At 38.9% G+C, this 139946-nt stretch overlaps 1 protein-coding gene across 1 annotated transcript; it reads right to left on the reverse strand.

Moving 5' to 3' along the window:
* Positions 1-36065: 36065 nt before the first annotated feature.
* On the reverse strand, positions 36066-107925 carry LOC124144549 (U-scoloptoxin(05)-Sm1a-like). Its single transcript, XM_046514005.2, has 3 exons — positions 107593-107925; positions 47460-47597; positions 36066-37904 (listed from the first exon to the last, which is right to left on the reverse strand). Exons 1-3 carry the CDS (start codon positions 107669-107671, stop codon positions 37693-37695), a joined length of 429 nt encoding a protein of 142 aa, XP_046369961.2. The 5' UTR covers positions 107672-107925; the 3' UTR covers positions 36066-37692.
* Positions 107926-139946: the final 32021 nt, after the last annotated feature.

Below are 139946 nucleotides of genomic sequence, written 5' to 3' on the forward strand. Positions count from 1 at the left end.
TTGTCGGTTGATGATAGTAAATAATATTTCGCACTTGTGAGCAGAATCTTTATGTAATGGGTCAATATTTCTAATTTTAAGAGATTTTTGACTATATTATGACTCGTATCACCTTGACCAAAAGTGGAATAATGCCTTGCAAAATCTACAATTAATGGAATCTTAAGATTTCTTGTCGGTTGATGATAGTAAATAACATTTCAAACCTATGAACAAAGGTCTGAATGTAATGGGTCAATATTTCTAATTTTAAGAGATTTTTGACTATATTATGACTCATATCAGCTTGACCAGAAGTGGGATAATGCCTTTAAAATCCACAATTAATGGAATCTTAAGATTTCTTCTCGGTTGATGATAGTAAATAATATTTCGCACTTGTGGACAGAATCTGAATGTAATGGGTGAATATTTCTAATTTTAAGAGATTTTTGACTATATTATGACCCATATCAGCTTGACCAGAAGTGGGATAATGCCTTTAAAATCTACAATTAATGGAATCTTAAGATTTCTTGTCGGTTGATGATAGTAAATAATATTTCACACTTGTGGACAGAATCTGACTGTAATGGATCAATATTTCTAATTTTAAGAGATTTTTGACTATATTATGACTCATATCACCTTGACCAGAAGTGGGATAATGCCTTTAAAATCTACATTTAATGGAATTTTAAGATTTCTTGTCAGTTGGTGATAGTGAATAATATTTCACACTTGTGGACAGAATCTTTATGTAATGGGTCAATATTTCTAATTTTAAGAGATTTTTGACTATATTATGACTCATATCAGCTTGACCAGAAGTGGGATAATGCCTTTAAAATCTACATTTAATGGAATTTTAAGATTTCTTGTCGGTTGGTGATAGTAAATAATAATTCACACTTGTGGACAGAATCTTTATGTAATGGGTTAATATTTCTAATTTTAAGATATTTTTGACTATATTATGACTCATATCAGCTTGACCAGAAGTGGGATAATGCCTTTAAAATCTACATTTAATGGAATTTTAAGATTTCTTGTCGGTTGATGATAGTAAATAATATTTCGCACTTGTGAGCAGAATCTTTATGTAATGGGTCAATATTTCTAATTTTAAGAGATTTTTGACTATATTATGACTCGTATCACCTTGACCAAAAGTGGAATAATGCCTTGCAAAATCTACAATTAATGGAATCTTAAGATTTCTTGTCGGTTGATGATAGTAAATAACATTTCAAACCTATGAACAAAGGTCTGAATGTAATGGGTCAATATTTCTAATTTTAAGAGATTTTTGACTATATTATGACTCATATCAGCTTGACCAGAAGTGGGATAATGCCTTTAAAATCCACAATTAATGGAATCTTAAGATTTCTTCTCGGTTGATGATAGTAAATAATATTTCGCACTTGTGGACAGAATCTGAATGTAATGGGTGAATATTTCTAATTTTAAGAGATTTTTGACTATATTATGACCCATATCAGCTTGACCAGAAGTGGGATAATGCCTTTAAAATCTACAATTAATGGAATCTTAAGATTTCTTGTCGGTTGATGATAGTAAATAATATTTCACACTTGTGGACAGAATCTGACTGTAATGGATCAATATTTCTAATTTTAAGAGATTTTTGACTATATTATGACTCATATCAGCTTGACCAGAAGTGGGATAATGCCTTTAAAATCTACATTTAATGGAATTTTAAGATTTCTTGTCAGTTGGTGATAGTGAATAATATTTCACACTTGTGGACAGAATCTTTATGTAATGGGTCAATATTTCTAATTTTAAGAGATTTTTGACTATATTATGACTCATATCAGCTTGACCAGAAGTGGGATAATGCCTTTAAAATCTACATTTAATGGAATTTTAAGATTTCTTGTCGGTTGGTGATAGTAAATAATAATTCACACTTGTGGACAGAATCTTTATGTAATGGGTTAATATTTCTAATTTTAAGATATTTTTGACTATATTATGACTCATATCAGCTTGACCAGAAGTGGGATAATGCCTTTAAAATCTACATTTAATGGAATTTTAAGATTTCTTGTCGGTTGATGATAGTAAATAATATTTCGCACTTGTGAGCAGAATCTTTATGTAATGGGTCAATATTTCTAATTTTAAGAGATTTTTGACTATATTATGACTCGTATCACCTTGACCAAAAGTGGAATAATGCCTTGCAAAATCTACAATTAATGGAATCTTAAGATTTCTTGTCGGTTGATGATAGTAAATAACATTTCAAACCTATGAACAAAGGTCTGAATGTAATGGGTCAATATTTCTAATTTTAAGAGATTTTTGACTATATTATGACTCATATCAGCTTGACCAGAAGTGGGATAATGCCTTTAAAATCCACAATTAATGGAATCTTAAGATTTCTTCTCGGTTGATGATAGTAAATAATATTTCGCACTTGTGGACAGAATCTGAATGTAATGGGTGAATATTTCTAATTTTAAGAGATTTTTGACTATATTATGACCCATATCAGCTTGACCAGAAGTGGGATAATGCCTTTAAAATCTACAATTAATGGAATCTTAAGATTTCTTGTCGGTTGATGATAGTAAATAATATTTCACACTTGTGGACAGAATCTGACTGTAATGGATCAATATTTCTAATTTTAAGAGATTTTTGACTATATTATGACTCATATCACCTTGACCAGAAGTGGGATAATGCCTTTAAAATCTACATTTAATGGAATTTTAAGATTTCTTGTCAGTTGGTGATAGTGAATAATATTTCACACTTGTGGACAGAATCTTTATGTAATGGGTCAATATTTCTAATTTTAAGAGATTTTTGACTATATTATGACTCATATCAGCTTGACCAGAAGTGGGATAATGCCTTTAAAATCTACATTTAATGGAATTTTAAGATTTCTTGTCGGTTGGTGATAGTAAATAATAATTCACACTTGTGGACAGAATCTTTATGTAATGGGTTAATATTTCTAATTTTAAGAGATTTTTTACTATATTATGACTCATATCAGCTTGACCAGAAGTGGGATAATGCCTTTAAAATCTACATTTAATGGAATTTTAAGATTTCTTCTCGGTTGATGATAGTAAATAATATTTCGCACTTGTGAGCAGAATCTTTATGTAATGGGTCAATATTTCTAATTTTAAGAGATTTTTGACTATATTATGACTCGTATCACCTTGACCAAAAGTGGAATAATGCCTTGCAAAATCTACAATTAATGGAATCTTAAGATTTCTTGTCGGTTGATGATAGTAAATAACATTTCAAACCTATGAACAAAGGTCTGAATGTAATGGGTCAATATTTCTAATTTTAAGAGATTTTTGACTATATTATGACTCATATCAGCTTGACCAGAAGTGGGATAATGCCTTTAAAATCCACAATTAATGGAATCTTAAGATTTCTTCTCGGTTGATGATAGTAAATAATATTTCGCACTTGTGGACAGAATCTGAATGTAATGGGTGAATATTTCTAATTTTAAGAGATTTTTGACTATATTATGACCCATATCAGCTTGACCAGAAGTGGGATAATGCCTTTAAAATCTACAATTAATGGAATCTTAAGATTTCTTGTCGGTTGTTGATAGTAAATAATATTTCACACTTGTTGACAGAATCTGACTGTAATGGATCAATAGTTCTAATTTTAAGAGATTTTTGACTATATTATGACCCATATCAGCTTGACCAGAAGTGGGATAATGCCTTTAAAATCTACATTTAATGGAATTTTAAGATTTCTTGTCAGTTGGTGATAGTGAATAATATTTCACATTTGTGGACAGAATCTGAATGTAATGGGTCAATATTTCTAATTTTAAGAGATTTTTGACTATATTATGACTCATATCAGCTTGACCAGAAGTGGGATAATGCCTTTAAAATCTACATTTAATGGAATTTTAAGATTTCTTGTCGGTTGGTGATAGTAAATAATATTTCACACTTGTGGACAGAATCTTTATGTAATGGATCAATATTTCTAATTTTAAGATATTTTTGACTATATTATGACTCATATCAGCTTGACCAGAAGTGGGATAATGCCTTTAAAATCCACAATTAATGGAATCTTAAGATTTCTTGTCGGTTGATGATAGTAAATAATATTTCACACTTGTGGACAGAATCTTTATGTAATGGGTCAATATTTCTAATTTTAAGAGATTTTTGACTATATTATGACTCGTATCACCTTGACCAAAAGTGGAATAATGCCTTTCAAAATCTACAATTAATGGAATCTTAAGATTTCTTGTCGGTTGATGATAGTAAATAACATTTCAAACCTATGAACAAAGGTCTGAATGTAATGGGTCAATATTTCTAATTTTAAGAGATTTTTGACTATATTATGACTCATATCAGCTTGACCAGAAGTGGGATAATGCCTTTAAAATCTACAATTAATGGAATCTTAAGATTTCTTCTCGGTTGATGATAGTAAATAATATTTCGCACTTGTGGACAGAATCTGAATGTAATGGGTCAATAATACTAATTTTAAGAGATTTTTGACTATATTATGACTCATATCAGCTTGACCAGAAGTGGGATAATGACTTTAAAATCTACAATTAATGGAATCTTAAGATTTCTTGTCAGTTGGTGATAGTGAATAATATTTCACACTTGTGGACAGAATCTTTATGTAATGGGTCAATATTTCTAATTTTAAGATATTTTTGACTATATTATGACTCATATCAGCTTGACCAGAAGTGGGATAATGCCTTTAAAATCTACATTTAATGGAATTTTAAGATTTCTTGTCGGTTGGTGATAGTAAATAATATTTCACACTTGTGGACAGAATCTTTATGTAATGGGTCAATATTTCTAATTTTAAGAGATTTTTGACTATATTATGACTCGTATCACCTTGACCAAAAGTGGAATAATGCCTTTCAAAATCTACAATTAATGGAATCTTAAGATTTCTTGTCGGTTGATGATAGTAAATAACATTTCAAACCTATGAACAAAGGTCTGAATGTAATGGGTCAATATTTCTAATTTTAAGAGATTTTTGACTATATTATGACTCATATCAGCTTGACCAGAAGTGGGATAATGCCTTTAAAATCCACAATTAATGGAATCTTAAGATTTCTTCTCGGTTGATGATAGTAAATAATATTTCGCACTTGTGGACAGAATCTGAATGTAATGGGTGAATATTTCTAATTTTAAGAGATTTTTGACTATATTATGACCCATATCAGCTTGACCAGAAGTGGGATAATGCCTTTAAAATCTACAATTAATGGAATCTTAAGATTTCTTGTCGGTTGATGATAGTAAATAATATTTCACACTTGTGGACAGAATCTGACTGTAATGGATCAATATTTCTAATTTTAAGAGATTTTTGACTACATTATGACTCATATCACCTTGACCAGAAGTGGGATAATGCCTTTAAAATCTACATTTAATGGAATTTTAAGATTTCTTGTCGGTTGGTGATAGTAAATAATATTTCACACTTGTGGACAGAATCTTTATGTAATGGGTCAATATTTCTAATTTTAAGAGATTTTTGACTATATTATGACTCGTATCACCTTGACCAAAAGTGGAATAATGCCTTTCAAAATCTACAATTAATGGAATCTTAAGATTTCTTGTCGGTTGATGATAGTAAATAACATTTCAAACCTATGAACAAAGGTCTGAATGTAATGGGTCAATAATACTAATTTTAAGAGATTTTTTACTATATTATGACTCATATCAGCTTGACCAGAAGTGGGATAATGCCTTTAAAATCTACAATTAATGGAATCTTAAGATTTCTTCTCGGTTGATGATAGTAAATAATATTTCGCACTTGTGGACAGAATCTGAATGTAATGGGTCAATAATACTAATTTTAAGAGATTTTTGACTATATTATGACTCATATCAGCTTGACCAGAAGTGGGATAATGACTTTAAAATCTACAATTAATGGAATCTTAAGATTTCTTGTCAGTTGGTGATAGTGAATAATATTTCACACTTGTGGACAGAATCTTTATGTAATGGGTCATTATTTCTAATTTTAAGAGATTTTTGACTATATTATGACTCATATCAGCTTGACCAGAAGTGGGATAATGCCTTTAAAATCTACATTTAATGGAATTTTAAGATTTCTTGTCGGTTGGTGATAGTAAATAATATTTCACACTTGTGGACAGAATCTTTATGTAATGGGTCAATATTTCTAATTTTAAGAGATTTTTGACTATATTATGACTCATATCAGCTTGACCAGAAGTGGGATAATGCCTTTAAAATCCACAATTAATGGAATCTTAAGATTTCTTGTCGGTTGATGATAGTAAATAATATTTCGCACTTGTGGACAGAATCTGAATGTAATGGGTCAATAGTTCTAATTTTAAGAGATTTTTGACTATATTATGACTCATATCAGCTTGACCAGAAGTGGGATAATGCCTTTAAAATCTACATTTAATGGAATTTTAAGATTTCTTGTCGCTTGATGATAGTAAATAATATTTCGCACTTGTGAGCAGAATCTTTATGTAATGGGTCAATATTTCTAATTTTAAGAGATTTTTGACTATATTATGACTCGTATCACCTTGACCAAAAGTGCCTTAATAATGCCTTTCAAAATCTACAATTAATGGAATCTTAAGATTTCTTGTCGGTTGATGATAGTAAATAACATTTCAAACCTATGAACAAAGGTCTGAATGTAATGGGTCAATAATACTAATTTTAAGAGATTTTTTACTATTTTATGACTCATATCAGCTTGGCCAGAAGTGGGATAATGCCTTTAAAATCTACATTTAATGGAATTTTAAGATTTCTTGTCGGTTGATGATAGTAAATAATATTTCGCACTTATGAGCAGACTCTTAATGTAATGGGTCAATACTGCTATTTAAAAGAGACCTTTTACTATATAATCACTCATGTCCCTTTGACCAGAAATGGGATAGCCCTTTCACATGTACAAATAATGGAATACTTGTAGCTGATTTTTATTAATTATCGATTAGATATTTACCCTTGTATTACTGTAATCAAACCATGCAGAAGCGGCATAACACCTTTAAAATTTATTAACTGTTGAATATTTATAATTAATTTTAGCTTTTGAAAGTGATTAGGACCACAAACTTAGCAAATATTGAGGGAGGTCATGAGTGGTACTTTTATAGGGAGTATTATACCAGTAAGTGTGTTACACAAGGAGTGTCAGAATTCAGAAATTCTTGTATTTACCGAGTGAGGGTGAAGGTAATACATGGATTCTTACATGAGTTTTGTAAAACAGAATATGTACTGTGTTTATCCACGTTTATCCACGTAAAGCCAATCGCCAAGCACGGGTACTATCTTATTCCGTGTATTTTACCTTACCTTCAGCTGTCAGGGGTGCGATTGGTTAGCCTATTGGTGAAAGCGTTCGCTCGTCACGTCGAAGGCCCGGGTTCGATTCCCATCATGTGTTCAATGAGTAAACCCTATTTCTGGTGTCCCGTGCCATGATACTCCAGGAATGCTGCTAAAAGCAGTGTAAATACATATTCACCCACTTACTCACTCCTTATGCAGACGTCTATCCACTAGACCACTCAGGCAGTTGATTTCGTGTAGAAGTGGTCCCCAGCAACACATGCTTAATTTTAATTGTCTTACTAGGTGACTTCATGGATCGGAGGTTCAACGTCCTCCGACGTGCTGGATGTTTGCTTATAATATCAATCACTATTTTGCTCTCTGCCCATGTGGACCAACATTTTACTGCAAGAACCAGTAACAGCAAAGCTGACCATGCAGGTAATATTCCCATGATCGGATGGGGAGTCCGGCTTAGAATCGTATAATAAGAGGCGACTAACGAGCCTCGGGTAGTCAGGTTCGTTATTTGGTTGATTGCGAGACATCGTACATGTCGGCGTGGGACGTTGTTCATACTTAAACCAATCGTTTATTTACATGTATTTATATCGGGGTACATGACACACAATTAACGAAGTCACTATACAAGCATGCCCACCCGGTCCATCGATTGTGGTGCCCGTGAAGACCCGGGGTAGAATAGGTCTTTTCAGCAATCCATGCTTGCCCTAAAAGGCGACTATGCTTCTCGTAAAAGGCAACTAACGGGATCGGGTGTTCTGGCTCACTGACTTGGTTGATGCATGTCATCGTATCCCAAATGCATGGATCGTTGCTCATGATGTCTATCACTGGATTGTCCGTGTTGTCTGGTCCAGACTCGATTATTTACAGACCGCCGTCATATAGCTGGAATATTGCTCAGTGCGGCGTTAAACAACCAACCAACCAACCAACCATCGATTGTCGCCTAACATGACAAGCGAAGCGGTGGGTATATTTTAAGCAATGCCCAACATAGACATACACAATGCACTGTCCATGGATCATCGTGATTTTAGGCTAGATATATAAATATATTATTTCGACTTGCTTCAATATATCTTTCCTTTATTTCAAATCGAAGCTGCCTGGTTCCTAAAACACTATGGAGTAACTATATACTCCTTTCTGTTAGGTCTGGATTACCGGTGCATGCATGCATGAGGAGTCATATCCGTCTTACCGCTTATATCTGTTAGTTATACATTTATATTTATACATTTATTATAAATTTGCACACCAAACTTCTGAGCTCGCATTACCTGCATCATGTATATGTGATAGGGTTAAGTTAAGGAGGTATTTGAGGTTACCACTAACTTGTATATGTGGGTAGAATGCCATTCTGAAACAATCGTCAATATCCAGCTTGCATACTTCTTAGCATGTTTCAAAGCTTACATTGGTCTGCATCTACAGCTTTCTGAAGTATGTATAATATAATACATCCGATACAAACCCTCTATCGTTCTTAGTGATGTATAGTTTATATCCGATATACAAACTCCCCCGCGTCTTTCATTTATAATGATGTATATAACATGTCTGACACCCCGCGTTTCATTCTGAGTAATGTATATTTTATGTCCGATGTACCTGTGTACTTTCCCGTAACTTTGTAAAGAGGAATGATAAAACACTTTCATCTTGTGTAATTTTCGCCTCAATCTTCTGGCAAACCATATACAATTAACCCATCGAACTAATTAAAAGAAGTGGAAAGAGCTTGTCTAAATGCAGAGGCAAGTGAAATAATTGTTTTGAAATTATATAAATATGATTTCTCACATCTACTCATGTGTGAATTACAAGGATTCCCTTCAGCACAGTTACATTAAATAAATTAATGAGGATACATGTTTTGCATTTCTATTCACATCGTGGGATTGGAGGAGAACGCACGTTAATTTGGGCCACAAACAACAGAATTACGGAAAATTGTTTACAGTTACAAACAAAACAAAATCTAAATGGAATGCATAATGTGTCGAGGCTCTTTTATTTAACGGCCACAATCCGAAATATTTCAGAAACCCCTCAAGCACCGCCTTTACTTTTTTAATATGGACGATTCCATTCCATTCTATATACTATTGTGACCACAATGTGATGTAGAAACACATCCTTGATTTCAATTATTGATCTAATTATAACATAATTTGTTAAAAGAAATATCGCACAGACACTGACATTTGTGCATAAATGTGAATTGCCGCACAGAAAGGCGTGTGAATATTTGTCAAGTACAAAATAACAAAATAATAATAATACCTGAAGATGTTTCCAATTTATAGTGAAGAATGTAATGTGCGTTATTTATTTGGAATGGGACATGGAAATATACAGAAGATCATATTCAGTACGGTCCCACCCAAAATATAAACTAAATCATATTCCGCATATATATCGCCATGTGTTTTAGAGCTAACCGAAAGCATTACCGCAGTAAATGGGGTTTTGCGAAATTGTGGACTGTTTATCCCAGTTCTGGTCGTATCCCAGTTCTGGTCGCTACACACGTCAACGGTAGTTCTGAAATATGTCTGTTGATTCTTTTGTTGAACTCTTACTTCATTATAGTCCAGTGCATATATCATATATTTATGCATATTGCATGTTAGGGAAATGACAATGAGAAAGCACGACTGAACAGATAGGTATTCGGTGGTAGTTTTTGGAGTGAGAGGTCTTGTCTGTCCCTTGGCCACTGTGGTAGATTATTCCAGACATTAGCTGCTGAGTCGTTCTTGAAATGTGAGCGGAGTGATCGCACGGATCGTACACGTAGAGAGGTCATGCACATTCCTTTTAAGGAGGACGATGCCAAAACTTACAGACACATGAAGACAAGATTAAGAAGCTTGAATGTGATCCTGTGTTTAACTGGAAGTCAGTGAACAATTGTATAACACCAGAGTGATGTACCCTTGACACGTTGGAGTCGGTGTAACTGGGATTATGTTTCACCAGTAAGTAGGCTATTACAGTAGCCATGCTTTGACATCACTAACGACAACACAAGGATCGCACAGGACTTGATCCAGTATTTACGGATGGTGCCAATGTTTCGACAAGGAAGCAGGTTCTAATAATATTACTAAAATGCCGGTCAAGGGACTATTCTTCCAGGAAGTAGGTTGTGTTCAAGAGTGGTTAATTGTCTACAATCTAGCAGTGGATATGATTTATACAAGTCGGAGTGAGTGAGTGAGTGAGTATGGTTTTACGCCGCTTTTAGCAATATTCCAGCAATATCACGGCCGGGGACACCAGAAATGGAATTCACACATTGTACCCATGTAGGGAATCGAACCCGGGTCTTCGGCGTGACGAGCGAACGCTTTAACCACTAGGCTACCCGACCGCCCCATACAAGTCGGAACATGAGTTGTATGTTATAGATCCTTCATTTGTGAGTTGACAAAATTCCGCACTTGTATGCCAATGTTACCTGTGGAACCGGGAAGATAGGTTGGTGTAATTCAATGTCAGCGCTTAAGTGTCCTGTGTGATTTACATTTGCTGAGGGAAGAGTTTCATTTTGTCATGATTTGTCCAGTTTACATAAGTCTTAGTCTCAGTATCTCTGTGTATAGCATAATGTTCTTGATGGCCCTAATATGCTGGGTAGGCTAGTGGTTTAACCGTCACGCCGAAGACCAAGGTTCGAGTCCCTACATTGGTACAACCACATACAGCCTTCTGGATGTGTCTCTCTTCATAATGTAGCTGGGACACTGCTAAAATCAGTGTGAAACAATTTGATATAACAGGACAATTATTCAGTCACTCAATAGTGAAATATTTAAGTGGGTAAAACTCGCTTTTACAATCTAATTCTTACAATCTAATTTATTTTATAAACGTAGTTAAGTTCGGCCATAATGTTTTGGACCTTTTCGCGAAGACCTGGATTCATCACTATTTGATAGTGATTCATTAACACGTGTTCATGATATAGTCGAAATCGTACAATTAATCGTGATTTTGGCAGAGATTGCTTATTATCAAAAATAAAAAGTTTATTCGCTTTTATTTAAAAGTATTTGCAAGATATATTTACAGTATACACTTTATTCTCCCCTGTCGAAAGTGATGTATATAGTAACCGCTTACTCCTGGTCCATACAGATAATCATGATGAGAGTGTACTGGAACGTATTTATTACTTGAGCTGTAATTACAAGTACGACAATAATAATAATAATAATAATAATAATAATAATAATGATAATGATAATGATAATAATAATAATAATTGTTTTACTCAAGTCCTTAAAGAATTGCTGGTCAACTCAACTTGTGATGTATTCGCAGGGGCAGGTGGTGACTTGGTGGGAACCCATTTCTATTAGAAGAGGAATTTTTCAGGGCGATTCTTTTAGCCCTTTGCTTTTCTGTTTGTCATTAATTCCTTTAAGTTTTTTGCTCAGCAAAGAGGAAGGTTATCACCCGGGATCTCCTCAGCACAGTTCCCAAACACCCCTTACTCACCTCCTTTAAATGGATGACCTTGAACTTTTTGGCAACGGAGGATCCGCACTAAAAAAACAGATTCTCCTTGTCGAGTTCTTTTCTGATGACATCGGCGTGTCCTTTGGCCTCGACAAATGCAACTGAAACGTGGCAAGGTAAAAGAGGAGGATCAGTCAGTTGACTAGGGGGGGGGGGGGGAGTTATTGACCATCTCGTGGAAGGTCAGGTACTTTTGGATGCAATTCAGGGACAAACTCCATATCAAGGGACGCTAAACGCTCGCAATAAAGATAAAGTCACAAATACTCATGCTGTACCCGTGCCTTTCATATTCTTTTGGTGTTGTTGAAGAAATTCAGGGTATTGACACCCTCTCACGAAGAATCATGTCAGACAATACATCACATCCCCCTCGCTCTTCCCTCAAACGCATAATAATAACAGAGGCATATATGGAACAAAGTCACTTGCGCATGGAGACACCACGTGTGTTACACGTGTTTTAGTGTGGGTTATCGGTTGGTGAAGGTGCTGTATAATAATTGTATTGTATTTTATATTTGTAACAAGAACATATTGCAACAAGGTATTTCTTGTGGCGGACAATTTCCTTGTTTCAACACTGAAGCATGATCATTTTTCAAGCGGAAAACTACGTTCACTCGCTCATTTGTTTAATTGTTTAATTGTGGACTTGTATCTTTACTCATCAAATCACAAGTGTTATGTCACCAAATCCGCGACACAAAATATAACCGGTTGTGATAGTTTACAATAAAATTAAAAATATCCTTGGAATCCCTTGAGAATAATAAATCGCAGATGCGCGCATACGCAGGTCCTATGAAAACCCGTGACGTAGGTGTATAGTACAGCATATGAACTTACAACACCGGGCCCTGATTGGGCACACGAATCGACTCAATCTATCTGAGAACACATATCAAATTTGGTTTCAGTCTCAATTATTGTTTAGTAAGAACTATTTTAAAGGTCAGTTTCTTTTTGTTTGTTTGAATGTTTCCTTTTGTTCAACAGCAATAGTCCAGCTTTATGACGGCCAGTTTCTGACTATTTATAGTGATGTACCTTTCTTTGAGATGAGAAATAACGGAGAGATCTAATTGCATTTATGGAAGAGTGAGCTGATTGATGATTAATGATATACTTTTTAGGACGAGTAGGTCAGTTTAATACAGCTTCAACATCACATTACGTCCACGTATCTTTGGTCTCGTTTTCTCAAAAGTTACTTATCGGTTAATCGAAAACACATGAGTAATAAGAGAAAGGATTTATTTTACTTCGCAAGCTGTATTCGTTAATAAACATCATGAGATCTCCCTCGCTTCTGAATTTCTCAATCTGTTTGTGTTCAAGTTGTCTTCATTTATTCTTTAAGGTAACTGGACCTTTGCATGGGAAATTACGTTCGCATGTGAGGGGTTCTATCTTTCATTTTGACTTCACCTGATTGGCAATGTTGTACACGTTATTTGTGGACATGTATCCTACTGTACAGTTTCCTGTGCTCAATATATACAAGGTAAATGGCGGCGATTATGTATGCAGTTGTCGGGAATATGAGCGTGGTGCTCGCACAGGGAAAAAACAATGCTAATCACAGAGTAATGATTAATTCAATTTACTAAGTAAATTGAAAAGAATGAGATCAAAGTTTTTCGTTATCTTCTTAAACAAATAACATGACATGAAAACAATTCTAGTTGATATATATACAGATTCCCCGTAAATTAGAGGGTGTAGGTGGGGAAATAAAATGAGGTTTAACGTCACATTCAAGATTATTGCCCTTATATAGCGACATATAAACATGTGTGTGTGGGCGTGCTTACGTAGCTACTTTGTGTTAGGACGGAACAATGCCGGCTTTATAGTGCTAGTCCACAGGGATGCCATGCGGCAGTTTAGTAGTTTAACATTGATACTCCACTCAAACACAGTATACTAACTCCGAGTCTACAAGACCTTGTTTTGTCCCATTCATGTCGAGTTCCAGGCAGCGGAACATCAAGTATCATCTTTCAACGTCACGACGTCAAGACACGGCCGAAGATCGAACCACCGACCTTCCATTTTCCGGGCAGACACTATATCTACTGGACCACTGAGGCGATCTGCTGTGAGAGGGAAATAGACACACGATTACTGTTTATTTTCATAACTGATTGTCCACAATCGCATGTGACCTGAGAACAGTTTTGAAATACGATACAGCCGTGTTCCAGCCTACATATGCCTTTCGGGCCATAATAAATTAATTCTTAGATTTTCTTTCCCTTACCCCATGTGACATCAGTTTATCGTCCTAAAGAATCACTCGCTATGAGTGCTCCTTCTGTTTTTATTTTTTTTTAAATGTACCACATACGTATCCACCTTACGCTTGCGAAATCACCGCAGTCAGTGTGCGGAATCGCCGCGGTAAATGTGCAGAATCGCCGCGGTAAATGTGCGGAATCACCGCGGTAAACGTGCGGAATCACCGCGGTAAATGTGCAGAATCACCGCGGTAAATGTGCGGAATCATCGCCCTGATGCCGCAAAGAACTTGTGAGCAGTGTGTAGGTAAAACTATGTTTTTGAGTTATCTTGATAAAAAAACCCATCAGGAACGTGAGTGAGCAGAGCGTGTCGCCGAAAAGAAAAGATGCCTTGCACTTACCTGTCTCACTCTTGTCTTATCACAATTAAAAGATTCACTCATTAGAAGCGGCCCTGTCTTTACAAGCATTTAAGGATAAGTATTTGAAAATGTATTTCAATCAGTGCCTTGTCTGGTTTCCAGATCATTTTGAATTGAGTATTCGTTCCATCATAACTTACATTTCTTCATCGGTGTCCTGTTCAAGAATTGTAGGCAGAATGGTTGAACTCTGTCCACCGAAATAGAAATCTATTTCGTATTGTCATGAGAAATCCTCAAATTAATTAGTATTTTCAGTTTAAATCGTAAAAGGCAAAACAGTGGTGAAACTGGTATGATCAATGGACCACAGAAAATCATCGATGAGGGCAAGCTTTTGGCATGTCCTGACCCACGGGTCCCTTGAAGGCAAGAACACCATGACACTATGATAACGATATCAGATTGTATCATTCAATGCCTAATTTCAATTTTATTAAGAAACGCTTTTCTCAAAGTCGACAGGAGGGGTGGCGCGGTATTAGGCTAACAGTGAAACCATACTATGTCTCGACTACACTTCTAACGGTAAAAGCCGAGTGGACACGAATAATTCATCGGCGTTGCCACGCAATTCTCGTCATCACTTCTGTGTTCATTACAAATCACCATAATTGTGCCTGCGATATGAAAAATCGCACGTTTCCATTAAAGGCCTGAGCTGTCAACCATTCAATTTTCCAATCATTCCCTGTATATCAAAATACCCAAACAATCTGTCTCTCAGAGGATTCAAACCAATTAGCCCAATTACAATAAGGGCAGCGAATGGTTTGATAGCATGGATGCTATGAAATACATCACGTTTCTGAAACCAGGCATTGTAAAGCATATTTCTGTAATAAGTGAATCCACCACAGATATACATCTGTTTGATTGTTTCAGAGGTAGGATATAGAATCAGTGGATGATCAGAAGGAACTCTCATTCCTACAAAATATATTTCAATGTTTCTTTAATTCATTATCCGAGCAACAATTATTTTCAGAAATCTCTTTCAAAAGTATTTACAGTTGGTATTTCGACCACCGATCCTAGTTTGGGGAAAAAGACAGAAGTGTTTGAAAGAGGCCTTAGGTCAGCACGGCGTACCACTCCGAGCTGAGCAAATCCTTTATCGTGACATACACATATAGGAAACGATCCTATTTGAAATACTTCAGATATTTATTGGAAAAGTATTAAATCCTAGAAGGGACATTGTCGCGTTGTTGCCCTTACAAAAAAACAAGCCAAAAGTGTCAAATTAGCCAAATGCGACATTGCGACAACGCGACATTTTGTCGTTGTCAGCCTTTTCGATTAATGGTGCAAACGTGTAGTGAGTGAATTAATGTACGCATGCGCAGAAATGGTTAAACTCCCTTTTCAAACTCCAGTGGTCTTTTGTTAGAGTCAATGGTTCTAAAATCAAAGTAGCAATGGCAGTGTGGTTTTCTTTTCTCAAAATGAAAACAAATCTTTCATCGTTGCTTAACAAATTAGTTCATATATCGTTATTGTCTGTGTCGGTTTTCATAAAATAAACGTATATCCACAGCAAGAAACGAATACTTCGCATTTCTATTAAATTTAATTCCGGTCTCCGACATCTCTTTTCAAATGACACACGATTGGCCTTGTCGTTTTAGACGGCGCAGTTCGCTGTGCGTCTCCTAGATGTACCAGAAAACTATGATCGTGGGTTCGAAGCCCAGCACCATACACAAACTTCACTTAGGGATTCCCTCCAACATCCTGTGAAATAACTGAAATATTGTTCAAAGCGGCGTTAAACCAAACTCGCTCACTAGCTCAAATCCATGAATTTGTTGTGATTTTTTTCTGACTAGAAATTTTGACATTAGTATACACTCGTGTAAGAGGTAATGTCTACCAATGCTTGTATCTGCTGACCTTGTTGGACTTGAATCGCAGCATATTGTCAGTCGGGAGGAGATAAACGGCTGAACAACAATGTTTTCGTGATGTCGCAGTTGTAATGGTTTGAGGTTCGAACACCACCACCGCCTTTCCTATCGAACTAAACTGCCCAGCAAAAGAAAGCACACACTTGAAAGTTGACCAAAACATTACACACGTTTACTAAATTGAAAATAGTCGCCGAAACACTGCAAAGCTAAGGTCCAAAACACATATGATACCCGTATCAATTTAGATTTCTTCTTGTAGATTAAAGAACTTTGATTTCTGTCCTATCTATTAATAACTACATGTACATGCAGATGAAAGTTGTTCTCTGCTTTGAAAGGAGAATCGCCGAAAGCTGACAGTGTATGACAGTCAAGTATCAGTTAGCAATCAGTTAATCATCAGCTTGGGAACAGAGCTTAAATGCTGATTGCTATCACAGTTACACTGCCTCGTGCTCGTTTCTGAATGCCAAGATGTTTTATCTATTTCGTGGCGTTCTTATGTTGAATTCTCAGTTTACAGTTCTCAGAAATCAGATCGGATATCCCTTGATATAATGTATGCAACGTCAATACCGTCTAATATAATTCACTCGTAAACTTACAGATATAAGTTTCTGTCGCACAGGCTAGAATATACACCTGAAGCAATGAACCTATTGACATCAAAAGTAATTTTCTCAGCAGAAGTACCATCCTATCTAAATCGTTTTTGTAATTGATTCTGTGCAAACCAGAAGTGCTCAGTTCCGAAACCATATGTTAGTCGCTCCTGTGTGTCAAGAATGCAAACATTGACACCTAATTTAAAAACCGATGCTCACTCTATCTGATATCAATATGTTTTTAAACATCATGGAGAAGTCACAATAATCAACTATTATAAACTGTGCCTCATTAACATATGTAGGTGGCCCATTCAAAAAAGTTGATCAAGGGGAAGCAGTGCAGAAAATTGCTAAGCAAACAACAAAGCAACTGTTCTATTTATAACTTAGTACATTACATGTTTTTACGTGGGTTTAAAGAAGATGAAGATTACTAGCATCAGTTCGGGTTTTCTTTCCAAATGCCAACACTCTGTGCTGTAACTGAAATACTGTTCACACACTGATACAAAAGGTGAATTACAGTCGTCCATCTCTTACTAATGATCAGCGTCACGATCCGAGAGCGAATCGACATTGTCATGTCGCCACTTTGTACAAAGCAGAATCATGACAAAACCCTCAACACATAGCAGAATTGTGATACAGTCCTCGGCACAGAGCAGGCAGAATCATGACAAAACCCTCAACACATAGCAGAATTGTGATACAGTCGGAACAGAGCAGGCAGAATCATGATAAAGCCTTACAACAGAGCAGAATCAACATAAAGCTCTTAGTACAGAACAGAATCATGATAAGTCCCTTAATACAGAGCAGAATCATGATAAAGCCCACCGTACAGAGCAGAGGAGCAGAGTCAAAATAAAGCTCCCAGAACTGAGCAGAATCATGATAAAGCCCTTCGTACAGAGCAGAATCATGATAAAGCCCTTCGTACAGAGCAGAATCATGAAAAATCCCTTAGAACAGAGCAGAAGCAAGATGAAGCCCGAAGTACAGAGCAGAATCATGACAAAGTCCTAATTACAGAAGAGACTCATGATGAAGCCCTCAGTACAGAGCAGCCTCTACATAAAGCCATACAGAGCAGACTCATGATAAAGCTATTAGTACAGAGCAGAATCATGATAAAAAAAACCAATACAGAGCAGAATCATGACGATAATGCCATAATCAGGATTAGTACAGAACAGAATCACGATACAACCCCTGGAACATTGCAGGGTCATGATAAAACCCCCAGAACAGAGCAGAATCCTGATACAGCCCTCAGCACAGAGCAGGAAGAATCATGATAAGGCCCTTAATACAGAACAGAATCATGATTAAGCCCTGCGACTTAACATACACACACCAAATAGATACTCTCACTCCAAACATTTTATGATAGGCCACCTTGATTTTAAAGTTGTTCAGAGAAATCTGATGTAGAGCAATTGTTTTTTAAGACGATATCGATTTCGACTGACACAAAGAGTGATGGTTTCCTCTCCAACAAGCATAATTGTATCTGCATGTTCCCTTCTAGCCATGCGCTCATAGGCCGGTTTCAAGGCTTTCGTCGATTTGAAGGACCAGTCGCAAAGGTTATCGAGTTCGTTGAAAAAATGACATGCTTCTAGTTATCAGCCGAACCAATAATAATTTCTATTCAATAGTTACGAAATTGAAAACAGAAACTGTACAAACAGAAATGCAGTAATACAATGTCATATAAATGTTAATTTCACAAGCACACTGTCGTAAGAGGCAACTAACGGGATCGGGTGGTCAGGCTCGCTGACTTGGTTGATGCATGTCATCGATCCTAATTGCGTGGATCGATGCTCGTGATATCAATCACTGGATTGTCTGGTATAGCCTCGATTATTTACAGACCGCCGTCTTATAGCTGCAATATTGCTGAGTGCGGCGTTAAACAACAAACAAACAAACACAAGCACACGAAGTGTGTGTAGATGAAATTGTAATTTCATGAGTAAAACGCAGATGTGATAGTGGTATATTCTTCATAGCTCTCATTAACAGGCTATACAAGTTTCTGAAGGTTGATGCGGTTGCCCAGTTTCCCAACTTGAGGATATCAGGAAGGCGGGATCCCTTGGCAAAGCCCTTAGATGTAGAAGCGCCTTTGATGGAGTAAGCCTTGAAAGTATCAGTGTCAATCCCTGCGATGCTCATCAGGTTGGTGGCCCAACTAGCCATGGTTGGTGACGAGACCGCTTTGTGGGGCTTTACATGGCTCAGCAAAAGGGCAGTTCTCTTCTCAGATCTTCACGAGGAACTCCTCAATAGGTAGGCGTGAAGTCATGTTACTACGCAAAGATCGGTCGTTTCCGTGAAAGGACTTCGGGCTTGCACAAGTCAAAGTGACCTTTGTTGGTCTAGTGAGATGAAACTCCACCGTCTCCCCTCTGTCAGACATGCAGCTGATATCTAGGCGAGTAGTTTAGAGACTCTGGAGGCTGAAGGCAACATCAAAAACATATAGAGCTTCTCTGCAGGACCCTTATCAGTCAGGTTGGCATTTTTACCCCGATGTTAACCATGAAGCGTAACACAATGTCCACATCCCAGGTGTTTGGTTTTATATGGCAGACATTAGTTTCTTAACAATGGGGTGTTGTCCAACGCTGACGCCTTCAATGGTAGTGTGACAGGCAGACAAAAGTGATGCAAATAGGTCACATCCCCTCGTTCAGTTGACTGGACAGTGAGCTGTCTGGCATTCAGGAAGTGTCTGGATTCCAAGTCTGCATAAATGTTCTCCACTTCCGGGAGCACACAGATTCAGGTGTTTTGTCCAGACTTACTTCACAGATGTGTTTGGCTATTACTAGGAGGGTAGTCGAACGTATACCTCCTTGATGATTCACGTGCGCGACCGCTGTTCAGTTGTCTATCTGTACCTCTATGTTCTTGCGACAGAGAGTCTTGCAGAAAGCTAGGAGGCCTAAGCACACTGTCGTTAGCTCCAAAGCATTTATGTGAAGTTTGCTCTCGTCCTGTGACCAACATCCTCCTGTCCGGGTTTGTTGGCAGTCGTTGGTTTCCCATTGAACATTGCTAGATTGTTTGACCACCACTGCAGTTCTTCTCTGCAGTTCTGAGATAGGGTTATCCTCGTTTCGTAACCGCGGAAGTCAACCAGTCCCCGACATCTGCATGTACCTGCAATGAAGCTGAGCAGGGATTACCACTCTCATAGAGGCCAACATGTTCCTCAGAAGACTGGCGAGTTGGTGAATAGACACCAGATCTTTTCTGAGAAGGTTGTGGCATGTTGAGATGAAGTTTGTCACATTCTCCTCTGGCAAACTGAAGCTGAGAGTCTGTGAGTTGATACTGACACCCGAGAAGGGTTATTTGCTGTGTTGGCCTTAGCACTGATTTTTTCCTGTTTATGACAAAGCACAGGCTCATCAGCAAGTACAGAATGTCGATCCCACCAAGCAATATTGACAGTAGCGGGTGACCTCGCCTAGGTGAAAATTACCAAGCTGACTGTCGTTCATTTCACGATGAACGTCAGTATGTCACGTGATTACGTTCTCAATCGAGCGGAGAAAAACAGAACTACTTTAAGGGAATTCCTCAATGTCTAAAAATAACATTAATTATTATTTAAAAATCATTTGGGACATCTGAGGGCGACATCGATTCAGGCTATGAATGATGCAGGCTTTGAAGCCAGACAGATCATGTAAATGTCGGGTCACCGAAATGTAGCGTCCATTCGAAGCTATAACAAAGAATACCCCCCAAAAATCACTGAGCTGCAAACTGTCGTGTTCTGCTTCGGGAACTCCAACCGCGCCGCCTCAAGCGGTAATCCCCGTCATCAGCAGCCGTAGTATGACTCCAACACACACCCATAGTCTGGATTTCTTTCCAACGCTAACTTTACTTGGTGCAACTTTTATTTCAAGTGAATGACATTGCCGTAGCCGCCATTTTCTGATGTTTGACCAAAACCAAGGGATGTCACTCAAAATGGAATGTTTGGTGCGGATGACGTCACGACTCTCCGCGTTCATATAGTTTGCTTTAAATAATTAAAGTTTCATGTTTAATGGATCGTTTTGTTATGATTTATGTATCTGTCAATATAAAGATTGAAGTTGTATTTGTTGACGTTCATCAGCTGATGAAGACAGTGCCTCACGTGAGCAAATTTACCATGAAGCGTCTTCATCAGGTGATGGACGTCACCGAATACAACTTCAATCCTTCAGAGAATGTCGTCCAGGAAAGATAACCATCCCAGTCCGTCTCAGGAGACGACACAGATATCTCAATTTGTTTTGCCAAATGGGGAGGTAAACTCCATGTTACCTGCTCCATGCAAGGTGGTGAAAAGGGCACCTAATTGTCGTTATTGCCATAGTAAGGGTTTTGAGATGCCCCCTCTCCGATGTTTCATGAGACATTTGATCGGCGCCTGAGTCCAGGAATTGAGACTCTTACAAAACTCGTACGTTCTTTCTATTTCTTTAACGGACGGAGGAAGGTCCAGCTTCCTGTCGAGACGATAGAGTCAGTCATGTCCGGACCATCCCCGTAGTCGTTCGACATAGCACTTTTGGAGATTTGAACGTCTAATGCGCCGATTTTCCCCTTGTCTTGTCCTCCACTTTTATTGGAGGCTTAGTGAGACGTATTGTCAGATATGATCTACAAACTAAGTGCGAAAACGGGATAGAAACTTCAAAACTTAAGTAAAAGCAGGTTTGAGGCCAAGATAATGGAGGATTGCTGGGTAATCTCGCGAGAATCTCGTCGTTACGAGATTTTCCGACTTTTAATGGTCTGTTAATGAGTGCTATGACAAGGATGCCAATATCACATCTACTACGTTTTATGAAGTGGAATTCTTACCGGCTTCGTGAGTTTCACATCTATTAGGATGAAACAAAAAGGGATCAGTGGTTGATGTTAGGAGCTGCGTCCCATAACTCAATGATCGTGGGTTCGCGCGTTCTTTGCAAAACATAAAATCTAAAAGGTTACTGTTTATGACTACTGGTACATTTTTGTGTCTGTGACCAGGAACGCAGAGTCTGTATACAGCGTTTTAATGGTGGTAAACTAGAACATCGTTGTGTCTGTATATATCACTATTATTATGGTGACATAACTGGAACATCGTTGTGTCTGTATCACTGTTATTGTGGTGAACTAACTAGAACATCGTTGTGTCTGTATATATCACTGTTATTATTGTAATTGTTATTGTAAATTGTTGATGCAATGTCTTGTGACATCCAAACTGGATTACTGCAATGCATTGTATGCTAATCTTCCCATGAAAGCCATATCAAAGCTACAACGCATTCAGAACTCTGCAGCTAGATGCATCTCTAAAGTTCCAAAATCCAATCATATCAGTCCTGTCCTCAAAGCACTACATTGGCTTCCAGTCTCCTTTCGTATAAACTATAAGATATGTATCATCACTCACGACTGCCTCAACAATAGCGACTATCCAGACTATCTCAAAGATCTTATATCCCTGTACTCTCCAGAGCGTGCTCTCCGATCCTCTGGTGGAACTCTACTGTATCAGCCTCTGTCTACTTCTGCTATGTCTGACCGTGCCTTCTCCTTTTGCAGTCCACAGTTATGGAACTCTTTGCCTTTGAATCTGAGAAACTCTGCTTCTAAGGAAACGTTTAAGTCTCTCCTCAAAACCCACTTCTTCACTTCAGCTTTTCAATAGATCTCCTTATTGTTGGCATATGTACATAGACATTACTTTTTAACTTTGTCACAGCGCCAGTGAGCAACTGTCGATGGATATTAGGCGCTTTACAAATCAATTATTATTATTATTATTATTATGGTGAACTAACTAGAACATTGTTGTGTCTGTATCACTGTTAATGTTGCGAACTAACTAGAACATTGATGTGTCTGTATATATCACTGTTATTATGGTGAACTAACTAGAACATTGTTGTGTCTGTATCACTGTTATTGTGGTGAACTAACTAGAACATCGTTGTGTCTGTATATATCACTGTTATTATGGTGAACTAACTAGAACATTGTTCTGTCTGTATCACTGTTATTGTGGTGCACTTACTAGAACATTGTTGTGTCTGTATATATCACTGTTATTGTGGTGAACTAACTAGAACATGGTTGTGTCTGTATCAATGTTATTGTGGTGAACTAACTAGAACATTGTTTTGTCTGTATACAAGGGTGTAACATTGGTGACCAAGAACGCGTTGTAATGGTGGTGAACTAGAACATCGTTGTGTTTGTATGTAGCGTTGTAATAGTGTTACATCCCTTCAGAGAAGCACGTTATATGTGTTGAGGTTAGATGAAAACATATCCTGTACCTAACAAAGACAAACCCAGCACACACACCCTCCCCCAACCCCAACACACACCCACACACTATGTAAACCTTAGTAAAAACGTTACGAGTAGATCTGAGTGAATCATAAATAACACCATGGTATGAAGTAAGATGAATCTGAGAGACTGATCACTACCTTCTTTCGACCATTTAAACTCAGTCCACCAAAGCAAAAACAGCCGTATGCATATCACATGAACACGCTTAAAATATCGAATAGAGAATTTTGCGTCAAATGTACACACGCACATCAAAGCACGATGCAGGTTTCTTTTGGTGAGGTTAGATAAAAAGGGGTTTGACGTCGTGTTCACGATTATTACACAAAGACAACTCCGGACTCATGCCGATTTTATAGTGTAGTCCACTGAGATACCATGCCGCAGTTTAACATGAATACCCACTCACACACAGGGACTGACACACAGTAGCAGACCAGTCCTTGTTTTACATTTTCCCATTTATGCCGAGCGCCAGGTAAGGTAACAACAAGTACCATTTTTAAATCTCTATTTGTATGAAGCGGCCGGGGATCGAACCCCGACCTTCCACTCTCCGGGCGGACGCTCTGTCTAGAGATCACGAATGCTGTCGTTTCTAGTTTTGAATAATCGAAACTTGAAATCTAAGCCACAAGAGACTAGATTAGAGAATAAGTTTATAAGCACTGTTTTTACTTACTGTATTTCACATTAATCTACTTCAAATGGTTTTCATGTTATTTTCTATGTTAAAAACAATCAACCTCATGCTTATGGCTCGTAAAAATAATACTAGACAAAGGTCGCTTTTCCCTCAGCTGTACTTATGACTTACTTGGTAACGTAAGAGTCCGAAACAAGCGTACGAAGGAAAATGGCTAGTTGTCACCTATTTGAACATTTCTAACAAATTTGATACCGATGTTTCAAAGTTCTCCGTAGGGTCTTTTATTTTGATTTGACGGCTTCAGAATTTGTACAGGATCCGCACACAAATACACAATCTGCAAACGCAAAATGTTACTCTGCATTTTTAATAGCAAAAATGTATCAGTAATTTCCCGTAGCACTCTCTTGATCGTGAACTCGCTTAGTAAAATAAACATGACTCTCGAATGCAATGACGCCACCTTAACAAGAGTTATGTCACATTATGTAACAATAAAACTGACCTGGTTAGCAGAACATGGATAAAAAACACCTTAATCGAAGTGAAAATGGCGTTATCTTTTTCATAATGCTTTCACTTAAATAGCTACGTGCATGCACATGAGTGGGTGTTTAAAGTGCAATGCTTCTGAAATGTTTGTTTCATATTGTCCCCCCTTTAAACATAGGTGTATACAGTCTTTTGCCCGGCAGTTTATGTACATGTAGCATAAAAACACATTATCCTCGCTGTTGCAGGAACAAGGCACATACTACTCTAGCAACCACAGAACGTTTGCGGAATCACTGTGTTTTACCGCATCATAACGAATGTTCCTGGGAAAAGGTAGTTGTGGGGAGACAAATGGATATTTCGAAGAGGAAACAACCCAATAGAAATCTTTAAAAACATTATACTTGTATAATGTTGATTTCTTTATATAATGTGTCTGTCTCGGCTGAAATAGATCTTCTTCGAGGATTCATGTTTGTCAGTGCAAAAACACATCAACCTAACATGAGACACGTTTTGATGTTGTTAAACTTAACATTTAAACATGAGTGCTGCTAATATTGTCTTAAGCACTACAATGTATTGGTCTGTAGTCCAATCGCTACATCTTTAATTGTGTACAAGTAAAATATAAACACATCTGTGCTTGTCTTTTATTCACATAGAACCGAACGTTTATTCAAGCTTTTAAGGAAATTGTGTGTTGTCACACTCGATAAAAACGAGCCAATTGACTCATATGAGACACGATTTCTTTCATAATGTTCCAAACAATTCAGCAAAGGCGAAATGTCTTGAAAATGACCAACAATTAATTTTCTTTTCATAAATAACAGTGTTTTTATTAAACAACTACAAACTAACGGCAGGTGCGGTAAAAATGAATCTCAAGACTTGAAGAAACCTTGATCAATTGCATGTCTAGTGGGATAAGGCGACACAGGATCAGTTTGTTACTGAACTGAGAAAACTTAGGCAACCAGGGAAATAATGTATTTCCCGTAAATAAACAGTAAAAGTAACAAGTGTTAAGTAATGTTAATAACTAGCTCACACAGGATAGTGGCATAGGCAACGTTTGCCACAGGACATGGGCGCAGGCAACACCTGACACAGGACATTGGTGTATGCAACATTTAAATCAAGATAATGGTATAGGCAACATCTGACATAGGACATTGACATAGGCACTATCTGACACAGGATAGTGGCATGGGCAGCAACTGGCAGGACATTGACCACACCTGAACATTGGTATAAGCAATGTCTGACACCCAACATTGGTGCACCATCATCACGATCTGCACGTATCAAATATAAAATCAAATGTTAGGCACCAAACCAGTAATTACTATAAATACACAATTGGATCGCCACCATACTTGTATTTAATATCATGGTAGTTCAATCTATTGTTAAACAATGATTATAACTAAGGGTGAAACGATACACCGATATTCCGATGCATCGCGATACTTGAGCAACGATACGATACACGATACACGTCGGTCTCTTTATGGATACGCCACGATACAGAATGTACATCTTAGTACAATGTTCCCTGGCTATTGCACCCTTCAATATAGCGCTAACTCTGTTATAGAGCGCGGTAACTCATGGCTCCCAAAACTAACTTACATTTTAAAGTTTCTTCACTGACTTTATGTTTTTCCCAATCACCAAAAAAACCCAAAAATATTATCAAAAAAACATATATAGCGAGCAGGGAACACCGGAAATACCAGTAAAAAAATCAGACTTCAAGTACGCAATTCAATCCTATTACTATACTATCTGGTTATAAAAACGTGTTGATTGTATATCTGGACTCATGTTTGTAATATACTGAACACCAAAAGAAACGCGAAATCTTCAAGTTCCTATTTAATATGGGAAAACGGTTGGCTGCTATGGTTCCATTGTAATGGGCTTTAATTGTTTAAGGGCAGAGTTATGGGTAATCCACAGCACCGACGTTGAAGTCAGTGTGGGATGGATACGCACGAAATGCATGTGCTGCTTATGCCGCAAAAACTGTCCGTGAAGATGTTGTCTTTAAAAGCCACGAAAGTGTCACTGTGAATCATTCACTCACCAACGTCAGTGACAATGCCACGACTGTCACAGATCGATCGAGAGAGAGCTATTGGGCAATTTCAAGCTGGTGAGAGTGTTAAGCGAGTTGCAAACACCTTGAACGTCCACGTTTTCACCATCTACCGTCTGCAGGAAAGATTCAAGACAACCAGCAGCACCAGAGACAGGCATCGTACCGGCAGACCACGTGTGACGACACAACGTCAGGACCGTCACATTCACAGGTCACATCTGCAAGGACGTTTCCTGTCGGCCAGTGAAAGGGCTAGGAAGGTCGTTGGAAACCACGGGAGGGCTGTAAGTTCCAACACAGTAAGACGGCGACTTCGTGACAGAGGGCTTCAGTGTAGGCGACCATCACAAGGTCCTGTTCTCACTTAACGTCACCACCTCCTGTGACTACAGTGGGCCCAAGCACGCTTGAATTGGCATCATCAGCAGTGGAGAAGAGTTCTGTTCTCTGATGAAAGTCGATATTGTGTTGATCGTGCCGATGGACGTGTTAGAGTATGGCGACGTCGCGGTGAGCGCTATCATGACCAGTGTGTCCTTGAACGGAACTCGTGGGGTGGTCCTAGTGTCATGCTTTGGGGTGGAATAGGGTTAAATCAGAGAACTGACCTTGTAATCTTTCAGAACGTTGGAGCTGGTAGGGGCAATGGTGTCACTGCTCAGCGTTACATCGATCAGGTGTTGGGGCCCCAGGTTGTACCGTTTTTTGCAAGACATGGCAACTTCCAATTTCAACAAGATAACGCTCGTCCCCACACCGCCAGGATTACTCAAGCCTTCTTGCAACAGCACAATATCAACACCATGCCCTGGCCGGCTCTTAGTCCTGATCTCAACCCTATTGAACACTTGTGGGATGAAATGCAGACGTTTGAACATGGCACATCCGAGGCCAAGGACAGCTGCACAGCTCGAGGTTACCATCCTGCAGGTGTGGCGTCACATCCCCATGAACACTATCAACCGTCTTATTCACTCCATGCACAGACGGTGTGTCGCGCTTGTGAATGCAAATGGGGGCCATACCAGGTATTGAGGTGTACCCATACTTCAGTTGACTTCAGCATGGTCACGTGGTGTTGTGTTGATGGATACAGAAGATGTCTGATGTCCAGAGAACTGACTCTTTCTTATTGCTAATGAATTGTGTTGTATCCATCATTATTATGTTTATAACAGCTGAAACAAAATACATCATGTTTCCTATACCTTCTTGATTCGCGTTTCTTTTGGTGTTCAGTATATATTTTATTAATTTTATTCGATATTGTTTACATTAATTTCGGCGAAATCGTATGTGAAGTGATCAGTAGATCGCACAACTCACCGTTACTTACAGCAACCACGGTCAGATTGCAGGTTGTAACGAACTTTAGTTGCCAGTGAATGGATACATATATTATAAATGCCATACTTAGACACTTCAAAAAACATATTTGTGTCAACTTGACTATTGTATGACAACATAACGTTTTCGCAATCGAAATACATGTTGTGCTGGAATTCTCTACGGTGACTGGTCAAATTGTACAATACGTAAAAATAGTCTGCAATAGCAATCACCTGTACCAAACTGTTACGCTTATGCTTCTTATAATTTTAAATATATATAAAGTTGCATATAAAGTAACACGATATTGAAATACATTATTCCTGATAAAACAATAATTTCAGTTACAAATTCTTCCGACCATTGCATCCAAATTCCTTGAAGTTGTATCACTGGGTACTTTTTAACTGAATCACCGGTAGATCACCGGAGAAAACGTGTGTACAACTGGTTGCTATTTCCGGCTTAGTTTACGAGACAATACACACGATAATCTTAATCTTTGCATATAAAACAATGCCTTGGAGAGCAGGAAATAGAATGTTAATGGTAAATCATCGTGTCTGGTGATGTTTTATATCAAATTTCATATTTTTATTGACCAGGTTTGTAATACCTGTTTATTCACCTGAATTCGCTGAAGGGATACGATCTTGTGTTTTTTTAAAAGGGCATAACACTCGATAAATATGTTTCTTACACTCTGAATCATAAACAATATTATTCTTATCCTTTTTCAAACCCTGAAGCGTACATCGTACATCATGTTAGGTAGGCAGAACATGTACTATTGTGTTGGACATCTACCACCTACGACTCCACCTCCGTTAAGAGAGGGTATCACTGCCCCCTGACAATGATGACATTCTAATTTTTCTGAAAAAGAACCTGAAGTTGAACTTTTCACACTGCGAAGTGTACTGATTATTTTCTGGTGTTTGAACTTTGAAGTTTCCTGCTGTTTTGAAATTTGACATGTTTTGACGGAGGGTAAGAGAAAGTTCCACTTTGAAGCTTGACAAGTAGTCTTGTTATTATAAAATAATTTTGACTGTTCCTGACATGCTTGAAGCCTTGAAAAATTTAATATATGCTTGAGTACTGGAGTACTCTTTTTTATCGTTGCATATCGAGATACGTATCGTATCGTGACCAGAATATCGAGATACGTATCGTATCGTGACCTTCCTGTATCGTTGCAGCCCTAATTATAACTGTATTACATTGTTTCTGTTGAGATTCAGTAGAAGTTGCATTGCATTTGGACAATGCTTAGCTGCCAGGAGAGTACTACTATTTAACGTAAGCAGTGGTGAGGAAATTATTATATTTAGATGCTCGAATTATCTGTTAACTTTCGGAATAGTATGGATGGAAGTCAAGCGTTGTAGAAATATTCTGTTATCTTCAAGTGACACGTCTGGCACTGGTTGCGGGAATCGACACGTAACACAAGAGAAAATGTCCCTTGAGCATAAAATGAGGAATATAACGTTAGATCACGATCGGTAAGGCTGTATGCATAAAACTAAGATCAGACTGTATTTTATCCGAGCCACAGGTCATCAAAGAGGTCATCGCTATAGTCCTACATCCATCACTCCAGTGTCACCGGGACCGTTGGCAACGTGGTATTCAATACGGCGTGGAGTAGGGGATTGACAGCTCGATCGATGTGGAGGACGACCCGTTGAGGAGTCTTTAAGTAAGCGCATTTCCGAAAGCGTATTTACAACATTGATTCAAGTTGTGCTTAACATTTATCAGCGAGCATCCTTAAAAAGCTTGTAAACTGTAGATCCATTTTGAAAATTTGTATTTCGCTAATGATTTCACCAACGAGAATGTCAGATGTAATGGCTTATTTATATATTCTACTGCAGTCGTTTCGTTCTTATGAATGAACGAAAGCTTATTCTTTTTTTCACTTTTGTGTTTTTGACTTGACACAAACTATGCAAGTGACTGACTGACTGTCTGACTGACTTAGGTCATATGCAATATTTATTCTCATTAAAATCAGATCTGAGTTCTCGCTACCGCTAAATAAAGATCTGAGGACATCCAATTAGGGGTCACGTCAGAACGACCTTTCATCCGACCAATCAGAGCATCGCTTACCAGATTATGAAAGTGACAGTCGGAATGTGATTTCTAATCATGGAACCTCGAAAACTTTAACTCCGAACGATAGTTACGGGATTAACCACTGAATCCACACAATCTGGACCATGTATTAGCCAGAATGTTCTTTTGTTCAGGTTTCAAATTTATAATCGAGAATTTGTCAAAATATGTTTCGAAGCGTAATCGCCAATTTGAAATTAGTGCCGTAAAGCGCGAGAAAGCTGCCTTCTGATTGGTCATTCCATTGGTCGGCCAAAGTTCGCGCAAGGTCGGTCTGACGTGACCCGTAATGGGATGTCCTCAGATCTTTGTTTAGCGGTAGATCTGAATAGGCAACGGTTTTAATTGCTTCGCAGTATTTCAGAATTTCTCGTTGAATCTGATTAAATTTTTATCTTAATTCATTATACTTTGTAAATATTTTGTTAAGAAATCAAAGTTATGGCGTTTCCTGGATTGTCCTATTTTCCTTTAAATCTGAACATAATATTTTGCTTTGAAATTTCCTTAAAAAGGTAAAATTGTACTGAGTCGAAACATGCTTTGAAATGTCCACAAATCGCAAACGATATTCATGCACTCAAATTGTAACTTGAAGAAGTTCCATAATTATAGGTCACAAAACGTTCATCACACAAAAATAGGCAGCACAATTATTTCACAATGTCAGTTTTATCAACGCAAGCTGCAAATTATTACCGTTAAAAAGAAATACACCCAAATACACAAGTGGGCTATAAATACACTGTACAATACAGTCAAATGGATTACTGGGACCCGTGAAGATCCGGGTTAGAATAGGTCTTCAGCATCACATGCTTGTCCTGAGAGGCGACTGTGCTTGTCCTGAGAGGCGACTAACGGGATCCAGTGGTCGGGATCTCTGACTTGATTCATGCAAGTGACTGTATCCCAATTGCTTGGCTCGATGCTCGTGATGTCAATCACTGGATTGTCATGTCCAGACTCGATTATTACCAGACCGCCGTCATATAGCTGGAATATTGTTGTGTGCGGCGATAAACAACAAACAAACAAACGAATTACTGGCTTATGTTATTCTGCTGTTAGTTGTAGGGGTTGTTTGTACGCTGTTCTTCATCATGAGTTTTACGAATCACGCACGTGCATCAACTTACAAATCATTTGTATCCAGCGAATGAGTGAGTGGGTTGTGTTAAACACAGCTTTCAATAATGTTTCAATCGTTATACGCCGTGTCAGCTAAATGCCGCAGGAAAGCTCAAAGTGATGCATGTCGTAGATGTTTATACTTCCTTAAAGCGAAACCCGAAAACGGGTACGAGTAAGGTACAGCCATAAGGGAGATAATCAGGTCGATCCGCGGAACGTGACACGACTAAGGGACGCAACTTCGAATTGCTGTACTCAATTAAACCGTGCCGAATCTAACGTCCTACGATCGCAACCCCTCCCCGACCCCCCCCCCCCCCCCCCCTATAATATATATAATATAATATAATAATATGAAATTGCCGATTCCCTCTTCAATCGTATCAAACGTAATAAATACAATATGTATTCCTTATAAATTGTAATCTACGCAATTTCGGTAAACCCCGGTCGTCAATGTCACGAAGGCTGTCATATAATAGTATGTCTGTGATCACTCTATAATCCCCATGTTGATTACTGATGGCATGATACGGGATGCTGACGCTATTTATCGTTAGTGTTGTACAGGGGAAGCAATCGACGGATCCAGGCAACACAGTGAGGCCCCTTGTTCAATAGAACACCAGAACATTGGGCACCAGAATATAGATCAATCAAGATCAATAATATGTACAAATCCCCAGGGTAAGGACATATCTAAATATCGGGCAGACAACATTGGTGTTTCTTAAAAACGAGCATATTAATATTAGTTCATATGAATTTCAATAACGCACTCAGCACGTCAATATTCCTGATTACTATACAACAGACATTGTATCTCAATGCTTAGTAATGTGTCACTATAACAGGCAACAGAAAACATTGATGTGTTTCGATACCACGCAAAAGAAACTTAGTGTATTTAAATACCTGGTAATACAACATTGGTGTATCACAATATCTGGCCACAGAACATTAATGTAATTTTATGTTACCTGGCAACATAAAATTGGTCTATTTCCACACCAACAAAACATTGGTATTTTTCAATACCAGGCAACATGACACTGATGTGTCGCAATGCCTGGTTAAAAAGGTGAGGTGTGGTGAAATGGGGTTTAACGTTGCGTCTAAGATTATTGCACTGATATAGCGACATGCACGTGTGTGTGGCTGTTTGTACTAGTCCGGACTGATGCCGATTTATAGTGCTAGCCCACTGAGAAACCATGCCGTAGTTTAACATGAATACCCCACTTAGACACAGTATACTGACTCCGAGCCGACTCGTCCTTGTTTCAGCCCCATCATGCCGAGCAACAGACAGGGTAACAACAAATACAGTAAACTACGGTTATAACGAACACGCATATAACGGACTGACCGATATAACGAACTTATTTTTCAGTCCCGACCATTTGTTGTATAAATGTCGTATATATGCTTTTAACGAACTACGGTTATTACGAACTAAAATTAGTGGTCCCTTCGAGTTCGTTATAACCGTAGTTTACTGTACCATCGTTTAACGTAATTTGGTATGACGCTCCGGGCATCGTACCTCGGACTTTCCGCTATCTGGGAAAGAAGCTTAAAGAACATTGATGTGCCTCAAATTGGGCCACAGAACAGTGATGTGTCTCATTACCAGAACATTGGTGTATCTGAATCTCGCGTCACAGATTCTTTACATACGTCGTTCTTGGTAAAGGGCTTCGATGTGCAATGTTGCGTTTAGGTTCAGGTCATCTTGATTTCGAATCCTAGATTCCATGTGATGTTGATCGTTGGTTTGTGAGCACCATACCATTGGTCGTTCGTTTCACCCATGTCATTACTTCTACAACTAGAGTCACTTAGGGCGCCCCTCCCACATTCCGCATATCTACGTGATATAACTGAAACACAACGCAATTAAGTCCACGTGCGCGTACAACATGAGCATTATTAGATCCTCCCCGCCGTGACATAACAAGTACTGTTAAAAGCCGCGTTAAACCTGCCCCAAAGTCACCCATTCTCCATTTGAACCTCCAAAGCTTGACAAGTGTTGACAGCATACATGTACAAGGCCGCACAACCCTTCCGAATACATTCACAAACTTGGACCCTTTCGAGACAAAGAATATTTTTCAACAAATTTTGTTTTTGACCAGGCGACTTTTGAAAAGTGTTTGCCATCCATAAAGCATTATTAGATTCCACATTCATCTTGCATTTATTTCTAGTATCCAAAAGAGGAATTAATTATTCCCGGATGGAATTGCCTTCGCAGAAAAAATCCAAAACACAAAATGGTTGGTCTGTAAATGCACATGAAAGTAGAAAATGAATGTCATGTGAGGTTTAAAAAAATCACCATGAATCACCATGAATCAACCAGACACTTGACATTTCATTATCGCCAAGGGTGTTCGTTTCATAGCATGCCAAATTGTCAATTATTACAATTTTAAACAAAACAGTTCATGGAAGTCATAGACGCAACGGGAGAAAGATTTTTTGTTGTTGTAAATTCTACCATTGATGTGAAAATGTCAATCACTCAAACATGTATAACATTTCTGAATGTCATATATTAAACAACGAATTACATTTTGATCGGTAGAGCGCCTGTCTTCAGTTATTGATAACTGCTTAAAGAGGCTAGGGAAAGAACAGTTCGAACTTATGGTTTGAAGAAGCGAGTCTTTAGTCGAGTCTTCAAGTAAGAAAGATTTTGAATACATCGGAGATGATCTGAATGTTTGTTCCATAGTACTGGTCCAGCTTTGGCAAAGGCTCGATCCCTAAATGTGCTGGTGCGTGTTTTGACACCGACAACATATGCTGGCTACCTGATTTTAGAGATCGGGATGGAATGCTCTGTTATGAGCTCTCTGATGGATGTGGGTGCCAGTCCATGTTGTGCCTTGAATACGAGAACCAGAATCTTGAACTGGATTCCGTGTGTGAGTGGCAGCCAATGAAGTGACTTAGGCACAGGACCGCCTCCGTGGTCTGGTGGAAAGAGCATCCGCCTGGAAAGCGGAAGGACGGTGGTTCGATCCCCGGCTCCTTCCTACCAAAATACTTTAACAGACGGCACTTGTTATTACCCTGCATAGAGTTCGGCATTAAGAGGGTAAAAAAGGACTGGTTGGCTCCTAGTGAGTATATTGTGTCTGAGTGGGGGTGTCCGTGTTAAACTGCGGCATGGTATATGAGCTAGCACCGTAAGGCCGATGTAGTAGGCTCAAAAGAGTGCCCCTAAATTTGACTCTAGAGTCATATTGGCCTAGCCTAGGCTCAAATGACTCTAGAGTTGTCTGAGCCTGGTGAGTCATTTGAGACTCATACACCGGCATAAGTTCGGACAAATACAAGCAATTTTTTTGCTTGTTTCCAGAGCGGGAATGCAAAACTTGAGACAGACGTATGATGGATTATATGGTGTTTTATTTATATATCTAACACGATAGATTCTTTTGCTCGGCTAGATATGGACAAGAACAATACACACAAAATATAGCTGGCCTAAGAAATGGCACAGAGTGTCATTTAGTCAGCCTCGATTAACCCACATAGTTCTTGAGAAATCAGACGCGGGGTCTATAGTTGTAAACGCAGCAAACGTAATTAAGAAAGGATCTTAAGGCTGTCTGAAGCTTCTATTTGCAATTCTTCTTTTTTCGAGAATGACGCAAATGTTACACTTCAAAACCATCATCGAAGTCTAACGATCTCACATTTGTGTCCTTTTCTGTTTGACCTCTTGCATCAACTGTGTGAATTGCTGTGTGGATATCGAATCCAATACCCAATACCCTTGCTCACGGGTTTTACAAACGTCATCAACGTCTACAACCAAAACTGACTCAATTTTTTCCCCGATCATTTTTATGCGTAAGGGAAAAGTTATTTGGGTGTTTCACGCAATCCTCCTGTGCAGGGTCAAGAACTGACGTCATGGATTCAAAGGGACATAACTCTTACCTCTTGGTTGTTTATTGATCAGCAGCTTGTGAGCTGACTTCGAGTTTTGGTCGGAAAGATAGTTGCCAAGTGGCGATGAGGTAGCCTAGTTGTTAAAGGCTTTGCTCTTCAAGTGAGTGAGTGAGTGAGTGAATATGGTTTTACGCCGCTTTTAGCAATATTCCAGCAATATGACGGCGGGGGACACCAGAAATGGTGCTCTTCAAGATCACATCTGGGTTGCGTATATGGCAAGAAAATAATATTAATCTGAAGGCGAAAACTATCAAATATACTGTCGCTTTAAACCAATGATCTACATGGTCCATGGCATTTTGAACTGGCTTCACTATTTAAGCCAATGAACTGTACGTGAATGGATGAGCTGGGTTCAACTTTGCTTTGAACAGCATTTCTGCCATATAATTGAAGAGTACGCCAATAACGTTGGGTGTGGTGACGTGTGGTCTGTCTGTTCTGGCTCTATCCACTGTCTGTCCTGTCTTAAGGTATCGTGGTGATTGTTGCATGAGTGCAACCAATGTGTCTAGCAGCGGCATCATGACTGGTTCTATAAGGCAGTAGGGATCTTTACTATGCTAAAGATAAATGCCATTTTCACTCTTTCCTAAAATTCAGCAGTAAAGTTCAACGAATTGTTTTACTGTAATTGTCTACTTTATAACGCGTTCTATCCTCAGTTTCTTGTTCTGTGTTGCTATGTGGATAAAAATATTTTTATGCCAAAAATAGAGTACAAAACCCAGTTTGTAAAAAGGAACGGTTTATTGAAAGACATGCTGGTATGATTACAATACAAAAGTAATACATACGATAGAAAAAATGGCGGCGATGACTGAGAGGTGACAACAGAAAATACCATATATTGTATATTCCCAGTTCTTTTCAGGTGAACAATTGATTTGCCTTTACGTGTGTTTGTAACTGGTGCCACCTGTGGGCAGGATTCGAACACCTTTTTCGAGAACACCTGGTGACATCCCTACGTGACAGTGATTCAAAAACACATGCTTATGATATAGTCGAAATAATATAATGGACTTTTAGTGGAGATTTTTTATGACAAGGCAAAATATTTTTGTCGCTCTGTATTTGGTGACAATGGAAGTCTGCAGAGTCTAATTTTCATCGTATTCTGTTCTCACGGTCTCATGCCCACGAATTTTGTGATACGTCTTATTGCCAATGATATCCTGTAAATATGTTTAGTAGCAGGCATTCTAAGTTGTTAAAACTTATTCTCAATAGCTTCTTTGCAAGGCGTTAAGAAGTTGGAGTACTAACTAAGGATAACATACATTTATATGTGGATGAACAATTGTATGGCTAACAGTTCCAAAGTGGCGGAGGTTGATCGCTCGCAAAAGGGTGCAGATTGTCGACGCTGGGGGGGGGGGGGGGGGGGGGGGGGGTGTATACGTGTTCGGGATGATGTGGTTCAGTGGTAAGGTCTTGTTTGGTTGAAACGTATGTGATCAGCCTCCCCTACTTTGGTACTGGTAGCCACAAAATCGAGAGGCTCTAAAAGAAACAGTCCAACACTGATGTTGTTTTCAAGAGAAGTAACCTCATTCAAAACACCATCAAAGCCACCGGAAAACCACCATCCAGCCAACAGCTACAAACATCGAGAACAGTGTACAACATTCCGTGTAATTTTGGACATGTTCATATTGGCGAAACACCAAGGCCCCTCCAAAACCGAAACAAAGAACATCGATGCTCAGTTTCCATAATTGACTCTCAGTCAGCTTTATCAGATCAGACACAGTATACTGACTCCGAGCCGACCAGTCGTTGTTGTATTCCCTTATTGATGAGCGCCAGGCAAGGTAACAACAAGTACCATTTTAAAGTCTTTTGGCATGACGCGGCAGGTCATAGAACACCGGACCTTCCGTTCTCCGGGTGGGCGCGCTACCACTAGACACCTACATCAAAACACTCCTACCATTAGTCGTGATCAAGGCTATTACATACATTGGCTTACCATTAACTCATCAAAGACTACAATCAGTGATAATCCCTTTGCTTACACTACTGGCTTCGTCTGTTAGCATTTTTACCTTAAACCTACCGCACTGCTTACATCACAGACTTCCCCACTCTAATGTAACTACACCCCAATCTATTCAACTGTCGAAACATTACCTCATACTTGTATATATGCTTGTCAACCTCATTCTGTACTTGCTTAATGACGGTGTTAGAACCTACACCGAAACATCGTTCCTGATTGTAATAAAGAAGTTGTTCATCCATATATCTTAAATTCACTTACACCCAATCCTTTTCGCTTGTGAATGAAATATGTTAAATCAAATAACAATTACAAAACCCAGTTTGTATAAAAAGAACATTTTACTGGTATGATCATAATACAAATGCAATAGAAATAGAAAATATGGCGGCGGTGGCTGCAAAGGTGACAACAGAGAGTCTGGGCGACAGAGAGGAGTGGGCAGAGTTGCAGCCGTCGTAGTTGCAGGTAACGTAGCAGACGTTGACAACCTCCTCTTCAACTTGCCCCTCCTGACAGGTCTGTTTATAGTCCGTCACACTGCAACTACGGATGACAAATTGTCCTGAAAGAGAAGAAGAGTGAGTGAATCTTTTGTTTCGCTGAAGTTCTTGCGGCAAGGGAACCTGTAGCGTAAGGGAAAGAAACACACTGAGTATTGGGGAACTGTTCTGTCCCGTAAAACTCAACTGGAGACCGACGCCAAAGTTACAGAGTCTGTAGGAGCCTATGTCCCACGGGAAGACAAGCATGGGGTTCTGGTGGCTATTTTTGCCTTGTTTCCCACGGGAGGACAAACGAGGGGTTCTACGGACCTATTCCTCCCTGGTTTCCCACGGGAAGACAAGCAAATGGTTCTGGGGACCTATTCCTCACTGTATAATGTCAAAAGGGAGACACGCATGGGGAACAGATGACCTATATTCTGCCCCTGAAAGTGAACGTGACGAAACACGCATACATCATGCGTAAGTCATATTGTGTAATCATTTGTTAGGGGTATCAAGATACACTTGTGTCAAGATACCATTTATCTGTATCTGAAATATTGCTGAGTGTGGCGTTAAACAACAAACAAACACGCGTTCATTGAATTGATGGCATTTCAAAAACCCTTGCCAATAACCTTTGTACGTGATTCATCAATCACAATGAAGGATACGTGCATGTTCTGTGCAAAGCAATTATGCACCATCCGTTGTATTTTTCCATTTATCCCTAAATTTATGTATCTTTTGCAAATATCTACATATGAGGTGAGGACAAACGTTCCATCCACTGGACCACAGAGGCGGTAATCTATATATGACCTTGAACTCATTTTGATAAATGATAGATTATATGCGATACCACAAATAGCTGCTAAAGTGTTGCAAGTATTGTGTCATGTCATGTCATGTCATGTCATGTCAAAGAAGCAGAGGAAGCAGTTGAAAGGGTTATCAGACAACTCTTGCTTCCGGAAGAATTGTAAATTTCAACAATTCATTAAGAGTTCGGCACTTTGTAAAGGAAATCAAACAGTAAATAATATAGTATACAATTTGTAAAATCGGCTATTTCATGTGGAAGTATATAATACTCGGTGAGCCTGTGTCGGCTCACACACAGGCTACATCACACCATATCAGCCCTCGCGATTGGTTGATAACTTATAATGTTAAAAATCAAGGCTGAAACATGATCTCTGCGGCCCGGCAGCCTGACAGGTATTGTCAATTGAACTGCTGAGTATGCCACTAAGGAAAGTGACATTTAAGACGTATGTGACTGGACTCGACCTAAAGCAATTAAATGGTATTCCTACCCACGCTATGACGGGCACCTGAAACAGGAAAATCTGTTTTCGGAGCAAACCGAAACGTTTGACGGCGATTGAGGACCTTTCGCAAAGTGCATGTGTGTGCTTTCTGTTAAAATATTCTCGTGAATTGCTAGGTTACACAAACTGTATTTGTAGGCTGTATTTGTGGGCACATGTTGGTATTGATGTTATAGTTTTATACTTTTTTGTTTTATCCTGCCGAAGCGAACGTAACACGTCGATGTACAGTGTTGTGTCCATTAGCTGCCGGGAGCCGACAGGTGTGGGTCTGTACCATGATCCTTGACGTGTGAGCTCCATATCCGTGAATGAGTGGATGCAGTTTTACGCCACAGTCAGACAGCTATATTCCTTCTGTAGCAACGGCCTGTTATTAATTGGAATAGGTAAACTAGTTGTTGGTATCACGACCAGCGCTCCACGTGATTAAGTCAGGATGCCACTGTATCAACAAGGTTTAGTCTGTGGGATGCCCGTAAGGTACCCTAAGCGTATCGGCTAGTATCACCACACTGACATATTGCCCCAACTGATGCAGGTCTCAGACCTTTACCATTTTAGTGATGTATACACACATTGGTACATGTATGGTGATAACAAAGACTTATGCGAATCTGAGATTCGAACCCACGATTTCAAAACTACCGGGTTCAAGTGGTGAGGAGGGAGGAATGGCCTTGAGCTCAACACTGTCCATGGAAATAATTTAAGAAGCGATTATGATGTTATAATTATATGAATAAAACATAAACACCAAGAAAACCTTACGCTTGTTAGGTTCGATAGTATCAGGCCATATTCTCGAAACGTTATGTTCAGTTGTCGAAATATCAACTAAGATTAAAATTAGACCCTTCATTTTAAAATTAGTTTTTTTAAGAATATAGGATTAGTAGGAAGAGAAATCAAACGTAAATGTACTCGGTTTTTTTCTTTTTGGCATTTAAACAAAATGTTAATGGTAAAAATGTATAGAGTTTATGTGACAATACTGCCACACATCGTCGGAGAACAATAAACTTGAACAAAAATAAATTACAATTCGTGATTTTACATTCCTAAACGTGATTATCGTGAAAAGAAAAGGCTTAAACAGGAAATTATGCACATTCCTGAATTGTTATTTGGTCGATTCTTAAGCCAAGTAATAAATATTTAACGCAATAAAAGCACAACGATTTGGCCTTGCGATTAGAATTGAATATGTGGACACCCTACGCTTATTTTGATATAAGATGTTAATGCCTCATGGTCTTGGTGAATGAATCGTGGTGTTTCTTGCAATCTCTTCATCTTTTATTTGCTAAAGGTATTTAATTATGTGATTCGTTATCAAAGGGCCGTTTCATTCAAACGGGTGAGGTCCTGCAGAGAAATTAACTATTTCCTCTACGATTCTCGATTACAATAGATATTTAAATATAATAAAAATACTGTTACGAAGAAGGCTTGGTAATATTTTATATGAAAGAGTCAAATTTGGTCCTACAGCATATTGGAGCCGTTCACGTCGGCCAGTGGCCCAACATCATGTCGACAATCTTGGAATGTCTGCATAGGGCTTCTTACGACGCCACATCTTGAAATTAAAGTTGTCGACCAAGCAAGATTCAAGGATTGTAGAATTAACATACTTCCAGTATGTTTGTGGCACTTATTTTTCATTTTAAGATAGACTGCTTGTTCTGTGGTAACAGCTGAATTACCGACTGGAGAATACCTTAGCCACCCACACGCTTGATCGTTCTCCACCCCAAGTTTGCAATTAACAAACACTGATATCTAATGTATAGTTACACCAGACGGAAATTCCATATCAGTCCCCCAAGTCCTAACTTAATCCATTTTACTACTATGAAGCCTTGAATAGGAGTAGACGAGATGACATCCAGGAGTTCCGGGCAACGCTTCAGGAAATCGACTAGTGCAGCTCTCACGTTCCCACGGTAACTCAGGTTTCAAGCGATAGCATATTTCAATGATCTGAACAGGCCGTTCCCATCCCCGCTCCCGCTTGAGGTTATGCCACATTTCAGCGAGTCAATTCTTTATTGTAACTCCAAACATGATAGCCTTAGATCTGGCAGTAAGGTTTTGTTTGTGTGTTGTTTAACGCCGCACTCAGCAATATTCCAGCTTTATGACGGCGGTCTGTAAATAGTCTATACCAGACAATCCAGTGGTTGGCATCATGAGCATCGATCTACGCAATTGGGATACGATGATGGCAAGGATTCAATGGAAATAAGAAAAGGGGTTCAGGATAAAACACTATCGCCAGAAAGATTTTCATCTGACACATGCATCTCAACCTTGCACTTCAGTAGACTGTCTTTTGTCTTTTGCTTTCGTTGTAAATAATTCCTATTCTTGAGAGGTAACTGTTAGCGTTCTTCGCCACATGAAACCTGCTGTCCCGGAGCTTCGGTCTTTGGTAAAAGGTTCGTGTTCCCGCTTTCCCTCTTTGTACGTTCTTCGCTCGCTCTCATTGATAAGAGTATTCTTGCCAGGAATACAGTACATCATCACGACAAATGGGCTTGTCCATCGCTTTTGAAGTTTGTCACCAGATCAGAAAGAATGGATCGTTCTTTGTCGATTTCTGCTCTGATTTTCGGTATGCAAACCACACTTGGGGGAAGTGAACATCCACGCTGACCTGCGCCTCCTGACAATGCTGTTGCAGAGGGTTTTGTTGAAACGTTCTGTTAATCCTCCTGTTTCTGGTTGGTATGAAGATGATACCTTTTGAGTGATTCCTAACAGCTCATATAGTCCTTCATTATGTCCTTGGTCAGTTAACAGTTTCTCTGGCACATCAGAAAAAAACCATATTAATCTGATTAGAACATCAGCGACGGTTTCTACAGGTCTGTCTCCCACTGCTTCCGTTTCTGCCCATTTTGTCAGGTAACGGCAAAATGTATCGATTTCCTGGAAGCAAAAACAAATAACGTGGTAAGTAATGTTGTAATCTCTTACTCATTGCATTTAATGTGGCCCTGTCCATTTCCTTTGGCTGATATAACAAGAACACAATATCTTCTTTGAAATTCTATAAACATATTTATCTGGCCCTTTCCAATATTCATCAATCTAAACAAAGTCATATAGCTGGAATATTGCTGAGTGCGGCGACAAAACAACAAACCAACCAAATCTACATCACCAGGACACAATTACATTAATAGCTTTATATTTAGGAGTTCTTGATTAATGCTTTGGAACCAAAGTCCACCCTGTTGACATGACAGCACAAAACTAACAATTCAAAAGTTAATGAATATTTATGAACACTAATTAATTTTATTTCGTTATGTTTTTCGCAAAGTTTAACGAAGAAATATGCAATAGTTAATAGTATGAACTGAAAAGAAGCCACATCTGTACATGAGCCTAATTTAAACTGGAGAGAGTTTTACCCGTGAAAAAAATGTGCCCCGCCCCACAATTTCTCTACGGACATTCTACTCCTGTTTAAGCCATAAAGTTCTCATAACAGTTTCTTATTAAAAATGTCCTCATGCATGATACTTGATACCGTGGAAAAATAAATAAACCCATTGGATATTTGTTGAGAAATTTGAAAGTTTTTTTAGTTATGCTCCAAAAACGAACCCTACCCTAATAAGAACTTAAGATCAATTTCCTGACATAGAAACACCAAAAATAAGAATGTAACAAAATCCCCCAATAGCCAAATGCATCACTAGTCCTACCTATGTAAAACGTTTGGATGAACAGATTTGCATTTTGCCCCGAAATGAAACGGTACTGTCATTTTAAGGCACCAGTTCACGACTAGGACACTCTCCGTGGTCCAGTGGATAGGGCGCTCCCGGAGAACGCATGGTCGGTGGATCGAGCCTCTTACCGCGTCATTTTACTAAAATACGTAAACACATGGTACTTAATGTTTCACTGCCCAGAAGTTGACATTAAGGGGATAAAACAAGGACTGGTCGGCACGGAGTCAGTATTCAGTCTGAGTAGGGTATTCAGGTTAAACTGCGGCATGGTGTCTCAGTGGGCTAGCACTATGAAATCGGCATTAGTCAGGACAAGAACATACAAGCAGCCACACGCATATACACACGTGCACGCACGTCGCTATATAAGTGCAATAATCTTGAACGCGACGTTTTACCCCATTAAAACCCGGGAATCGCCCGGATATACTGTGTTTCACAGTACATTAGAAATCTTTATCATCAGTTTTTCTCCACACGCAATGCAGACATCGGCATTGTAGAACTGTTAGGTTGCTTTTTGAAATTACCCGTCTCGTGTTGTTGAGAGGTCCAATGAGATTGATGCCTATCTTGGAGAGTACGGTTACAGTGTCATTTAATTTGATTGGATGCTGCGGAGGTTTATCCTACACAGAGAGACAAATTTAGTTTTATGTTAATGAGAAAATCCATTGCAAAAGATTAAATATATTGGCATTTCCGAATTCTATAATTCTATAATCATGTCATTAAGGGCTGTTTTTCACCTCCCTGGTTTAATGCCATATTTTCCGCTGTAGGAAAGGTGGCATTATAACAAGGGATGACTGTTAACTGTAGGTAAAATAATAATTTGTATCTGGTAACTGACAATAAAATAAGGGTCAGGATTCAGCAGTACGGGTTAACGAGGACTCTCTGTATTGCACACTGTACGCCTCTTGGATGGAAGGACTGTAGAATTATTATTACAACAGAACATTTATATGCGTCGATTTGGTTACATTTGCCTCTAGTATGAACCTTTTAAGGAAGCGAGTTAATAATACGCTTATCAAACAGGCTGAAACATATGCTAATTACATGTATTTCCTTCTAAAGTGTTGAAATTATTTGAATATTTTTCTGCGACGCTCTGAATGTATGTAGAAAGATTACATAGTTTTGCAGCTACGGTCATAATTCCTACATTCATATCGCCTGTTTAGACAATACTGAGTATATAACAGCTCGAACAGATAACTAAACCCACCGATAACATTGTCTCACCCATATTTGTTAGAACCGTTTTTATTTTATATATTTAATTTCAGTTCACTACATAGCACTTTGAAACAATTTCAATGTTTGAATGTTAGTTGTAAACTGTACCATAGCCACCATACCATATAGGTTCAAGCATCACTATCCGTTTCAATTACCAACGTTTTAAGTCATACGTATTGTGGAGATTGATCACTGATGTGAGAATTTAATACCTGCTTCGTTTATTAATTATATGTCGTTGACCCGACTCAGCGTCCTCAAGCTAATGTAACGAAAAGGAAATCAGTTTTACTTACGTTTTCGTTTGCCCATATGACCTGCTGTTGGATGGACATGTAGCGACTTCAAGACCTTCTTCGTTTCGCCCTTTTTAACACTTTAACATTTCCATATGTCTCCTGTTTGTCGTAGAGGGCAACAGACATTGCAAGAAATTTGAGACAATTTTTTACTTTTCTATCTTTTCCAGTTGAGGATAAACAACTTCCCACAAGAAACAATTCTGAAAGATACTTGACTTATTCCAATGACGGGAATGAATGTGAACTGAGATATTTATATATGTGTCAAGATGCATACGTGATGGCGGCATCTTTTTAATGATGATCAAAAGCGCCAAATATCCTTTGACTGACATAAGTACACGAGGATATTTTGTCCGTTGCTTCTATATATTTCGTTTGAAAAGCCTGTTTTTTAGAAGTGTCACTATCAAAACGAATGATCAAAGCATGTCAACCAATTTTGTATTTCATGGTTATGCACGTGCAAACTGTGTTTTTCCAAAACGAACTTCAAATACGGGATATAAGATTAAAGCTACCCAGTTCATTGCAATAGTCGTGCTGATTCATTCAAGAATCAAATACAAGGGCATCGAAACATTCTTAGATTATTAAATCACTTTACCGCTTTTTCATATTGCCATACGTAAACTTACATCACATTCCCCCAAACCAAATAACAGTGTCATGTCACAATTTCAAGATTTTTTTCCAGAATATTTGTGAGAAATATTTGTTTTTCATCATATTCTACCCTCTGTAGGGTAATACAACATAAGGCTGGACACATACTTCATGAACAGAATCCTAAGCTTATTAAGCAAAGATGTGTTGACTACTGTTTATATTTATCATAAACGTGGCTAATGTGTGACACTGTATATATTTACTCTAGAAGCTCCACTCTGCGGGGAGGAGGTCCCTTTGCCGTAGAAGAGAATGGCCGAGGGTGCTCCTACTGCTGGGCCAAAGTACCATCCTGCAATGGGTGGGGCCATATCCAATGTACAGGAAATGAACCCTGATTACTTCTACTACGGGGGTCCAAATACTTTCTTACATTAAGTGCTAAGATAATGTTATTTCACTGTAGCGAAATATCGATTTCTACATTTTCGACAAAGAATGAAAAAAGACTAGTTGTTATAAACTGACGTCCAAAAGAAACTTTACCAGAGTTTGAAATCACTCTTGCTCAAAAACAACAAAACATACATGCATGAAGTAAAGTGTATTGAGAAGATCAATATATCAACATAATCAACACTGAAAATGACAATCCTACCGCGACCGAGACTGACGTCAGAGCCCCCCATAGTTGGGTGTGGTACAAAACTCGAGCTTTCAGAATCATGGACAATGGGCAGAGTACATAAACAATCGCTCACGTTCAATAACAAATCATTAGTAGCGTGTGTGACCACCAAATGCCTCAACACACGCAAAAACTCTTCGACGCACAGAAAAAGTCAGTCGTCTGATGAGGTCACGTGGGATTTGACGCCATTCTTCTTGGAGGGCCAAGATCAGTTCTTGCCGGTTGGCTGGAGAGTGTGGTCGTTGTCGAACATCCATCAAGTCCCAGAGGTGTTCTATGGGGGACATGTCGGGTGAGCGTGCAGGCCACGGAAGGACGTTGACGTTGTTAGCTGCGAGGAAGTTAGTGATAATTCTGGCTGTATGGGCTCTAGCGTTGTCATGCTGATAAATGACACCACGTGGCTGCTGTTGGAGAAATGGTAGGACAACTGGACGAAGAATGTTATCCATGTAACGCTGAGCTGTCAAGTTTCCGTCAACGATGACCAGCGGTGTCCTCTCCTGCCCACAGATCCCTCCCTACACCATGACACTCCCTCCACCATATGGTACGACCTCCTGCACGCAACACGCCGCCGTTCGTTCACCCCTTCGGCGGTAAACACGTTGTCTTCCATCAACCCTAAACATACAGAATCGACTTTCGTCAGTGAAGACAACCCTCTGCCAGTCACGTCGTTGCCAACGTCGTACAGTCCGGGCCCATCTCAATCGCAGAGGACGATGTTGCGCTGTCAATATCTGTCCTCTGTATGGTCTAAAAGCCCTGATTCCATGAGCCCTGAGTTTCCTGGCCACTGTCTGTCGACTAACCCTGTGACCGATAACGTCACTGTCAGGAAGCGATTTCGGAGGTGCAAGGTACGCGAGTACCGGTCATCATGGGGCGTGGTCACCCTGGGTCTGCCTGTTCTTGGCCTGTCAGCGGTCCGCCCTGTCTGTCTGTAACGTTGCATCAAGTTGGTAACGGCAACACGGGAGCAACCGAAGGTTCGTGCAATATGGGCGTGGGTGGCTCCCATCTGTACCATACCCAAGGCTCGTTCACGTTGTTCGACTGTGAGTCGTGGCATTTCTTTTTGTGTTTTTTTTATCACTGTGGATGTCTGACTTGCCGTTGCAATCGTTTTATACCCTTACCATATACCCTTACCAGCACGTGCATTTGCAGTTATCCGTGGTAATGGGTAATGGGTAATACATATAAATAAGCAGTAATGATTGTAGTGAATATTTGCCGAAAGACATTCCATTTAGCGTAAAAGGCGAAATAGGTGTAAAAATTATATAAATGGCTCACTGTAAATGAAAAGGCTCCTTAAAGAAATATTTTAAAAAGTTTTTATCTTGAATTGAAAGAAGTGGAAAATAAACCTTACAAAAATTCAAGAAAGATGTGCACTGACAAACCGAATTGGATTACGCTCATGATGATGCCAACCTGAAAAAACAGCGCACAGTGATACTTCTTTTCTGAGGTGATGCTTTTAACATTAATCTAGCACAGAACTGAAATAATGATATCCCATCGGATATAATGAAACGACATTTTTGACAGTAACACCTCTTCTGAGAAGTCCAAAGTCAACCGTTCCATCGCCTATCAGAAATTGATAGTCTCATCGTCAAATTTTCTTCTGTACTATTCTTGACACAATTTGTAAAATGAAAAGCAAAGCATTGGTTTTACATACCCAAATGAATTTTCCCTGAATATCTGACACAGTATTTGGCGTTTGAATTTTTGCCAACACATTCTGTAGGTCCCACATTGCCTGTCTCACACTCAGGGAATTTGAGGGACATACACTGTACACACTTCAAACTCCAAACTGAAAAACAAAACAAAAATAACTCAAATTATTCATGGTATCTTTTCCCGATGTAGATTATGATCACTATAGAATTACCACTTATAATATATTTACAGAATCGGGTATGCGTCGTATCTTTGGCGTTACAGGGATACGGCACCAAATGATGATGATGGGAACATTGGTACAAGTCAAAATAGGTAATTGCATCGGACCTAATTTTTGTCACTGATGCGTCAAGTCTGGAAAGTCGTACTCACAGTAAGGTGTTCTTACGACATTTTAACCATTCTTGTATAACATGTGCACTATTATTCACACAGAGCTCTGATAAACATGTACATGTATATACTGTTACATATATATCTGTGGCAACGTGTTGCTGTTATATACACAGCTTTGGTAACATATATACTGTTACATTGATATCTGTGACAACTTGTTGCTGTTATTTGTAGAGCTCTAATAACATGTATACTGTTACATACATATCTCTGAGATATAACGTGTTGCGGTTATATTGGCTTGTTATTCTGGCCCAGGGTCGATTATTTATAGGCCGTCATGATGAGGCTGGAATTCTACTGACATCAGCGTAAAACAACACACAAACAAATGCCATGAACAGCGACCTCTATTGTCAGCAGTTGTCCCTAGCGGATCAGATATTGTGTATCAGTGTATATTCCCTTCAGCGAGGCTTCTTGTTCGCTTGTGTGGTGAAATTAAAACTACAAATTAACCTTTTGTTTCACAAATTGATACTTTTGTACAGGGATGGAAATGATTCATGTAGTGTTTTCCAAGTAGATTAGAAAAAAATCAAATCACCTTTCGTCGGAGTCATTTGACCTTTACGTGTATGTCGCCAGAATCAGTGTTATGATCATTTTCATCTGCATCTGAATACAATAATAATAATAATAAAAATAATAAAAATAATAAAAATAATAATGAACCTGATCTTATCCTTTTTGATAAATCCATTGAAATCATTTTTATCATAGGATTTTCTGTCCCTTTTGACACTAATGTGATTGACAAGAATCAGGAGAAACGTGGCAAATATGAGGACCTCGCTTTCGAAATGTCACGCTTGCATCCCAAGTATCAAGTTGTCCGACTCCGAGTACCCAGGTTCGCTGCCAGGAATTCAGCCCGCCTGACAATCTGGGTAATGCAGAAGGCTGCATGCAGTGTTGGGGAGTATTCACATTCTCCGAAAAGTTCTGGGTGGGTTTGACTAGGCAGCGCTTCCTGGGAGAAGTCCCATTCGCTGTCTGGGCTGCGTGTAAAGAGGGCAAGGGCCCTGAGTTGACGATGAGTCGAACCAGCCTGACTATGCCAGGATCACCCAATGCTGCATTTTTTATATTTAATCTGTACATAATAATAATGATGGTGATGATATGACAATTATTTCTGAATTTTCAATTTGTCCACTTATGTCGAGCCAGGTCCATGATATGTGACGTACCCAGGTGAAATGATGAGTGCCTGGCTGCCTGTTAACATTCACAATGTCCCATAGTTTTTCTTGTGAGAGATTGTCAGCTTACCAGATCACAAGTATCAGCTCAATCCGTTGTTGGAACCATGCATATAAAATGACGTCATCGTCAATTATTTATGTAACATTTGTCAAGAATTTTCAGGGTCAAATTATTTTTTGGGATAAAATCCCAACAATCACTCCAGACCCCCACCCCCTTCCCCATTGCTAATTGGAATTACTGGAAATAATTATCCGGTAACCGAGTCATTAAAGGAGATGTCACTGTATGAACACCATTCCATCAGGTTTGACTCGATGCAATAAGACCCAAGCAGCCACTGCCAGGAATTATTACTGGAACTGGTATGTGACTATCATACGTCACAACGCAATCAAACGGCAGTCGTGAACCTTATATAACGCTTAAAGTCAATGAATACACCGACATGTGCTCCCTGTTCTTTTGATGGCGGAATACGCCGAGTTGACCTGGGGTAACACCATTTCATGATGTCGGTTAGCTTCTTGTCGCGACATTATCACTACATTTTCAGCCTAATTTGCGATCGATTCAGAAAAGGTTCTTATATAATACGTGTTGAATGTCATTGCTAGACCACTCATATTCTTAAATGATGTTGCCCAAAATATGAATACGGAAACCAATCACAAAATTCTACGTCAGTAGGCACAAAAGCGGTGCTAATATCAACATTGGAACCTATTCAGGCAGGGATAAATCTATTAATTTGTTCTGTATTCCCATTTGTAATAATAAGCCTTGTGGTACTTCGTTGTGGTGTGGCAATGAAGGGTATACTGATGCATGAGATTGTCTGTGGATTTATTCAATGCATATTCAAAAGACCCATGAAGATCCGGGTTAGAATATGTCTTCAGCAGCCCATTTGCAGAAATTGTTGTCGTAAGAGGCGACTAACGGGATCAGATTGTCAGGCTTGCTGATTTGGTTGATGCATGTCATCGTATCCCAATAGCGTGGATCGATACTCGTGATATCAATCACTAGCTTGTCTTGACTCAGTTATTTTCAAACCGCCGTCCTATAGCTGGAATATTGCTCAGGTTGGTGTTAAACAACAAACAAACAAAAACAGCATATTCCAAAGGTAGTTAACAAGTATCCTTTTTTGCAGGGTTGAAGTATACCAGGAGATGTATGTTATATTAATGTGATAGTATCTTCAGACATAAATCGGATGTTTTACCACGTGTCCTATATTAAGTTTGATTATGACGTCGTCAATACAAAGCCCATATATGAAGTGCAAGAAAGGGTCGAGAAAAGCGGAGTATCAATATCAGATCTGGGTAACGAGATGGGTATTTTCAGCTTCAACGGTTTCAAGTCAAAATGTACATCCTTTTGACAGAGTATGTAACTTAGTCAAACAACAGTCCATCAATATTCCCTGAATGTTCCAGCCACATTCCAACAATTTCTATCAATTATTTCAATGTCAGCAACATAACAACAATAATTGAGACCAATCAGCGCAGTCTCCCGGCGCGAAAACCAAACGGTTTAACTACCAGACTGCCCAATTACCCTACGTCCGGGTGACAATTACATACAATGAAACCCTCCTTATCGGGACAAATTTTCGGATCTGAAAAGCATTATGTTGAGGAATTTGTTTTGAGTCAAAAAACATTTCGGGGATAATTTCGGATTTTTTTGAAAATGTTCGATACCACATCCGGACACAAAATGGCAAATTATCGGTGCCGTAGAATAATGGCAGTTGTATATATGATAAGTTCCTACAAGAACTGCACTGACATTTCGAATATCCTGACTAAAGAGGGTTGCCTTGTAAACGGTTAAAGTCATAAAACAGAAAATAGGCCAGGAGTTTTAGAGCCTAAAGTGGGGGAACGCAAAAGAAATTGCAACAGAAACAAATCGTTTAATTTTGTTTCTAAGTAAGAAATACCTGAGTATTCACATACTGAAAGTCTTAAGATATCTTAGGTGGGGAACATGATCAAAATTAAGGTTAAATATGAACATACCAATATTTAAAAAAAACCCCATTAAATGGTGTTTTTTTATATTTTTTAAAGAAATATCTGGAAACTTTATATTTTTAAGCAATATATCTGGTGAAAGGTTATAGGTTTATCTTTATATTGATATAAATCTGAAAATGTTACTTTAAACTTAGATGGATATAGAACTTTTCCAAAAAATATTATTTTAGCACGTTTTCTTGATGAATAATAAGAGAAAATAGTACTTTTTTTCTTGATAACATGTGCTTGGTAAAACTAATCATTTTCTTACTTAAGAAAAAAATTATTTTAGGTATTGTCTCATGCCTTGAGGAGATCATACTGCACAACAAAGAGTCTCCAGGAAAAGAACTGATGAGAGTTATCCCCCTTTGGATCATTTCAACAGGACTGGATATTGTTTTTGTGCACTGCAACGGTCTTCCAGACATTTTTCACTGATAAGAGAGGTAAGTACATGCATTCATAGATGTTTTTGGCCCATCTGTAATTGTAAAAGTTAATTAAAAATCAAATATTTATATATCTAGCCCTTAGCAAGCACTAATTTCAAGAACTGCAGTATCACTAGACATATATGTAGCATTATTAATGGGAGACTTATAACCTTTTAAATGTTGATCAACAGGCCTTGCATCTTCCTAAATCAAATATGTTGACTATCTCTGTTACCACATGATGCTTTTTTTGATGAAATACTTAATTAATTGGAATTATGGACCTAAGGTCACTGACCTAGGAAAGGAAGTTGTCAATGGAAACTATTTTTCTATACAACTGTATTTTGTATGAACCTTAAATGTCACTTCTAACATGTGTCCAAAATTGAAAATATTGAACCAATGATTATTTTATTCTAAAGCCATTGTACTTTGTATTACTATTTATGAATGAGGTAGAATTATAGGTATTTCTTTAACGATACAAGAGAATAATATTGTCTGTTTAATGTTAAGCATGCCTCCTGCAAACATTGTTCATCATAAAGTATTTTTCTTTAACTGGTAAAAATCCATGCATTATGATTTACTCATGTCAAAGATCTAAGGTTGCACCACCATAATTTTAATGTGGAAATAAAAATTTTCAATATATCATGCATACAATCCACCATAGTAATTTTTACATTAATTTTTTGAATACCCTTTCCAAAGCAAAACATGTTTTTGTCGTTAGAAAAATCTTAATATTAATATATGTCAGTGCTTTGAAAGTGTAAATATATATTTTTGATAAATCATACTTATATGACAATTACCATAATTATTATGACATTTTGTAAATAAAAGTACATATATATTTTAAAATTGCAGAAATGTTTAAACTTTAACCTGAAAAACTACAAATACATAAATATGATAATTTAATTTGTTATCTAGTTATAACATATTCATTATGATTAACAACAAAACTATATTTTACATAAGACTTTCAGTATAGTGTTCACTGATGTTGAGTACAAAACAGCTAGATTTATTTCTGTTGCAATTTGTTTAGGGTCAAACTCTATTTCTCCTGGCCTAATAGTCCTGAATACAATAACAGTATGCTGTTAGCTCGGTATGTTCTCTATAACCTCACTGCTCTGTATACTGTACAACAATACAACATGAGCTGACGTTATTAGATTTAGCTTACAGCTGACAAGAAGAATATTTCTCACGAAACACGCATACAATTGAAATGCATTCAGTGCATCTGTGAAGTCTTGCAAATGAAGAGAAGGCATACACACTGACAAATGAATGTCAGTTACACAGCAAAATAGATTCGCGATATTGACATTTCTGAAGTCACAGCCACCGACTTCAGCATCATGCTTAAAACCGTGGGCAATGTCAAAACCCTTACATACCTAGCAAGCAATTAAATGAGGTAATTGGGTTGAGATGGAAATATCGGGCCACAGGAATCGCTGCCAGAAGTCCTACAGCATTATCTGAATGCACTTTTCTAATGACGGCGAAACCATATCCACTAATAGTAAATGTTTCGCAGTTTAACACCACTAGCCTGATGGAAAATATGATTTTGTTCTTGGACACATAAAGAATTGGATGGCCAAAAATGCTATTTTCCGCACCATCGGGAAACATTGGCGACACAATTTAATGTAATAAACGGCAAACAGTCAACCAGATAATAACTTTTCCACGCCTTCCAAGTAATCCGTCTAGTAAGCAATACTTTATGGAAAAAACAACTTCCCGTTTTTGAAAACAGAAAAGTAAAAGTGTGGTTAATGCTGGTGTATGGTATGCCATAGGCCGGTAAAGTTAAGGATTGTATACAGAGGTAGCTTCAGGGGAGGTATGGTGATTATAGTGCTCAGTGGGTTTCCAACCCCATTAAGTGATTAAATTGTTCTGCATTTCAGTCTGGAATAGATTAAAATGGACACGGTCTGGAATGGGTCGAAATGGACACAGTCTGGAATAAGTCAGTATAGACACAATCTGGAGCAGGTCAGTATGGGCACATTCTGGAGCAGGTCAGTATAGACACATTCTGGAGCAGGTCAGTATGGGCACAATCTGGAATAGGTCAGTATGGGCACAATCTGGAATAGGTCAGTATAGACACAATCTGGAGCAGGTCAGTATGGACACATTCTGGAATAGGTCAGTATGGGCACGATCAGGAATAGGTCAGTATGGGCAAATTGTGAAATACATGTACATGTAGGTCAGTTTGGACACAATCTGGAATAGGTCAGCATGGACACAATCTGGAATAGATCAGCATGGACACAATCTGGAATAGGTCAGTATGGGCAGTCGTCTCGAATAGGTCAGTTTTGACACATTCTGGAATAGATCAGCATGGGCACATTGTGAAATACATGTACATGTAGGTCAGTTTTGAAACAATCTTGAATAGGTCAGTATGGACACAATCTGGAATAGATCAGCATGGACACAATCTGAAATAGGTCAGCTTGGACACAATCTGGAATAGGTCAGTATGGGCAGTCGTCTGGAATAGGTCAGTATGGACACATTCTGGAATAGATCAGCATGGGCACATTGTGAAATACATGTACATGTAGGTCAGTTTGGACACAATCTGGAATAGGCCAGCATGGACACAATCTGGAATAGGTCAGCATGGACACAATCTGGAATAGGTCAGTTTGGACACAATCTGGAATAGGTCAGTATCGGCAGTCGTCTGGAATAGGCCAAAATGGACATCGATATGATTGTGAATAAGTTAAATTGTATGTAGTACGGATACAAGTCTAGACTTCAAAGGAAGACATTCTGGAATAGGCAAGACAAGGGACTTTGAGAATGGCAGTACGAGCTACACAAATCAGGACGTCAATAATTTGAATAAACGGTTGTCCTTGAAGCGATCTCCCCAGCATCATTAACCTTTTTCATCCATGCATAACTGAGATACAATATTGTAATCAGACATGTGGCGTCAATTGTTGTCGCACGTGACAGTCATGCAATGCACTGACAGTATTCTGCCACAGTGACTCGCCTTCTGGATAAGATCTTTGAGCGACACCAAACTGTGGAGTATGATAACACATGCCAAAACAACGCCTTCCTTATCTCCATATGACGTTTACGCATAGCTCCACGTATAGTTGTCATGCAAGTGACAAAGCCATTAGGAACAGTATCAAAGTACATGAGGAATTATACAAAATGAAGATTCAGTTGCAATAAAAAAAAATGTTTTTTTAAATATAGATTTTGCCTGAAGATAACGCCTGAAAACTGACATAAATATTTTTTTGCAAACGATACAATTGCAAAACATGCATTGGAGATGAAAGCCTTAGGGGTTGTTAGAGATTGATTTTTTCTGTTACTGCTTCACGAAATATGTTTTCTTTGAATGTTACAACAAACACAAACCACGAAGCAAAGCCTAAGGTTTTCTTAGAAATGGAATTATAGTCTCTTCTCTCGTTGCTTCAAGACACATTTTTGGTCTCTGAACGTAACAAAAACACCAAGCGAGACGCTGAGGCTAAACATGCTGTCAAAAAATGATGATGTTTCTCTGTGCAAAATGACAACAAATGTTAACATCTACATTTATAGCCATCTACGTCTGTAGATATGTAAATGTAAATATACAATATTCAAGGTGAAACAGTTGTTACTGTCACAAAAAATATACATATCAACATCAATATTTAGGGGAGGTTCTTGGGCCAAAGTACTTGTAGTCATACCCGCAATTTTGATTGGTTTGTGTGTTTTCGAACAAATAAGTGACGAATCGTCTTGCATGTTATGGAAAGGGTCAAGAGGTGACGACAGGGAATCGTGATTAGAAATGTGTGTCTTCATCAACCTTGCTTGTCGCAATAGACGAGTAACATGAATCGTGTGTTCAGGTTTTGTGGCTTGAACATTGCTGAATTCGGAGATGTAGTTTGAATTTTGCTGAATTCGGAGATGTAGCTTGAATTTTGCTGAATTCGGAGATGTAGTTTGAATTTTGCTGAATTCGGAGATGTAGTTTGAATTTTGCTGAATTCGGAGATGTAGTTTGAATTTTGCTGAATTCGGAGATGTAGCTTGAATATTGCTGAATTCGGAGATGTAGCTTGAATTTTGCTGAATTCGGAGATGTAGTTTGAATTTTGCTGAATTCGGAGATGTAGTTTGAATTTTGCTGAATTCGGAGATGTAGCTTGAATATTGCTGAATTCGGAGATGTAGCTTGAATATTGCTGAATTCGGAGATGTAGCTTGAATATTGCTGAATTCGGAGATGTAGCTTGAATATTGCTGAATTCGGAGATGTAGCTTGAATATTGCTGAATTCGGAGATGTAGCTTCAATATTGCTGAATGCGGAGATGTAGCTTGAATATTGCTGAATTCGGAGATGTAGCTTGAATTTTGCTGAATGCGGAGATGTAGCTTGAATATTGCTGAATTCGGAGATGTAGCTTGAAGTTTGCTGAATTCGGAGATGTAGCTTGAATATTGCTGAATTCGGAGATGTAGCTTGAATTTTGCTGAATGCGGAGATGTAGCTTGAATATTGCTGAATGCGGAGTAAAACAACATTCACTCACTCAGATATTAGACAAATGTAATTTCGAACCCTGTATGGTCATCGGAGTCTAGCAAAGCTGTAGCTGGCTTCACTGTTGGTTCGTGCTGTTAGTTAGACGGCGGCTTAATTTTCTGCTGCAAATATGTACCTTATCCGGTCATAATTTTGAAGACTCGTTTGTGTAAATAAACATGTCAACACCTAGAAATTTGTTTTGGTAATAATTCATTATAACAACTGAACTATTAGAACGAGCTAAGTCAACCAATCAGCAAGAAGCAAAGATTAAAATGCTCAGTGAGAATTACTGTGTGAATATGAACATACTTGTTACAAATGTGTGACAATGCGTGTGATCCATCCCCTTCTCCGCGGTTGTCACCCCCCTCCTCATCAGGACCTTATTGTGCGAACTCCTGGGCAACCAGTGCCAACCCAAATTAATACAAATAAGCGTGTCATTACAAATGTAAGTTAACTATTTCCCCTTGTAAAAAAAATATGTCTGTTATTTAACACTGATCGAACTCATCACAACTTTCAGCAGCCAAACGTATGTTTTTTTCTGATTTGTTTATTTCAGAAGGCGCAAATGATAAAGCTTACATCTGATAATGTAGGCGTATTTGGCTACCGCCAGAGGCTAAAGAGATGTCGGGGTAACTATTTCTGAATGAAACTCCTTTAAGCTTGACCTAAATGCGGTGACCGAGTTATCAAAGCACGCATCGCCTTTCATCCTCTGACGCAAAATTCATATTGCGAAGAGTAAGGTATCGAGAACAGGAACCTGATCTGGAGAATTCAGATGAAGACGGATAAGAAATATGTTGCAATCGCATTCTGTTAGCCTGATTTATTATTACGTTACAACATGTCTATAATAAAACTTCTAGGCCTCTATAGGTCGGAGAATAAATCGTTAATTTTGATAACGGAAAAATACCGTGTTTGTGTCGATGTGTTATCAAATCCTTCTCGTAAATACCATTAATCCAGGATTTTTTGTATTCCAGAAATAAGTTATAAATACTGTAGGTTTTGTAAAGAACACTGCCCTCACATCGCTGTAATGTTAAAATGTGTTTATATTCGAAAGAGAATAAATGTGGTTTATGCTGCTCATTGGAATATCGAGTTTCTTCAGCCAACATGTTGTCGATAACAAGAAATTGTTGAACGCTTCGGCGTGGTTGTGTCTCTTTTCGTATAATTGTAGTAATCATGTGCCTTAGTTGACGATCAGTAGATATGTAAGATTAGTAGACTAAGGCCAGATCGTGTCTAAAAGACTTGAATTGCTAAATAGGATCTGCAAAGCGCGCAGGATCTAATAGCTTTGTATTCCTCAATTTTCAGAATACAACACCCACAACACGCGGAGACGGAGAACATGGCACAGACTATATTAATTCTATATACATTTTCATGAAACATTACACAATTCGATTTAATGTATAAAAATTTAGTTTCCTTGCCATAACAACATTGCCTTTTGTCACAGACCAGTTTCTCCATCGCTTTACCGTTAATCATTGCATCACTTTGGAACGTGTAGATCCCATTACGAAAAGTTTCAATATTTACATAAAAGCCACCACATGAATAACATCGGTTATCTTTCATTCTGGCTTTCACAAATCATTACTCAAGATTGTGCGTTGCAGGAAAGACATCAATGTATCAAAATACTACATCAGCCGAAGCATTTAGGCTTAAGATATTGCTGGAGGTCAAACATAATCTATTTCATTTGACATATGCATTAAAAAGGCACAAGAACACGGACGTCTTGTCGCAAAAAGGGTAATGGTTCCGATATGCAACACAATCCCCGGTTAGATGTATACAGGATTTTTGTCAGATAAGATTATTCTATGATTATGGGTCATTGTGGCAACAGACAGTAGAGTGATCAAACGAACGGTTAATGGGTCTGTGAAACATGTTATGAGAAACCAAATAGGTTTACCCTAGGGTCTTTTGTGCCAGTTACAAAGAGATGATGAAGATTAACGGCATATACACTCTTCAAAAAAAGAAACGCACAGGTAGATTTTTAGTAAATTTATTGTACCTTATAAAGTCGATATATTTAATTTGATATCATAGATATAAATATGACATTTTGGAGCTCGATAGTCACGTGTTGTCGTTGTACAACGGCATTGCAAACTGTTCATTGTCATGTCACATAAGGCCACACGCTTAAGGTTGCGCTGAACTCAGTATCTCGTGTTACCGCCCCGGGCAGCAATCACGGCTCTGCATCTCCTCGGCACTGACTGAAGTCTACGAATTCTGTCCTGCGGAATTCTGCGCCATTCTGCTTGTAACGCGTTGGCCAGTTGTGGGAGTGTCTGACGTTGACGTACACGTCGATCGAGTTCATCCCAGACGTGTTCGATTGGGTTGAGATATGGGGATCTCGACGGCAAGGGCAAGGCGTTGATGTTGGCATTTTGCAGGTAGTCTACCGTGACACGAGCTGTGTGCGGTGGAACGTTCTCCTGTTGAAACAGCTCCCTCTGGCGGTCAATGATTGGAAGAAGGTGAGGTTGAAAAAACTGATTCATGTGGCGATTTGCTGCCAAATGCCCCTGAACCACAACCCAGTCAGATATCGTGGTGTAGGATATGGTCCCCGACACCATGACACTACCGCCACCGAATTTGTCGGACGGTCTGTAGTAGAATTGAACTGTGCGTATCGGTTACAAAGGCGGCAAATGGTGCTGTGGTGGACGATGAAGTGGCGTGCAACAGAAGACTGCTATTCCTCTCTTTGGATACCTCACATGGCGATGTTCTGATCGGCAGCGCTGAGTCTCGGCATTTTCGAACTTGAAAAATGTTGACAATTGAATGACAAATTATTGGCTTATGCTTACCTTTTACTAGACACTACCACGTGTTACGAATGCCATAACTTGCACATGCATTTTGTTTTACTGTTTTCCTCCATGACATTTTTGAACAAGTGTGAAAACAATGCCGTTTAAGACATTGCAAATCGACAATGGCTGCGTTTTGAAGCACCGTTTGTCGAATATCAGGCCACCAATATTCTCAAATAGCCTATATCCAATTTATATACTGTTTGTGTAGTCAGGTTTAATGAACTACATACTACCTGCGCGTTTCTTTTTTTGAAAAGTGTAAATGGAGGAAACTGTCTCAATATTCTATGGTAAAGAATCTTCATAAAAAACGAAAGTAGAGTTGAATGTGTATAACTTCTGGACTACTTCATTTCAGTAAACTGTTGAGTTACACATCAACCCCAAATTTATCTCTCTTGGTGTATAAGCTTAATAATATTTATATAATGACACTATTTGGGGAAAATGTAATCACAGACGGCTAACTTGTATATCATATCTTTTTAACCAACTAGTGTCAAGTTACATATGGACGTCACACAATTTCCAAAGTACTCATCTTATTAAAAATGCTTGTTAATTCTATATCGAAAGCAAACATGGAAAACAAACCGGACATTCTTCGAAAGGGGTAATATGTAATATTGGGAAATCTCTATATTTATATTTCGAGCAGTACTGATTTTTTTTCCAAGAATCTATCCTGCAAATTTTACTAAAAGTAAGGCCATTAACTCACTATCCTCCGGTTGGGAAAACTTATCTCGTCATTGATCGGAAATGTAACTCATTCTATCTTAGTGACGTCGGAGATGTACTGAAAAAGATATTAAATGTTTTATTCCTAAATATTTTAAACTAAATGTATGCAAGATGAATGAACAGCTTAACGTTAAGAACATTAAGAAAGTTGTCTAGATTTTGCAATAACAGTCTGATTTACATGAAATTGTGTATTAGTCAGATATGTATGTGCATATACATTGTACATAATATACTGAACCGCAAAAGAAACGTCACCATGGATAGATATATGAGAAACCTCATTTGTCCAAACTGATGAAACTTGGCAAAACTGATCATCAAGGTTGAAATTAAAGTGTCAAATGTTCTTAAAATGAAACACAACACTAGTCTCTGAGAAAATGGCATCACAAGTCATTATCTCGTGTGTCCGCCATGTGCATTGATAACTGCCGTGCAACGTCGATACATGGAATGGATGAGGGGGTTGATGAATGCCATAGGCACTTGAGCCCACACTCTAAGGAACGCCTGACGCAGTTCAGCTGCAGTTGTCGGCCTTGGTCGGAGGTCATTCTTTGAATCTCGTCCCACGGGTGATCAATGGGATTTAAATCGGGACTGAAGCAGGCCACTGTATGGTTCTGATGCCATTCTGCTGGAGGAAGTCTCTTGTTGCTCTCGTAGTGTCGGCACGGGCGTTATCATGCTGAAACTCGTGGTTGCGGCGACGTGCCAAATGAGGTATGGCGTGTGGTCTTAAGACTTGATCATTGAACCGAGCTGCTGTGACACCATTGCCTTTCCCTGGAACGATGTTGTGGAAGACCACAGGGCCGACCCTCGGTGCAAGACAAATTCCACCCTGCACCATGATGCTCGGACAATCCCACCAATCTCTTTCAACAACACAAGCATCCGAATAATGTTCCCCATGGCGTCGCCAGACTTTCTCTCTGCCATCAGCTGTTGAGATACAGTAACGGCTTTCGACTTAGAAGAGGACTCTTCTCCACTGCTGGTGGCGCCAATGCTGGTGCTGTGTTGCCCACTGAAGACGTGGTGTCAGAATGGGTCCTCGGTGTGGCCTGTGACAGTGGAGGTGTCTGCTCGTCAATCGTCGACGCACGTTGACCGCACTAATGTGTCGCTGGTGTTTCCCAATGGTCTGTCGAGCAGTTTCCGCAGCAGTAACAAAGCGATCTTGAAGATGCTGTCGCACAATCTGACGATCCTGACGTCGGGTGGTGACCCTTGGTCTTCCTCTGTAGTGGTGGTGGTCTTGTACCATTGCTGGAGCCTGTATGTTTCCTCCGAGGTATCTAGACTTCTGTCAGGATCCTGTGTCTTTCCCCCTAGGCTTTATTTAGATCGTTTACGGGTCGTCACGCTAGTGGGTGGTCACTCGAAACTCAGATTTCGTTAGTAAGTGATAACGGGGCACTTTTGATGTAGTACTGACTAATACTGGTTGTATTCAGATAAACGTATTAGCGAGGGTTTTCATTCTCTATGTAATAGTCCGTGAATAACCAACCTTGTGGGTGTTTTTTTTTTTTGGGGGGGGTTTTAGAACTTTCCTGCTCAGTCAAAGTGGCTGAGTCTTCAGTCTATTAGACTAGTTTGATATTCAGATGCTCTCGTCTAATTTATTGTCCAAGTGACTTATTTTAGGGATAGGCGTTCTGTGTTTATTTCCCGTTATTTAACCCAGCCGAGGTTATTCACTCATTAGAGTGTTGAGTTAAATAACTAAGGTGTTAATTGGTCGCAGTCGACTTAATTGGCTGTCTGCATCTTGTCAAAGTGTTGTTTCAGCTACTCTCATGTTATTACTGAAAATGCGGTTGCTCAGCTGAACCGCTTGCGTATTTGCTCTGATTTATATAATCAGAGATACTTGTCAGCATAGATTGGGTTTTTGATCCTATATATAGTCGACCATTAACACAATTAGCTGCTAGTAATAAACCTGTGAACCAAGTACCACGTTTTAATAAGTACGATATTCTTGTTAAATGGCACCCCTGATAATTGGAGCACAGCTCCGTGACAATATTCATAAATCTCTGCAAAAGTAGTCGACGGTACGATTCCGACTATATTATGAGCATGTGTTTATGAATCACTAAGAAATGGTAATGATACCAGGTGTTCGCGAAAATGTGAGCGTACTCTGCATCACCGGTGGGACCCGTCACAAACACATGCAAAGTCAACTGTTCACCTAAAATGGCTGTTGTACAAGTCAAAATAGGGAAGAGATCGGATTTCATTTATCATGTTACAACTTTAGTGAACCTATGCTCAGCAACCAAAAATCATAATCGGGCCACATTTGGTATTCTAGTTGTCACATTGTTCAGTGTCACAATACAAACTGTACACTCATAGAACTAGAAGCACATGTGTTATGACCGAATGTCAGACGTATATGGGGATACGTGTCCGAGCTATTCCATGTCCTAGCTAGCTTGATGATGACCCAAGGTCTGGACGTCCCTCAACTTCAATCAATGAAGTTTCAATCAAGGATATAGAAACACTTATACAGTCAGATAGACGTGTCACCATAGATAAACTTGAGAAAGACACAGGTCTTAGCCATGGATCCATTAAAACTATTATTCATGACCATATACAAATGAATAAGATATCTGCTCGTTGGGTTCCAAAGTTTCTAAATTCTGATCTTAAGGAAAAAAGAACTGACATTGCCAGTGAAGATTAAGAGCTAATTGAGGTGGATTTCAAATTCAAAAAGAGATTAGCAACAGGTGATGAAACATGGCCCTACCACTATGATCCCGAGTCAAAACGTCAATCCATGAAATGAATTCCCTGGCACCATAACAATTCAAGGTCACTAAAGAAAGTTATGGCCACTGTATTGTGGGATGCAAAGGGTGTGAGCCTTGTTGATTACCTCCTACAATGCTGATTTGCTTCATCGCCTGAGAGATTCCATCGAAGAAAAGCTCCGTGGGATGCTGACTGCTGGAGATCTACGACTTCATGATAACGCCTCTTCTCACAACTCTGCACTGGCAAAGGCTGCTGTGCGACAATGAGGGTTCGAACAACTTCCTCACCCTCCATACTCACCAGACCTGGCACCAAGTGATTTCCAACTGTTTACTTAACTGAAAGAACACATTCGTGGAAGGTGCTATGACGACAACGATGACCTCAAAGCTTCAGAAAACTTCTTCCTGACTGGAATTGAAAAGCTCCACTATCGATATGTGAAGTGTATTGAAAAGCAGTGAGATTATGTTGAAAATTAAAATTAAAAAAACCTTTCACAATTGTTGGTGTAGTTTGTTAGGCTAAGAACATTTTGACCAGCCCACGTATAGCGACACGTGCATTCTCACGTGTGTGTGTGTGTGTGTGTGTGTGTGTGTGTGTAATAATAATAATAATAATAATAATAATAATAATAATAATAATAATAATAATCAGGGCCTGATTATCCCCCGAAGCTTGGAAACAACTTGGTTACAGAACGGCAAGGAAATAAACATTGTTCAACTCCGCAGCCCAGTCAGCCTCCCTTCGGTATACAAACCAACCACACGGGAGATGGGACTTGCACCAGGGGGAAGCACAGAACCCATCCAAGAATATCTTCGACGTTCCAACTCAAGTCCACACTTCTTGAGTGTGCAAAAGAGTTACATGATGTCCAGACATGCCACGTATAAATGGTAATTATTGAAGCAACATTGGGGGAAAGCCATGCCAATGTATACATACCTGACAGAGCAGAATTCACGACCAGCTCCGGCGACTGAAGTTGTATATGCGCCGTGAGTCTGATGAGCTAACTGCCAACAATGGTCAGACGCCTTTGCATAAACCCTCTTGATCAGCTCCAACAGTGGCAGTCCGGAAATTGCAATGGACGTTCGCATTGTTCTCCCTAAAGTACCTGATGATGTTATCACTGGTGACTCATAAAATGGGTGGACTCGAAGATTTTGAATTCCCCCCCTCTTCCGGCCCCTCTTCTGTCGGTGATCTTTCTGATGAGTCTTGTTCATGTCATTTTATAATCAAATCTGTGATTTACCGTTTGAAAAACGGAGGCCAATTTAACCAATCATTTATATAGAATCAACTTGATAAATTAAATGACATTATTTCTGTTACTCTCAATGTGGACTGTTCTGTATGCTCTGTCTGCTGCTGCTCGAACAATGGAGGAACTCCATACAGTTTCGAAGGACATTGGACCTCAAACGGGTAATAAACAAAATCATCAAAAGAAAAGATGAATCCTGGATAAAACTTTGCTTAAAATTGCGTTCCTCGGGGCAATCAATGTCAAAACGACAAAAATCAATTTGAAAAAAAACAAACACACAAAATACAAGACAACGAAAGAGAAAATTCTAATTCAAATTTACAGCTATATGACGGCGGTCTGTAAATAATCGAGTATGGACCAGACAATCCAGTGATTGACATCCACGCAATTGGGAACAATGACATGCATTAACAGAGTCAGCGAGCCTGATCACCCGATCCCGTTTAACGCCAACAATTTCTGCTTCATAAAATGATCCTTGAAGAGGCTAAAACTTACCACCGTAACCTCTGAATGTCTTGAATAGACTACTGATTCTGTACCTCACGAATGGATTTTGAAGTCACTGAAATGTATTGACCTCCCCGAGTGGCTACTTGTTTTACTCCAGTCTTTAATGAATTTCTTGTCAACTCAACCTGACATGTATTCGCAGGGGCAGGTGGTGACTGAAAATTCTGCTCCATGTAAATAATGTCATTAGATGCGCAGTATGATGGCACAATATCTGTGAGACACCCTTTAACTATTTTGTATTGTGTATTCAGACAAGTAATAGGGCGGATGTTTTTAGGATCAGTCAAATCACCCCAATTGTTCGACCTTAGCATAACCATTAAGGCTTATCCCCTGTATCCACTAGAGAATTTAAACAGTGAAGTAATGGTGTTTGGACACAAAGAAACAGTTTCCAAAACCGGTTTCGAATACCATCAGGCCCTGGCGCCGTATTAGATTTGGACATTTTAATTGCCTTTCTCAATCAGGTGTAATGAAAGACAACAATGGAGAATTTATTTTGTCATGTACATTATTTTTGTACTCCTCTACCCATGGTTTCATTGAATTGTGAGGCTCAACAAATGTGTTCGAAATTTAGCTAGTATTTGAGATTTGCACTTTGACTACGCTTTTAAATTCTCTCAAAATAACTTCACATGCTTGTTCCAACCAATGATGACACCTGAATTTTTTAAATAAGTTCGAATCCGATGTCCAATATGGCCGACACGGCCACCATATTGAAAAACACTATTTATGGCAATTACTTAGGGCCATTTATTTATACAAATTCTCTTTTTGTAGCTAGCTTCTAGACAAGTTCCGTTCTTCTTTCAGTTCTGTATATTTGACCTCTATTTGACCAAGATTCTCTCAAAATGCATATTTGCCTCTGATAACTTTTTCTCCCTGAAATTGCCAGACCGAGACTTTGGCATGCATGTTTCTCGATGATATCAGATATAGTACAAATCAATAAATTTAAGTGTTAACTAGTATTTAGTAGTTATAAGTTGGGCGTGGTGGGTGTATTTGGAGAAAAAAAAGCCAAAGAAAATATATTGTTCCACGCCTCCTCTCACAGTAATAATCCGTGTATTGAAGCATTGGCCGAAGAAAATAATCTGTCTCTAACAAACTCCCAGCAACCTCCCGAATATTTATAGTGGATCTTAACTAGCCTCTCGTTATCTGTTGTCAGCCTATTCGCATCAACAGTAAGCCAGGATCTCAGGTGCTAGTTATTCATCCCAAATAAGACCCTTGAAACAGAAATGTTCTCAGTTTAGCCGAGTAACAGAGATCAATAAAGAATACATTACATCGACGTGAAAACATTCTTTCAATAAACAAAAGGTAATGTTGGTAAATGTGGGTCGCAAACTGCAGCTATTTCGATAAACCAGCTTCGCCAGGCGTGCGTGGCCCGATTATCTGTCTCTGGTTTCCCGTCTTTATGCAGCTATAACAAAAGACAAACATTACGATAGTGGACTGGATGCTATCGACCGTCTAAAGAGAGAGATACCGTGACTGACTGCGTTCTGTTGACCCTGTATCGCCGTTTCTTGCTATTGATCCCAGAGAACCATGATGCTCCTTATATATTCTGTGATCAGGTCGTTTTGAGCACCAGGCTCATCACCGTTTTGTCCGGGTCTTACAATTGTGGGATAATAAGAATACAACTAATACTTAATGATATTGATGTTCACAGAGAAACACGCATGAACAGTGGCCTGCAAGTGGTATATCATCATCATCATCATCATCATCATCATCATCATCATCATCATCATCATCATTTTCATCATAATCAATAACTATTATTATTACTATTTACGGATTAAAATTATAAATAAATGCAGCAAAGAGGTTTTGTCTGATCCTGGCACAGTCAGGCTGGTTAGGCTCATCGTCAGCTCACGGCCCTTGCCCCCTCTACACGCAGCCCAGACAGCGAATGGGACTTCTCCCTGGAAGCGCTGCCTAGTCAAATCTACCCAGAACTTTTCGGAGAATGTGAAGACTCCCCAACATGGCAGCCTTCTAAATTACTCAGATTGTCAGACGGGCTGTATTCCTGGCAGCATACCCGAGTTCTCTCCCAATGTCAATCAACAGATTTTTCAATGTGGTCAACGTCCAAATGGCCAAACCAAGGTAAAACAGGGCATATCGCAAAGAACGGTATATTACATTTTGAACAAAAATGGCTGAATAATGGTCCTAAAGATTTTTCAACATGGCTGCTTTGGCAGTCATAACTCGATGACACAATACAGAGAGCAGATCAGTTTGTGTCATCCTGAAAGTCTGGGATCGTGTTGGCGTTAAGGTGAGGAGAAACCTGAGCAGGAATATAGTTTTAGGAGAGTTTGAAGAGAATGTTGACAGGAAACAACACTTTTGCCGGCTGCGATGCAGATCGCTTAAGCTGATTGCCGTAAAGCATACCATTGTTTCTTTCTCATTTGCATGTCAAGAGGCTTGCATATGAGCAGCTCATATTTTATCCCTTGTGCACTGCGCACGCCCCCTTCCGCGAGCTACGGAATTTGATTCTGTCCGTGAAGCGAGCTTAAGTGCTATGTCTACACATAGTGTGCGTCTACATAAAACCAGGTTTTTATGGCGTGGTGTTTGCGAACGACGGTGTAGAAAGGTCGTATCCTTTTTCCTGTGTTGTAAAGGTGTCGCGGAAGCAAATGGTTTCGTGGGTTATGACCAAAGTGCATTTGCCATATTCATAATTATACTCTGAAGGCGACTTGTACGAGTTCGTGAAATAGCGGGAAGTTAAGAACATTGTAGTAATATCACAGCGTGTTAGGTAAATGTAGGACGAGCTGTCTTTCTCGTCGTACATGACTTATGGGGCACTATTGGGCAACCAGTAGCCACGGGGCACGGGCGGTCAACGAGAACAAAGAGCACAGGTAGCCAATGAGAACAATAAGCGTAGTCATCAATGAATCACACCGTTTCTCAGTTTAATCACAAGGCACCTGTGATCGGAGAGAATACATCGGACATTGGCGATCAAATATAACAAATATACACATTGGCGGTCGAATTAAAAACTTGGTAATAATCTTTTGGTGTGTATCGGTTGTATACTTTGTGTCATTGGGCACCGGCGGTCAAAGAGAACACATGGGACACCGGCGGTTAAGGAGAACACATGGGACACCGGCGGTTAAGGAGAAAACATGGGACACCGGCGGTCAAAGAGAACACATGGAACACCGGCGGTTAAGGAGAACACATGGGACACCGGCGGTTAAGGAGAACACATGGGACACCGGCGGTTAAGGAGAACACATGGGACACCGGCGGTTAAGGAGAACACATTGGACACCGGCGGTTAAGGAGAAAACATGGGACACCGGCGGTTAAGGAGAAAACATGGGACACCGGCGGTTAAGGAGAACACATGGGACACCGGCGGTTAAGGAGAACACATGGGACACCGGCGGTTAAGGAGAAAACATGGGACACCGGCGGTTAAGGAGAACACATGGGACACCGGCGGTTAAGGAGAAAACATGGGACACCGGCGGTTAAGGAGAACACATGTGACACCGGCGGTTAAGGAGAACACATTGGACACCGGCGGTTAAGGAGAAAACATGGGACACCGGCGGTTAAGGAGAAAACATGGGACACCGGCGGTTAAGGAGAACACATGGGACACCGGCGGTTAAGGAGAACACATGGGACACCGGCGGTTAAGGAGAACACATGGGACACCGGCGGTTAAGGAGAACACATGGGACACCGGCGGTTAAGGAGAAAACATGGGACACCGGCGGTTAAGGAGAACACATGGGTCACCTGCAGTTAAGGAGAACACATGGGACACCTGCAGTGAAGGAGAACACATGGGTCACCTGCAGTCAAGGAGAACACATGGGACGCCGGCGGTCAAGGAGAACACATGGGACACCTGCAGTCAAAGAGAACATATGGGACTACGGCTGTCAAGGAGAACACATGGGACACCTGCAGTCAAAGAGAACACATGGGACGCCGGCGGTCAAGGAGAACACATGGGACACCTGCAGTCCACGAGAACACATGGGACACCGGCAGTCAAGGAGAACAGCAGCGGTCAACGGTGTTGTATCAGTTACTAATGAGTCACGGGATTTCTTGTTTTTGCCATATTTCATACCACTCGTGATAAAATACTTCACTGTCAAACTTCCCTCTGTTCAGATAGGTGACAACAATCACGATGTAAACATTTTTGTCAAACTGCTGCATGTTCACGTTTTTACATCACACAAAGCGCAAATACGTTCTAGGTTAAAAAACTGACTTCGGAACGTTGCCGGGAGTGACACTCGGAATTTAATGGTTATCTTATTACGTACGAAAGTGTGCATAACACCTTTTTCACAAAATACACGTCTTTCCGTGTTAACCTGATGGACCATCACCAATGGCAGGTTACCGAAAATATACACCTGGGCGTTAAATAGTACATGAAGAGTATGAAAATAAGAAACATATTTGTCGGGTACCTTCTATCACTTGATTAACCCTCGCAATTGTATGCCATCTCATTTGGATCCAAAATGGATTATACTCGATTATTTACACAGCAGCTATATGCCTTGCGTCTGGGTTCAGAGTGCTTATCATAAAAATCGAAAACAAGAATACTTAAAACTCGACAGGTTCAATGATGTAATTGACAGTTGCCGATTAAAGGTGGAACAACATCGATTCTGGTCAAAAATATCTGGTACGAAAAAAGCCAGAGTGTGTATTTAATTGCTTTGTTCACAACACATGTTCTAGCAAGTTGATAGATGTATTGACATAAAACACACATGCGCGTTAAAAGCCGCCATTAAAAATACAAACATCCCTGTAGAGCCTCGGTTTTCTATGTCTGTATTTCACCTTGCTTTGTGACCTTCTGTCAGTGGCTAAACATGCTTATCCCTTTCTGACGTTGAATGGTGAAAACAAGTGCATTCAATTGAATTTCAACGCTTTGACGATTGCGCATCTTCTGACAATCCCGGTTAGACATTCCTCCAATATCACAAGGGTTCTTCTTTGTATTTCTGCTCTACAGCAGCTGTCTTATCGTACACAAACCCCACCGGCCATCACCGTGTGGCAATTCGACTACTACTACTACTACGTTTTTCCTCCGTATTTCTGGTTCAAAGGGTAATGGATTAACAAAGTTTCACTGTAAATGACCATTTGAAATAGATTTGAAAAAATGCAGTCACGTTATATATGTTATTACGGGTTCCCAGCCTAGTCTGCCAAATACGCAATGGAAACAAAACAAAATGCACACAAACACCACCCAACATTTGATTCTGACTGTATTGAATTTGTTTGCGCACGTGCACCAGTCCAAATGTACTGACAGTAAAGCTTATGCCCCATATGTTTCATTGTTCCCTTATCGTTTCCATCAGTATATATTAAATTTTCAATAAACATTGGAATAAATCAAAACAGATGAAACACGAAATGCTGGCAAAATCAAAATACAATCGATCCAAACTGGAATCATTAACACACGTTGGCTGTCTTAATGTGCCATTGTATATCCCCTCAGTTATATATTGATCACATCTCAGAGACAATGGTCATGCCGTGTCATGCCAGGATTAGATCGCATGCTATAAACGCCTTATTTAATGGTTGGTACTGACACAAGCGTGTGACTAGTAAAGAGAGCACAATTTAACCGGGTGTCCAGAACGACGAGTCCACATTATTGTTTATTTAGCACTGGCACCGGATATAGCAAAGATTGGATTGCTAATGAAACCTTCATACAGTCACCTCGATGACTGACATCCGCATCATTGGCGCCAATCGGCACAACAGCTTTGTCAATATTGATCCTCGGTAGGATTTACATCGGTAAGGAAACTGTAAGTAACCAATGGAATCTTTTTGTCTCTGCAAAGTCTCCACAGCGAAATCTCATTTGTGGATCATGATCTTATTCGTGGCCTTGGGTTCTGATTCATGATTAAAGGGACTTCGTGTCGGACTAATTGGCAGTCGCAGGAAATTTGATTAAAAATATAATAAAATGCAACACAACTCTTTCCATATTCATAATAAAGATCAAGGTTACATTTGGTCAAACACCGTTGCGTTGAAGATAAAGGACCTACATAAATACTTCGAGTTGTCCGAGGTTCGACGCGAATGATGAATAATACGTAGGTACCAAGTTTTTTCTTCGATACAACCGTAAGATCGACATATCAAAGTTCGTCACAACGTTGTTCACATATCACAAAATCGATATATATCTCATAACATGGGGAAAAAACGCGACAACGTTGTGATAAAATTTAGCCATTTGGCTAGATTTTGGAAATACTTTGCCATGGTTTCTATTTCAAGTCGCAGAGATGTTATGGTATGCAAGCAGGAAGTGATGCGGCTCTGTGTTGCTATTGTGCATACGTTGTATTCATACGCCCTATGCACGCTTTATGAGAACACATGGACATGGCGTAAGTTTGTAGATAAGTTAATAAAGATCATTGCTGGTAATAAATATGACATAAAGCTCGAAAAGGCTTCACACTTGTACCTGTTGGGGGAATCGAGTCTTTTGCGTGACGAACAGAGCGCCTTAACCAGTAAAACTGTCCATTCCACCGCTCAAACATCAGAAATCGTCATAGTAGTGTTTGAATGTTTTTGTTCCTACATGTCTTCACATTTCACCTTTGAGGTTACGGGAAGTTGCTTAACGTGCACGAACAATATGCGCTGGTGGGAAGGAGTGATCCAACTAAAAAATATTCACCATTAAAGAATATTTCCAAAATTCGAAAATCTTTGCGATTTCTAGGAATGCCTAATTTGAAACTCGGATGGTAACATTTATATATATTGATTTTTTATACATGCCTGACTCTTTCACCGAGTACATGCGTGTGTGCGTTCATGTTATTTTATTATAATTACATTATCATGGTAAAGAATATTAATTCCAGCCTCACAAAATACGTACATACGTACATACACCCGAAAGACAAGTGTCAAAACATGTGTCATCCTGGGGAAGTGACTCAGTTTCAAATGTGCCTCTGTTCACCCAGCAGGGAATGGGTACCCGATATGTGAGGTGATTGTAAAAACTCTAGGCAGCTTGGGTTGTATACTCCCCAGGGGGTTGAGAATGATAACTGGAATGAGAACGGATCCACTGGTCGGGGAACAAATAAAACCGCATTTTAGCAGATGCTAGTACCTGGTTACCCGCGGTATATTAATGCGGCATGACTATTTTCCTTTACTTTATAATATTTTACAATTGCACTGTCATGAACAATCCTATTGTGTTGTTTTAAAAAGATATCAGACCTTGTGCCTTCTAAAGATAGTCGTAAAGATTCTTCACAGTTTTTCCATTTGTATATCCCTAATCAAACACAGCAACTTTTCTTCACCATTTGAGTTCTATTATCGTGCCAGACATACTTAAAATACTCTGGGCCTTGCGGCTTCTGAAGAGGCAGTTCTTAACATGTTCATTTTCAATCGGCATCAATTCTTTTTTTTATCTTAACGGCGTAAACAAATCTGAATGCGATTACAAGTATGTTTCTACTTGTCACATCAATGTGTCAGATTCCTACATCTCGTGGTGTATGAAATTCCAAAAGATATGTCACAAGTTGATTTCTTATTCTACTTATGTTTAAAAAAACAACCGAATTTTTTGTTTGAACACAATTCAAACACCTTAGTCCCATCACCCTAATTTCAGACTAATATCTTCAGTCGGTTCGAAGAAAAGGCCGAAAGATAATTACGGGGCAGATGTTGGGTGCATTTCTAAAATTTCCTCTTCATAAAAATGTCCTATTATATACATACGTTCAGAGAGATGAGGTCAGAAGGCATTTTCATTTTTTTTGTTAATCGATACCAAACTATCCAAGATGCCAGAATTATTGCACGCAGAATGGTATTAAAATTACAATTCGCGCAAAATATATCCTCAATAATTCAATATACTATGAGAGTAGGCACAGTGGGCTTCTGGGATCAGTAACGGTTCAAGGGTTCTCGAAGTCGGAAATCTCCATGTAAGTCTAAGTACCGAGCCCAAGACATTCGTATCCTCCAGGTCTATTTTTTGCCACTTCTTTAATGTACTTAGACACAATCAAGATCGTCCTACCAATCCATTTGGACATATGTCACCAGTCACGTTAACATGCCAGTCGTTTTAATAGGAATGGATAGGATGGTTTTGTATCGAAAGTATCTCGTTGATCCTAACTGATAAACGCATTGCACATGTAGCACGGGCTTCATTAACGAACCATTTTGGTCTGCTGCGAAGAAACGGGCATCGAGTTTTATATCATTGGACAGATTCCATCACAATGTAACATTGCTATTGGGCGCTGTGTAACAAATGTCTGTTCTAGTTGAATCTTATACAGTGAATTGAGTCACACTTCTACCACGTAACAGAATTATGGTAACATAATTTCTTGGTATTATTGTGAGATAAGACTCAAATCTGGTTACATTGACCGATGTGATTTACTCGGCATTGTAATTTGATCTCTTAAACGATGTAAGTATAAGCGTCAAAACCCTTAAACCAATCATACGAAATCTCTTCTGAAAGCAGAGGCCTTTGGGTGATTCCGATTATAGGGTGAGGTGAAATAGGGTTTAGGGTGCAAGACTATTGCACCTATAGCGTGCGTGCGTGCGTGCGTGCGTGCGTGCGTGCGTTGTTCTGGTCCACGCTAATGCCGATTTTATATTTCCATTTTATAGCACCAGCCCACTGAGATACCATACCGCAGTTTAACACAAATACTCCACTCAGACAGGGCCGAGCAGGCAAGGTAACAACAAGTACCATTTTTAACGGTTATGGTATGACGCGGCCGGTTATCGAACCCGGGACCTTTTGCTCTCTGAGCGGACGCTCTACCACTAGACCATGGAGGTGGTCGATTATATCATATCACAGGCATGTGTTTATGAATAACTTCCGAATATAAACCTTATGGCTGCACTGAAGGCAATTACTTCATTCATAAAATATGGATCTTTCAAGTACCGCGGACAATACTACACCGTGCAGCACGTAACACAGCTGTGCTTATACCTTGTTTGAAAATAGTGGATCAAAGGCGTGTATGTGACATTTAAATGAAACATGCGGATAAAGAGTTTTTCATTTTCCAACATGATGAGGGGTCAAATAAATATGATACCATCAAACAAAGGTGAAAGTGTGGACGTAAATTTAAATATCATATGGAGGAATACCTCACAAGTACATACATATGATTGCATATCCTCAGTAAAGGAGTTGTCAGTCAAAGACATCAGTCATTTTGAACATAAGTAAGCGAGTTAAAATTTTACATCACATCGGCAATATTAGAGCCATATCATCAATTACTGACCATTCGCTATTTAAAGAATAAGCTGTCTTCAAAAGCGCCCATCTACCGCCGCACGGTTTTCAGAGAAAGAAGCGGAATGAGCCGAACTGTTCCGAGTGAGTTTGGACTAATGGTCGAAGGACACAGTCCACATTAAAATGTACGAACATTATGTTTGCGCGAGTAAGTCCAAAACGTATTGTAGGTGTATGACAAGGCAAAGAAGATGGCCGGAAATACATCCAGAGTAAAGAAGATTTATAGTGGTTGCCTAATAGGAAAGATAATACAAACCCCATCAAACTGAAAATACTCGTAAGAATCAAATGAGCTACAGAAACATTATTTCCGTTGCTGATGTACGCCGTGATGACAGAATTCATTTAAAGACATTATACTTGCTTAAACTCGACACAACGATGTTCGACTGTAACTAATAATGTTGACTACAGAGCAGGGTTTTTTACTCAACGCAACGTCTACTGAGATTCCCAATATTTCAGTCGCTATCATTGTCAGACACTAACAGCTTTTCCCTTATCAGCCTATCCATTGTTCTTCCACTTATCGCCATCAAATCATCGTCGTATTTAATCAGCAGCAGGTGTTTTGTACACGAGTTTCCACATATTACCGCTGCACGCGTGAATTTAGGATGGTTCAACAAATACACTCTTCAAAAAAAGATACGCACAGGCAGTATGTAGTTCATTGAGCCTGACTACACAAAATATCCGGTATATAAACTGGATATATGTTATTGGAAAATGTTGGTGGCCTGATATTCGACAAACGGTGCATCAAAACGCAGCCATTGTCGATTTGCAATGTCTTAAACAGTATTGTTTTCACACTTGTTCAAAGATGTCATTGAGGAAAACAGTAAATAAAACGCACGTGCAAGTTATGGCATTCGTAACTCGTGGTAGTGGCTATAAAAAGGCGAGCATAAACCAATAATTTGTCATTCAACTGTCAACATTTTTCCAGTTCGAAAATGCCGAGACTCAGCGCTGCCGATCGGAACATCGCCATATGGGGCGTATCCAAAGAGGGGAATAGCAGTCTTCTAGTGCACGCCACTTTAACGTCCACCACAGCACCATTTGCCGCCTTTGTAACCGAAACACACAGTTCAATTCAACTGCAGACCGTCCGAGAACCGGCCGACAAAGAGTTACCACCCCTGCACGGGATCGCTGCATTCGACTCTTCCACCTACATGTACGTCATCGCAATGCCATAGCTATGGAGACTGCCCGGCAAATTCGATGGCGGTACTGTCATGGTCTGGGAGACCATATCCTACACCACGAGATCTGGCTTTATTGGGGTTCAGGGACATTTGCCAGCAAATCACCACATGAATCAAATTTATCTACCTCACCTTCTTCCACTCATTGACCGCCAGAGGGAGCTTTTCAACAGGGCAACGTTCCACCGCAAACAGCTCTTGTCACGGTAGACTACCTGCATAATGCCAACACCAACGTCATGCGCTGGCCGTCGAGATCTCCAGATCTCAACCCAATCGAACACCTCTGGGATGAACTCGATCGACGTGTACGTCAACGTCAGAACACGCCGCATACTTTCCAACAACTGGCCAACGCGTTACAAGCAGAATGGCGCAGAATTCCGCAGGACAGAATTCGTACACTTATACAGTCACTGCCGAGGAGATGCAGAGCCATGAATTCTGCCCGGGGCGGTCACACTGGATACTGAGTTCAGCGCTACCCTGTTGCCTTATGTGACATGACAATGAACAGTTTGCAATGCCGTTGTACAACGACAACACGTGACTATCGAGCTCAAACATTTCATATTTGTATCTATGATATTAAATAAAATGTATCGACTGTATTAGATACAATACATTTACTAAAAATCTTCCTGTGTGTTTCTCTTTTTGAAGAGTGTACTAGTAATGTTTTGTTTATGTTCAACATGTATTAGCAATGGCGCTGTAATACTGTGATGATAGACTTCATTTGAAGACGTTATACTTGCTAAAATTCATAATAAGTATAGGGGCGGTAAGCTAGCCTAGTTATTAAAGCATTCCCTCGTCACTCCGAAGGTACGGTTTCGAATGGGTATAAAGTCTGTGTCCCATTTCTGGTGTCCGCCGCCGTGATATTGGTGGAATATTGCTAAAAACGGCGTAAACACACTCACACACTCACTCACTCGAATACATGTTCCCTCAAAATACACACCAAGGTGTTTACGAAACCACACAAAACAATCAGCTTCAAAATATTAACCAAACATTAAGTGCAAGGTGAATATATTCTAACTATATATTAACATTACATTAGCTAGAATGTCCAGCTTATGTCGGGAACTACAGCCATCACTGACTCATTGGGAACCACGGGAAAATGGTTCACGCTGCAACAGTTCTGTATGATTGTCAGGAACTTCCTAGTGGACCTGATGCCTCTGTTGGAGATTACCCCGAGAGACGGAACATAGGGAAGTAATTCTTTGCAGGAGACGGCAAGATCCTAGCGAATACGAGTAAAGGATCACCCAGTGTGTCTTACATCTCGAATCAGCAGCCACGGATTGATGTTGTCATGAATCCTGGCCTGCTAACATTTGTTAATTATCGGTCTATTCTCTCTTGGTCCATGCTGAGACGTCTCGACCGTTTATCTTGGAAGATCAGAATCCCACCGAATTCATCCTTAATGGGCATGGTAATTAAACTGGTTGAACAGGAACAACATAGAGAGTTTCATTCCGTTTGTTACAACGACTTGAAAGGTGTTTGTGAATATTCGGAGCCATGGAAACCGGTATAGAACAATGGTTATGCCCATGGTCTTGAAGAACCCTACTTAATGAAAGCGGAAGGGCATGTTCGTCGCTGGATTACATTGGTGCACACATGTTATGGTCACATAAAAACATCAGTTCCAGAACCACAGTCATATCTTACTCATTAACACAAAACTGCCGGCAAAAGAATGTATTCTCCCATGTTTGATGGTGAGTAAAATTTAAACATAGAATAAATGCTTTTTTGATGGTGTCATTGGCGATATTATATGCATCATATCAATGAGACTACCACAACAGGTAACGTCCACATGACGTCTCAAGGAACACGGGGTTGGCATATTCACAGTACACAGAAATGAGGAAAGTGTGATACTTTCTTTTACCCGGCAGGCCGGCTATTTCATTCAGCTACAACTGAAAAAACGAAATTGTGTTAGATAAAGGTATTCTACAAAATAACACCTCCCAACATTGTATTTTTTTTGGCTGACAAGCTCTTTTATTCAACAGTCTAAAGTATAATATTTTTTTTCAATCATTTTCTGGGACATTTTCTTTTCAATGGAATCCCAGCTCTCCCTCACGCCATTTAGTTACAATCACGCATATCTTACAGACCATCTGGAGATCTGCCCTAATATATATGCCTTCCAGTGAAATGTACAGTGTGTTTGGAGTTCTTTGTATGTCAAAATCACATCGATAGTCATTGGATTTGCTTTACGCCGCGTCAACTATTTTGCATTATTTCACAACAAATAGCAAAGTTACAGACACTGTAACTTGACCATACTGATAAAAGAAATACGTAATAAACTCTAATCGAAAAACACGGTTGTATGATGGGCTGTCATTAAACATATATTCAACTCTGTACGAGCAATCGGGTAAAACGAACAATCCTCTTCACCGAACAGTTAATTAAACCGACCAAACGGACACACGGTGTCGAATATATGGAACAAATCGAACATTCGACTATACCGAAGTCGGATATACGGAATAGATGACAAAAACGAACACTCGGATATACCGAACAGAAGGACATATCGAACAGTTGGCTAAAACGAACAGTCGACTATGACGAACAAACATTCTCTGACTCTGAATGGTAATCAATGTTACTGATCATTTGCAAAACAAACGTCGGATACAACGAACTAATGCTGGTGTCCAGAGGTGTTTGTTATGTCTGGGCAAGCATTGACTGGACTAGCCCCTGCCAATGCTGTCTGTCTATGTATGAATTGTGTAAGAATTGGTAATGAAGCTAAGCTTGTCCGCTAAACTCCGGGGTTCACAGCTCTGTGTTCAGCGATGCGGATGTGACCAGCTGTAACGAGTCCTGCAACAAGTTGGTGATAGGCTTACTGAAGTTCACACGTCTGACTGAGTGTGCAAATTGATCAGATCAGTCAGGGGCTGTTACAAACTTGTGGACATTATCGATTGTCGGGGTTCAAAAGAAATCGTGTTAGAAGTTTCGGAAATCGCATTTGATGGAGTTGATAGGAATAATCACGTATCTATGGAACCGGCTAGTTGCCCGTGAATATGTTCGGCCAGCGAATGATATAAAAGTTCCCCACCCCTTGATGTTGAATCTTCCTATAACCTAACCATGTCATATCTGCAATAGAAACAACCGACGTTCTGTCGGTTTTTGAAGAGACCTAAAGGATTTTTGAAGAGACCTAAAGGACCACGGAGCGAGTGAATTATGTTAAACTCCCACTTTGTTCCACTTTTATTTGCTGCAGAAATGCCCCTACGGATGGACAGGGAAAGACATCACCGATCAGGGCCCGGAGCATATAATGCACAACGCTGTGAACTCATTTGCAATTCATATGAAATGTTAAAAAAGGAAGACATTAACATGTATTTCAGCCACAGGAAAGATGAAATATCTAAACAAGATAAGAAGGTGCATCAAGCATTGAATTATCCAAGTGAAAAAACAATAATACATGCTTAGAAGACCACATCCAAAACAATCATCAATAGGCCCGTCAACAACAAAAAAAGAAAAAAAGGAAAAGAAAACATGAAAAAAAGCTTTAACCACTCCTAGCAGACATTAAACAGCTGTGGTCATGAAATTAGTCGCGAGTGTCCTTAATGCTAACTTAAAATACCAGGGTCATGACACACTCTCTAATCCAGCGATCAGGCATCTAAACTAATTGAAGATACGCAATAATTAATGTGTAAACTCTTATTTAGTTTTATACAGCTTGATAAACATAGTATTACATACATGCATCTTTCGTTTTAATATTCTGCAATCCATTTTTAGTATTACCCGCTGGCCAGGCCCGGCCCGACTTTTCTTGGCGGGACTTTTAGGCAATCCCCATGCATACGGATGGGATATGCAAGAAAAAACACAGGGTCCGAAAAGGTATATAAAAGCCATTAAACGGTTTCTGTTGTGAATGTTTATAATGTGTTTATTATTAAAACATGACTACGCTCCATGTTTGTCCCGACGAGGCAAGGGGGTTAACTGACGAGAAAAGTCCAGTTTCCACCGTTGCCGAAATAGGCAGGAATTATGGACTTACATTTTTGATGGACGAACGACTCTATACATAGTCCAATCAAAATTGCGTAACGAAATCGACATCCGGTTCATAAACAACATAACGAGTGCCGTGCAGATGTCTGTCGACTGCAGGATTTGCAGAGCATGTGTGCCGTCAATTGGGCTTCAACAGATATTTTTTCAAATATTTTCATGTTTTTAATCAACGTGCATGATAAGCCCCCTTTTTAATGATATAGATCTTGCTTATCTATCAGATCGTCTTGACTCGGCGTCGCCATTTTGTTTGAAGCAAATGCAAGTGATATTGATATGTGGAACCTGATTGGTCGAAAGGAGGGACATAGGAGGAACATGAGCCACGAAATTCCACCCTAGTTCGGCAAGTAGGGACTTTTGCAGTTAGTTAGCTCCCTTGCCTCAGGAAGTTGCATCAAATTGACTCGCCATGATATAAGTTCAACTAAAATTTTGTTTAAAGAAGTGTTAAACCCAACTCACTCACTAATTCATTCTTTCCTATCTTGATGGCTTACGGAGGTCATATTACATATCATTTTATTGCATCAACCTTTCGGTGTTTAAACGATATCATTCTAAAGAGTCGTCGGCATCAATCCGATGCTTAAATTACTCGCTAGGGGTTCGGGGCCCCTGTACCTTACGTGTGTCTCCAAAGAATAAGTTCCAAATTGCAAATATCCGGGGCTAGGGTCAGAATAGGTATCTCGACGTCACGTTTCCCGCCCGAGAATAAGCCGTCAGTATTTCAAACGCCATTCCTTGTTAGATTCTCCAGGCCAAAATGGGTATCTGCTTCTCTTGGCCGTCTCCCTCAGAAAACATGACGTTATCAGCATGGATTACCAGGGCAAATGTGAGGTGAGGTGAGGTGAGGTGAGGTGAGGTGAGGTGAAATGGGGTGTAACGTCGCGTCTAAGATTATTGCACTTATAGAGCGACGTACATGCACGTGTATGTGTGTGTGTGTGGCTGCTTGTACTAGTCCGGACTGATGCCGATTTATAGTGCTAGCACACTGAGATACCATGCCGCAGTTTAACATGAATACCCCACTCAGACACAGTATACTGACTCCGAGCCGACCTGTCCTTGTTTTAGCCCCTTAATGCCGAGCGCCAGACAGGGTAACAACAAGTACCATCTTTTAACGTCTTTTGGTATGACGCGGTTGGGGATCGAACCACGGAGGCGGTCAAATTAAATTAAGAGCCAAAACAGTGGGGAACAGGTCTATAAAATGTGACACATGGCTGATTGTCTGTTTTGACGACGTGCAAATTAACAATGCAATCAGCCACCAGCAGTGGGATATACAGACAAACCTCGTTGTGTGGAACTTGGATGTGTCGAAATCCCTGTTGTCTCGAATTCATTTTGGAGACCAAAGTATCCAAATTAAGCATAAAATTCCCCTGATGTCTCGAACACTGGATAACTCGAATTTTTCCTATGTCCTCTCGGGTTCGACACAACGAGGTTCGACTGTAACTGATAATGTTGACTGCACAGCAGTCTACTGAGATGCCCAATATTTCAGTCGCTATCATTGTCAGACACTAACAGCTTTTCCATTATCAGCCTATCCAGTGTTCTCCACTTATCGCCATCAAATGATCGCCGTATCTAATCAACAGCAGGTGTTGTGTACACGAGTCTCCGCACATTACCACTGCACGCGTGAATCTAGGATGGTTCAACAAATACCAGTAATGTTTTGTTTATGTCCAACATGCATTAGCAATGGCGCTGTAATGCTGTGGTGAAAGAATTCATTTGAAAGCGTTACACTTGCTAAAACTCTTAAAAGTTATAGGTGCGGTTGGGTAGCCTAGTTGTTAAAGCGTTCGCTCGTCATAAACAGAGATGCAGCGTTTTCTCCCCTTTTTTCCACTTCAATTGAATTTCAGTTAATATATTGTATTATCACATTCTTCTTAATTCATACATTTCTTAAAAAAACATATTGTAAATATATACGCGTTTGCAGTGTATAACACGACATTAAAACATTGTATAAAACTGCATTAAATCAAACATGTCAGTTGTTTTAATAATAATAAAGTACATGCACCTTGGCAGTCAATTAAAAAGTGTGTTTGTTTGTAGTTGAACGCCGAACTCAGCAATGTTCCAGGTATATGGCGGCGATCTGTAAATAATCGACTCTGGACCAGACAGTCTAGTGATTAACATCGATTTACGCAATTGGGATACGATGAAATGCATCAACCGACCCAGCAGGCCAGACCACCCGCTGCTGTTACGGCAAGCACAGGATGCAGAAGACCTCGACTTCACGGGTAAAAAGTGCGTAGGAGTAGGACTGGATGAAACATTTCGTTTAAATATGACGCCAACAGCTCTGGCTATGATGAAAGCTGACCTCAGCATCAATTGACCAAGTCGGCTCACAAGTGTATATTCTATTTGTCTCGCCAAGGTGCTGTTTAACGATTACAAATTTGACCAGAGCGGAGATACCAGCACTTGAACAAGTACTACGGATTTGTTTGAAGATGTCTCAAGCATTACAGAAAACGTTCGCACATATACCTACAAAGATTTCTCCTTCTTGACGCCTACAGCCTATGTACTTTTAATCAAATTATAATTGTATTTCTGGAATCTGTAAAGACGCACCTTCCCGTTTGCCAGATACGCCTTATCTTGCGGGCTCGCCAATATCAATACGCAGATCTGTGTTTCGTTAACTTAAAACATGACGTCATTTTGAATGACGTCCGACTGTCGCGATGTTATATCAAATCAGAGTGGCTTCAGCTTGCCTTATGATATACTTCTTAGTGTCTTTGAATGATTTACATGATACATTAGTTGTAAAAGTTATTGTTAACGTTCAAACCGGGCAGGCTTTCTCTTTCGAAAGTGTAAAAAACGATACCATTGTTGAATGCAGTGGTCGATGTAAACGGTTTATAGGCTAGCAATAGGTAACATTCAGATTTATTAGCCATACGGCAAATCGGTCAGATATTTAGGTCGCGGGGAGATACCAAACAATATATATATTTATCAGATAGTGGGTACGTTTCTCGGCAGGATAAAGCCAACGGATAAAAACTATATCCGTTGGGGTCATATGCGGAAAGAGATGCAAATATCAAAGGTCAAGTAGGGACTACTTTCAGGGTTTATAAACAAACATGGCGTCTCCCTTGTCATTCGGCAATCGAGTCAGAAATAACAATCGGGAATCTAGATAAACTACAGAGACAATTGCTATCATTATAAAACAACAGTCTAATGTACTTAAAATCAGTGTCTAACTGTGACGTAGTTAAGGCATTTTATAAGTTTTGGCAACTTTGGAGATATACATTTCGAAACTATTTTGCGAGGGCACTAGGCCCAGCCAAGCGGTATCAGTAGATATATGCTCGCTAAATACAATGTTTATCCTTATGCAGGATATTTACCTAGCCCCAAACACACTCGCGTGATAACCTCTATATATTAGATATTAGTAAGTGACCACATCACAAATGAAAATGCATTCGACATTGCACAATTGCAAGGTATGTGTTATGAGGATAGTCGAGCCTTGTTCCCTACATTGATACAGTGCTTAAATTATGTTTGCGTCCAACGGGAAGGCCCCCAAAGATTTCGAATTTCCTATCTGTGTGCATCCATTCATCCCTCATTGTAAATCACGTGGCCGGTTATGTCCCAGTGGTTATATGTCATACGTTTCTATTATAAAGCCATTTTACTCTTTCAAATGGGTCTTTCAACGTTAAACCGTATTGAGTGTAGATCTATATTGGCTTGACAAATATATATCAGAATAACTTTGCTTTTTCTGGAAAAACCGTCCGGCTGCTCCTTTCGGAGAGGGAAACAGGATTCGAGACATACTGGATATACATTTTTGTTTTAGGTATTCAAAAGAAGGTTCGCTCGACATGCTGAATGTCTTTTGGATGTCTGCTAATGGTTCAGTTGTTATAGGAGCATATGACGTCATCCATTATATCATGACGTACTATTATTCCAGAGCGAAGACATGTCTGCCATGTCACTTCGGGCTTTCCTCCTACATCAAGCTGACACATGGTGATATAAACTGGAATACCGTTAAAAGTAGCGTTAAAACAAAGTCACTCATTACATAAGCGTCGTTTTGAGCAAACGCGGAAAGGGTGTTTTCAGGGGAATTACTAATAGCCCTTTGTGTTTGCAATGACGACGTGTTTTCGGATTTGCGGGTGTTATTGATCATTCGATAACGTCGTCTATGCAAAAACCATTAATGGGCATCATTTTCTGAATAACATTCGTAAATGTATATAGAAAACTTCCCTCATATTACCCCTTTTGAATACAATTTATGATAGAAGTCAATACTATCTGTGACATATAATTTGTATATATTGCTTGATATTTGTTTGATAGATTGCCGGGTCCTCAAGCACTCATACATATGTCAAAGGTGTGTGAAGGGTGACTTCACACAAAGATCAAACCTCAGCAGTTTATTTGATCGCATGTACTAGTATGAGTTTTAAGTTCGTGACTGACTGATCACATCTTAAAAGGAAAGCCGGGGGATGTCGAGGATTTCCACTTTGGTTAAACCACAATCATGAGTATGGCACCAGAAAACCAAAAATTAAAATATGGTTAAATGTGGGATTCAAACACATGATCACCGGATCGTGACGAGGATGAGAGTAGCAACCTTACACAATGAATTCCGACGCCTTATAACACTGTGCCACCCGAGCTCCTTTAAGTTCTTTAATAAATAATATGGTAAGGACTGATTTGATTTCCCAGTGTTCATCAAGTGAGTGAGTATGATTTTACGCCGTTTTTAGCAATATTCCAGCAATATTCCAGAAATTGGATCCACCATTGTACCAAGGTATTCGACGTGACGAGCGAACGCTTTAACCACTAGGCTACACCACCGCCCCGTTGTGATCATAGAAGAGTAATGAGAAAGAAAAAGTGTCTAGCACGGAAAAGCAAATTACCAGTCTGTAACTCGCGGTATCCTCCGCCTTCACTAGAAGCCATATCGATGTCAATATTTGGAATCAGTTGTCTGAGAGTATAATTGATATTTAGTATTTGTTCCGTGAAGATCCGGGAATAGGATTTCAGCAACCAATGCTTGCTGTAAAAGGGTTGGTTTGGTTGGTTGGTTTGTTGTTTAACGCCGCACACAGCAATATTACAGCTAAACAACAAACAAACAAACTTTAGCCAGGAGACGAAAACCTAGTGATAAATGTGAAGAGTTTACAGTTCCACCAATAAGCGTGGCATTTACTTTGTAATGGTTGAGCTTGGACTAACGACATGCACGGTTTGCTCGTGTCTGGGCTTTGAACATTGGTCTGAAATACTACAAGACCTCACAGGGCTCTGACTGAGGTGATACAGCTGATATATTGATGGGTGCGCCATTTTATTTAATATTGAGGAAAGTTTAATTTGTTGGGTGTACAGTGTGATACGCCAGGATTAACACATGTTCGTACTACGGAGTAATGTGATTCAGAATACACATAAGCGGATTAACGAGGACAGGACGAAATAGGTTTTACTGTTTACACTACCAGACATACCTGCATATCACCAGTGAATTTCCGCTCTATTTTCAGATAAAAAATGGCAAATTGTTTGAATTTTCGTTGGAAGGATTCAAAATTTTGTGAAACCTCGAAAACTCAAAGGCCTGGCACCACCGAACATCGAGTTTAACCGATGTTCGAAACAAGGGAGTGTCAATATCATAATATAATATCGTTCCTAAGCGATATAGCGAGCTCAATTTAATGACGTTTCACGATACCTAGCTCGGTAAACAATTGACATCACAAATAGGTTGTATCCCCAAAAGTATCTGATTAAAATACTCGAACCAAATACTGTCTAAAGGTACGTTCAAGTAAGTCATTTTCAGCATTATTTTTTTGAGAACTTAATTTGAGAGGTATTAGTATAAAACGTCAGCAACGCAGCTACATGATTGATGAAAACACGAGATCAGAAGGAGAACTTTAGTATCTGGTCTTTTCTTTACACACCAGTAAATGTATTAACTATTGCTCCAATATCACAGGCATATATCCCGTATGAAAAAGGAGCATGGCCATTACACTGACAAACGTATCATATTAAGAAATATGTTGCATATATAACATCAACATTTACGTCATTGGAAGCTTATTCTAGATCCTACTAAAGTCATATAACATAACAACATGACACATAGGATATTATTTGGGGTTGGGGTTGGGGTTGGGGTTTGGGTTGGCAGGGAAGATGGGTAAGTGCGTGAAGGTGGGAGTGGAATAATTAATATGCGTAGTGAGGAGTGGGGAAAATATTAATACTCACCGCCAAAAGAAGAGCGAACCATAGAATCATATAGAGAAGTGTGTACGTTAAGAAGAGATGTTTCCAATGTGTACCACTTAATGACAAAACTAACAATCAGTCAAGTGTTACCACGGAGTGTCTTGACCGTGAAGATCCGGGGTAGAATAGGTCTGCAGCCAGCATTCTTGTTGTAAGGGGCGACTAACGGTTCAGGTGGTCACGCTTGCTGACGTGGTTGATGCATGTCATCGTATTCCAGTTGCGTGGGTCAATGCTCATGATATCGTTAAACAACCAACAAACGAACAAACGAACAAACACAGAGTGTCTTTATTCTTATCACGCCATGCTGCACGTGATTTCCAAACTTTACACGCTAATTCTGCACGAGAGAAACGGTACATCTCGAGACATGGATCTATCTTATGATGCGTTCGTTTACACATAACATACCAGTATGTTCGTTTGTGCATCGAACCAATCTTATATCTCTTGAATATGAGTAAGCCTTCATATTTTAACCAACATGTATGGTATTCGCGTTTCATTTGGCGGTGAGTATATTTCAGGTTCGTGGAAATTCATTATTCCTGAACGTCGAATAAAGGTTTACTGTTTCACTGTTACAACAGGAGAAAATTAATGAAAATATTTGTACAATTTTTCTCGAAATTAAGTTAAATACATTAATATTCAAATTACAACAGACTGACTGAAACTATAGTAGTGACCTTAAAGCACGGATTAAAAATGCATGTATATGTTGTATGACTAACCGCATTCTTCACAACCAAAACCATGAATCCTAAAACATGAAAATAATATTTTCAATAATCACGAAAAGAATAAAACATTCTAATGTTACGCATATCAATAGAACGCATTCGATAAAGTAATCATATTAGTCTAGCAAGCAGAACACGATCTAATGTTACAGAGTGTTCATATCATGTCCATAGCGTTAAATAATTTTAGAATTCAACTGGAATGATTGATCCGCCGACAACGCATATTTTGTTACAACGAAACCTATCATTATGATTAAACTACACCGCGTTCCACGGTGATTTTGTACATGTAGTCAAATTCGCATAATAGTACAATCAAGGAGACACGCTCATGATGCACCTTGGGCATGGGTGACAATTCGCTGTGTAGAGTCGCGTCCCTTAGCCGTACCAGCAACCCATGATCGTGGGTTTGAGTCCAGGTTTGTCAAAGTTATGCTCCACGGTTTTTCAGTATGTTACCCGTGCCCAGTGTGTTTCAACAAAGTGACAAACGTCTATGACCTGCATTACGTTTGTCCTTCCCACATCAGCCTCACACGTCGTGATTATTGAAATACTGTTCAAAGCGGCGTTAAAGAGAAACTCACTCGCTCGCTTCTAGATGAATTAAAAGCGAACTATGCACAGTTAAAGCGAACCCGAGGCAGTTGATTCATATACGACGTACATGCCATTATACCGTCTGTCTGTCAATATTTCAGCTATATGACGGCGGTCTGTAAATAATCGCGTCTGGGAACAGGCAGACCAGTGATTGATATGAGGAAGAACGTTCCAGTCGATCAGCGTGAATTTGTCATCAGATTATTCATGGCCACCATATCTTTGAGAAACTAATTGTGTTCTTTTGTTTGGGTGATCCTGGCACAGTCAGGACGTTTATGCTCATCATCAGCTCATGAGAACATATGGAGGCGGGCAACTTTGCATTTCGAAAGCGAGGTCCGCATATTTGTTTTTCCTGAATCTTGTCAATCACATAGGTGTGAAAAGGGACAGAGCAGCAAACAGAAAACTTTCTTCTTCCCTTTTCAGGCCAGTCGACTTCATCCTTGTGAAGGACGCTGCAGGCTCTCCTTGCAAAAACTGGATCTGGGCCGATTTGATATTGCTCTTGGTTTGGTTGACACTCATTCTGTACCGATCAACAAAACAACATTGGCATTGCGATTATGTCCCACATACTTGGCTCGTTTAAGAAAACTGTGGACTGCCTTGTATGTTGACATGTTTCACAAGAGAATCATCAGAAAAAATAAGTGTGTGCTAAAGTGCACAATACAATTCTATCATGAAGAGCTTCCACGTTACTCCAACCCTCCACGTTACTCCAACCACGCCCTCCAGTTGTAACTGGTAAGTATAAGCGATCAAGGGAAGAGCGAGGGTGGTGGGATCTGTTGTATGACATGATTCTTCTTCTTCACATCATCATCATCATCATTACTATTATTATTTACAGATTATAATAAAAAAATGCAGCAAAAAGGGTTTGTGTGATCCTGGCACAGTCAGGCTGGTTAGGCTCATCATCAGCTCAGGGCCCTTGCCCCCTCTACACGCAGCCCAGACAGCGAATGGGACTTCTCCCAGGAAGCGCTGCCTTGTCAAACCCACCCAGAACTTTTCGGAGAATGTGAAGACTCCCCAACACTGCAGCCTTCTGCATTACCCAGATTGTTAGAAGGGCTGTATTTTTGGTAGCAATCCCGGATACTCTCCCAATGTCAGTCAGCAGATTGTGAGGTACCAAACCTAAGGCACCGAGAACAATGGGGAGTCGGACAACTTGGTACTTGGGATGCAAGCGTGACATTTCGAAAGCGAGGGCCGCATATTTGCCATGTTTTTCCTCAATCTTGTCAATCACATTAGTGTCAAAGGGGAGAGAAAATTCAATGATATAAATGATTTCATTGGATTTATAAAAAAAGGACAAGATCAGGTTTGTTGGCCTGGATACGTCTGAGGCTGTAAATGGGCCTATTCCAAAGAATTTTGTTTTTATCATTTTCCATGACGCCCTCTACATATTCTGGGTCGTACAATGGGTGGACCTCTGTGTCAAAACCACAAGCATAGCGAAGACGGTAATAAAATGATCGAGCTACACCATCATGTCGTTTAAGATACTGTGTTTGTGCCAAAGCTGGGCATCCACTGACAGTCTCATTAAATTAATTACATAATCTACATTTCATATTTACATTTTGATGCAAAATCACACATTGACGGTTTCAAGTGTGAAGTGACTGGTCCTTAGCAGTAAACAGAAATCCTTCTGTTTCACGTTTCAGGCCAGACAACTTCATCCAAGCAAAGGACTCTGCAGGTTTGCTGATCTTTTCAACACACTGCACATAAACTCGATGCAGCGGTCGTTCATATTGCCTCTTCTTTAAAAACCGAGTCTGGGCCGACTTGATATGGCACTTCGCTTGGTTGACACTCATTTCTGTAACGTCCAGCAGTACAGAACCATCAACAAAATCAACACCGACATTAAGATTATGTCCCACATCCTTGGTTCGTTTTAGAAATGCCTTGTTTTCATCATGAGTCTTGACATGCTTCACAAGAGGATCATCAGACAAATAAATGTGTGCAAAAGTGCACAAAACAATTCTGTCACGAAGAGCCCTCTCATAATGATTGGTAAATATAACCGATTGAGGGAAGAGCGAGGGTGGTGTGATCTATTGTCTGACATGATTCTTCGTGTGAGGGTGTCAATACCCTGAATTTCTTGTTTCGTCCAATCAACAACACCAAAAGAATACGAAAGGACGGGCACAGCATAAGTATTTATGGCTTTGACTTTGTTGCGAGCGTTCAGCTCTGAACTCCAGATTTTCTTAAGTCTACATTTGTACTCTGCCCGAAGTATTGCCTTGATATTGTCATTCTAGAGTTTGTCCCTAATCTGCATCCCTAAGTACGTATCGGCCTGACCTTCCACGAGATGGTCAATAACTCCTCCTCCTCCAAGTAAAGTGACTGATCCTCCCTCTTCTACCTTGGCACGTTTAAGATGAAGAATGTTGCATTTGTCGAGTCCAAAGTCACCACCTGTCCCTGCGAATACATCTTAAGTTGAGTTGACCAACAAATCATTAAAGACTTGAGTAAAACAAGTAGTCGCACGGGGAGGTCAATACATTCCAGTGACTTCAAAATCCATTCAAGAGGTACAGAATCATAATTTTTTCTGTAGTCTATCCAACACATTGAGAGGTTACGGTGGTAAATTTTAGCCTCTTCAAGGATGATTTTCTAAATCAGCAATTAATCCTTACATCCCCAATATCCCTTTCTGCTCCATGTAGATAATGTCATTCGAAACGCTGTACGATGACACGAGATCTGTAAGACACCCTGTAAATATTTTGTACTGTGTGTTCAAAACAAGTAATTGGGGGGAAGTTTTTAGGGTCAGTCAGATCACCTTTCTTTGGGAGAGGTATTGTTCGCTCTTTGCAGAACCAAGGCGGAACATCCCCTGCATTCACAAGAGAATTAAAACAGTGAAGAAATGGCGTTTGGACACAAGGGAACAGTTTCCAATACCGGTTTCGAATACCATCAGGCCCTGGCGCCGTACTAGATTTGGACTATTTAATGACATTGTTTAGGCAATCAGGTGTAATGAAACACACCATTGGTGACCTTTTTTCATGTACACTATTATTGTAATCCTCTACCCATGGTTCCTCGTGGTTACAGTTGCCGGGTACAGACCACAACTGTTTCCAAAACCTTTCACTGGAATCCATGGTGGGTCTTTTCTCATCACTCTCATTCGTTGTATTTAATTGCCCGTATTATTGTTTTTCATTTGATTTAAACAATTTATTTTGTGTTATGAAATTAATCTTCTTATCCCATTTTCATTTTCTTTCTGTCCAAACCTTTAACTTTGCCTTTAGAGAATCAAGAATTTGATTGAGAATTTTCTCCTTTGTTTTTCTTGTGTTTTGTTTTTTATTTTTTCCAAATTGATCTTTGACGTTTTGACATAGATTGTCCTGAAGAACGCAGTTTTAAACAAAGTTCTATCCAGGACACATCTTTCCTTGTTTCATTCAATTTAATTTGAAACCGGTTTTTCTTTTGACTTTTTTGTTTATTTCCCTCTTGTGGTTCATTTTCTTTGGAAACTGTATGGAATTCCTCCAGGGTTCGACCAGCAGCATACACGCAACAGTTAATGTCATGCAAAGAGCAGTCCGCATTGAGAGTAACAGAAATAATGTCATTTAATTTAAATTTATTATCCATCTGTGGAAATGATTGGTTAATTTGCTTTATTGGCCTCCGTTTCTCAATCGGTAAACCACAGATTTAGTTATAAAATGACATAAACACAATATATAAGGGATCATCAGGAAGATCATCGACAGAAGAGGGGGAAAACTCAAAATCTTCGAGGTCAACATGAGAAATTTCCTTTTGTGAGCCGATGAGTGGGTCAACAGGTAGTTTAGGGAGAACAATGCGAACGTCCATTTGCAATTTCGGGTCTGCTGCTGTTGGAACTGGGGGTTCATGCAAAGGCGTCTGACGGGCGTTGGCAGTTAGCTCACCAGACTCACGGTGCATATACAATTTCAGTCGCCGGAGCTGGTCGCGAATATTCTGCTCTGTCAGGTATGCATACATTGGCATGGCTTTGTCCCAATGTTGCTTCAGTAATTTGCCATTTATACGTGGTATGTCCGGCCATCCTGTTGCTTTCGCGCACTCAAGAAGTGTGGACTTGAGTTGGTACGTCCAAGATATTCTTGGATGGGTTCTGTTATTATTATTATTAGTATTATTATTATTATTATTATTGAACAGAGCAGTCCCAGTAGGTTGGTGTGTCCCTTATTGTCCAGAAGGCGGATGTCCGGTCTACAGGGGGTTTTCGCACGAAAGTCTAGTAAACTAATTACCTTCCTGTTTCGTTGGAAATATGACGTTGTGCCCCTATGATCCCATAGACAATGTTCAATCTTGGTTAATACAATATCCCGTTCAAAACACAGGATGCATCGGTCATAAATACACCAAGGAACAATATATCAAGGGTCATTTTAGCCATAACGGTTGCTTATTATTCTTCTCGAACAGGATGAACAGTGAGACATAGACACTATAAGCCCCTTGTGCATTACAGGTTTCCAGATACTTATAAGCTGTGATGCTTTCGACACAATAACATTATTGACCGCTGTATCCTGGAGTATGTTAAATGCGATGTCTTAGCGACAAAGGTTGTTGGCTTCAGTTCGCGATCATGGATTAATCGTCGGACGTATTGAAGATGTTGCCGTTCCGTGCTGCACAAAGCCACGTCTATATTTACCCTCATTCACAATGCAGATAGGCCCACGATGACAACTTGAACCATAAAACGTAAACGGTTTCTACTTAATCCAGAAAGCTACCGATTGAAGGCACGAACGGAAATTGCTATCCACAAGGGAATTTCAATGTTAGGCGTGCAAGTTTAGTGAAATATAAATCGTCAACGACAGAAAACAACCAGACTCGATCCCCTACCAAAACAGATTCCATTGGGCGCAAAAGAGGTGAGGTGTGGTTATTGCATTGATATAGCGACATGCATGCACGTGTGTGTGTGTGTGTGTGTGTGTGTGCGTGCGCGCGCGTGTGTGCGCGCGTCTGTGCGTGTGTGGGGTGGGGTGGGGTGGGGTGGGGTGGGGGGGATCATTAGACTTTTAGATGAACTGAAACTTGACCAGTCTTAAAATGCAGTTTTAAGTTTGACGAGCAACCACTGACGGCTCTAAACATTTTCTGGTGGGTTTATCATTGTTCTAGAAACGTGTATGCCTTGAGACAACTTAAATACCGTTCAAAATGCCCTTTCATCTATCTTACCCTAACAATGTACAATTCTGTTAAACGAACGAGTTGCGTTTATTAGACGGGTAATGTACTATTTTGTACTTATTTGGGCACAAGTTGTCATGGCGTTTCTGACATGTCTCGGGGTTTCGCAAGAGAAAGATATCAGAAATGCCAACCTTTCTCAGACGCTGCAATTGGCGTTCAGACAACTGATATTTTATACAGAAACAGGACACGCACCCATTATCACTCCCACCACACTGACTCCATCCAACTTGATTCTCGTTTTTAGCAAGCTCAACATAATTTTCGATAGTTATGGAAGAGGGATATTGATTATTTCAAATGACAGATGTTAATATCTGATTAACTCATGAAGTATCACTGATTGAATAGTATTGATTTTAGGTTTTCAGGTTCCTCCTTGTGTTAAAGCTCAGTCCATGATGCCCCAATAACGTTAGTGCGATATTTTAGGCAAGGTGATTGATACATTTGTAAGCTAACTATAGTAGTTTATATCTAATACAAGTGGAGGAGAATATGAAAAATAACATTCCATGTAGATGTAGTAACTACATATACCAGTTCTGACAAAACGTGTGCTGGCGAGCCAAATATACTTTTATCAGATATTTGAATACATATCAAATGTTGACAACAATGCTAGGCGTTTTTCTTCACTACTCAAAATTACAATCGAGCACAGGAAAAACACTTATTCAGATTTAGGGCAGTTTCTTTCCCCCTTCCCAACTGTAAACTAATGTTTATAATTAAAAGAAATTCACATTAAACACGTAAATATATTTTTTACTTCAACCGTCACACATGTTTGTATGAGATCACTTAATATGACTTATTTTTTTGTCTTATACTACACGTAAAGAAAGTGCTGAAACCATGAGGCCTTACTACAATTTGATAGCCAAAGTACTGAGGGCTCATGCACGGACCATGGCCCCCAGTCGCCACAATTCGATCAGGAGAGTGATGACCTTCAGACGTGTCAGAAACCTACATGTATAACTATGGGTTCGAATCACAAATTGGCCCTGATCATGTTTCAAACTTTGTTAGCAAAACACCCCTGTTTGTGTATTTCATCAAAGGGCTAACCGTCTATGGCATGCGTCGCTACATATATATAGTAGTGCATGCTAAATACGTTTAGAACGTTTAACACGTATAAACTACGAGTGAAAATATCTCCTTTTCCCCGTCACGAGAAACTCTCATTTCACGAGACACATAGAATATCCTGTTTATGATTGTAACATTAGTTTGACGTCACATTCTAAGCTCACTGTTGACCCTTGAACACTATATATACTTTATTTCATGTCTTCTGTCCAACATGTATTGACACGCATAATTTGATTTTTTTCCTCGCAAATCACAACTGTGTATATCATTATTTCAAAATGCTTACCGACAATCATTGAGAATGATGCGGCCTTCAAATCAACTATTTCATTGATTTGTGATTTGAAACCTCTGATTGACCAATTGATATATTTTACCAAGTAATTCTTTTTGTTTTCGTATACAGATGTAACAGTATTTGTATGATTCAACGTCAATTTGTGTGTTTGAGTACAGAACTGTAACCATAGATTATAAACCTAATTACATTATACACCATGGTTTGTTATATCCAGAGAATAATTAATATGCGTTATTGTTTGGCAAAACAGCTAATTTATTAGAGCGATGTAAATCGATTGATATTAACATTTGTATGTCTATATGGAAACGAAAAGAATTGATTTTAGAGATAACACGAAGATCAATTTCTATTAGGCAGATAATAAAAGACACGAGCATCTCAAACATAGCAAAACCGCAAGCCATTATCTGCCTTTGTATAGTTGCATTAAAATAGACCATCCCTCGTATTCCCTAATGGATATGGCTCGTATATTTTACACAAAGCACATAAAACATGATCTTTTATCTCCTTCTGTGGTAGCTATTTCAACATTTTGTGTAAAACAGTTTATTGACATCATGCATGATCTAAGACACTAAAATGAGTAAGTGATTTTTAATCTGCGAAGATTGCGCTGGACCAGATGGTGAGTGTATATATCATGGTCACCTTTAAATGTATCGAAATGGTGCAATCGTGTTATGAATATATTACATAGGTAATAATACTCATGATGATGATGATGAGATATTTGTGCAATGAGGGTAGTCATTAACTGTCTAATACATGCATATTTTATTATGGATATACATAATACCATGAAGATCCGGGGTTGCAACCCATGCTTGCCCTAAGAGGCGACTATGCTTGTCGTAAGAGGCGACTAACGGGATCGGTAGTCAGGCTCGCTGACTTGGTTGATGCATGTCATCGATCCCAATTGCGTAGATCGATGATCATGATGTCAATCACTGGATTGTCTGATCCAGACTCGATTATTTACAGACCGCCGTCATATGAGTACGGCGTTAAACAAAAAAACAAACAAAACATTATACCAGGATTACCAATGTCACAGAGCATCAGTATGTCAAAATGACACCGCTTAAATGGTTTCTATAAAATGGCATATCAAATTCACGCTAAAGTGTTTCATAGAGTATCAGTATTTCAAAATGACACCGCTTCAATCATTCCTATAAAGTGACATACCAAATGCAAGCCGAAATGTTTCATGGAGTATCAGTATCTCAAAATGACACCGCTTAGATGGTTTCTATAAAGTGGCATACTAAATGCAAGCGAAAGTGTTTTATAGAGTATCAGTATCTTAAAATGACACCGCTTCAATGGTTTCTATGAAGTGACATACCATATTCAAGCCAACGTGTTTCATAGAGTATCAGTATCTGAAAATGACACCGCTTCAATCATTTCTATAAAGTGACATACCAAATGCAAGCCGAAATGTTTCATGGAGTATCAGTATCTCAAAATGACATTGCTTAGATGGTTTCTATAAAGTGGCATACTAAATGCAAGCGAAAGTGTTTTATAGAGTATCAGTATCTTAAAATGACACCGCTTCAATGGTTTCTATGAAGTGACATACCATATTCAAGCCAACGTGTTTCATAGAGTATCAGTATCTGAAAATAACACCGCTTCAATCATTTCTATAAAGTGACATACCAAATGCAAGCCGAAATGTTTCATGGAGTATCAGTATCTCAAAATGACACCGCTTAGATGGTTTCTATAAAGTGGCATACTAAATGCAAGCGAAAGTGTTTTATAGTGTTTCAGTATCTTAAAATGACACCGCTTCAATGGTTTCTATGAAGTGACATACCATATTCAAGCCAACGTGTTTCATAGAGTATCAGTATCTCAAAATGACACCGCTTCAATCATTTCTATAAAGTGACATACCAAATGCAAGCCGAAATGTTTCATAGAGTATCAGTATCTCAAAATGACACCGCTTCAATCATTTCTATAAAGTGCAATACCAAATTCAAGCCTAAATGTTGAGCAGCAGTTTATCAGAGTGACACTGCCTGAGTTGTTTTCATACGGAGGTACACCACAAACTGACAAAATCAAAACACTGGCATTTGGCCAAGAGGTTTAACTTTACCCACATGAATCCACTTAATCTGTTTCATATCTAGAACTATGTATAACGACTCAAATACTCTATTGTGACTTACACCAAACTTCCCGTGTTTGTTCAGGTGACCACTTGACTTGCCTTTGCATGTGTTTGTGAACCTTTCCGGAACACCTGGTATCATCCCTATTTTATAGTGATTCTTGGACAGCATGCTTATGACACAGTGGAAATCATACAAGGGACTCCAGTTTAGCAGATACTTGTTCATGATTTATTTTACAGAAATGTTTTTGTCCTTATTGTCTATACAGTGGCACGCCAAATTAGAGCCCGAGACTTCCATCGAGATCCGGTTTCTCAAAATGACACCGCTTCAATCGTTTCTATATTTCACTGACCAAATATACTACGTTCGGTCAACACTATAAGGAGTATTTGATAAACCCTTTGTACATACTTTGACGTTATCTGGCTATTATCATGTCACAATGCATCAAGCTTGCGGTCGTACGGCAATTAGAATATTATACTCAGGAAATAATCTTCTCATTTCCACTGTGATGTTTTGAGCTCTACTACGGGCGTTTAACAACAAAAAGTATAATAAAAACACAATTTCACAAAGGTTGCCTAGCCTACATAAATAATGATAATAATACCCTGTTCATTATTAAGATCTGAGTAATAATGAATACCTGAATAACACCTGTCAGATCATGCATGCCCTGGCGAGGTTTTGTGCTGCTTAAATAACCTTTTTGCCCTCAATACATTACGAATAGGTGTTAATCTACAGGACACAATACAGAATGTCGCCATGTTTGATCATATTGGAAAACGCGGGATGACAGAACACACCGATAAGATTGAGTTCGTGTTGGTTGTTAAGGAACATGTTCCCGTTGGGTGAGAATAACGGTATAACACATGAAACATAATCCCCAATGACCATGACACGAACGACAGAACAAGCATTGAAAATGAATAGTTGGTGTTAATATCCATAAACACGTAGACGGCCTTATTGTGCCATCATGTGAACGAGAAAATGACAGTTTATACATATTCGCTGGAACAAACAAGAGCTGCAGTTTAGGTACACACGTAAAGATAAACGTCTTAAGAATGGAATAATTATTATAATGTTTGAGGTTCTAAAGTATAAAAAAACAAGACAGTGCAGCAGAAACACATAAATATAGATGCATGGAAAAGAAAATGATTAAGGTTCTTATTTATTATTACACTGTTCCTTTTCATAAAATACGAACGACGTTATATTTGAAAACAAAATCTTATAACACGCTTAACTGTAAATGAAAGATTTTGGAACTTTGTCAGAATGATTCGAATTGATGTGGAGACCCTATCCTTCCTACCGTGTAATGCGTGTAAGGGCGCTTATATTGAAAGATAAAAGCAATATACCACGATATTAATGCGGCTTCTTCAATATTTTACTGCCAGTATCTCGTCTCACACGTCTCCGCGAGGTTCAGATAACAAATTAAAATCGCTGTTTCATCGTGCGTCATAAAAGTTCACCAATGCCTGTGAATTCAATAGTTGTCATTTTGTGTATTTCTTACAATAGACGTCGTTTCTCTTTTGCAGAAATTTCTTATGATAATGGACAGAGTTTCGTCGCCTTTATCAACTACACACGTTTATCTAATGCCCACCGGCTCTCGTATACACATCAGTTCTCAAATGCAGGAATACTATAATTTGGAACCAAATGCATGGTCAACGGTAGTATACAAACCGATCAAGTTTGGGTTACATGGTGAAAAATTCGATTCTTTTATGACTTGTGTTCTACTTTATTACATGTGAAGGCGATGCAAGAACATGACTAAATCAAATTTCTTCAAGTCCAACATTCTCAAACAGAATTGTGAGAATCCAATATCCAATGAGGGTGCATGTATAATGATAGAGATTGTTTGTGAAAACAATACACAGACATAGTGAATGGTCACACAAAGTCACATCCATAAACGCACACTCAACTGAGAAATATTAAAAAACGCTGTCCATGAATCAGAGAATCTCGGCGCTCGGTCAATAGTGTCACAAATTGAAGTGACTAAAATTAATTTGTTAGACTTATATTATTGTGTGAAGGCGGATGGAGACCTGTCCTGACATTGGTGTAACGCCACCATTAACATAATTTCAAGAATATTTACAAATTTGATAAAGATTGAACACACAGACACGCACCCCCCCCCCCCCCCACACACACACACATGTACTACGTCAGTCCATAGATACATTCTATCTTACAGTTGGTTTATATCGCTCATAAATATATGTATGTGTCAAGTGGGATTGAGTTACTTCTGTAATGTGTCTGACACGACTGTTTTCAAAAGACAATCGACGATGTGTGAAACCTTGTACATACACATCTTTATGAATTCTTGTGTGAAGGAAGAATCTTTTCTTGCAGTTTTCGTACATACAAGGATATTGACTCAAAACATCATTGTTCGCCCTGTTATACTGGAACTATATTTTCTTATTGAAAATAGAAAGAACTGTTGTTAAAATTTTATTATATCAATTGAACCATCGCAATGTTGTGTATATAGGTTCAATGAAGACTTGAGTAAGAAATGAATTTGCAACTTCGTGACTCCTACCATGTTTGAAAGGTTGTATATTTGTGCCGAAAAAAGCAAATGTATTGATTTTCAAAGCTAGCATGCCCTAGATACCCGTCAGCAGTTGTGAATTATGCGAAAATATTAAAAAAAGTTTTATATCAAATCATATTTAAAAACATAAAACCAGGTTGAAGTATTCTTTGATTGCTGACTAAGCGCCAGAAGTGTTCATTTTATGGATATAATGTCGCCAACGTAAGACATCTTCAATTAAAAATCAAACATGTGATAAAATCATCTGAGAAGTATAATTTCCGATGGCGTCGATCGATGCTAACTTTTCCATTTATTGCCTGGTCCAAACTCGATTATTTGGACTTAAATAACAGGAACATTGCTAACTTTGGCGTTAAACAATATCAACCAATTACTCATTACAGAAATGAAGTCACTCACTAACATATAAGTTTGAACAACGTTGAACATGTGTACAGTAGAACTGAGGTAAAACGAAAATCAGTGTTAATATCAGTGGTTTGTTACTCGTAAAACGATGGAATCTTGGATCGAAATGAGAATTGGAAACGTGAACCAAATACCCTTCCGTATATAAAGTTTGTCGTGGTATTACACTATGTGGTTATAAAAAATCATGTCATGATGTATAATGTGATTGATAACATGGTTCCAATCAGGTGTTCCTCGCACATCAAGCTGATGACTTGATGTAAATCAATTCAAGTTGTGTTCAACCAAATCTCGCAATGATAGAATATCAGAATAGAAAGAATGTGTTTTGAGGTATTTTATAGGTATCAAGTTGCATCAATTTCATCGTCAGTGTTAGGTTTCTTAAAGTAGTTGGATGCAAGGGAATCGCTTACTGGGCACTCTCGATGCTTTAAAATAGTAAAGTGGATTCATTTTCTAATTTCCATCTACATGCATTTATGAAACGTATACAGATTACACTTTTTCCACGAAACACCTCTGACTCATTACATAATACTTTTCAAATAAGGCAGCCTTCCGTTTAAATGCTGACTTTTCCAATACAATCAAATTGTTTATAAGTTACCGATTTTGTAAAAGGAATGGACACACAGTTCGCATAGAACAGAAATGTCATAGACCCATTAACCCAGAATATCAGGACCAGCTGTTACTTCACTACACCCATGCCGTGTATTTAACTAGATATATAACACTGTCCATAGAGATATAACACTGTTTTCAAAGATAAAACACTGTCTGAATAGACATAACACTGTAGAAACACCGCACTGTCTGCAGACATAGCTCTCTGTCTGCAGTAATATGACACTGTTTACATACACATAGCTCTCTGTCTGCAGTAATATGACACTGTTTACATTCACATAGCTCTGTCTACAGAGATATGACACTGTTTACATACACATAGATCCGTCTACAGTAATATGACACTGTTTACATACACATAGCTCTGTCTGCAGTAATATGACACTGTTTACATACACATAGCTCTCTGTCTACATATATATGACACTGTTTACATACACATAGCTCTCTGTCTACAGATAAATGGCACTGTTTACATACACATAGCTCTCTGTCTACAGATATATGACACTGTTTACATACACATAGCTCTCTGTCTACAGATATATGACACTGTTTACATACATATAAGCTCTCTGTCTACAGATATATGGCACTGTTTACATACACATAGCTCTCTGTCTACAGATATATGGCACTGTTTGTAGCTCCTCCAGACAAGGGTTATGTAATGACATAAGCCCACAAGGGTGAAACAGTATGATGCATACTACAGCCTTGTGAGAAAGTGGACGATAATAATTGTGAATTACTGGAGATTCGTGATGCATTACCCTGAGATATTTGGACTATTTTGTGATTGACCACTGGACATCTCAATGTAAGGTAAAACAATCTTTCTTTATACCTTTATATTGACAATGAGTCAAAGTGCTCAAGCGTACTCAACACAACTGCCAGATGAACTGGACTACAATATATTGAAGCAGCTTGAAGAGATAATTGGCGAAAATGATAGAAAGACTTGTGAGCAGAAATTGGTTGATAGATTATGTGTTCATTAATCTCCAACATGTTAGTAACGTTGTTGGTTATACTTTAGATACTGGTGTTCAATACTCAGTATCAGACCATTGTCCGATATTCCTATGTCTGAGTACTGATTCCCAGCCACGCCACTATGGCGGTGAACATCTAAACTGGCGTAAAGCTAATGACGTAGACTTTATGTTATACCGATATGAAACTGAAAACTATTTTAGATGTGCTCAGTTTGACGAAACTCAGTACGCATCTCCTCATGAATACATTGAAAGTTATCACGACTATATCCTACAAGCGTTACATGCTGCAGCTAAACTAAGTATACCATCTTCAAAATTCAAATCTCATTTAAAACCATACTGGAAAAAAGATAATTTAAAGACGTTGCATCGTACTATGCGACAACGCCGTAGCAGAGACCATATAATAGATCTCTGGCCGTAGTGAATGGATCTATAATGGTAAATCTCATGATAAAGAGGATGCAAATTACATTGAGTATAAAAGAGCAAAACGTATCTTTAGGAAGCAGCATCGCCGTTCCAAACAAAAACTGAAGGACGAAAAGTTTCAGGAAATATATGAAGCAGCTGAGGTTGATATAACAGAGTACTTTAGAGTAACCAAGAAATATAAAAGAAAGAAGGAACAAACCCAGACGCTTGTGTATAATGAAGAGTCCTGTAATACACAGGAAGGAATTTGTAATCTGTTTTCCAAATATTTCAAGGATTTATCAATGCCAAATCATGATATCAATTTTGACTCAGATTTTACTGATTATGTGAATATTCGCATGGAACAGATTGAAAATAACTCGTATAATGACCAAGGGAACAGTGACGTTAGTTCCACGTTGATTTGTCCTTTCACATCTGATGAGTTATTGGCAACTATAAAACGTCTAAAAAGTGGAAAATCGCCTGGTCCCGATGGCATAGGTAATGAACATATCAAATACTCTGGTAGATCTATTATCCATCACCTTGTTATATTCTATAATAAAATTGTTTCTCATGAATATGTACCTAAAATGTTTAACGTTGGAAAGATTTTACCTATCCATAAAGGCCATGGTAAACGTAAAGACGACCCCACTAACTACAGAGGTATTACCCTCACTCCAGTATTAAGTAAACTGTTCGAAAGACTTCTGCTAAAAAAGGAATTGAAGAGTGGGCAAACAAAAAGGCTTCCCCCACCCCTTTCAATTTGGATTTAGGAGAGGGGCTGGGGCAGAAACTGCCCTGTTTACATTAATGGAAAGCATAGCTTATTATAACGAAAGACAGTTTACTGCGCTTTTCTCGACAACGAGAAAGCTTTTGACAGAGTGTGGCTTAATGGTCTTTTCTTCAAACTGTATAACTTTGGTATTAATGGAAAATTATGGCGCACAATATATACCTCAATGCAGTCATGTGTAAGCATTGGAGCTTTTACCTCAAATGTGTTTCATGTTAAGCAAGGTGTTGGTCAAGGTCGCGTTTTATCGGCATGGTTTTTTACTCTATATATAAACGACTTGTTGTATTCACTTGATGATTTAGGGCGTGGCTTGTGTCTTCTGTGGGGTAATACACCCGGCATCCTATTAGCAGACGATACTACGCTGTTGAGCAGCTCCTCTGACGGACTGCAATGTCTACTGAATAATATATACACCTATGCTAATAGATGGCATTTGAAATATAATGCCAGTAAAAGTGCATTTCTACTGTTTGGGAATATTCGCAAATCTGTCTCTCAATGTGTCTACATTGGTTCACAAGTACTTCCTAAAAAGGAAAATGTAACTTATGCTGGATTGCTTCTAAGTACATCAAAGAAAACCTTAGAACGTACCCATCTAATATGTGAAAAACTCAGAATGTTAGTCAATATAAATTATAATCATGGACTATACTTTGGTGGCTTAAATCCTATCCCAGCTGTTCGTATATGGGAAAGGGTAATTTTACCATGTGGACTATTTGCTTGTAGTGTATGGGGTAAACTGTCACCGAAGGAATACGAAATGCTTGAAATTATTCAACGTTATTTTTGTAAAAAGATTCAAGGACTGTCTAGACGCACTCCTTCCGTCGTCACCAGAGATTGTCTGGGTTTAATTTCTCTCCAGGCGTACATTGATCAACGAGCTCTCTTATTTCTGGGAAGACTATGTAATAGTGACATTAACTTTGCATTTAAAAGACTATTTCAGCACAGACTTGTTCAGTTTGAACTCGATACAATTAAAGAAAAAGATGATAAATGTAAAATGTCACCCGTGTACCACATGCTTTCACTTGTAAACAAGTATGAACTCAATAATGACATAAACACATATACCATTTATTCTCATTTCCCCTCAATACATGCATGGGCGAGTCGAGTTAAAGAACAAATAAGCGTATGTGACCATAACATAATTCATGCAGAGATTCATTCAAGAGAAAACCTAAAACGATACTCTCTTATACGATCACCTAAGGTACACAGACTTTGGTTACTAACAATTGAAAGGCCGGAACACTTCTATGATTTAGCATATTTATTATGCCTTAGCACCTACAGTATACAATCTGATGAATGTCTATGCGGCACATTTGCTTTTGATATTATCAAACATGTGTTTATGTATTGTAAAAAGACTCAACAACAAAGAAATATTCTTGTTGAGTCTATTATTGATTTACTAGATGTGACAACTTTTTCTAGTATCTGGAACGATGATGACGATACCTTTCTGTCCTTTTTACTTGGCGGTTTGCCAACAGAAAGTACTATGGCAATTGAATACAATCTATGGGCAAATATCATGCTTCGTGTATGTAAAACTGTTAAAATGTGGAAAAACCTACTAAGAAACATTATTTGATAACGATGTGAAACTGCCTGTACATACAATATATCAGCTGTTATATAAATACATTTATATCTCATATCAATGTATATTCATCAACTGGAGGAAATAAAGATGATCTATCTATCTATCTATCATAACTCCGTCTTCAGTGATATGGCACTGTTTGCATACACAAAGCTCTGTATTCGGTCATATGGCACTGTTTACAGACACATAGCTGTATTCAGTCATATGGCACTGTTTACATACACATAGCTCTGTCTTCAGAGATATGACACTGTTTACATACACATAGATCCGTCTACAGTAATATGACACTGTTTACATACACATAGCTCTGTCTGCAGTAATATGACACTGTTTACATACACATAGCTCTGTCTACAGAGATATGACACTGTTTACATACACATAGCTCTCTGTCTACAGTAATATAACACTGTAAAGGTACACATAGACCCATCTACAGTAATATGACATTGTTTACATACACATAGCTCTGTCTGCAGTAATATGACACTGTTTACATACACATAGCTCTGTCTACAGATATATGACACTGTTTACATACACACAGCTCCGTCTTCAGTGATATGACACTGTTTGCATACACATAGCTCTGTATTCAGTCATATGGCACTGTTTACAGACACATAGCTGTCTACAGAGATGTGACACTGTTTACATACACATAGCTCTGTCTGCAGTAACATGACGCTGTTTACATACACATAGCTCTGTCTACATTAATATGACACTGTTAACATACACATAGCTCTGTCTACAGAGATATGACACTGTTTACATACACATAGATCCGTCTACAGTAATATGACACTGTTTTCATACACATAGCTCTGTCTGCAGTAATATGACACTGTTTACATACACATAGCTCTGTCTACAGATTTGACACTGTTTACATACACATAGCTCTCTGTCTACAGTAATATAACACTGTTAAGATACACATAGACCCATCTACAGTAATATGACATTGTTTACATACACATAGCTCTGTCTGCAGTAATATGACACTGTTTACATACACATAGCTCTGTCTACAGATATATGACACTGTTTACATACACATAGATCCGTCTACAGTAATATGACACTGTTTACATACACATAGCTCTGTCTGCAGTAACATGACGCTGTTTACATACACATAGCTCTGTCTACAGTAATATGACACTGTTAACATACACATAGCTCTGTCTACAGAGATATGACACTGTTTACATACACATAGATCCGTCTACAGTAATATGACACTGTTTTCATACACATAGCTCTGTCTGCAGTAATATGACACTGTTTACATACACATAGCTCTGTCTACAGAGATTTGACACTGTTTACATACACATAGCTCTCTGTCTACAGTAATATAACACTGTTAAGATACACATAGACCCATCTACAGTAATATGACATTGTTTACATACACATAGCTCTGTCTGCAGTAATATGACACTGTTTACATACACATAGCTCTGTCTACAGATATATGACACTGTTTACATACACATAGATCCGTCTACAGTAATATGACACTGTTTACATACACATAGCTCTGTCTGCAGTAATATGACACTGTTTACATACACATAGCTCTCTGTCTACAGATATATGACACTGTTTACATACAAATAGCTCTCTGTCTACAGTAATTTGACACTGTTGACATACCCATAGCTCTCTGTCTACAGATATATGACACTGTTTACATACACACACCTCTGTCTACAGTAATATGACACTGTTTACATTCGTTATATAATAGTAATGAAACAATGTCTAAACAGATGTAGCACTGTCTGTAGATATATAACACTGTCTACAGAGATATAGGACGGTCTAAAGATATGTAGCGCTGTCTACAGAGACAAAGCATCGCAGGTCTTTTAGAGATCTAGCAGTATCAATATAGATATGTAAATAAAATGTGAAATAAAAATAGCCAGATAGATAGAATACTGCGTACAGAAATGTTACTGTCTGTCCTGAACAGTATCATATTGCTGCTTCTTTCTCTGAAACACCCATCTGCATGGCCATGTACATGACAACGATATACCAGGGCTGTGGATCTCTTTACATCCACTAAAACCACCTGACCAGGAATGGTCTCCTGAATTTAGCAAAATCACTTACAGGATAACATAAAATAGGACATAAAACACACAAGACATAACGTTGTGGACATAAATACCCAGGAATGTTGCCCTTCTCCAGACACAGATACGTAGCATCGTTAGGAAATGAAGGTTTACCTTTTTGATAGCCTTTGCAATACATTCAGGCTCCAGCTAGCAATCTCATCTGTTAGAAACGTAATTCGTAGGGAAACTGGTAGTCTGTCTTACAGACCCTGATACAAATATATCAAATACAGCCCATGATGTTTGGCAAGTCTAGATTTCTGCAGTATCTGAAAATGAAGAGAGTCCTCCTTTTTATTAAATTTTTATAAAGATAATTTAACAACTAGTTTTTTCTGTACGATATGTTCATTTCAGAGACTAGATGTTAGTTTGGGAAACTGGCGATTATAGGAATAGTCATTTAAGTGAGGCAGCAGCTCCTGTATGGGGTCTGTTTTGGTCGAGATCAGGAGCTATGTCTTGTGTACTATAGCTGCCTGCTTACTATTTTTCTGGTTGTTCAGTTAATACAGTTGTAAATGGGTAGTGGTACACAAAGTGAGCCAACTGGAAATTTCTTTGAGATTGCAAAGAAACACGTATATAACATGTTGATATTAGGATATTTCATTAAATTGAAATCATGTATAAATTCAGTCATCTGAAATATATGCGAAATTGTGAAAGCCTCCAAATCTTCGCAGACTTAGATCTCATAATTCCATTTAGCTTGTCTGTGTTTCACGGCTTTCTTGCATTGCGGGTTTAAGTGTGTACAACCTTACATTCAAATTGCAATCACCTCATTACCCCAAATATGATACGGATGAATGAAAATGATAAAAAATATATTTCTCTTGAGATACTGGAACATTAAAATTGATCTTAAGCTGTAAAAGGTAAACGATGTGGTTATTACAAGGCGGTCTTCCGCGGGACGATTTAAAGTAAACACATTAAGAACATCCCCAGGCTTATTTCAAAGGACTATTTAATAGAGTGTCGATCTCTCCAAGGGAAACGTTTCTGTTAGCTACTTAGACTTCGCTTTCATTTCCCCAGCGTATCAATACAGAACCAGACAATCCAGGTGCAATCCATTTAGTCACCTCTCACAAGAAGCAAGAGCTACCCAGAACTACTGAAACTACTACTACTACTACTACTTCTTCTTTTACTACTACTACTACTACTACTACTACTACTACTACTACTATTACTACTACTGGGGCGGTCGGGTAGCCTAGTGGTTAAAGCGTTCGCCCGTCACGCCGAAGACCAGGGTTCGAATCCCGACATGGGTACAATGTGTGAAGCCCATTTGTGGTGTCCCCCGCCGTGATATTGCTGGAATATTGCTAAAAGCGGCGTAAAACCAAACTCACTCACTCACTCACTACTACTACTACTACAACTAGTACTACTACTACTACTACTACTACTACTACTACTACTATTCGCCAGACAGAGTCGTTTGTACATTTATACTCAAAGCGAATTACATTATTACCCTGGTCAACGGATCGGTGTGAGTACAATGTACATTCTCAGCTCCTTGGGGAGAATGTAATACAAGCTGCCGGTTTGACGGGTCACGATTACGATTGTCATCTCATCCCACTGGCAAGGTGGATAGATGCACATTTTGTATTTCAGATGAGAGACAAGAAAGTGTGTTCATGTATGCGTACATGCATATTGCTGTATGGCCTGAGGATGAAGTATAATGATGTCATGTTGTACTGGTACACATACCAGGAAACCGATAGCAGAATATGGCCCAAGAGAAAATTCCCTCTTCATGGTTGCCAATTGCAATGAAACCCATCTGTATTACCATTTCAATATAAGCTGATAATACATGTATAACACAGTGTGTATTTTCAAACTGTCTTTGATACTACCGTTGTTAGTAACAATAACAATGACAATACCAATGACAATAACAAAAACAATAATAACAACATAAATAATAATAATAATAATAATAATAATAATAATAATAATAAATAAACTTACAATAAGCACCTTTGGTGTAAATATATGTGGTAAGATACATGCATATGTTTAACCTCTTGGATGGTATGTGTACTAAAATAGATAATTTTATATTAACATCAAACAAAATATGTATTAGTTGTCAAATTATAACAATAAAGAAAATAAACAGTTTTGGATTGTATCTTACCTGAACCCGAAGATGCGATGAGAATAAGGCCAATGTAAAAGGCATCAACAAATGTCTTTGAGCCGACCCAGTGATACATTTTGATCGCTACACTCTAAATCACTGCCACTGTGTTTACATCGGCGCAGTCGTTGCCTTGGACGTCGGAGCCCTCATGCCATCATTCGGTCAACGTTCACACTACACGTGATTGTGAGAAGAGAATGAGCTAGTCGTGAAAATCGACTTGACAAGAGAGTGGCCAATCAGAGCGACCTGATTAGAACCGCGGGGATGGAAATATCACGACAATATCCCATGAAGGCTTCACTGGGCCTAGAAACACACATTCTAGTGTTATCGCCCGGCTTTCCCGTCCGCTCCAACTGAGTTTAGAGTGAGATTCTAATGCCGTATATAATAAGGTACATCAATTGTGCAATGTCCGCCCGTGTTCTCTTCTAGTCAGCATCTCATCTGTATGATAAGAACCTCCGTAAATATTACAAGAAGTAATTCCTATGTATTGGGAATCGCCTTGTCCGATATTACCTTAATCCCGACATTGGGAGAGCAGTAGCGACATAATCGATCGGGTTTATTTGTTGAAAGTTATTGGAACAGGCGTTTTCAGGAGAAATAATTTGTCAGTGAAGGTTGTGAAAGCCAGACATTTGGTGGCATAAATATACTGGCTACTTCACGCATGGGGATAGTTTTAAATCATATCCTTGAACATCGGAAATTTCTTTCTCAACACGATACCGTCGACTGTTACCTGAGGCTGAAACAGTTTCGTTACCGGAATGAACGAAGCCATTGATTCATATTCGTGCTAATAGCAAGGACAATGTGATGCTGCTCCTTCTTTGAAGACTACTCGAAGAAAGATTAGACAATACTGCGTTTTCTATATTGAGACGTTAACGTGGTTGTGTGATATAGACGAGCCCAGAGACAGTGAAGGTTTTCATCGAGTAGTACAACAATCACGCTAAAGAAGACCAGTTATTGCTTGCAAGATATGGAGTGACAGCTTTCATTGAAATTATCATTGCGCTATATTGACTATTCGTACACTATTCTATATGTGCAATGTGAGGTTGGACCAATCATGAAGAGCTGAGTGGTATTTGTATTAATACATTGTGTTTGATAACTTCGATTGGCAATTAATGAATTTCAAGTAATCAACACTAGTGTCATGGATAATGTCTGGTTTGTCATGATTTAATGGCTTTGTGTAACATGCATATAGTAAGCGAATGCTGTTAGGCTGTAATGGTTTTATAGCTGTAGACAAGTCCTTTAAATAATTGAATCTCCAGAAGCCCGATTTGCAGCATGAGCAACGATCCACACCAGGGCTCCAATACAGATCTATACAAATGAATGGCCCTTTTCTGTTCATTGATGGGGCCCAGTGGGCAATTCATAGACGCACCAGTACCCAGTATATCATACTTATGGTGAGCGCCGACTAACGATAATCGAGTTGTCAGACTCCGTGATCTGGCTGATTCCCTATCATTGTGTCCAGGAGGTATGGGTCGTTGTTCATGCTTTCAGTCATTTGTGTGCCTGGTCAATACCCAATTATAGGTATTCAGCAACACTAAGAGGCGACTAACGGGATCGGATGGTCATGCTCTCTGACTTGGTTGATACATGTCATCGTATCCCAATTGTGTAGATCGATGCCAATGATGTGAATCACTGGATTGTCTGGTCCAGACTCGATTATTTGCAGATCGCCGTCATATAGCTGGAATATTGCTGAGTACTGGATAAAAAAAACAACCAACCAACATAATTATTTATTGGCAGCCGTCATATTACTGGCACATTGCTGACTGCGGCGTTTATCAACATGCCATACTACCTGATGGGCCAACAAACACCTCAGAATTCGCTTTCATGATTCTTCAAAAGGTACCCCCTGGCATTTTCTGAAATTTCAACAGCCATGAAAAGTTATCCATCGTCCACGAGTGCTGTCGGAGTTACTGGCATGCTTCTTATTCTCTGAAGGACACAAAAAGGAAAACACACTCTGAAGCTTGTCATAAGCTCAACTACTTTAGCTTTATAATACTCACAAATACATTTGCTCATTACAATAAAGCACTTGCTTTTTTAAACAGAAGTGTATGAAACGAGATATTGTTCAATGTGCTATAAAGGATGTGCTCTCATTGCATCAACTGATACCATCAATCGATATATATAATGCCCGGAGATGGCGTGTTATGGGCTTGGCCCATTTTGACATAACTCAAATATCACGTACTGAATAAATGACGCAGACATGTCCCAAATGTCGCCCGCTAGACAGGTAACCCATCTGTATACAACATGCACTAATCTCAACGGGGTGTGGTTGAAGCCTAATTACGAAGGATGTATGGTGCACCCTTAACAGTTTTCATGTTTTAAGTACAATACTTCCATGCTTGACTGCACTTGAACCAATACACAACCAAGCAGCATATACAACAGGCATCAAAGGTATTCCCTGTTGATGAAAATGGAAGAAATTGGCAACCCAACTACCATCAAGTATTACCAACCGAAAGGCCAAACAGCTATCCGTGAGGAAATGGAGTCAGCTTTAAGGGATGCCCCTCCATCCTTTTGCACTGTTAAGAGGTGGGCAGCCGTTCAAGTGGGGAAGAGAGAATCTCGAAGATGATCCAAGATCAGGACGACCTTCAACTGCCACCACTCAGGAAAATGCTAATAAACATATGATTATGGGTGAAATCCAGTGTACCACACGCCACGCAGCCAATACAGTAGGCATCTCACACGAGAGGGTCGGAATGGACTCGGCCTGAGAAACGTTTTAGCATGCTGGGTTCCCTTCTGACTCCTGATCAGAAAGGCCCAAGGTTCATTATTATCTATCTCACGTCGTTTTGTCGCAGATCCAGATGATTTTATTGAGCGATTTTAAGTGATTTCTCAGGCAGAATCGAGACAACAGTCAAAGCAATGGAATCGTCTAATGTCTCCTACTCTGAAGAAGGTAAACTCAGCTTGAAAGGTGATGGCTTCAGTTTTCTGGTATTCTGAAGGAATCCTACTGTTGGACTACCTCTCGAAAGGTCGGACCATTGATGGCCAATATTATGCTAATCTGCTTAGGTAACTGCGTGAGAATATGAAGACTAAACGTCGTGGAAGACTCACTAAAGGTACTAAAATGTACTACACATATCGCCTTCAGTGTAAGGCGTGGACACATGTGTTACTTTAGACATGTTACTCTGGCAGCGAGACATATCTGACATAAGCCATATCACCCAGGCACGGATACATAATGTTACATTAGCCATATCACTTAGGTATGGATACATATATGACATTAGCCATATCACCTAGGTATGGATACATATCTTACATTATCCATATCACCTAGGTATGGATACATATCTGATATAAGCCATATCACCTAGGCATGGAGAGATATCTTACATTAGCCATATCATCTAGGCGCGGATACATATCTTACTTTAGCCATATCACCAAGGCACGGATACATGTCTTACATTAGCCATACCACCTTTTGCACAGATACATATCTTACATTAGCCATATCACGAAGGAATTGATACATATCCAAAATGGCACAATTATGCTCCCTGGTGAACACACAAGCACATGTGTCAATGTAAGCAGTTTATTATATTAGAAGACATAAATAAGTCGATTAAATGGATCTCATATATTTGGCATGATTTTAAATAAATGAGCCTTGACGAAAGCCGATGCAACTTCAGCTGGGAATGCAATCAAGGGTTTAGCAATCAAAGATAGCAAAGGCTAGGTTCAACAATACTATAATCTCTGTCATATTCTTCCAGTGATATTAGGAGGAAATCATCAAAGGTGCATCTGTGTGACAAAAATATCAAAGGACTTTTCTTGTTGCAGTTTTAAGTCTGATTAGATGCATAAGTGTCTTCCGGGCCCACTTCTGATGTGTGTCGAGAGCGTCTTCATACTCTTTATTTAATGGTAAAGGACTACAAATCTAGAATTTTAAACTATCTCTTTCAGGAATAATATAAATAATATAATCTTAATCTACCATGTTTATGTATACTCGCGCTGAAAGTGTACACATGATAAACAGTTATATAAAACTTATACTTCTTTTGTGGATTACTAGATGGGAAATATGGCACGAAGGTTTAAGAATGAAGAAGAGTTGTAAAGAACATCCACAACATTAACTTAAGTGTGTTGGTCTAACGCCGCTCTGAACAGCATCTCAGTCATATCCTGTCATGTCATTCAAATGTGTGTGAAAGTTCAAAGACAAGAAGATCTAATTTACTTATTTGTTGAATCTCGGGCATTGCTTCCTACACATACACAAGGAACCAAATGCATAGATAAAGTTCCTACTCTGACCCTAGCAATGCAGGAAATAGAAGCCATTTAGTAAACAAGACCCATTACAAGTGGGAATATGTAACTTTGAGGGACACTCTTAGAGATCGTGTCACGCCTGACTACCTCGTGTCGCCTTTCATGTCCTGTAACAGTGAGATAGTCAGTTGGTTTAACGCCGTTTTGAACATTTACATCCAGTTATATTACGGTGTGGCAGCTTAATGTGTAAGGAGAGAACAAAGTGGTGAAGGTCGTTGGCGCAACCTCGCAAGTGCAACAGATACATCACAGTCGGGAAACAAATGGTATTCGAACCCATGACAGCGGATGCTATCACGGCAAAGGGACGCAACTCTGCCTTAGATCAGTGGGCCATCTGTCCATTCGCATTTCTACATGCAGGTTACCGCCACTTGTTTCAGTCATGCTCCCCGAACTCTTCTCATTTCTTATCCAGCTATGAAAGTAAATGATGTCCTCACATGATCTGATATATTCAAAGAGTTTGCTTTGAGTGTTTTTAAACTTGGAATTTACTGTGAACTTAGTTCAATAACTGGTATTAATATCTGACGCCCCTCATACTTTGATATACGACACATGCAATATGGGAATAATACAATTCAAGCGACAAAATGCATTCCATAATCATAAGAAATCACTGACCAAAGCAGAGTCCATTGTATGATTCCGATTATATCAAATGCATGCGTTTATGTAACACTATCAAATAGTGATGACACCAGGTGTTCGGGAAAGGTGAGCGTTTTCAAGCGCCACCGGTCGCTTCCGTCACAAACACATACAAAGACAAGACAAGTGTTCACCTGAGCAAACATGAGAATATGAAAAAATAAGCCAACATTGAATTGCATCGGACATCAGTTTGGTCACTGATCAATGCGTCAAATTTGAAAAAAGTAAAAAACCAATGTCATCAGATGTTTCGATCTATATATCTCTCTCACTTCCGGGAATAATGCATTGTCTCAAACACAAAAAGGAACCAGCGTATGGTTCCGACCATTTGGCTTTGGAGCCGGGACTTTATTTAATTTAGAAAAAAAGCGTCTCAGAAAATGCTTGAACTTGAACAAAATAAGACTGTTAAAAATACAATATCATAAAATTGTGAAAATGCGTTGTTGCATGATGTTTCCTGAGTAAATATATTTAGGCTCATAATTTGAATGAAAAAATATCTGGTTTCGCAAAAAGTATACGGTCTCAAAACAAAATCCCAATCCCCCCCCCCCCTCGACCACTTACACACAACACCACCAACAATATGCAATGGTCGGTCCCTAAACAATTACTCACGTTAAAAACATTAAACATATCCACACTGAGCATTAATACTGATAAAACGTTGTGTTTGGCTCACTAATGTAACATTTTCCTTGATTGAATTCGCGACGGCCGATTACAACTGACAGCAATAATTAATGGATTTCGCACGATAAATTAACAACATAGCACACCATGATGTAGTCAGTCGCATATTACATGACGTTATGACCAGGTATTGTTCTTACATTGGCATTGTGTTATATTCCTGCATAGATCACCAGACATGTAAACAAGAAGGATATGATCTATTTACCGATCCACACCAACAAACCACACACTAACGTAAGGAAAATGATATAATCTTGAAATATTGAGATGGCATATATCATACCTGGCACTAAAACTATTTACCCTTTATCTGTGGGGAAATGACACCACATCCAATTATCAGCTTTGACACGGCTCTGTTGTGATCTTTGTTCGTAATAGCTGATTGATGCAAATGTATCCCGCCTTGATCGATTACGATTCTGGTGTACAAAAGAACTTTAAATTTACAGTTTTACAGTTAGCTTCCTATATAAACATGCAGCAAACGATTAACGATATGCCACAAACATTTCTCTCTAATGAAGAAATATGACACCACTAAAACATCTATTCACACAAAGTATTCGATGAATAAATAATAGAAATGGACCTGTTTTATTGACCAGTAATGGTCACAGTGTGATCAGCGTTACAGATACGTGTCGTGTGATTCCGCTCTTAAAAGGAAAGCAAAACCATTAAATATTGAAGGGAGCCCAATCCATAACGACATTATACTGGTGTTCAACAATGGATAGGCTGTTCCAACCTGGATCATACAACGTCGCTATATAAGTGCAATAATCTTGGACGCGTCGTTAAACCCAATTTCACCTCACCTCACCTTTAACGAAAAAGGAGGGTCTTTTCGAAGATGCACGAACTCACATGGAATATGAATCACGCTCAATATCTGATAGCAGTGTTGTAAACATATTATTTAGAAAATTATATTTTAGTTTCTGTTTCTATTTCCATTACTTTTTTTTGTCGTTGTATATCTTTTTGGAGTACACAAAATGTATAGATTGGTTCACAGATCATGGTTCACACACGACTTTAAATACAAGTTAAAAAGTATATCTATGGATAAGAACGATCACAATTTATATGACATACAATATGTATATAAACGTCGAAAGCCATAAATGAAACAGTATTCGAAGAGTTATGAATGTCGACAACAACTTGATTACTTATACCTTTATTGCCCAAATACAGTTAAGGTTACATTTTTGGCTGACAATGGTTCTTACTACTTTATGACTTTATTTTACGAATATGATTTAAACATTGTTATTTTTTTACAAACATGTCATTATATCTGTTGAGTTCTAGCTTTTAACGCAAAGCATGGAAAAAGAAAAGAACTGATAGATTTTTTTGTGTGCAATCCTAATTTTTAAGAAAACAGCCCAGCCTTCAGGTTCGATTTGATGAGCCGTAAGACTAGCCGTACATAGTTTCACTTACAATAGGTACAACACAACACATGTGTACTATGTTGTGCATACACAATCTAATGTTGTGCACGAGCATGACAAGTATCCCTATCGGGGCAAATCTTGTACTCATGACCAATGGCTCCTGGATCGAAGGTCCAGTTTCTGATAATGAAATATGACCATGGATAATTAACATTACTTGCTCGGGGCCATCAAACATCAGCAAAGATGATCAATAATATGCACACTCCGGTAGGGTGAAGTCTTTGATCGTATCAGGTAATTCGCTGATGAAAGATAGGTGGTGATGATACCGATTTATTTATATCTTGCATTCATTTGTGTCACAACTGCATTACCTAAACTTCATATTTGTCAAATCACCACTAGGCAGTACTATTAAAATGTTATGCTTTTAATGTTCGTTTTCATGATGAGTTGAGAATCACACAACTGTCATTGCTAGGAGAGGCGATAATCCGACATAGATAATTGCTAGGCACAGTGATTTGAGTCAAATGGTTTATATATGTAGGTGTTTCGAAGGTTAACAAACGTGTAATATCGGTAAGTCGAGAATAAATCCAATATAACAAAGTAAAACATGAAAAAGTAACTTATCTGCTGTTTCAAAAAATCATTTTATAAGCTTTTTGGCAATATGATCTAAGCTATAGGACTACGAACACTCTGTTGTTGGTGCTTTGAAGGGTATAGCTGGAGTTCCACAAATGGATCAGCTTTTAGCAGGTATTTTTATGAATGTAGAAAGGGTTGCTTTTATTTGATTAGATTCATTGATTCTCGTGAATAAGGTGACATTACTAAACGAATGAACTGGCTGCACAACCGGTGCATAACCATGTTCAGGTCTTACGCTGGTTCAATAGGATTAAGGTTTGTGTATTTTTCACTGAGCATCATCACATTCTATAGATGGTGCTCCTTTAAAAGTGTCATTTACCCATTCTTGCAAAACCAGGTCTGACATTGAAGTACATTGGGATCAACCGCGAAAGATCCAAGAATGGAAAGGTGATTGTAGTTTGGTAACTGGACCAGTTAAACATAACATTACGCGGATTTGTCTTTGAAAAACAAACAGATCTGAAAAAAGCAGATGACAAAATGCGATTTGGAAAAATGAAATCGTTTAACAGTTTGCTTGTAATACTTTTGAATGGAGATTGCTTGACATAGATTTTTGAAATGGTACCACAAAGCTAAAGCAATGTAAAAGGCAAGTGCATGCTCTACCCCTTATGCTTCAGTGATCACATTGATAAACAGAGTTTAACCCTCCTTGATCTTCAAGGATACGAACAATTAAAAGATGGAATTTACAATTTAAATAAGGAATTTGGGAAATACATTTTTTATGTCCCTTGCCAATTTGCCTATTCTGTACTTTAATCAACTGGATACAGTATCGTTTATGCAAGGGCCATACTATAATAGACTCAACTCAACTTACGTATGCAAAGCTACTAAACAGCTAAGGCTAAGCAGAAAGCTTCGAAATATTTGCTTCATCAGTTTTGATAAAACATAAGAACTTTCAAACGCAAAGACCAAGTGCATTTATCACTACAGCGAATGCCAATGTTTTATGATAAATCCACAGAGTGCCTACATATCCCTACCCCAGTGCTTATGTTTAACGTCGACTTTTTACGAAGAAATAATCAATCATATCCCGACTGGGGACTCAAAAGCTTGCATTCATTGGATCTAACCTTTATCGTGACGAAGACGTAAATTATAAGGGCCGGCCATCACTTCACAGTGGTCGTATGTTTTAATTAAAATAATAATATTATTATGATCGACAACCTTATAGTGAGATGTGGATATCCTGACGTATGTTGATCGATGAGGGGTCGGGGTGTTTGCACGACGGATTTGCAATGTATTTTCATGTTTTCCATAACTAATATAAACATTACGAATCAAAATGAACCAATAACAAAAGAGATTGTAAACACTCAAATGTTGAACAGAAATTACTTTATAGAATACATGTAGGTGCAGATGAGAACATGCCAGAGTGCGGTAAGCAAGAGTGTGACAGTCGCATTCTACATTACCAGCCTGACAGAAGATATCGTTTTAAAATCAAACACGTGCTATTCCTTTGAGAAACGCTTTTATCACAGCTATGCGTATTTAATGTGAGAATTTGATTTATTCGACTTTGGTTGTGGTGAAATGAGTTTATCACACGAGGCAGTTTGCATTTTTCAAATGAGTCGTTTTTCTCGCTAAAACATACTTTAGCCGCGATGTGGTATAAAATTATTCTCTAGCCTCGTTTTGATATGAAAATATACTCTTGACGATATGAAGTATAAAATTATTTTAGCCGAGCTGTTGTGTAACACTGTATTCTTGCCCTTTGTGGTACAGAAACATACTCTAACCAAGCTGTGGTATAAAACTATACTCAAACCCAGCTGTGGTAGATAACTATTGTTCCTCAAATCTCGTTGTGGCATAAAGCTATACTCAAGCCCAGCTGTGGTAGATAACGTTAGTTACTCAAATCGCGTTGTGGTATAAAACTATACTCAAACCCAGCTGTGGTAGATAACTATAGTTCCTCAAATCTCGTTGTGGCATAAAGCTATACTCAAGCCCAGCTGTGGTAGATAACGTTAGTTACTCAAATCGCGTTGTGGTATAAAACTATACTCAAACCCAGCTGTGGTAGATAACGTTAGTTACTCAAATCTCGTTGTGGCATAAAGCTATACTCAAGCCCAGCTGTGGTAGATAACGTTAGTTACTCAAATCGCGTTGTGGTATAAAACTATACTCAAGCCCAGCTGTGGTAGATAACGATAGTTACTCAAATCGCGTTGTGGGATAAAGCTATACTCAAGCCCAGCTGTGGAAGATAACGTTAGTTACTCAAATCGCGTTGTGGTATAAAACTATACGCTAGCTTAGAAGTGGTATAACCTTATATTCTGTACTAAAGCTGGGTTGTTGGTAGATATTATATTATAACTCTACTCAAATCGCGTTGTGGTATAAAGGAAACGCTAGCCGGTCGAGTTGTGCTACACCCAAGACGAGGCGCGTTAGGTAACTATACTCAAACCGCGTTGTGGTATAAAACTATACGTTAGCCAAGCTGTGCTATAAACCTATACTCAAGCCGCGTTGTGGTATAAAACTACACTCAAGCCGATTTGTGGAAAAAAAACTATACTCAAACCGCGTTGTGGTTTAAACCTATATTCAAGCCGCGTTGTGGTATAACACTACACTCAAGCTGTGTTAAGGTACATAAATCAATATTCAAACTGCGTTGACGTATAATACTGAACACGAGTTGAGCTGTGGTATAAAAATCTATACTCAAGCCGCGTTGTGGTATAGAACCATACGATAGCCAAGCTGTGGTACAAAACTATACTCAAGCAGCCTTGTGGTATAAAACTATACTTTACATACTTTTCTGTATATAACGCGTTGATGTTAAAGTATATTCAAGCAGAGTCGTGGTATGAAATCGATAGGTATCATTTGCCACAATGCGTATGATTGTTTTATCTTGAAATGGCCTTCGTATGAGGTATTCACTCAGCCGGGCGGAAATTGCCTGTCGCACATGAATTCTGAAATTAATGAAACAAAATTGAGCAAGTTTTACGCATTGCTTTACGTCTATCCTGCACCTACATGGAGACAGGCAGCATCACGGAGAAGTATTTTTCACATACATTTGCTTTGAGTGTGAAACAAATACGTTTTGTTATATATAGGTATATAGATACAATGTGTCATTTAAAGACATTGTTTTGTTTCATTTTGGTGTATGACATTTTCTGGTGAAACTGTTTTGTAACTAATGTCCATGATAAGTTAACCACAGAGGCATAATGTGAATCAATAATTCATTTCATGTTGACATGTTAAAGACTATGGATCGGTTGTTCCTGGAAATGAATACTTCTCACCGGGGACCGTATGAATGAGGACACTTTGCTCACTCATGATTGTCTTCTTTTTTGTTTGCGTGGCAGTGAAATATGCGAGGATGGTAAATATCTGCGTGTAGGAGTATGGTAGAATATGATTCTACAAAGTGACCTTGACACGTGTGTGGAGCTCCAGTCAATCAAGCTGTCAACCTCCAATGAATTGAAGTCAATGGGAAAAGAAAAATATACCCTATGACCAATGAAGGCTCATTGGTTATGCATTGGTGTCTTAGCTTTGTTGTGAACAAATGTAACAATGAATCTATATATCATTTGTAACTCTGTCAAATGAAAACGAACAGGTAAAAAAACCCCGGACAAATAGAGTTTCCATCAGGCTTACCAGTGGCTGAAAGCATGAGCGTCTGTCCACAGCATTATGATACTTAGTCAAATCAGCGGCTCATACGATAAGCATGCCTCTTTTCTTCTCCGGATTCACCTGGTATACATATCAAATCATGACATCTGTAATTGAGCAAATGGACATGCAAATTGACATGAAGCACATGGTCATGAAACATGCAATAAAGCATATAGCCATGACACATGAATTGAAGCATATAGCCATGACACATGAAATGAAACATACAGCCATGACACATGAAATGAAGCATGTAGCCGTGACACATGAAATGAAGCTCACAGCCATGACACATGTAATGAAGCAAGTAGCCATGACACATGAAATGAAGCATATGGCCATGACACATGAAATGAAGCATGTAGCCATGACACATGAAATGAAGCTCATAGCAATGACATATGTTATGAAACATACAGCTATGATACATGAAATAAAGCATGTAGCTATGACACATGAAATGAAGCATATACCCAACTCACTCACTCACTCATTTATTGTTGTTGCTTCACACATGTTACAACGTTTTATGGCTTTGTTATCGTGCGAAGTTGATGAGAATATTTGCGTTATCACCAACATCAGCCGCCAGTGGATAAGCGTTATATCCAGCAAGATCAATGAAAATAACGACAGGACAAAACCTTGAGATGAATACATGGAAACATACTGATTTCCCCACGCACAATATTATTGACCGGGATAGTAATATAACTCCCACGACTGTCAGTGATATGAAGATTTCCACTGCCTTTGGACCAGAGGTATATACTGCCCATTAGCGTGTAATATCTATGAGACTGAAGACGACACTTCTGACGTTGAGTCTATGACTATCATCATTAAACAGTCATGCGGAGCTCTCCAACACCAATGTGGCCCAATAAGCTCGTCAGACGAATCAGAGAACAAATCAGATTTGTACCAATCTGAATGAAGCTGTTAACGTTTCGGGAAAGTGGCCGAGGCTCTCTTTCGTCAATTAATGGCCCTTGGGTCTGAAAGGCTGGTGTAGACTACCCAATTTACTGGAGTCAACAACAGTAGGCAGTCAAGCAGAAGGCCACGGTGATAGGATGTTTCCAATAAGATGCTTTGGCCGACTTTAGCGATACCCACGTCCGTTTCTGCAAGTGCTGATGAATGGCGTGTTATTGGTACTGACGAACCTTCAGGTGCAATACACACAGGGTAGCAGGAACCCACAGAACCAGGACAGATAAATGGAAACCTTCTCCATTGTGTGTAATGTCCGTATAAAGAGCAAATAACCGGGACTTTAACCAGGGGCTATGCCACATGACCTGGTTGCCATAGGTTTTGGCCTAGACGATGTAATTAGTAACGGACGTCCAACTTAGACACAGTTTTGTGCAATTAGTATACATAATGAAATTTAAGTTTCCAGGCACAAAAGTGGATTTTGAATAACCTGAATCAAATGTGTTGACACTGCCAATTGGCCTGTTCAGTCCCCGTTCATGCACTTCAATATACTGAGTCATGTACTTTTATAAACATGGATTGATGTTGATATTTTGGTATCAATTTATCGCCCTTAAGTGAGCAGATAGATTAGGGAGTGTGATGCGTGTTTATTATTAATAAGGCTAGAAACAAGTTATATGAATTGCATTCTCTTGAATTTTCAATAATATCCCATACGTTTATTGATGAGAAGAGAATAAGTATCGACTGGAACTGAATAGTTTTGACTGGATACTGGATTAATGAGACGTATTACTTGCTGATGACTATCACACTGCTTGTTTGTGTGGCCGTGGCGAGGATTGTCAAATGCCGTAACAATGGACGTAAGACACTTATGTGTCATTCATCTGTCAACCTCCCTTCTACTGAATTTACAAATTGTAAACATTATTATCAATGAAGGAACACATATTGGGTGTGTAATCATAACAACTATTAAGGAATTATAATCGTGACATATGTTGTGAGGCTTATAATCATGACACATGAAATGAAGCTCACAGCCATGACACATGAAATGAAGCTCACAGCCATGACACATGAAATGAAGCAAGTAGCCATGGCACATGAAATGAAGCTCACAGCAATGACACATGAAATGAAGCTCACAGCCATGACACATGAAATGAAGCTCACAGCCATGACACATGAAATGAAGCTCATAGCCATGACACATGAAATGAAGCAAGTAGCCATGACACATGAAATGAAGCATAAGGTCATTACATGTTATGAAGCATATAGTCATCACATGTGTAATTCATGACACATGTTGTTAAGCATATAGCCATGACACATGTGATGAAGCATATAGTCATGACATGTTGTGAAGAATATAGTCATGACACGTTTTGAAGCATATAGTCATGACACATGTTGTAAAACAGAATGTATAGTAATGACACATGCAATGAAGCATAATCTATAGTCATGACATATCTGATGGAACATAAAATCATGATGACACGTTGTCATGACACGTGCTGTGAAGCATATAATCATGATGGCAAATGTTGTGAGTATAAAAGCATGATGAGACATGTTATGAATCATAAAGTCATAATGGCACATGTTATGAAGCATATAATTATGACACATGTTGTAAAGTATGATGTATAGTAACGACATTTGTTGTGAAGCGTATCATCATGCCATATATTATGAAGCATAAATTTATGACACATGTTGTTGAAGCATAAAATCATAAACGCACATGCTATGAGACATATAATCATAACACATTTTGTGAAGAATTAAATCATGATGACACATGTTATAAAGCATAATCTGAATGGTCTGAATTTGTCAACATGTTAAAAAATCAAATTAACTATACCAACTTAACTAAAAACTTTTATCACAGTCATGCTGTCCTGGTCAGTGAAACATTCCATAAATACTTTCCTTGTATGTATGGTATTGTTTTTATTTACTGATACTTGTATGTATACGTACAACACAAGGTCTGAATATCTTTGATAGACTTCATTGGGATGTCATGATTGCAAACGATAATGTCTCACACATTGAACCTTTCCTGTAGCCATGCACATCAATATTAACAGGGCATTATACTGTTTTTCCGTGAGGATTTCTTGACACGGGTTGGTCAATAGCTGCTTATCTTATACCAGTATTCAGTATTGGAAACAGCCATGTTATCCAATTCGATAACCAAAATCGTTCATCCCTTATCTTTAGACTCGAATAGTGCAAACCATCACACCAGCCCATAAACATTGGAACGAATTGTACTGGTGTCGTGTAACATATCAAGGTTAAGCGATTGTGCCTCACAGTCCCATGGCACGACATTCATGACAGGGAGCCCGCGGTAGCGTGTAATTAGAATCCCTTGTAGAATCACATGCCATTGTCAGCTTCTGCGTCTCGTATAGCTGTACTCCCAATCTATAAACTATCTAAAGAAAACATGAATGTTACATTTTCAACAGCCAGTTTAAATTTTGATAAAAAAAATGTAAGAAATTCTTGTATTTGGTGCAGAGATTTTGGGCACCGGGTATTTTGAAGATATTAAAAAGGTTCATGCGTCATATTTTAAAAGATTTCTTGCCGTTGGAAAGTTTGCTTCAAAGCTATACTTTGGGAGACTGGGCGCTGTACTATATTTAACCAAGCCCAGATGGAAGTAATAAAAAAAAACTTATACGTATGCCACATTATCATTACCCTTACCAGAGTTACCGGTTGCTAGTATCTTCAGATGAAAAAGGCTAACATACATGGGAATCTCATATAAGAACATTAATTATTATTTTCTTTCCTATGTGTGGATTGCCCAAGATGTTAGGGATATGATATCATTTGTTTCTACCTTAAAACAAAGACTCGTTGATATTTTCGTTAAAAATTGGTGGGAAAGTATTAGATCCTCTCACTTTCTTTCAATTATGCTTCCATTAAATCTGTGTTTGAACCTTAGGAATATTTAAAATTAAATGATAAATCCCTACTTCGAGTGATGTGTAAGTTTAGAATCTCTTTACATTGTTTAAACTACAACATATTAGGAAGAACAAAGATCATAGACAATGCAAATATTTTTTGTACATACAATGTTGTTCCATGTTCTGTTTATCTGCAATGCCTTTTGCTTCCCAAAGAAAGAAATATTTGTCAAATTTAGAAATTACATACGTAAATCCCCAAGAAATGACGTGAGGACTATTGAGTCAGTAGCCAACTTTAACATACACATTTCTATAAGATTTCTAAGAGTTGTTAATTTAGCAAATGTCCTGTCTATATTTTGTTCATTCCATTGTACTTCGGGCCAGAAATGGCATTCACACATTGTACCCATGTCGGGAATCGAACCCGGGTCTTCCGCGTGACGAGCGAACGCTTTAACCACTAGGCTACCCCACCGCCCCTCCTTGAGATTAAGACTTGTTTAGTGGGAGGGTATTTACTTCATTTTGAATCACTACATATGGGCGCCACTGTTGCTTCTTATCAGTAAACGTATCCTCGCTCACTCGTAGATTTACATAGTGGGTAATTCAACGTTCTGGTGATTGAAAACATAAGCAACGATAAACATCATCGGGACGCATACAAACGCAGTTTCACACTTAATTGAACAAAATCCACCCCCCCAATTTTTGGTAAGGTTTCCGGAAGGTATCCGGGCCGGAAAAAGGAGACCTACCCGTTTTTTGCTGTGAGACAATTACATGTAGACATTGTAAGGCCAGATGTTATACTATTCAAATATTGAAAACATTAATGGTCAACGATATAGTAATTGTCTGACGAGACGATAAGTGAGATTTTGAGACGTTTATTACCATTCCTTCGTACAAGTACAGGTCAATGGATTCATGAAGACCCGGTTAAAATTGATCTTCAGAAACCCATGATTGTCGTCAGAGGCGAAAGTGCCTGTCATAAGAGACGACTAAGGGAATCGGGTGGTCAGACTCGCTGACTTTGTTGATACATGTCATCGTATCCCAATTGCGTAGATCAATGCTCATGATGCTAATCACGGGATTGTCTAGTCCAGACTCGATTATTATGCAGACCGCCGTCAATTAGCTGGGACAACAAACAAACAATCAGGTCAAGGTCCTGACTGATTATGTCACTTATGTCGCTGATTAATTGTGTAACATATTAACTTCTGTTCACAGAAGGCTAAGCATGGGCGTTGTGGTTAACTGACAATTCTTACAAAGTTTGTATCCATCTATTGTCGTTCCCGTTCTTAATAGAAAATAACATATTTGCAGAAATCCCAGTAGAGATGCAATATTTCATTGAACAATTGATCTCATTTAAAGTGTCATATCCAAACCCCACCAAGAATGGACCTTTTTGTAGATTTTACAGTGCAAACGAAATTTGAATTTACAGGATAAACCACGTAGTTGATATTGTACACCCAAACCAAACACAATCAGTTCAAGGTACAAAGGATGAGGTCGGTCAGAACACTCTTTAGCCCAAATAATCTGCAATATTTAAGACATTAACAAACCTCCAGAAAAAAACCTTTGCGTCCATATGAGTCAGTGAGATAGTGACATAAAATTAAACGTCGCATCAGAAATATACTTGCGATCCCATGAATGAGAACTTCTATTCCTTTCATCACTTGCATGTTTTAGACAACACTAAATGGATAGTATTACCTAATGCTGAACTATGTCGAAAAAGTGATAAAAGCTGATATCCATATCTAAGGGGATAGATAAAGACCCTTCAAGCGTATGGTGAATTATTCCGTGTGGGATCACGGAATTGCTATAGAATTCACCTTGATGCATTTTTAACTCATCTCAGCCATTGCCAATGACTTTGAAAAGCTCGAAAAACAAAAGCCTCCACGTATAGAAAGGGCTAGTTGTCAATAATTTGATAATGTCTGATAATTATCATACCAAGATTTCCTTATTCTGACCCGTCCTTTCAGCTCGAAGTACCGGATTACAAACATCAAATAACGAACGTAAATGTACGTGTCTATAAGTGAAGGTATTGTGGGGCTGCCTACTGGTTAAAGCGTTCGCTCGTCATGCCGAGGACCCGGGCTTGATTCCCCACGTGGGCATAATGTGTGAAACCCATGACTGGCATCCCCCGTAAAACCACACAGACTCTCACTCACTTAACAGAATGTTTGTTTGAAATATCGTCATATATAGTCTTCTTTGTCTATTTTACGACGCTTCGTCAGGTTATAGGTTCTCCAGTCTGAATACTAGATTCGCATTGATTGAGATTCTTTTTGTGAGCACCATAATTGTTCTCGCGGGATACACCGAAACGGTCTTCGACCTGCTTTGTGACATTGCTAACTTTTCTCTTACTTTAGTCCTGACGCACTGTAATATAAATGAAAAACTGTTCAAAGCGGCATTAGAATCTAAGGGTCTCCCCCAGCTAGTGAAAGTATCTGTTCACATACGTTAATAGCGTAATGTTATGTCCGACAATACATAATAACACAATCCGTTTTGGTAAGGATGTACTCGGGATATGAGGGTCCAAAATGAAAAATTAGTAAAGTCCAAGAACATGTAAATGTAATTATCAAACGCATATTTGTTATGGTACGATAAAATACACCAACAGAGGACAATATGCTGAATATATATATAATGCTTGATGTGTGATGTTGTATTATAAATATTGATGGTACCGTATGAAGTACAAATACTCTCTTGTCCAATGCAATTTATTGTAGTAACGTTTCCATGACCTTTGTTTAGAAATTCGATAAAAGGGTGAATTAAGTTGGCGTCGGGAAACAAAGCAACACTTACTTTTTTATACAAATTGTGCGATTCGCGGGTGGTACAGGAGAGGTAGGAACACCTGGTGTCATCACTGACTTTCAGTGATCCATTCATACAATTTTCACCGATATTTTGCCTATTACGCCGAATGGAATTTGTTCCGGCGGAGAATCGAGACTGGCTATTGCCTGACGTTGACGTTTTATATCCAAAAAGAAAATTATGTAAAAACGATTTTTGCGTTGCAGTAACTTCAAACATGTTTGCGTGTACCTTTTAACATCTTCCCAAGAATGTGTGAGTGAGTTTGGTTTAACGCTTCTTTAAACAGTAATTTAGTTATATCACTGCGAGTCAATTTGGTGCATCTTCCCGAGGCAAGGGAGTTAAGTTACTATGAATGTCTATTTTCCTCCCTTGCCGAACGAGGCTGGAATTATGGAGTTATATGCATGGTCCAATCAATATCGCGTAACGAAATCGACATTCGGCAAGGGTGGAACTTCCTTACCCCTGAAAGATGATATCTTTTTTCTTTTTTTTAAACTTACATTTTATGTTTTAAAACTCCTTTGATTCACATAATCCTTGGGAATAAGTGGCCACTCGTCTGTTCGGCAACACAACCGTGCTCGTTGGTTTCTTCAAGTGGTACAATGACTTAGCCCTGAATCACTACGGGGTTTCCTCTCACATCCAGCTGACACACAGTGATATAACTTAAATAAATTGTGTGCAAAATCCCATAAAACCAACGCCAGTAAAGGCCGCAACGAATTCTATCATTCAATCATCACACCTAATCCGAACAAAAAATCCTACCGTTTAGATCAGGTGGGGGAACGATTGACCCAGGGGTCTGAGCTGCTTTCAATCATCGTGACAGTATCTGAAGGTCGTCGTTTCGAGTATCAGATTCGTCCTGATCATGTTTTGCAAGCACCTTACCCCTGCTCGCGGATCTAACAGAAGTCGTGGACAGTGGGGTGACCCAGTAGTTAAAGCGTTCGCTCCTCACGCCTAAGGTCCGGGTTCGATTCTCCACACGGGTACAATATGTGAAACAAATTCCTTGGTGTCTCTTGCTGTGTGTTTGTGCTAACCCACTCAAAAATGGTAAACAACGATCTGTGCCATTTTAACTTTCCTCCCACATTAGTGAGTGAGTGAGAGAGTTGGTGTTGCGCCTTGCATAATATTCCATTTATATCACAGATTGACTCCCACATTAAACTGACACACCGAACTTTCAATGCGGCGTTAAACACATGTTACCGCAGGAAGTAGGGTTAATGATACAACGTCTCATCATTGTTTGATCTATGTTACCAATTCGCAAATAAAAACATTCAACACAGAAATGACGTAACAAACCTTAGAAGACAACGTAAACAGTTAATAACAAGGTTGCATTTTTCGTCTTACAGTAGTTTGAGAATTGAAAAAAATGCTGTTGAGTATATTTTTAGATTTTTCTATCAACATTTCCAGAGTGGCTTCGACTCAAAGTATTCAGTATTCAAATCGCCACACAAATCCCTTTGAATTACACTGACATCCTGTTGGTTGTTCGGTTGTTTGGTTGTTTGGTTTGTTGTTTAACGCCGCACTCAGCAATATTACAGCTATATGACGGCGGTCTGTAAATAATCCAGTCTGGACCAGACAATCCAGTGATTAATATCATGAGCATCGATCCACGGAATTGGGAACAATGAAATCAACCAAATCAGCGAGCCTGACCACCCGATCCCGTTAGTCGCCTTTTACGACAAGCATAGCCACCTTTTACGGCTAGCATGGGTTGCTGAAGACATATTCTACCCCGGAATCTTCACGGGTCGACACCCTGTTAACCCAGGCAGTGCCCATTTACACATTTCCGAATATACAAATAATCGATAAGTACAGGCAGTAATGTTGTATTACAGAATATTCCATATACATTGAGACCGACTGAAACAGTTCGTGCATGATTTTATTTCATCAGTGTGGGACATCAATTTTATTCCTTTTGATAAATACAGTATTTCATCACTAAATAAACTGTCGGACAAAAGAAAGTATATAGCCATGATAATAGAAACCCATCTAGGTCTGCATCAAAACGACGTAAATGATAGATGACAGCGCGATAGCCATTGTTGTCCGTCTTCATCAACCGTGAATGCATCCTTACTTTGATGTCTGCAATATTATGCTGTCTGGTCGTGTATTTTGTTCAAATGCAGCCTGAAGGCATGCACTTTATACATGCATACTGTTAATGGTGTGTTATACTTTTCGGCCAACCCTAATTAGCATAGAAAACATTTTCACCCCATTGACACATTTAGCCTCATCACCAATGTGTAACTGTTCTTTCATGTCCTACATATGCAAGATATGGAAGAATTTAGTTTAACCCACATACAAACAATCACATTTCATAAAGTACATATTAACGATTTCAAAACACCTTCCTCATCTCTTAAGTTATGCAAATCTAGCGTGTAAAAATACATTATTGTTCTGTTCTTTGTTGATTTGGAAATAGATGATGCCAAATTAGGTACAGGCTAACAATCTCATTTAGTGATGATTTGTCTCTTTAACAACGAATGTGTAGGACAGTATATAGCTGTTATTTATTTAGAGCGTTTATTAATTGGACTAGTGGGTATTTTTGTGTACAACATATAACCAGCTTGAATAATATTATTACTAAATACACCATAACGAATGTATTATGCCGAAAAGTTTGCACTATCTGGTATCCCTATCGCACTTATCATGTCAAAATGAAAACAACTTTATGTTTACAACCTGAGACGTTAAGGTTCAAAGGGAGACTACTCTTCAAACCTCAGAGGCCAAACCTTGTTGATACTTTTAATTTTATATAATCTTTATTGAAGTCACGAATGTGATCCAAAAAAACATTAACGTCCTTGCACATCAAAATTAATGATATTAAAACACAAAACAGTGTCGAATAACGAATTTCCATGTGAAATATGTGAGGTGGGTGTTGGAAAATCCAAAATGACGGTATACGGTCTCATATTAGGTGATCAGTAACAACCATCTTGGATTTTTACTGATGGTATACCGGCTCATATGGGGTCAGTAGTTCTGCTCTCTGATTGGTCAAACTCACTTTGAGGCATAATAATTTGAAATATCAGGTCACTGATTGAATAGAATATGACACCGCAGTATTGCAACAATAACGATGTGACCACGGGGAGGTTACTACCATGGAATAATGAAATATTTGTTTTGTTCGAAGATTGTGTTCGGATTGGGAATACAACAAATGAACTGTAACAAAACATTAAACCATATGTTCAAATCTTAAAAGCACATTGATGTGCCGGGGTGTTTGAACAATCATTCAACTTGAGGAATACGCGACTATATGCATGTGTAAATCTCTTGAACTTAAAGAAAGCCATCGGCCGCTCTGATAAATCCCAAACGAAGTTCACTTACTTATTTAGCAAATAATGTGAGTGGTGGATGCAACCGGTAGGTGTCATCACTGATTTTCAATGATCCATACACATTATTTTCACCATTTATTTGCTTTTTACGCCCAATGGAATTTGTTTCGGCGGATAGAGAATGATTATTCTCTGGCTTTGACTTTTTTATTTGCAGTATCTTGCTATTTCTAACGCAACATAGTTTTCTATCCCAAAACAGTAACTGGGGTTGAGTGCAAATGGGAAAGTCTTCTCAACCTTGGGTATTGCTCGATGACTTCCCTGGACTATGATTTATGATCATATACGTGTGCTCTCCCTGGCGCCTCAACCTTCGAATAACCCGTATAACAAGCAGCATTGTAAACATTTTGGTCCATTGAGTGAATGAAGATGAGCGTGCCTTTGGAAGGAGCATAATTTTACACTTTTTTCAGCTTGATGTTGGAGAAGCCATACACATGTCAACTTTGGTGGAACCCACGAGCGCGGGTAAGGTGCTGACGAACCAATTATTATAAGAATGAGGTATTCGACGATACGACCATAGGACCTTATGAAATCTGTATCAGATCTATCGCGCTTTAGACAATTGAGCTACCGGAGACATCCGACAGGGTCATGTTTATTCGTTACTTACAAAAGTTTGTTGCATTTTTATCTTTATTTTCCTTTCTTGCCCTAGACAATCTTCGAGTGCACGTAAGCGATTCACATTGTCCTTTTATTCAATAGACAAAGATCTGACCTAGTGGTAGGGTGTCCGTCCGGAGCGGAAGTTCCGGGGTTTGATTCCCGGCTACGTCATATAAAAAGACGTTAAACGCTGGTACTTGTTGGTACCCTGTCTGGCGCTCGGTATCAAGGGGCTAAAACTATTACTGGTCGGCTCGGAGTCAGTATGCTGTGTCTGAGTCGGGTATTCATGTTAAACTACGGCATGCTATCTCATGATCAGTAAGCTAGCACTATAAACTCGGCATTAGTAATTTTATAAGTGCAATTTTCTTGGACGCGACTTTAAACCCTATGTCACCACACCTCAATAGAGATCCCAATTAGACAACTTCCGGTTACCATCGACTGATGTATTCAGTCCGGGGCAACCGGATGTAATGTGGTATCACCGTCCAAATTATTTTAGCCATCAACTATGAATAAAATATGAATAATACCATTAATGACTGTCACTGTGGTTCGTGTTAACTTCAGTGTAGATATAGCAGTTTGTTTGCTATTCAATACTTCCCCGTGTTTAGAAGCACACGTTAGCTGGGCGCCCACGTCAGTTGTATTCCCCGGCGGTCCAGGAGAGGTCCGCGCGCAGTTTGTTTTAAAGTCTTTCTAGATCTCGTATCTTCACCCTCCAGACTTCGTTAAATCGTTCACGATTGTCTCGCTACTGGAGTGGTCACGGTCGAAACTCGTCAGGTTTCGCTAGTAAGTGGGTTCGGGGCTATGTCGATCTAGATTCTGACTTAGTCTGGTTGTACTGAACTAAAATTAGATACTAGGGTTTGTAATACTTAATTTTGCTAGTAATACGTGGATAATCAACTTTCTCGTGATCTCTAAGCTCTAAGTAACTAGGGGGCGGTCGGGTAGCCTAGTGGTTTAAGCGTTCGCTCGTTACGCCGAAGACCCGGGTTCGGTTCCAAACATTGGTTCAATGTAGAGGTCCATACGCCGTGATATTGCTAATTATATTGCTAAAAGAGGCGTAAAACCGTACTCACTCCCTCACTCTAAGTAACTAGTGTTTCTGTCCTGAGTTTTTCTAGCAATACACGGATAACCAATCTTCTGTGATTGTCTAGGCACTCAGTAACAGGTGTTTGAAATACTCCGTTTTTCTAGTAATCCGTGGATAACCAACCTTCCCGTGATTAACTAAATATTTGGGAACATTTGATTTCCTTGTTCAGTCAAAATGATAGAATCTTTAGTCGATTAAGACTAGTTGATATTCAGACGTAATCGTCTATTTTGTAGTCGTGTAGTGACTTATTTTAAGGATAAGCCCTCAGTGTTTATTTCCCGTTATTTTCCTCAACCGGGATCATTCAGATCATTGACTCGGGTGTTAATTGGTAGCAGCCGACTTAATTGGCAGTCTACGCATCTGCTCCGTATTTTGTCAAAGTATTTTAACTACTCACCCTTTAATAGCTATAATACAGTTGTGTAGCTAAATTGCTTGTGTATTTGCTGATACAATTACTTTGCGCAGATTGGGTTTATCTTATCTTTTATTGTCAACATTGAGTACAATTAGCAGTTATTTAATAAAGCCGTGAACCTATTACCACCTTGTCTTTATCACTTTATTCTTATTTTATGACACCCCTGATCATTGGAGCACAGCTCCGTGACAATGGCAAGGACAATTGAACGACTTCTGTCTCTCCTCCAGCCTTGACCCCCTCCGGGCCAAACATTAAAAAGCTCATACATCTGCGTGAAATATTATGAAAATACGTGAACAGGATGCACACATGAATCACTGTCACAACAGAATGTTTGGTTTCAGCATATCGGTGCTGATTGGTGCCGATCATTAGGGTGTTAAAAGTAATAACAATTTTGTGTTAAGTTCTGTATATGAAATAGAAACAATTTGGTAACGGCATTCCACACACGTAGTGTTGGGTATGGACGATGTCGGTGATCAACGTCAGTTATCAAATGTCAATGTCTACGTCAAAATGGGTGTCTCGAGTGACAATTTCGTGATTCTCGTTATCGTGGTGACATCGAGTACGTGATGTCCCATATGATTAATTAGTTCCCGGCTTATTGTTTCTAATCCCCCTGTTTGGTCGCTGATTCAAGGCTCTGCGCTTTAATAAATCAGTAATAACATCTCGAGTGGCTGCCCACGTGCAGGTGATACAATCCTGAAATAATACGTCCGATATGGCTTATATCAACAGATGAATCGGACACAATGTACACAACATATATATTGCCAATATGACATAGTGCAGTATGACACGATGTCCCGAATAAGTATTTATACCATAAATATGACAGCACCAATCTCTTATGGAGGTGTCTCCATGGCTTCACGCAGAGGGGCATAGTACTGAAGTATAGATCTGACTATCTGAAATGCTGTCCCTATTATACATTATATAAAATGTATGTATGACAGCTCCTTGACGCAATGTACCACGTATTTAATGTAAAGTACATGTATATATATGCATAACAGTTCCCTGACGAGACATTTCCAATATCTAATATAATATAAATGTATGAGAGTTCCTTGACGCGATGTTCACAATATTTATTACTGTTTATAATGTACGACCTGGGGTTATAATAATCAACAATAAAGTCCATATAGCTTTCATGTCTACTCCCCAGAGGGTTGAGAATGCACAGAAATCCAAATCCCGGGAACATATTAATGTAGAGCCATGGGCATTATACATGGATATAGTATATACATGACGTTTCTAATACATGACATACATATACCACAGTTATCCAAAACGATATCCCCGTTATATCATGCCATAAACAACAGGTATGATGCCCCAACTATACTATATAAAACATTTATCAGTCTGAGATGATGTCCCTATTATATAGAATACTAAACACGACATTGAGCAAAGTGACATGATGTCCCTAGAACAAACTATACTATATAAAACATTTATCAATCTGACATGATGTCCCTAGAACAAACTATACTATATAGATGACATTTATCAGTCTGAGATGGTTTAAGTAGGTCAGAACACTCGAACCACGGTGTGTAATGGTTGAACCCCACCTCGGGCACTGACCAACCATTTCAACGACGAGACACCAGATCATTGTGCTCTCAATAGAACGAAATGAGCTATCGTTTCCCAGCGTAAGTGAGTGAGTGAGTGAGTGAGTTGTGTTTAACGCCGCTTTTAACAATATTCCAGTTATACCACGGAGGAAATCCTGAAAGCCCGAAAGCCCGAAGCAATGCAGGTGTTTAAATAAAGTGCATATATATATATATATATATATATATATATATATATATATATATATATATATATATATATATATAAGTGGAGTAAGATTGAACACAGTTTTAATAGGCTAGCGCTTTCGTACGAGTCAGTCCATAACTGAATAACGGACATGAAGTAGTAACATATAGTTACGTGACGTCATAACATTTAGGAAACTTTGACGTCACAATAACAAGGTGACAATGGACAAATAACTTACGCCCTAACATTTAACTTAGGCGTATTTAACGTATTTATGAATGAAATGTTGCTCTTTTTGAAACAATGTAGGTTCGTGATCACAATTTAGCTTATATAGCGGGAAAACTAAAAAGTTGCCGTTTCCACATGCTTCTAAATGTTCACTGAGTGGAATCGTGCGGTTGTGTGGCTGCTTTATTTGTGAACGGTGAAGATTCATTCTTCTTTTTAATTTAAGTCCTGTCTTTCCGATATACTTTTCATTGCATCCACTACAAACAATCAAGTAAATAACATTTCTAGTATCACAAGTCATATTTTGTTTTACAGTAAATTTAGTGTCCTTGGTAATTTGGACTGAACAGCCTTCAATTATATTTATTCAATATATATTAGATGAGATGTGAAAATCAAACTCGCAGCCACTTGCATAACTCATATACCACCAGGACTTGGTACATTATTAACATAAAAATGTAAAATAAACCATGCCAGGTTCATGGTGACGTGCAAAATTGACACTTGTGAGGACGACAGTCTCTGTGGTAGGTGGTACATTGGGAGGTTGTATGTTCTAGTCCCTCCGAAGTTTATAAATGTGTTGTTGCTGTTTGACTAAGGGTATTTCTCTCATACAGGAAGCTGGCAATGAAAGTATATCTGATTGACTCTCTAAGTTACAACCCTCCCCGCGCAACACACTTAACATACAGAATACTACATTGTGAACAATGTGTTTAGATGTTAAACACAAACTTAAACACGCTCCTTTACCCATAATTTTGACTTGTTAGGATTGTGTTTAACAGCTAAACGTGTTTAGGGTCAATGCGTGTATTCACCACTCTTGAAATTCACTGTAGTTTTCTATGTTTTATTAGCTTTAAATGGGGAAATAGAAGTGAGTGTGTGTGTGTGTGCGTGTGCGTGTGCGTGTGCGTGTGCGTGTGCGTGCGTGCGTGCGTGCGTGCGTGTGTGCGTGCGTGCGTGCGTGCGTGCGTGTGTGTGAGGTGGGGTTGGGTCGCCGACGGGATAAAAGCTATTTCTTTAGCAGTATAGTTAGCTAATTTGTTTTGGGTTGTGGTAACTAAAACAGTTAATGGTCTATCATTGTAATTACATATAGTTTCATTGTCAGCTTTTTGTATGAGAGAAATACTATATACTCGTCACACAGCAACAACACATTTCTGAACACATAGATTTTTAAACCTTGGCAGGATATGAACCTGCAACCTCTTGATTTGTAGTCTCTCATGCTACAACCGTAGGTTCAGAGACTGATAGTATCAATTGTCCTAGACACCAAGTTGGTTGAAGTGGAACATTTGTATCATGTTAATATTGTGCCAAATGCTTTGTCAGTCCTGGTAGTATATGTGTCATGCAAGTGCCTGTTAATTGGATATTCACATCTAACTTCAACATATATTACACATCTTATCCATATTACGTTGACTTATATCCTAAAGATATGCACTTTATTGAAACAGGTTTTAATTCGAAACATGTCTAAACTTAAACATGTTCAAACATGTTTTTAATCTAAACATGTTTTAACGTGTTTAAATTCTGAACATGTTTAGATTATAGGAATGTGTTTAGGTGGGTTTTAGGCGGAGATGAAATCTCATTTAATGTGTTTAAACCTAAATGCGTTGAGATAAAGCTCAACAAATGTGTATTCCGTTAAGGATTTAAATACATTCATAATCATGTTTAGATCTAAAAATGTCCTTTCTGTGTTTACATTCCATACACATTTTACAGTGTACACGACATTTACCAATCTGACATGATGTCCCTATTATATAGTATATTATGTACGACAGCTAGCAATATAGCATGATGTCCCTAATGGTAGACATGTGGAGGACATTTCCAAATCCGACGCATCAGTGACCAGAATTACGTACGATGCGATTCCCTATTTTGACTTGTACCCTAAGTTCCCGTGTTTTCCAGGTGACTAATTGACTTGCATTTGCATGTGTTTGTGACGGCGCCGCCGGCGGGGCAGGATACACTCACCTTTCGCGAACACCTGGTATCATCACTGTTTGATAGTGATTCATAAACACATGTTAGTCGGAATGTTAAATCGACTCTTCTTTTGACACAAATTTCTTATGAATATGGAGAGGGTTTAATCGCTTTTATTTACCACAGAGGTAAATGTCTTCACCTTTCATTACACATGTCTCCTATATTTATCAGCCGTAATATATTAGTCACTGAAATACTGTACAAAGTGGCTGAAGCAACCAAACCGCTCACTGTATTTCATGTGCACAGTTTAATCTATTAGATTGCACGTAATATACGTAATCAGTGGGTATGCTCGCATTATGTATGAACTCGCGTCAGACAGGTGCAACCTTTCATTGCCTACGTTATAGTTGCAACATATGGGTCAGCCCTTTCAAGTACTATCTCTCTCGGAACATATGAGACAATAATTACAAAAAGAGATACGTTTACATGCTATAAACGCGACAAATTGCTCAGAATGATGTCGCAACGGACAATCAAGACGCACCCGTGATGGCATATTGCTCCAGGCAATAAGGCAGTTGATGAGAAATATTTTTAACATTAATAAGTTCGAGCAATCACGTTGGAATGATTGGCTTTCGTTTCATGGATTCATGTGTGATGCTTCTTTAATCTGCAATAAGTTCAAGGGGTTGCCAGGAATAAACATGCGAAACATTTATTACGAATTATATGACGATCCGGGTCAGATCTGATCCTTTGAAGTCAAAAATTAAAATTTCTTACACTTATCCATTAAACCACAGGCATGTTCCACGCCGTATTTCCATCGATGATGAGGGGAGAGTTTCTATTTTACACCAACCCTTTCTTCTTGACGCTACAAAGACAATTGAGATGGTTGATGTGCCTGTAAGGCTTACGTATATGTATTATTGGTACATGGCCCTGTGCACAAAGTGTTCGTTACAGAAACGGATACAAAGTGAAGGTTTTATACAGGATCATATAAAGATAATTTCTTTGACCAAGTCCTAATGTAAGGGTTATTCCATATATAGAAAAATATGATCTATATGTAGGGCACCAAAAAGGTGAGAAAAAGTCGATACATGTGATGTATAAATATATAGTTCTTTTGGCGTACTATGTTGGATTGATGTCAAATATACATTGGAACGACTCAAGTTTGTCACCATACTCGTTTTCGTGTAATTGGAAATTTTAACTCGGTTGCAATAGCGAAGTGCAACAGAGAAGTTTCGCCTGTGATTCGAACACATTGTGTTATCATTGTATACACACAGCGTATAGCTAGATTTTGACGTTTTGAATAACAAAATAAGCGTAAACTTCCGTTTGTTTATTCTGCCCTCGTTTCTTTTCTTCCTTTTCATTATGGAAGAGGTACAAATGTTGCCTGTATTTCGTGTAGGCGAGTCAGCAATAACATGCATGTATCAGGACAACCGAACACTCACATGTACATTGGTAAGTAATAATAATTACACTCGTTGTATAGGAAGATATTTTTTTCTGGTCACGTGCTTACTTCAGCACAAAACAGCTATTTTCAGAAATGGCTGTAATTAGCTCGATATTTGCTACTGTGTTTAAATCGCTGTCTTCATATATGGACTTGTACATTTCATCGAAATAATATAAGGCTGTCTGAAATGATTGTCGACGTCATTGCTGATAATACCGGGGGTCATAACTATACTTCGTCCTATACAATACATCAGGTTAATGTAAACTAGCGGGCAAAAGAAACGGCACCAAATAAATAATGGTCGTCATTTTTTTACAAATTTGCAAAACAGCACGAAAACAGTTGGGAACACATAGCTGGAATGCAACCTACCTATTCCATGTGAACATGTGCACGTGTTTCACGTGATTTGAGAGAAAAGTGAATTTAATCAATACAAAATGCAAAATATGCACAAAGTTGTCCGTATGAAATTCTGGTATAAAATACGAGCAGGATTGTACTCTCTCATCATATGAAACCGTTTAAAGCAACGAACATGCCTCGACTAACCGCAGAGCAGAGGGAGAGAGACATCGGTATGTTGCAAATGGGAGCGACGCAGGAGCACGTTGCCAGGTTCATGAGCTGCTTCAAGTGCATCATCGCCAGACTTGTCACGAGTCACAGGCAGCCTGCAGCTGGCAGAAGTGCAGGCAGGCCGAGGATTTGAAGACCCAAGGTCACGGTCATGGTCTGTGGTGGCATCTGCGGGGACTAGAAGACAGATCTGGTCATCATCGACGGAAATCTCACTGCATGTCGTTACATTGATGATGTTTTGCGGCCTGTGGTACTGCCTTTCCAGGAACGACACCCACGGACGCTGTTTCAGCAGGACAACGTCACCCCTTACACAGTTCGAGTCACTAGCGACTTTCTGAACGCAAACAACGTGACCGTATTACAGTGGCCAGCCAGATCAAAGGACCTGTCGCCCATAGAACACTTCTGGGACCAACTTGGACTCAGGATTCGGAAACGTCAACAACAGCCATTGACGAGGGATGCCCTAGCAATTGCCCTGCAGGAAGAATGGCTTTGGATCCCTAAACAGGATGTTAGGAGTCTCGTGTACTCAGTTCGACGTCGTGTTAGGGCTGCATCGTTGCTGGAAGGGGTCACATCCGATACTGAGCCATGTGTGTAGCACAGGACTTTAAAAGAGATCAACGTCGATTCTGCGGGTGTGATCGAATACTGGACAGTGCACCCAGCATGATAAACGTGTCTACAGAACTTTAAGTATATTGTTTTTGATCTTGTCATTTTCAAATACCGTTTTTGAATAATTGTATTTCTATAATAAAAAATCAACAGTGACTAAACTTAGCGTTTGGTGGCATTTCTTATGCTCGTTAGTTTAGTTAGAATTCAGGCATTCTCACATTAAAGCCACAATCTTCTTACACCGATGGTTGTTGTGAAAGTGTGAGTGAAGCACACTGTGTCGTACACCTGTTGAGAGATACACGTGTGTTTTGTTGCCCTTTTTATTGTTTTACATGGTTTCCGGATCCGCCGGCACTAAGCATCGGGAATGTAGAAAAATCTACATGTATTTTTTATATTCACCAACCTGATATTGCTACTCCAGTCAGAGCCTGGCTTTGTTACCATATAACGATAAATAAACATTTCCATAAAAAATGTGAGAATTTAAAGAAACATATTTTTATTCAGCCGAAGCAATTTTCAAACAATTAGTTTTTACCAAATGGAAGGGTTTTATCACATTTTTTTTATACCGAGTTTTGAGAAACATAATCCGTAAACCAATTATTAAAGAGAAGTCCTGACTTGTCATGTTTAGATAAAGCAGTTTTCCATTAAGGGTTTGACCATTAAGAATACACATTGCCTTGTTAGATGCATGCAACAACTGAAGGGGCAGGTCGGGTAATTGGTTTAGTGGAAGGGAATAACCATGGCTTCCAGTGACACTGTGATCGAGACATTCCCATGTTGGTGCTGCGCCCAAGTGCAGTGCTCTTTCTAACGTCATGGTCCAATTCTGCGACATGCTTGATTGCGTGTCATCATACCCCGAGTGTCAGGCGTTGCTCACTATAGCAATCACTGGTATGCCTGGTCTATTATCCACAAGCCATCGAGTTAAACTTGTTGCATTATGACTGAATGTCTTGCTGTCATAGTAACTTTGTTAAGCTATGTTGCGTAAATTATTTAGCTGAGTATACACGTGTACCTCTTGACCAACATTTAGCCAACGTATCACACAGGGCGAGGTAATATAGAGGGAACTCAGATTTAAGTGCCCCTATCAGTTTTGCGTGGGACAAAGAGGGGCGTGATGCCTCCGGATGCTGCTTAATGAATAAATAGATGTGTCGACCAGTGTGTATTAGTCTTGCAGACATGAAGTCATATCGGATGTACAGATATGGATCATCGTCCAACAGTGCTGACGAGAAGTCTTTCTCAAGCGCCATTTCAAATCAATATTAAGAATTCTGAGCAGCATAGATTGTTATTGAAATAAATAATCTTGCATCAAAATCTTAATCAAATAATACAACCACTAAATGTAAACCGAAAGAAGTTGTTATTGTTATTAGATTATGATATATTTTATACGGATTGCATTGGCGATATTATATGTATCATGTCATTGAGTATCTCAGAACAGGCGATTGCTTTAAGCCTAGTAACGTTTTTAAATTTTTGGTCAAATCCAATTTTCGCGTTCTTTTGCCTTGCAGTTTGTGAAAGGCGTTTTCGATTTAGGCATCCGCCGACTAAAAAATCAGGAACGTGGAATATATAAACCCCTTTTACAGCTTGTTATATTAGCCTAATAATCACTTCAATAAAATGACATT

Source organism: Haliotis rufescens, unplaced genomic scaffold (genome assembly GCF_023055435.1).
Source record: "Haliotis rufescens isolate VD_foot unplaced genomic scaffold, xgHalRufe1.0.p SCAF_11, whole genome shotgun sequence".
Lineage (NCBI taxonomy): Eukaryota > Metazoa > Mollusca > Gastropoda > Lepetellida > Haliotidae > Haliotis > Haliotis rufescens.

What these genes read in the sequence shown, in the direction of transcription:
- LOC124144549 (XM_046514005.2), bottom strand. Translation starts at nt 107,671, where the DNA reads ATGTATCACTGGGTCGGCTCAAAGACATTTGTTGATGCCTTTTACATT. An exon ending in CATCGCATCTTCGGGTTCAG is followed by an intron (nt 47,598 to 107,592) that starts GTAAGATACAAT and finishes TTTGTTTTTCAG; the next exon opens with TTTGGAGTTTGAAGTGTGTA. An exon ending in TTCAGGGAAAATTCATTTGG is followed by an intron (nt 37,905 to 47,459) that starts GTATGTAAAACC and finishes CTTCTCTTTCAG; the next exon opens with GACAATTTGTCATCCGTAGT.